This window comes from Lactuca virosa, chromosome 6 (assembly GCF_052849685.1).
Source record: "Lactuca virosa cultivar CGN04683 chromosome 6, Lactuca_virosa_CGN04683_v6, whole genome shotgun sequence".
Classification (NCBI taxonomy): Eukaryota; Viridiplantae; Streptophyta; class Magnoliopsida; order Asterales; family Asteraceae; genus Lactuca; species Lactuca virosa.
The window spans coordinates 186,418,165-186,562,343 of record NC_136431.1 but is presented as its reverse complement, the minus strand read 5'-3'; the positions used below and the strand labels follow the sequence as shown (position 1 = coordinate 186,562,343).

At 38.5% G+C, this 144,179-nt stretch overlaps 1 long non-coding RNA gene across 3 annotated transcripts in view; it reads left to right on the top strand.

Annotated features, from left to right (window-relative positions):
* Positions 1 to 5,005, top strand: part of LOC145118882 (uncharacterized) — a 31,245-nt gene extending 26,240 nt beyond the window's left edge. For 2 of the 3 annotated variants that reach the window (XR_013713532.1, XR_013713533.1), the window contains one exon: positions 4,813 to 5,005. This is a non-coding gene — a long non-coding RNA (uncharacterized LOC145118882). Of the gene's footprint in view, positions 77 to 4,812 lie in introns of those variants that run through there. The other variant, XR_013713531.1, reaches the window with a different exon arrangement.
* Positions 5,006 to 144,179: the final 139,174 nt, after the last annotated feature.

Genomic DNA, 144,179 nt, shown 5'->3' with positions numbered 1-144,179 from the left:
TGTTGGTATACTTATCAGGCATGACCCGATGCCAGGTGGGGCCCGATGACTGTATTGTATGCTATGTCTTTGTGATTATCGCATGTGTTTGTATGATTATATATATATATATATATATATATATATATATATATATATATATATATACACTAGTGGGGTACACGCGCGATGCAGCGGCGGCAGTTAGTTTTATTTCGGTGAATAATTTCTTGGCGGCAATTAATTAAATTTGGTGAACATGTCAACCGCCGCATGATGAAGATGCAGTGGAAGAAGAATAATCGAGATTGTTCTTTTTCAAACATGGCTATTATCGAAATTTTTCGGGACTCTCAACCACAAAACGAAACAAAAAAAATGTTTTTCGACTTGAGAAAGTAATCATTTTCGTCTTTTTTTAGGTTTTTTTATTTTATTTTATCATTATATTTCATTTTGTTTGCAATTTTATATCTATTTTTTATTGATCATTTTGATAAAATTAAAAATTATACATATTTGGAAATGAAATTAATGAATTAAAGACACCAAACAATCTAACTATTGACATCAAATTAACTTCATATTTTTCAAATTAAATGGTTAACCAGAACGAATTGGGTACGATCCTTGTTTACGTTGTTTAGGCAGAAACGTATTAAATGTTCTCAACGTGCTACCTAGTTTTTCGAAATTGCGCGATGCAGCGGGCGGAGAATAGTTTCATTCTGAAGATTAGTTAATTTTAACCGGGCGATAAATAGTTTGCTTTCGACCGCTCATTTTTTGTACCAATGTTTTTTGATCTGATCTTTTTTCTTACTCATCTTTTTTTTTTCCGATTGTAGTTTCCTTCTAGACCAGGTTGGTCTGGCGGTCTCTTTCGTTTACTTTTTTTTGTTTGAATTCAAGTTTTCCGACTCACTTTTAGTTTTTTGTTTCAATTCTATTTTTATGGATTTTGATGTTCGTGTTTTCATGTGAGTTGAACCTGCTCAATTATATTAGTCGGTTTTCGTTAAATTTGACTAAAATTTTATCAACCAAAACATTGAGTTTTATGTAACATTATATATACGGTTTAAAATGTAATAAAAAATATATATTTATATGTTTTCAAAATGGAAAATGGTCAACACTGAACAAAATTGAAAAATAATTTTCAATCTTGAACAAAAAAATTGAGTGTCAAAATTGAAAGAAAAAAATTAAACTTAATGTCAAAATCGAAAAAAAAAAACTTAGTGTCTTTTAGAAAAAAAAATCAATTTTGACACATCAACATGTAATGACAACATTCTACCTAATAAAAAATTGACACGTCATCATGCCATGTCAGCATGTAACCGAGTTGACCGATCAAGTAGTCAGAATTGGAAAATTTCGAAAAACACAGTGTTAAATTTGAAATAAAAAAACAAATTGTCAAATTAAAATTTTAGTATAACTTAGTGTTTTTTGTGTTATTTTTACAGTTATTAATATGATTTGTATGGAACGTGATTTATTTGATGATTTTAGTTGTTATGTTGTTATGTTTTTATATTAATGAAAATAACTTTTTGATGCCATTTTATTGGATTCATTTTGAACTCGTTTGCTAGTTTTAAAAAACAGTTTCTTTTATTTTATATATTAAAACAATTTTAATATAATACTGTGCATCTATAACATATAATTTTCAAAATAAATCTTTTATTTTTAATAAATGACGTTAGACAATATTAAATTTTACCTTTACATGTTATACGTATATACATACATATTTTTTTTTGTTAATACATATTGTAATAGAGTCTAGTATATGTAACAATAATATAAAGAGTTAGAATACTAATCGTTGTTTAATATTTTTAACTTTTATTAATAAAATAGTAGAAAATTTATTTTGATGATAAAACATATAAGTAAAATTAATATAAAAAAGTAATTTGATGATAAAGAGATAATAAGAATACAAAAAATAATCATACCGATTAAATAAAATATTATTGGAAGTTTAGTTGTTTAACAACCTCTTTATATATACGAAATAACATTATAACAATTCTTTGTACTTACAAATTATTTAACTTGTCTATCAAATAGAAATTAAAAAACAATAACCGATGAAAATAATGACATGTTAAAAAATAGAGGACCTTTACAGAAAAAATGTATGGGAAATATAAATTGTCTCGATATTGAAAAAATCTGATATTTATTTTTTTATCTACCCTATGTGAATGTCTTTTCATATCTTCGGGATGATCTCCATCTAATCATCCTTTTTATATATTTTTATTTTATTTTTATTATCTTATTTAAATTCAAATTATTTTTGTTTGTATTTATCTCACTTTTATTTTTCTAAAACAAATATTTTCTAATATAAATTTAATTGATATTATTCATCTATCTCTAGTCATTTAACATATTACATATATAGTAAGTAAAAATATAAAATTTATTTTTATCAAAACGAATACCCAATTTAATGATATGGTAAATAAAAATCAAAAATCACTTGTTTTTTTCTTTTATCTAAAAGAGCAACTGATTTAAGGATTAAAACTCCCCTTCATATCCATAATATAAGTCAATAATTTAGATATATACTTAAAATCCAATACTGTTGTGAGAAAAATTAAATTAGATTTTGGTTCCTCAATATGAATATCCTTATAAAATGATTAAGAGTTCCTCCTCTTGACCACTTTAGATTTGCAATTAATTTATTAAAAATGGTGACTAATAAAAAATTAAATGCTATGTTTGTTAAATATTATGAACTTTTTCCATTAACTCGTCAACAATATTACGTATTAAAGAAACAATACTCATTAAATCTATTTTAGATAACATGGATATATAAATTTATAAAACTTTATTTGTATCTTCCCAAAATTCATCAAACTATATAAATCATAAAATATTTATTTCACTTCCAACATATAAAAGATAAATTAACCAACAAACAACTTTAACATTAAATAATAAATTATAACTCAACTAACAAAAGTAAATAAAAAAAACTAATATTTTAAACTTAGTAACGAAAGACGTTTAATCCTTTTTGCAATGAGTCTATTTGATCTGGAACATATATCCTCAAACATATATACTCAAACAAAGAAACAATTAGATTATACGGCCAAGAAAAAAAAAATTAGATACAAATAACCCTTTCCCAAACCTTTCTTTATCTTGATTTGGGAACCAGTTTCATCCGGATCCAGCAACCCTTTCGATCAAAATCGATAATTTTAGGTTCAAATGTTGAAATCTTACTGTCGGAGCTTCATGAAACAACCATTACTCACTCAACTGAGCATCTAATCTTTTCTCATGTAAACCTTTACATAGACACAACTACAAACCATCAGCAATTAAGATCAAAGCAAATCTTTTCTCATGTAAACCTTTACATAGACACAACTACAAACCATCAGCAATTAAGATCAAAGCAAATCTAAATACGAAAAAAATCTTCTTACTATATTAATAATGATTTGAATAGATGAAGTAACATATAACGAAAAAACGCTTCTCAAGAACAAAGCATTAATCGAAAACACACAAACCCAGATCTACGGTTTGTAGATAAACTGGATGTGCAGCAAATTAGATAATCAAAAAACTTACAAACATAAATCGAAATCAAACACAAATCTAAAACATATTACAACACACAATCATATCTGCTGCATATTATACCAAAAAGACAAAAGAACCCAAAATACGTTCTCTAAATTGCTTTTGTACAGATCGAAAGGGAAAAATAAAACAATGTTGATGAGTTCTATATGCGTGCATGTGATGTCGACAGGGTTGCTCCGGAAGAGAGAGAGAGAGAGAGAGAGAGAGAGAGAGAGAGAGAGAGAGAGAGAGAGAGAGAGTGGTGGTGCATGTATTTGTGTTCGCAGATCCGGTGAAGGTGGTGGATGATGGAGAAGATTGTAAGGTTGGTGGTGGAAGGGTTAACGTTGGATGGTAGTTTACGTGATTGTTTTGTGGGTTCATCTGGGAATATGGATAATGATGTGTGAACTGGGAAGAGATATAGGGAAAGGGTAGAGCAATGATAGATTTGAGCTTTAGTTCCTTTAGAAGCATTAGTTCTTTTAAGGGGGGCGATGGAGATGTGGTATGACGAAGAAGTAGAAGAAATAGAGGGAGGCTGAGGTGTTGGCTGAATGGGCCTCACCAGTGGCGAGATTTCGGGTGAGATACAGAAGGTGATCGACATACTATCTCCTGAAAGGAGATTCTAGACAGATTAAACATAAGAAAAATTATAGCTGCAAAGAGACGATTGGAGTATTTACGTTTCAAATCAAGGGAGTATAGAGTGGTTTCTAGAGATTAAATGTAACAATAACCGGTAGTAATATTAGGTTATATAATGAAATAGTATGCTTGTTTGTTTAAACCTTACATTTTGATTGGCTGATTTTCTTTCACATGGATCACCATCTTAACCATTCAAGTTACATCTAAAGGCCAAAATTCAATCTCCTTGTTTTTAAGACTTGATCTTAAAACTTTTCATATTCTTATTATGTATGTATTATAAAGTAGTATATATATATATATATATATATATATATATATATATATATATATATATATATATATATATATATATATATATATATATATATATATATATATATATATATATACCGGGCGGGGCCCGATGTCAGGCGGGGCCTAATGATACACATATTTGTATACCAAGTGGGACTTGATGTCTGGCGGGACCCAATGCTGGGCGGGGCCCAATATGTGTTTATTATGTATGGTATGTTGTATTTTGGGGAACTTAATAAGCTTTGTGATTGCGGTTTTCAGGTTATGTTTCAGGTACTTGTAGTTCCATAGGGAAGAACCTGGGATGATTGCAGAGCACACACCATCTTATTCTGCATTTTGTGATTTACTCTGATGTTTTATGATGTAATGGTACACTTTGTTCCACCTTGGTTTCATGATGATGTTTTGGATTACAGTTTTATTAATTCAAAAATGAAAAATTTTGGTCTTATTTTTGGGACGTTACAAATACCCTAGTTAATAATTAGGTCATAATCCATAACCGGGGTCCCAACTCATCATCCTCAACCTTTAAGGTAAATACTATTTTACCTTTTTGCTTACTGGGCCCAACTAGCTTGGCCCACTACTTTATAGTGGCCTAAGGCCTAAAAATGGCCCAACCCATAAACCTAAGCTCTAACTATTGCCCAACAGATACAAAGCCCAAAATCCAACTAAGGCCCAAATCCCAAAAGATATCCATATCCAAAAGGGCCTAAAACAAATAAAGGCCCACTGCTTAGCGTACCCTATTTGTACGCCCCGTGTACACATGTTTGACCTAGAAGCGGGTTGCTGACCCAGTACGCGCATCGTACTAAGGAGTACGCCCGACGTACTAGCCAGATTCCCAAAAGCCAACCTTAGGTCGTAATCCCTTAAGACATTTACGTCCAAAATTCAGATTTACTACAAAATAAGGTCTTAACACGTAAAGTTGGCAACTTTACAATTTTGCCTGACTTAATGGGACTCAATACTCGTTTTTTACCATTAAGACCCATAATAAGAGCCCTAACTCATGCATGGTCCAATATAACACATTAAGATAGCATTTTTATGCACAAGGTACATCAGAGAGGCTAAGATCTAGTATTCCTAGCTCCTGGAGTGGCTCAAACCCACAAAGAGAACTCATGGGACAAATGCACAAAATCATGCCCTAGACTAGATCTATCATAAAGAGCCATCAAGTTAAGAGCTTTATACCTCCAAAAGATTTCCAAGTTGGTGATGGTTCTGGACCACAAGCTTCAACTACACCAATGCAACTTCCAAGAGCTCTTCTTCCTTCAAGATCACCATAAATACCCTCAAAGGTCACTTCCAAGTTCAAAAAACTCAAATGGAAATTAGGGTTTTGTTCTCAGGGTTTGGAGAGGTGGAGGCTGGTCATAAGAAGGTCCAAGAGCAAATTATGGTGATTAAATAGGGCTCAAACCCTAAAAATTAGGGTTTGTCCTAGGTGGCCGGACGCCCAACGTACATGGATGCCTCCGCGACCAGCTTTTCGACCCAGTACGCCCAACATACTCCTAGCGTACGCCCAACATACTGGCCAGGAACCCAAATGAAAAAGGTTTTAAGTTTGAGGGCGAAAAGGGAAATACCTAAAATGCGAACGTTACAATCGAACAAGACAAATCTCTTGACTTTATCCTTGACGATGCATTCTAAAAGACGTTAGGCACTCGTTTTCATTCACAAAAGCTACCACACCCAATCCCTACCTAACTTCTTAATTTAAAAGAAAAAAAATTCAAAAATTTATCTATATAAGACTTTTAAGTGGAAGTACCTCTCAAGTTCTTAAACCCATGATCCAAAATAGGTCTTCTACATACACCAACTTTGCACTCCTACAACATCTTGATAAACAAGGGAAACATTATTCACATGGAAATGTGGTAACTTGTAATTTACGTTGATAGAAATACAAGTCTATAATATGTAGTAACACTTCCTACATTACCAACCAACAGTTGATAAAAGGTACAAAACACCAAAGGAAACTGAAAAGCAAAAAATGTTTACATTGGTCCCGAACTCATCATCCAGGATCAAAAACTTATAAAATTTTCTTGTTGTACTACCCAAATATGGATAATATGCAAAATAATTAAAGTAAAATCTTTATGCGGTAAGTGGCACGTCTGGCATTCAAACCCACATGAAAATCTTTATTTAATAACCGACATGTTATACATCTAGATATCCATAAGAAAATATTTATGCAAAGAGTGGCACGCCGGGAATCCAGATGCCAATACAAAAATCTTTCTTCACTGAGTGGTATGCCGTACATCCATATAACCATACGAAAACCGTTATGCAATGAGTGGCAAACGAGGCATCCAGATACCCACAAAAAATCTTTATTCACTAAGTGGCACACTAAGCATCCAAATATCTCCATGAGAATTTGTATGCAGTAACTCGTGAGGCATCCAGATACCCAGACAAAAGCTTTTTATTCAATAAGTGGCACGATTGTAAGAACTTGAAGATTAAAGAAAGTTTATTTTTAGTCAACTATTAACCAAAAGGGAAAGCATCCAGATACCCAGACAAAAGCTTTTTATTCAATAAGTGGCACGATTGTAAGAACTTGAAGATTAAAGAAAGTTTATTTTTAGTCAACTATTAACCAAAAGGAAAAAATTGTCAATTATGAGACAACGATGAGAATATGAAATTGTAACTTCATTAAAATGGCCAATAAGAGTTGAAGTCACTAAGATGATATTAAATGAGTAAGTTTAAGATAAAGAATACACGAGAAGATGCATTTTTGTTCAAAAGCGTAAAATAGGAATTTTATGCTTTTTGGGCCAACTTTGTGACTTAATAAATTAAGACCCATTTTAGTTCGGTGAGATGTGGCCTAATAGAATTTTAGATCATGTTCTCACCTTCGCATGGATATAAATAACATCAAAAACATGTAAGAAACAAATAATTCATATGTGTTAGAAGTTGAGGCAAAATTATCCCAAAGTGGAAATGGAATATGCCAAGGGGCTGTTGTCTAGCAGATACCGCGACACAGTAGGTAGATTACAATGACACGATGGGAATTCATCCTAAGAGAAATGTCATTGTACTTTGCCCCAAGACACGTATATAGATTAAATAATTAATGGGTTAAGTACTAGAAGTGTAGTTGAAGATCTATTGATGAGATAAAGGGATAGATGTCCATAAGGACAAGTGTTATGTGATGAGTCACATAAAAAAAATAGAGATGTAGAGATAGAGGTTCCTTCGGGGACGAGAGATAGAGGTTCCTTCGGGGACAAGAGAAAGAGATTCCTTTGGGAATAAGAGTATGGTTCCTATAGGGACAAGAATATAATTCCTTCGGGAATAAGGTTATGTAACTACGAGGAAAGAGATGACGATTCACTTTGTGAATGCATATAGATGATTCTTGTGGGAATCCAGATTATGTATGCTTAGAAAAGATAGAGAAATGTTCCCTAAGAGGAACAAGATAAGAGAGTTCTTTAAAAGAACTTAGGTAATCCGAGAGGGATTAAGAATAAGGAATCTGTGAGGGATTCAAGAGAAGAAGAAAGATTAGGGATCCATGATGGGTCATAGGATAGAGAGTAATACTGGATGAGAATACTTGATAATATAGTAAGACGTTGTTCTCTTAGAAGATAGAGAAGATTAGAGTATGAGATGTGACCATTGGGTCTAAATAAGAACAAAATTGATGAGGCATTAGAGATGAAAATAGAGAGGAGAAAGAGAAAAGTAAAGAAAGGGTAGAGTAGAGAAAGAGCAGAGAAGAGACAAAGTGAAGAAGAGACAAAGTTAGAGATAGAGATAAAGTATGTACAGAGTATAAGAAGAGATGGAAAGAGAATAGATGAGAAAGAGTAGAAAAAAGATTAGAGAAGAATAAAACAGGTAGGTGGAAGAAGATAGAATATAAATGTATGTTATTAGAGTAAGAGTTAGGTTATAGAGTATGAGAGAGAGAGAAGGAAAAGAAACATAAGAAAATATAGAATAATAACTCACCATATACATTGTGTCTGATAGTGTACAAATTTATCTTTTGCAGTTTTAGGTAGTAGTAGTTGTGGTACCACAAAAAAAGACAGGAGTACAAGGACAAGACTTAGATAGTAGGACGCTATTTATTGTAATTCCTTGTTGTTCATTTTTATGTAAGATTTTCTAACATCCCAAAAACGGTGATAAAATATTTTCATTTTAAAAATCATTAATTCCATACGTCAGATGTCTCGAAGTCAACCACGATATAAAATATCAAGTCATCAGAGTAAAATAATGATAAGTGCGGAATCATGAGGGGGATGTTGTGCTATCTCGTCAGGACCTCCCCTTTGGTACCAAAAGTACCTGAAACCATAAATATAAACTTGAAATCACAAAGCTTAGTGAGTTCCCCAGAGTACCATATACCATACTAATCAGTGGGCCCAACTTGGGGTATATTCCAACTCAACATACAATCATGGGCCCAGCCCTGGGGTATGTTTCAACCCGAACATGCAATAATGGGCCCAACTCTAGGTTTATTTCAACCCAAACATAGAACTATAGGCCTAGCCCTAGGGTTATTTCAACCCAAATATTCAAACATGAAAGAGTCACAAAGACAGCTACCAACCTACATAACATAGTCGAGTGGGCCAACATTGCTGCCTTCGACCCGCATGGATAGTGAGAAGACTCACCTCAATCGATATCCAAATAAAACTCACACTCGGTCAGCTGCTACAAAAGCTCCTCACACAAAACATATCCAAAACAACCCTAATTAGAAATTAAGGTGAAATTCCATAATAAAAGGGTCATTTTCATATTTTCTCACTCTTTCTAGTGGTCAGCCAGTGAGGAATATGTGACTGAGTTCATGATGAAGATCCTTCGCAACTCCACCACTAGAACACTTGTTTTCCTTTCTTTTTTTCTTCTTCAAGCTAACAAATGCACCAAAATGGCTAAGGATCTATAATAAGGTTGTGATTACGGTTTCTGGAGGCTAGAGGGTGAGGGAGGTTGAGGATGGGCAACCCCAGCCCTCTCATTCCATTAAATACCTGAAAAATTAGGGTTTTGGTCATCAGACTGTGCTCACGTCGTGACCAATAATGGATCACATCGCGAGACTAAAAAATATGATTCAGCTAGTCAATGTTAACTCATGACGTGACTAGGCATAGCTCACACCGTGACCACTTTTAAAAGGGTAAAATTTCTTGAAATTAGATACCTCAAACATCTGAATGTTACAACTCTCCCCCACTTGAATTAGACTTCGTACTCGAAGTCCTATACCTTGAACAAATCGGGGTAATGCTCCCTCATCTCGACCTCAGGTTCCCAAGTCCATTCGGAACCCTTATAATGCTACCATTCCACCTTCACTAGATTCACCTCCTTGTTGCGTGAGGTATTCGTCTTCCTGTCGAGAATCACAATTGGTCTCTCTACGTAGTTCAGAAGCTCATCAACCTGAATGTCATCCAAAGGAATCACCACATAATCGTCGGCAAAACACTTACATAACCGAGATACATGGAAAGTGTTGTGGATCTAACTGGGCTCATCATGAAATCCAACTGGTACGCTACCTTGCCCACTTGCACGATAATCCTGAAGGGACCAATAAACCGGGGGCCTAACTTGCTCCGCTTCCAAAACCGGATGACAGCTTTCCAAGGTGACACCTTCAGACGAAAATAATCCCCCACCTGGAACTCGAGGTCCGATCGTCGCCGGTCAGCATAACTCTTATGTCGACTTTGCGCGATCTGCAACCTATCACGCACCTGCTGTATCAACTCAGTGGTCTTGAGAACTACCTCAGTACTCACCATGACCCGATGTCCGACTTCGCCCCAACAAATCGGGGTTCTACACCTCCTTCCATACAACATCTAAAAAGTCGTCGATCAATACTGGTATGATAACTATTGTTGTAGGAGAACTTGACCAGTGGAAGATAAGTATCCCATCTCTTGCAAAAATCTACCACACACGCCCTGAGCATATCTTCGTAACTCTTAATTGTTTGCTCGCTATATCCATCGATCTTGGGGTGGTATGCTGTATTGAAATGCAGCTGAGTAGTCAACTCCTCATGAAGCTTCCTCCAAATCCTGGAGGTGAAGCGAGCATCTCGATCTGAAACTACCAAAACCGACACTCCGTGTCGAACGACCACCTCCCGAATGTAAATCTCAGCCAATTTCTCAGCAAAAATGCTCTCGACAATAGGTATGAAATGAGCGCTCTTGGTCAATCTATCCACGATGAACCAAATAGAATAAAACTCGTGTGCCTTCCTCAACAAAGTTGTGATAAAATCAATGGTGATCTCCTCCCATTTACACATGGGAATGGGTAACGACTACATCTTGTTGTGTGGTATTTGAAGTTCGACCTTGACTTTCTGGCAAGTCAAGCATCGCTTCACAAACCATGCTATCTCCCTCTTCATACAGGGCCACCAATAACTCAACTTCAGATCCCCATACATCTTTGTGGACCTGGGTTGATCGAAAACTTCGACTTATGAGCCTCTTCTAGCGCTGTCTGTCTAAACCCACTGGTAGTCGGGACCTAAACCCTACCACACTGAGTCAACAAGCCCCGACTATCTCGTAAGAACAATGGTATACGTCCCCTTATTCGCTCTGCCTTCCAATTTTCCTTCTTCAGTCCTTCCAATTGAGCCGTCTTAATTGTATGTAAAAGAGGAGAAACAACAACCATCCTTAGACATATATCTCCAATAGGTGTACACACTGCCTTGCGGCTCAAGGAATCGACCACAACATTGGCCTTCCCAGGGTGATACAAAATCTCACAATCATAATCTTTCACCACATCCAATCACTTCCGTTGCCTCATATTCAGATTCGGCTGGTTCATCAAATATCTCAAGCTCTCGTGGTCAGTGTAAATAGTACACCTAATCCCATATAAACAATGTCTCCATATCTTTAATGCAAAAACCGTAGCCCCCAACTCTAAAATTGTATGTAAGCTAATTTTCCTGATGAGGCTTCAACTACCTTGAAGCGTAAGCAATCACGTGTCCTCTTTGCATGAGTATAACTCCCAAAACCGAGATAGATGCATCACAATTAACTACAAAATTATCCATGAGCTCGGGAAGGGTGGGAATCGAGGCTCGCATAATCTCTATCTCAACGTCTCAAAAGTTGTCTGTTGATCGCCACCCCGCCCCCCGAAAAGTAACATTCTTCTTCATCAAGTGGGTCAATGGCACATCAATCTAAGAGAAATCCTAGATAAATCTCCGATAATAACCCTTGAGACCTAAAAAGCTCTGAATCTCTGATGGCTTCCTCAAAACTTTCCACCTCATCACCCACTCAATCATGGCCGGATCGACCAATATACGCTTCTGGTTGACGATGTGCCCCAAGAACTGCACCTCACGCAACCAAAACTCATATTTGAAGAATTTGGCATACAACCTCTCCTTCTTCAGAATCTCATATACCTCCCACAAGTGATCCTCGTGCTGCTCCTTTTTCTTGGAGTAGACCAGAATATCATCAATAAACACAATCACCAACCTATCCAACATCGATCTGCATACACGATTCATGAGATCCACGAATGTTGATGGTGCTTTAGTGAGCCCGAATGACATTGCTACAAACTCATATTGACCATAAAGAGTCTTGAAGGCCTTCTTCTGCACATCTTTATATTTGACCCTAATTAGGTGGTAACCTAAATGCAAATGAATCTGGGAGAACCAAGATGCACCCTGACGCTGGTCAAATAAATCGGCAATCCTAGGAAATGGGTAATGGTTTTTCACCATTAACTTATTCAACTCCTTGTATTTAATGCGCATCATGTATGAACCGTCCTTCTTTTTCACAAACAGGATTGATGCACCCCATGGTGAACTACTCATTCTGATAAACCCCTTGTCTAGCAGCTCCTGGCGTTGCATATACAACTCCTGTATCTCTGACGTTGCTAATCGATATGGTGCCTTGGCCATCGGGGCCGCACCGAGAACTAAATCCATTCGGAACTCGACCTCCCTATCAGGAGGCACTCCAGGAAAATCCTCAGGCAATACATCTAGAAAATCCCGAACAACGGGCACATCACTCACGGTCGCCATGCCCCCAACTTGAGTATATGCCCACCACATCAGCCAAAAACCCAGAACAACCCTATTGAAGATATATCTTGGCCCTCACAGCTGAAGAAAGGGTCGGTCCACGTGGAGCTCCCTCGTCATGAATAACCAGTTCTTCCCTCCTTAGGGTTCAAACCCTCACTAGTTGATGCTCATAGTTAATCATGGCCCTATTACGACCCAACCAATCCATCCCTATGATAACCTTCGACCCTTGCAGAGGGATCGGAACCAAGTTAATATAACATCTCTCGCTAAACAGGTTCATAATACACCCTTGATGAACCCTCGAAGCACTCACTGAGCGATCTTCAACAATCTCTACCTCCAACGGATAATCCAAAATCCAGGGAGCATCACTAAACTTCATGCTAAGCACAAGGGATAGAAAGGATCATGTAGCACCCAAATTGAACACGACATGAGTTGTCATACCGTTCACTAAGAAAGTCCCTATACATGATCAGATAAAACATAAAAATAAACGCAGAACAATAAGGGATAAGATAAGAAATCATACCAATGACCTCATATGGTGCTGTTCTTGCCTCCTCAGCTGTCAGTTGAAATGCCATGCTCTTCACAACAGGTGCCTCCGCCTTGTCCTGGAGGCCATCGGTAATCCATAAAGTGGTTGGTGTAGGCACAGACACGGCTCTTCCCGTCAACCTCGGACAATCGACCTTTATATGGCCAGTCTGATTTCAATGAAAGAAAATGAATGCACCCCGAGAGCAGTCCCTACTCATATTAACAGACTGTCCACATCTAAACAACCTGACCATATCGCTCGACATGCCCCAGTATGTGGCTTGTTATACTTATCACAACGGCTCCGGCCCTGCTGGCCTCTAGAGTGTGAATCAGAAGTCTTGGTTTTCATAGCCTGGCCCACATATGTATGTACCTGCTCTGGATTGTGCTTCGTCCGAAGCTGCAACTCAATCTCCCGTTCCTGGGCTCTCACAATCATCTCATTCAGGGTCTTGCATCCCTAAAATCCCACAAACTCTCTGATATCATCCCTCAAAATATCAAGATATCACATCTTCTTCATCTCCTTCTCCGGAACATACTGCGGAACTAAAAGAGCCATCTCATGGAACTTGGCGGTGATCTCTGCTATAGTCTTAGTGTCTGATAAAGGCCCTGAAACTCCCTCGCCAACTTTTGCACCTCAATCGATGGTGTAAACTCCTAATGGAGTCTCATAACAAACTCCTCCCAAGTCATGTCCACCACTGCCTCAGATCCCAATGCACGATCGACCTTCTCCCACTAGTCACGAGCTCGGTCTCTCAGAAAGCAGGAGGCAAACCCCACCTTCTCCCTATCAAGGCAAAATCTCGTTCACTGAGCATTCTCCATGCCAGCGATCCATCGACGGCTGATAATGGGGTCCTTAGCCTCAAATAACTACGAAGCTCCGCATGTCAAGACCCGCATCGATCTCTGCCCAAAGGGCCCCAAGTCGCTCATCTGGAAGCTCCATAATCCCCTCCTTTATGGTACTAAAAATTATAGGGGTGGCCTCCATGATACCAAGAGTGATCTCTGATGTGATAAACCCATGCAATCTCTCATCCATTGGATTGACACGAGCGCCATAATTAGATCCAAAAGCTCCTCCTCGAGTGGTCACCATACTCAACTGAAATACAAACATACAAATGATCAACATAATCTCAAGGGAACTTCCAATTTATAGGCCCCTTAGAATTATCGATATCGTCCTCGACTCCAGTACATATCTTGTGCTTTCAGTAGTATGGGCCCCATACTACCTTTCACACCTATTTGTACTTTCCTCAAGAACCATCCCAAATCCTCTAAGTCACTCTACTAAATCCATAGATACCATCCCTATGCTAAACATCATACATATCGCACTATGGAATTTCCTAGGCACTCCCAGGAATTCTCAACCCGACCGCCCTGCAATACAGAGAATCTCAACCAACACTTCTCGTTGCCTTATGCATGCAAGTTGTACATAAAATGGGATCACATAGGATATTGAATAATGATTCTACCCTAATTCCACAACGAAGCAAGGAACATGAAATGAGGCTAATTTGATCATTCTTGGGTTATATGATCCTAATCGTATACAACTCTTAAAGCATACACTTAGCAATTAAATGAGTTGATATTAATTCCAAGTAACACATAGAATCTAATCCTCCGAGGCTATAAGTAATAACACAAATCAGGCAATTCTATCATACGATTCCTGAAGGTATCCCTATCCCTACTCTGGCATGTAATTTACATATCAGGCATACTAATCATAACACATGGGTATGGGTATTTTGGGAACCACTTACTTGAGCTCGACTAATTGTACGCATCACACCCCTTTTCTTTGTAAAAATCTTTTTAGACAATGTTATTTTTTTGAAAGATTACCAATTCCTCAGTTTGAGTTCTGGCACACCCAAAAGTGTGCCCGAATCCCTCAAACCATGGCTCTGATACCAACTTGTAACATCCCAAAAATGATGATAAAATTTTTCATTTTAAAAATCATTAATTCCATACAACATATGTCTTAAAGTCAACCATGATAAAAAATATCAAGTCATTAGAGTAAAAATAATCATAAGTGTGGAATCATGAAGGGGATACTGTGCCATCATGTCAGACGCTTCCCTTTCGTACCGGAAGTACCTAAAACTATAAACATGAACTTGTAAGCACAAAGCTTAGTGATTTCCCTAAAGTACCACATGCCATACTAATCAGTGGGCCCAGCCCTGAAGTATATTCCAACCCAACATACAATCATGGGCCCAACTGTAAGGTATGTTTCAACCCGAACATGCAATAATGGGCCCAACCATGGGGTTTATTTCAACCTAAACATACACCTATGGGCCTAGCCCCGAGGTTTATTTCAACCCAAACACTCAAACATGAAAGAGGTCACAAAGAAAACTAGTATCTCACATAATACCGTCCAATGGGCCGGCACTGGTGCCTTCGACCCGCATGTATAGTGAGAAGAATCATCTCAATCGCTAGCCGGATAAAAATCACACTCGGGCTACTACTATAAAAGTTCCTTACACTAAACATATCCAAAACAACCCTAATTACCAATTAAGGTGAATTTCCATAATTGAGGGTCCTTCTCATACTTTCTCCCTCTTTCTAGGGTAAATGACTAATTTACCCCTTCATGGTTGGGACCCACCTCTTGACCCATCATTCAAATTAACCACAGCCAAACTAGATCAATGAGTCAACCCACAAAGTAAAGGTCAATGGTAAAAAAATCCTAATATTTAGTCTTGCGTCGTGACCAACCCTTAGTCACGTCGTGAAAGTTCACCTGGTCCAATTCTAGAAAATCATTCCCAACTCAGCCAACTTAGTTACAGATTCCTCACTGACTGACCTCACGATGTGAGCATTACTATGTCACATCATGAGTCTTAAAAAGTCAGCAATAAACAAGCCTTTTCAATGTTACATCGTGAGACCGTATGTCTGACGTCGTAACCACGGTCTGAAGCTAAAACCAAGGTTTTAAGTCCTTAATCCAATAAGCCTTCAAACCTAATTCTTCCAGAAGCTTAAGGGGACCCTAAAGGTCCATAAATTTTTTTTACTTTATGGATATGCGTGCATCATGCATGTCCCCAATCCATTCAGTAGTCATTTGAAAAACATGTGCTCTGGTGACCATGCCTCTTTCTTCATTTTTCTTCACATCCTTCGGTCTTCCTCTAATGTTCCGCCCAACATTTCTCGGCACCTATGTCTGCGCCTTAGTAAAATTTGCATAAAAGTGACCACCCTCTCCGCAGTTAAAACATAATGGTCTAGTTGCCGAACAATTTCTTGTGTCGTGCCCTGTCTTTCCACACTGGAAGCATTTTAATGGGTCCGAACTGCTGATGCAATTTCCCACATGCGTTTTGTGACACCTCTCACTCCATTTTCCATCATCTCTTCTCGAATCGGTAGGATATGATTTTCTTGACATTTTTCCTCTTTTCGAAGATTCTTTAATTCTTCTTTCCTAGTGACGTTTTTGTCCTTTTACTTCTCTATGTCCACACCTTTCCCTTTCTTGAACTTGTTGTCTCAGTTCCATTTCACGATCTCTTGCAGCATCTACTACTTGACCAAAATTAGTATACTTGGAATCCCGTATGAATTCAAGTATCCGAGTCCTTAATCCCCATCAGCATTTGTCGATCTTTCTCTCTTTAGTATCAAGCAAATGTCTTGCAAATCGAGCTTTATCGTTAAATTATACTGTGTACTCTTGAACTGATTTTGTTCCTTGCATAAATTGGGAAAATTCTTGTTGCAATTGTCGCATTGTAGTTTGAGAACAATTTTCTTCACATAGTTTTACCTTGAATTGCTCCCAGGTTAACATAGTCGTCAACTCTTCTCCTAAGGTACTACTGATCATTTCCCACCAAAAAAGGGTTGTGTCAATCAGCAAGTTAGTGGCATAATCCACTTTATCTTTCTCTGCGCATTTACTAGTATGGAACTTTTTCTCGGTGTGGGGTCAACCACGTCATAGCACTTATCAGGTCATCTCGTCCTGAAAACTCCACGGGTTTACAATCCATGAATGCTTTAGTTAAGCATACCAATAATCACAAAATCAGTATATGAGGAAATCATAGTTTACTCACTTTGTCATGTTTCTTCATTCAATAAATACTCATATATTCAAAGACTTAATTCATTAAGTCATATTTCTTCACTCATGAACCCTAATTCCAATGAATCAAATTTAACATACAAGGTTCAATAACATCGTATTAAACTGGAATTAAGGCATAATATATCATATAACGTCCTAATTTTATCAATTGAACTCAAACACTTCATCTAGGGTTTCAACTTAAGCATAACATAGATTATGTCTAAACTTTCATGCACTAAAACTCATTTTTAAGCAATTAAACATAGCATAACTCTACTTAAGCATAACATAGATTATGTTAAAATGCATAAAAACAGGCATTACAAGTTATCCCTTCCTTCAAAAGATTTTGTCCTTGAAATCTATTATCGGCCAATTAAAAATATATGGGTATTTTTCTCTAAACTCAGCCTCGGGTTCCTAAGTTACATCAGAACCTCTATGGTGACGCCATTGTACTTTCACAAATACAAGTTTCTTGTTTCTTAATTTCTTTATTTTATGATCTAGAATCTTCTCGGGTTGCTCGGGATATCTCAACTTTTCATCCACTTCAATCTCCATCATTGGTACCATTTGTGACTTATTAAACAAGGTTTTTCTCAAATAAGAGATATGAAAAACAATATGGATATCTTGTAATTCTTGTAGTAAATCTAATCGATATGGAACTTTTTCGACTCCCTGTATTATCTGGAAAGGGTAATATATCGAGGACTCAACTTTCCTCGTTTATTAAAACGAATCATACCTTTCCATGGTGAAACTTTCAACATCACCATGTCACTAACTTTAAATTCCAACGGTTTTTGTCTCTTGTCATATTGTTGTTGACGAAGCTGAGCAACTCTTGTGTGTTCCCTAATCTCTTTGATCTTAGTTTCAGTTTCCTCCATAATCTCTAGTTTTGCTAGTGGTCTTTCTCCAGCCTTTATCCAACATGTGGAAGTCCAACATGGTCTTCTATATAATGATTCAAATGGTTCCATTTGAATACTAGAACGATAACTATTATTATATGTGAATTCTACCAACGGTAAGTGTTCATCCCAATTACCACCAAAATCAACTATGCAAGCTCGCAACATATCTTCAAGTGTCTGAATCGTTCTCTTGCTTTGCCCATCAGTTTGAGGGTAAGATGCCATGGTCATCAATATCTTAGAACCCATCTGTTTTTTTTAAAACTCTACCAAAATTGAGATGTAAATCGACTATCTTGATCTTACACGATAGAAATCGGTATACCGTGAAATTTTACCACTTCTTTGATGTATATATAAACTACTTAATAAACCGAGAAGTTTTCCTTTATGGGTATAAATCGAGCAGACTTGGTTAAACTGTCGACCACAACCCTAATGGAGTCATGTCCTCTTGAGGTTTGTGGTAATTTTGTAACAAAATCCATAGTGATCTCATCCCACTTTCTCATAGGAATAGGTAATGATTGGACTTCTCCTCCTGGTTTTTGGTGATTTATTTTCACTTGTAAACAAGTTAGACAATTTTCGACATATCTTCCAACATCTCTTTTCATCCTGGGCCACCAATACATCTTCTTCAAATTCTGGTACATTTTTGTATGACCGGGATGTACTATATAACGTGTAGAATGAGCATCATCAAGTATTAACTTTCGTGCCTTGCCATATTTGGAACCCATATACGCTTCATAAATGTCTTTATGCCTTGTGAGTTCTCAGTTAATTGGTTAATATAATTAACCTTATCTTCTTGTTTCAAATTCTCTGATCTTGCAGCTACTTTTTGATATTTTCTAATCAAATCTGGCAGTTGACTAACAATTCCCATTCATGATGAGGTGATTTAGATCGGTTTTTCTTTTCGACTTAATGCATCGGCCACCAAATTAGCTTTTCCAGGATGATAGTGAATGTCACAATCATAATCTTTATGTAACTACATCCATCTTTTATGTTGCATATTCATCTCCTTTTGATTGAATAAATATTTCAAACTCTTATGATTGGTAAAGATATGAAACTTCACTCCGTAAAGGTAGTGTCGTCAAATCTTCAAAAAAAAAAACTACCGCATCAAGTTCTAGATCATGAACATAATACAATTGTTCTACCGGTTTTAATTTCCTCGAAGCATAGGCAATTACTCGACCTCTATGCAATAAGACACATCCAAGGCTGATTGTAAAAGCATCAGTGTAAACAACAAAATCTTCTTCACCTCGTGGTAAGGCTAATATCAACGCTTAACATAATATTTTCTTTAATTGCCGAAATGCCTGTTGTTGGACATCTGTCCAGTTAAAATTCTCATATTTTCTCCTGAACTTTGTCAATGGAGATGCAATTGAAGAGAAATTATCTACAAATCATCGATAATAACATGCTAGTCTGAGGAAGATACGAAATTCTGATGGAGTCTTTGGAGGATCCCACTTCATTACCGCTTCGATCATTGCAGGGTCCACTTGTACGACATGTTCACTAATAACTTGACTTAGAAATTGGACTTCTCAAAACCAAAACTCACATTTAGAAAATTTAGCATATAACTTCTGTTTACGTAACGTCTCTAAAATCTGTCGCAAATAGTCCCAATGCTCGTCTTGACTTCTCGAATAAATCAAAATATCATCTATAAAAACGATTACGAATTTATCTAAAAATGGACCACAAATTCTATTATGAAGTCCATAAACGTTTCCGGTGCATGTGTTAATTCGAACGACATTACCAAAAATTCATAGTGATCGTCCTGAGTTTGAAAAGCGGTTTTCGAGATGTCTGACTCTTTCACTTTCAGCTGGTGGTATCCCGATCTCAAATCTATTTTCGAAAAGAATGAAGCACCATGTAGTTGATCGAATATGTCATCAATATGTGGTAATGGATACCGATTCTTTATTGTGATCTTATTTAACTCGTGATAATCGATACACATATACATAGTACCATCCTTCTTCTTAAAAAATAAAATAGGTGCACCACACACCAATGAACTAGGATGTATAAAACATCGAGGTAATCCTAGTAGTTCATCCGGAAACACATCGGGGTAATCCTTTATAGTCTCGATATTATCTATTTTTCATTCCTTCAACTTTGCTTGTGATAAATAGACAACATATGCTATCCCTCATTTCTTAAGATCATTTCTTTCTCTTGCCATGGAAATTATCAGAACCTTGTAAATCGTCTCTCTCCTCGTATGGTTATCTTAGGCTCACCGGGAGGCTCAATAATAAGTAATTTCTCATCACAAATAATAAGAGCCTTATTTTTTGATAACTAATCCATCCCCACAACCATCTCAAATTCCATGGTAGTGATAGGCTTCAAATTGATAGGGTAGGCATTCCCGTCAATTTCAAACCGACAATCTAAATACTCATGTGTAACAAGAATTTGATTTTCATCAATCATTTCTCATATTATTTCATCATCTGACAGGACTAATGGTATTTTAATCTTCTCATCAAATCAACTTGATACAAACAAAAAGGTTCCACCAGAATCAAATACAACACATACAGGAAGTGAGTTTAAAGTAAAAGTACCTAAAACAACATCACGTTTATATGTAGCTTCTTCAATAGTCATTTGAAAAGCCCGTGCTCTCGTAACCATGCATATTTCTTTATTTTTCTCCACATCCTTCGGTCCTCCTCTATTGTTCCGCCCAACATTTCTCAACACCTTAGTTTTCGCTTTTGGACAATTTGCATAAAAGTGACCACTCTCTCCACCGTCAAAACATAACGATTTAGTTGTCGAACAATTTCTTATAGATTGCTTTGTCTTTCCGCTCTGGAAGCATTTGAATGGGACCGAACCGTTGGCGTAATTTCCCACATGCTTTTTGTGACACCTCTCACACCCTTTTCCATCATCTTTTACCGACTCGGTAGGATATAATTTTCTTGACATTTTTCCTCTTTTTGAGGATTCTTCACTTCTACTTTCCGAATGGTGCTTTTTCTCCTTTTACTTCTCTATCTCCACCCATTTCCCTTTCTCGATCTTCACGTCTCAGTTCTATTTCATGATCTCTTGCAGCATCTACTACTTGACAAAAAGTAGTATACTTGGAATCCCATATGAATTCACGTATCTGAGTCCTTAATCCCCATCATTATTCACCAATCTTTCTCTCTTCAGTATCAACCAAATGTCTTGCAAATCGAGCTTTATCGTTAAACTCAACTGTGTATTCTTGAACTGATTTTGTTCCTTGCACAAACTGGGAAAATTCTTGTTCCAATTGTCGCACTATAGTTTGAGATCAATATTCTTTACAGATTTTACCTTTAAATTCTCCCAGGTTAACATAGCCGCCAACTCTTCTCCCGAAGCTACTATTGATCATTTCCCCCTAAAAATGGGACGCTTCAATCAGGAAGTTAGTGGAATAATGCACTTTATCTTTCTCTGCACATTTCAAGTACAAAACGTTTTCTCAGTGTGGGTCAACCACATCATAGTAGCTACTGCGTTTACAATCCATTAATTCTTTAAAAGTGCATCCTATCTTATTCGAATTCTCCTTTTTCTGGCCCCCACCATCTGTTTCACCTTGTTTCTCTTTATTATCATCTTCAAAGATCTTATCTTTCTTTTGTTTCTGATATGACTCTTCCCTAGAATTAAGAAGAGTAGGCAACACATCTCGGATAACATTCGTTACTTCTTCAACGATTGTTGTTCTAAGTTTCGGGGCTTGTTAGAGTGGTCTATCATGTCTTGCTTTGCGTACCGAGCCTTGTGATCTTTCTTGCCCACTATGAGAACCGTCCCATCCATATGACCCACCTATGTTATGAGTATCTATTATCTTGTACAGAAAACTTTAACAATTTAGCTAAACGTTTCTATATATGTATACATGTATCTCATTATCATATATCATCAATATCATATTCTATAAATATAACTCATTACAAGCACACATATAATATGAAGTAGCCATCTTTTACTCATTCATTTTGGTTTAAGTTATAGGTCTAAACTCATTTAAAAACCCAAATTTAACCTAAACCTTGGCTCTGATACCAACATGTAACACCCGGCTAAAATAAAGTACACTAGATTTTTTTTAAATATGTACTTCATACAAGCCAACAAACAAGTCGTTATCGTTTACATCAAAAGATAATTATACATGATTGGGTTCGAGCCCGGTTTACAATTTTACAAAACATTCCAAAGTTTAATTATCCAAAGAAACATACTATGGCTACTCCATTAAGCTCTTTCCCTTATCCATGATGCTTGTACCTTTAAACATTAAGAAATTTATAAAAGTAAGCTCAAGGCTAAATGAGTAATTTTTTCCTATATTTGTAAGATATTATAAACACAAGGTCATGTTTTATATCAAAACAACTCATATACCCCTCGCGGTTCTCATGTATTCTTAATCAACTCCGTTTTTCGATACTATCTCATATCAAATTGTAATTATTTCGTTCGATCTCTTCTTGTATATAATCAAGATTTCATCAAATCATCTCAATGAAATTCTCATACATGACACCACCCAATCACCAATCATGGGTATACTAGTATCAAATCCCATCCTCTATCAATCACTCTCTTTCAAAATCACATATATTCTTAACATGAGAATACAATTATAAATTCTTGGAATGTAGTTAAGCATACAATTAATCACAAAATCAATATATGAGGAAATGAAAGTTTACTCACCTTTTCCCTTATGATTTATTTGGATGATATCCCAACCTTGGAACTTCCTTACTCGGTCCTTCCTCTCGATTTCCTAATCACAATTATCTCATAAATATCATTAACAAGATCAATTACACATTTCAACTCATAAATATAAATCCACATTTGTGAAACCATATCATTTATTCATTATGAATAGAATCTATAAGTATATGAATAAATAAATATTCATATCAGGTTTAATTTGCATGTTATATTATTACATACATCAAAATCCAAGATTCAAAGACTTAATATATTAAGTCATATTTCTTCACTCATGAACCCTAATCCCCATGAATCAAATTTAACATACAAGGTTCAATAACATGGTATTAAACTGGAATTAAGTCATAATATATCATATGACGTCTTATTTTTATCAATTGAACTCAAACCCTTCGTCTAGGATTTCAACCAAAACCTTCTAACTTTGCCCTAATTTCACAACAAAGGTGTTATTGATGATTAACCTTACCTTTATTCAACAAATTGGAGTCCATACCTTCAATCTCTTCAAAATCAGACTTGGGAGGGTTAACTCGGTGTAGATCGCACCTTTCTATCTGTTTCTAGAGAGCTGAAATCGAATTAATTTTTTTAAGGATGTAACTCCAATTAACGCCTGATATGTCGTGACTAATGATATACTTTCATATGTCGCGACTAATCTCCTCTCACGTCGCAACACACCCTAAGTAGAATGCCCTCACTATTCATTTACGTAACTCATTTTACCATTCTCGCTCACATTATGACATCTTTTTCCACGTCTTGAGGATCGTTCATCATGTTTTTCTCATTCATATGCATTACACAACATTCATACTAATTGTAATACTATAATGTCTAAATTTTCATGCATTAATACTTAATTTTAAGGAATTAAACATAACATATATCTACTTAAGCATAACATAGAATGGTCTATGACGGTCCCTTATGACAAATATGGGTAAGTGTGGAAGGTAGTATGGGCCCATTCTACTGGACATACAGGACGTGTATGCGTATCAAGGAAGTCAAGAACCCTGAGGGTTGAGTAGTTACGAGTTGATATAGTAGAGTTGATTATGAATCTATTTATGATGTTTTTCCAATTTATTTTTAGTATGCCGATAACTAGAGGTTTTGGATCAGGAGCTGGCGACCCGACGAGGCCGGTATTGACAAATGATGGGATCCGTGAGATGATCACCACTCAGGTGACCATGGCTATAAGGGAGGCGATCCTGTCAGTTTTTGGATATACTAAGACGACGATGATTGAGCTTTTTGGTGATGGATACGCCGTTGTAAGGGAGGCTGCTGTTGCGGGAGTTTAGGGGAGAGGGTCATTTCACTATCGAGACTTTAGCAACATGAAGCCCCCGAAGTTCGACGGGGTCAAGGACCCGATTGTGTCTATGAGATGGATATATGATATGGAGGGTTGTTTCTTCACATGTTCGTGCCTAGATGACCAGAAGGTCAAGTTCGTCTTAAACCTTCTTCGTTTGGTGGCGAAGAACTGGTGGAAGCTAGTGAAAGGTACTTATTCTCCTGCAGAGAAGGTCATAGTGACTTGGGAGAAAATTAAAAAGATATTTCGTATTGAGTAAGTACCATTGGTGGATAGGGAGAGGTTATCGTAAGAGTATCTGTCGCTGAAGCAGATGAGATAGTCGGTGACGGAGATCACCAAGATGTTTAATGAGAGAGATGTTTTATACCCGAGTATGCTGCTTCAAATCAGGTTCAGATGTCCCGTTACTTGAGCATGCTCAAGATAGAGATCCATGATTTTGTTTCATACCATCGGTATAGTTCTCTTCCCGAGATGTAGTCTCTTGCTTGGAAGAGAGAGATTAAGATTTAGAACCGGGTGAGAGAGAAGAGGCAGACCCCAACTCAGTCATAGCCGGCAGCGAATCAGTTCAAGACCCCTGATTCATGATCTAGAGGGTAGTGGGGCTGCACTTGTGTCAAGTGTGGAAAGATACATGATGAATCTTGCTAGTCAGCTTCTGGGTGCCATATATGTGGCAAGGAGGGCCACTTTGTGAGAGTGTCAGCAGCAGCAGGCTCCATCTCCGGGGGTTCGTATTTGTGACCATTGTGATCAGGCACCAACCTGTGCAGGCACCGGCCCCATCGATCCTGCGGATCACAGACGGATGTCAGGTGAGAGCTGATGCCTCGAAGGCCAGTGATCGTGCTTTTCATCTCATAGCAGAGGAGGCCAAGGCGGCACTTGACATCGTTACTGGTATGTTCTCATTTATTATTCTGTCAAGAAATTTTCTTGTATGCTTATGATTGTATTTCTTCTAGGTACCTTCTTAGTGAATTCCTTACATGCTCTTGTGCTTTTCGACTCGGGTACGAGCCGGTCCTTTGTGTCTCGGTCCTTCAGTAGGAGTTTCAATATGACTCTTGGGAGTTGGAGTGTCCGTTGCGAGTTCCCATCTCCAACGAATATGGGGTTTCTGCATTGAGCATTTTTCGGGATTGTACCTTGGAGATATTCGGGGTGTCATATCCGATCGATCTGATCCCTATCCCTATGGGGGATGTGTGCATGATTGTAGGGATCGACCGGTTGAACATATTTGGAGCCATGACCGACTGTGAGAAACAGCGGGTGGTAGTTCGAACCCCAAGTGGGGGAGAACTGATTATTTATTGCAATGGTACCAGGCTTGGTTAAGACTTTTGTTCAGGTGCCATGGCTTGGCAGTATCATTAGCATGAATGTTTGGGTTATCTCACTTATGTGGTTAACACTTGGTTAGAGGGGATAGTTTTGATTTCATATGTGCAAGTAGTCAAAGAGTTTACAGATGTATTTCTGGAGGATTTACCCGAAGTGCCTCCCGTGAGGCAGGTGTAGTTCAGGATCGATATGATCCACGGTGCAACCCCAATTACTAAGGCCTCATATCGCCTCACACCATCAGAGATGCATGAGTTGTCCTCTCAGCTTCAGAAGCTGTTTGGCAAGCAGTTTATCAGGCAGACTCGTTATGGTCATTACAAGTTCGTGGTGATGCCGTTCAGGCTCACCAACACACCTGCAACATTCATGGATCTGATGAACCATGTATGCAGCCCGATGCTTGACCGGTCGGTTATTGTTTTCATTGATCATATTTTGGTCTACTCCAAGACCATGGAGCAGCATGAGCAACATCTTCGAGAGTTGTTGGGAGTACTGAGACAGAAGAGGATTTATGCCAAGTTCTCTAAGTGTGATTTCTGGTTACGAGAGGTCCAAGTTCTAGGACACCTCGTCAATCAGGATGGCATTTTGGTCGATTCAGCCAAGATTGAGGCAGTGACACAGAGTGAGGTCCCGAAGTCCCCGTCCAAGATTAGGAGTTTTATGGGGTTGGTTGGCTATTATTGGAGATTCATTTAGGATTTCTTCAAGATTGTTGTTCCTCTGACTCACGTGATGAAGAAGAGTGTAGACTTTCGTTGGGGGCCAGAGCAGTAGGCCGTGTTTGAGAATATGAGGAGAAAGTTATGTGAGGCCCCAATATTGACCCTCCCAGATGGTGTTGAAGATTTTCTGGTATTTTTGTGATCCGTAGGTCATAGGTTTAGGGGAGTTCCTCATGCAACATTGTAGATTCATAGTTTATGCATCCAGACAGTTGAAGGCTCATGAGACTAGGTATCCGACACATGACTTTGAGTTGGGGGCAGTGGTATTTTTCCACAATATTTGGCGGCATTATCTCTATAGGGTCTGATGTACCGTCTACACGGAGCACAACAGTTTGATATATCTTATGGATCAGCCGAATCTGAACATGAGGCAGCATAGATGGCTTGAAGTGGTCAAGGATTATGATTATGAGATCCTCTATCATCCGGAGAAGGCCAATGTGGTCACCGACGTGTTGAGCCGCAAGGTGTAACATCCCAAAAATACTGAGTAAAATTTTCATTTTTAAATAATTCAAAACCAATTGTTTATTATCCCAAAGGACGATCAGAGTAAAGGTATTCTCAAAACATCAGAGTAAAATAATGAAAAATCACTGTGAAATAAGTCTTCAGGGGATGCAGTACGATCAAGTCGGGCTCTTCCTTTTGAAACTAGAAGTTCTTGAAAATGATTAAACCATAAAATTGTAAGCACAAAGCTTAGTAAGTTCCTCAAAAGACCACATACCACACATATATTGCCATGGGCTACCACCATGGTCTTTTACATAGAATGTCATGGGCTACCTCCAGGGTTTTACAACTAAGTGTCATGGGCTACCCCAATGGTCTTTCCTTTAAATGCGATGGCCTGTACCATGGTATAACATCCAAGTGCTATGGGCTACCCCCATGGTCTTTCATACAAATGCAACGGGCTACCCCTAGGGTCTTCCATGCAAGTATCACAAAGACAACTAGCATTCTATATACCACAATCCAGAGGGCCAACATTGGTGTCTTCGACCCATGAGTACAATGAGAATACTCACATGAACTACTCAACAGAAGCCCAACAGCTACCTCAACATCAGAACAACCAACCCAAGCTTCTTAAAACCAAACCGAGACCACCCCTTAGTAAAAAACTACTAATTCAAAATTTCCAACAACAGCCCTCAACGTCGTGGACACAAAAAACCAACAAAGTCGATGATTCGCTAGTCGCCACGTCATGGAAGACTGAGGCCACACCGTAGGGACTGGTATAAATAGCTAAAATGAGCTTAATCCATAAAGACCAAAACTCATAACCTCATATCTGGTTCCTAATAGCTTCATAATGGATAAAGTTTCCAACTTTATCCATTTGGATGGTCCAAACAAACAAGATCTAGTCTTTAAATCTCAAAGGGACCAAAAATGCATCTCTCTTAACTTAATCCATTATGTCTAAGTCTCCAACCTTCAGATCTAGATTGATATACGCAATTTATGCATTTTTTAGGGTAGTTTTTATTAGCATTTAGCATCATATTTTACACATTTGCATGTCATTAGTTTAAACAATGTTTGGGTTTAGCATCACATTTTACGCATTTGCATGTCATTAGTTTAAATAATGATCAGATTATGTCATTCCTTAGAATCCCCTTACTGCTAGCATTTTTATGTCATTTTTAGATAATTCGATCGAGCAATACTTTGGTAGCAGCTTCGGATGCGTTTGATGGAGCATTAGAGTTAAATGGAGCTTGAAACTTATAAAAGATTTTGAGGAATGCTTGGAAGTTGTTTTGGTCAAGAAAAATTCGATCAAATTGATCTTACAAAGATAGATTTCTACATTCTAAATCCTAAAGGATGTTGTTGGCAGCTTTGACCCCCATTAGTATTTTAACCATATCTCATGACTCGTAACTAGTATTGATGTGATTCAAAATGTTTCGGGAACTAGACAAATTTTCCAAAGATGTTCGTGTTTGTGAAAAAAATTAAAAAACACAAAAATTTGATCAAATTTTGCCTTGATATTTAATCGAATAAACACTTCGCAGTTGAGAAAGTCTTGAAAAAAAAAATTCAAAATTCGATCAAAACATGAAAATTATGATCGTGTGCCCCAAAAATTCGATCGAATTTTTGGGTTTCATACTCTTAAAGACTCTGCTCATATGTATAGGATGCCTCTCTGATTAGATTGAAGGTTAGTTGATTCCTGAAGCTCCAGACGACGAAAAAGACGATTTCTGAGGTGATTTCTCTCTGATTTCAAAGATTTTTGAAGATATGATGACTGTGGATCGTGTCTCTCAGTTAGTTTAGTAAGATCTAGTAGTTTAATGTTCCTTTTTACAAGTTTTTATCAAATTTTAGCCATGTCTGGCTAAACCCTAGTTTTCAGTTCTTCAAAAAACTAGTACTTTTCATGTGAACAGTTATCGTATTTGGTTTTCATTGTGTTTTTCTATCTAGTTGTTTCAGTTTTGAGCTTAATGAATGTTTGATTTTTTATTCTTATTAGTTTGATCACCTAGCTAGGGTTTAATCATTCCAGTTAATCAGTTAATAGTACGATAATTGTTCTTGTTAACTAGTAATAACTAATAAGTAACAAGTATCAGATTGGTTTCATGTTGGGATTTAACTGCAATATAAACTAAAATGTTATATCTTTACACTTCCGAGCTTGTCAAAAGTGTTGGGTATTTCTAGGAATTTTACATAGACCTTAATTCAACTTTTATGATCTTAATTAAGAGCTTGTTTAATTAGACAATAAAAAGTTAGGGTTAACTGAAGAGCTTGTTTTGGTTAATTCAACTAGCTAAAGAGATTATACTAGAGCTTGTTAATTTTTCTCAATACCATCTTAGATAGAACACATTTTAAATAACCAGATCTGAGCTGATTGCATGATTATGAAAGTTGTGGTAGAGCTGAATTCATTTTTATTACTGATTTTGTTTAGTTTGTTTCACTACAATTTTTAGTTTTTTGTTTTAAATCAAAAAACCCTCTTTTATTATTTTCAGTTTTAATGACTAGTATGTGTCATATGCACAAAGACGTTGATCGTTTGGTTGTGTCCCTGAGGATTCGTCCCTACTTCCCTGTGCTATATTTTTGGTGCAGCAAAGCAGTGAATATTTTATTTGTTTAAATCGTGCGCGATAGCGCTTTAACAAATTGGCGTCGTTGTCGGGGACATGATGCTAATAGATCTAGTATGCTCAAGAAGCATATTAAATTGATATTGATATTTAACATATGATACTAATGGGTCACACTAACAACAACTTTATATAATTGATTATTTATTAGAAATTGATTTAGATAAATATTCGATAAACTCTTATAATTAAATTGGAAATTATTTATTTCTAGGAATAATAAATTTCATTAGCAATTAATATTACAAATTCATATGGTATGAATTAATAAGTCATGTACAACATTTTGGACTAGATAAATTCATTTGTCTTTTACCAAAAAGTTAAGGTTTATATTTTATAAACTTGGTTTATAAAATATAAAAGCTTTTGTCTTCTTTTGCCTTCATATTTTAGAAATTATAAGAGTAAAAAAAAAGGTATGGCCTTTGTTGAGATTAAATCTCTAAAGATCGAAAGATTCAAACAGGTAATGGAAAACAAGAACACAAGAATGGATCAAAATTAATATGCTTAATGATTAAATGTCACGCCTCATAAGAACTCGATGAAGAATTGCTACTGTAGAGGCGCGTAGGGTTACAAATCTATTTCCAAACTTACAAAACACGGTGCATGCATGCACCTTAAATACTATAACCCTAATAATAAATGACGGGTGGACAAGCCCAAGTCCGTTAACAAAAATGGACTATATAATAAAATACAACGACGCAACACAATATTCCCAATAATCTCCCCCTTTGCGTCAATTGAGGTGAGAGTTCATCAAGGCTGAATTCAGTTCTGCACTTCAAAAACTTTCGGAATGATGCTCAGCAAAATCTTGCGATCCTGGATGTACCATTGACTCATATCCGAAAAGCGCTTCTTGTCTCCTTTGCTGTTGCCCTTGTATTTATTGACCATGTCCAAAATATACACTAGGCAAGAGGTTGTGTACAGATGTTTATCAGGGAGAAAGAAACAAGCCTTGTGAAAGTCTGCATCATTTCGTTCTCGTGCCTGAAATACCACATACCATCCTTCCTTGTATATCTTCCCAGGCTTCAACTTCTCAAAACCGTATGGGGCTTCTTTGGGGAGAACAGATGGCTTCCTTCGTAGTACAGTAGCAATTTCCACATCCATTTTGCCAACCTATTGAACATACGAAACTATCATCAATTTGAGGTGAGCAATAACGTGCTCGTACTTTTGTCCGTCTCTCAGCAGTAAGTTGTAAAGCATGATCCAGTCATAGGGATTGAGGCATGGGAGGTCTGCGAGAGTGAATTTGTGAACCTGACTAGTTGAACCTCTCATAACCTTGAACTTCGTATTAGGGAAGCTGTCAGTTTCAATTATACCTGCGACCTTCACTGCAGTAATCTTGCTAGCACTCCACGTTTCGTATTGTGGTTTCATGTGCTTGAGATAGAACGAGAAAAGCAAGTGATCAGCGCTGCTATCAGTGGAAGGGACATTCACTACTTTCACAAATGAGCGAAACCTGAAGGCTTTCGGAGTTATTAGCAGATCCAACTGCGAATCTTGTGTATTCTGAAGCTCGAATGACACAACTGGTTCTAGCCAATATTGACTCGGCATATCCATAGCTTCGTTCTGAATTCACTTTAGAGTCCACTCTGTAAATAACAGCTTTCGGCTTTCCAGAGTAACCTGAGCTTCGCGTTCTGCTTTCTCTTTCGCTTCAGCCTCTCAAATTATTCTTTGATGTTCATCCATTACAGCCTCTCGTGCCTTTCTTCTTTTGAGTTCGTTTTCATCAGGCTCTTCATCTTCGCTGTTGTCAACAATGGGTTCTTCACTAAAAAGTTTTTCTTTACCTTTAGGCTCATATTCTCTTTTGACAGTGTGCTTGACTGAAGGTTTGGGGTCTTCCGTCTTGGATTGTGACACACCTTCTCCCCTTGTTTCAGAATGGAGCTAGATTCCGGAACACCTTCCAGGCGATGAAGCATGGTGAAAACGGGCCTTAGTTTCTCAGCAAGATGCTTCTTTACCGTAATTGTAATCATTGAGTCACGAGTCTCAATGATATCTGAAAGCATGCCAGTGACGTCTGCGATGTAGCTTTTCATAGCAGCTTTCTCAGATAATAAATCATTGACTTGTTTCTCAGCATTTTCGAGTTTGACTGTCAAGACTTTTACCTTTTCAGTCTTGACGGCAAGAACATCCATGATTTTGCTCTCCATAGCCAGATCATCTTGAAGCTTAGAGATTTGCGAGGAGATGGATGATTAGAACTCGTCATGGTCAGATTTAAGACCAGTGCGAACTTCTTGAAGTTTCGCTTTCTCAGTTTTAAGTGTTGAGCCCACGCTAGAAATGACTTCATTAGCCTTCGCAGTGTTGTACTCAAAGGAGCTCTAGAACTTCTCCATGAATACATGAGCATTAGTTATTAGTTTATCGACTTTTTCGGTAGTGTTGTTGCAGACTGTAGCAGAAGCATCTACCGCCTTGTTCATCTTTTCAAGGTTGGCGGAGTGCTCTTTAGTAAGGGTCTCAAGAATGGACTTGACCGTTGCTTGAGAATAATCATCAGTGGATGATGTCTTTGTAGCATGAAGCAGCGAGTCTAGTTTTTCATGTATCGCCTTGAGTTTCCCTCTCGTGACAGGGGCTTCGTCATCACTTTCAGTCCTGATGTTGAAAGGACTGTAGGTGAATCCTGCAAAGTCGTCATCATCACCGAAAATCATATATGGGTCATTATGGCGAAGAGGGGAAATAGGTGGTGTTGAATGACTACTTGCAAAACATGAAACTCATACCCCCGCATCAGATGCGTTGACAGAAACAGGAGGCTCAACAGTTGTTGTTGGTGTGGTGGTAGAATCGGTGAAAATAGGTGAAGGTTGCGAAACACCTAATGAGACAGGTGGGCATGGAGAAATAGAGATTGATGTTAAAATGGTGGCAGTTGGAGAAGGAACAGAGACAGTCTCAACGAAATAATTAGAAATAGGAACTGAGAGAGGAATCTCAACAGTTACCTCAGGATTTGTGGAAATTGGCTGTGAAACCTATGGTTGTGAAGTTGTTGCAGTGTATTCGGTTTAGACAGGTTCATCCCCTTCAATGAGAACGTCTGATTGAGTGTGACACTGCGAACGTTCGCTTTCACTGGGAGTTGGAGATCTGGGCTTGCGAGCTGCCTTCTTTATATTTCGCTTGTTTGTTGGAGTAGGAGCTGGCGCAGATGAGTCAGCTTGTGTCTTTCGTTTCTTGGGGGTTTTTGTAGGTTCATACGGACCCTCTTTAGCAATTTGTTTCTTTTCCCCTTTCTTGCGTCCTTTCTGTCCTCCTTTCTTTGGTTTGTCAGCTTCATCAATTATCGACTACATCTCAGGAGTCAAAGGACGAAAGCCTGATACAGGAAGTTTCCTGTAGGCTTCAAGAATTTTACTAGCTGCAGGAACATCTCGAAACATGGCTTCAGGAATATAGCCAACAAATGAAACTTTTGAGTTATTAGCAAGGATAATGTTGGTGGTGTGAAAGATGGAGATGGCAGATGGGAAGGAGTCTTGCATCACCGGAATGTTGAGCTTCTCGATTGCCCTCTGAATAACGATTGTCCAGAATCGAGCACAGGAGATTTCACTGTGTCGCGTTGTTGAATGGGTTCTTTGTACCAATTAAGCCGAAAGAACAGCTCCAAAATCAATGTTGATTCCATTATAGAGACCATACATAATTGTCATAAACAACTTACTGGCACAGTCCGACCCAGTCACACGCTCTGAAAAGCTTTTGAACAATAGGGTAAAGAGCCCATTCCATTGCGGTAGCAGATTGGGCTTCCTAAATTTTGAGATCGTAGTTAGGGTTTCTTTGTATCCCATTTGGTAGAACATCTCCATGATGGCAGCGATTGAGATGGAATCAAGGTCTACCATATCATCGGTCTGAGCAAGCCCTAGCAAGGAAAAAAATCGGGACTTGGTGATTGAGGTTTTCTAGTTGTGAACTTCAAAGGTGATCCATTGTTCTTCCTTGATGTAGCAAGCAGATGAGTAAGCCTTCGACAGGAGAGACATCGGAACAATCTCCGATGTGGTCAAAGATGTAACCAGTGGTGAGTATTTTAAGCACTCGACGATTGGTAACATGAAGCTGTCGTACTTGAGAGGATCGAGATCGAGAATCAAGTTTTGGTTTTGCTTGATCGCGAGAAGGGATGACTGAGTAGACTGATCTTGAACTAAAGGGGTTTCTGATGAGGCAGCCATGGATTCTTGTTGAAACGGATGATGAACAGTAGAGAGAAAAATCGCCTTGAGAGTTTGGAAATCTTTTGATAAAGGTAAGGAGCGATGAAGCATCGGAAATCCCTTTATACCATTAACCAAGAGAGAGAAAATATGGTGACGGTTGCGTTTTCTCCTCTGAAACATCGCCTAAAAAGACGAGATGTGATAACTGTTACGTCAGAAAAAGGTGTCAGGCGGCAGAAAACCAGGCGTCGATTCAAATTTCACGCGCCCATTTGAAATCTTATCCATTAGAGTTGCCGCGTCAGTTTCTCCCTTTCGCAGTTAAGTTGTATACCGTCGTTCGCATTTAGATACGAACTATCGCCTTTAAGTAAACTTGAGTTGAACTGCGAACCAAACTTTTGGAAAATCACAAGGAGCTTCGTGTGAGAATGTGCCAAAGATAAAGAAATAAAGCAAAGCATATGTGTGGGATTTTAGTGATATCTATTTTAAGACACGAAACAGTGGATCCCGGGCAAAGATCTCTTCCTTCGAAGTCAAGAGAGACTAAGAAGTGTCTGTGTGGTTTCCCGTTGAGTTACGATCAACTGTTTGTTAAGAAACAGTGAAAGGCATCTTTTAATGGTTTTATTGGGTTGTTCTATCTCCAACGAAACTACGAAACTTGATATAAGTCCGAAAGTTCGAATGGAGCACTTGTTTGACCAGTGTAGTCAATTGAACAAATAAGCTTTGAAATTATTTTGAGTGACATGGATTCGCTTTGAAATCTCCAAAAATAGAAAATACAAACTGGATGTATTGGGAAGAAATGTCTTAGGTCTAGAGCATTTCATTAAGATCTCGCAAAAGGAAAGGAGATTTCTTGGTACATACCAAGAAAGTGGAGTCACGTTAATTCCTTGGTGAATAGTCTAGAACATGTATATTGTTCGCCGTCAATTCATATAAGTGTGTTGGATTTTGGGTTTCACTCAATTCGTGGCAATAATGAATTGAAGATCATAAACAAAGAAGTTGTGTAACCATAAACCTTAGTGGTAATATCTGAGAGTCTCGAGGGTTACATTGATGAAAGCGAAAGTAGTGGTGAAAAGTATGAGGTGGTTCTAAAGAAAATATTGTACCTCTGCTTTGCGAAAATGACCAAGCAGCTAACTCTTTACTCAATGTGAGAAGAGTAAGGTAGCTCATTATTTATGTGAATTCGCAGCCTAATTGGGAAGAAACGATTGGTATTATCGATTCATTAAGGCTTCAACATAAAGTCTAAGAGGCTTCAGACAACATGCAGCAGCATGCTTCTTGGGACACTTAACTAGTACATAGATAAAGAAATTTATACCTACCCCATCATTAGTAACTGAGACGATCAAGAGTCTTGACATGAAACCTGCTCAATAATCCAATGACTTTGAAAATTTGAAATAAGTAAAATAAGAGAGAAGAAAAATAAAGAAAATATTTTTGTATTTTTTATTTTCTAAAAGAAATAAAAACAGAAAGAAATAAAATAAAATAAAAATAAAACAAAACAATTAAATATTTTTGTAATTTTGAATGAACAAACAAAAAAAATAAACTAAAATAAAAATAGAATAGGATAAAATAAAATAAAAATAGAATAAAATAAAATAAAATAAAATAAAAAAAAAAAAATAGAATACAATAGAATACAATAGAATAAAATAAAATAAAGTAGAAAGAAAACAAAAATAAACTAAAATAAATAAAAAAATAAAAAATAAAAAATATACATACTATACAAAAGGATATAAAATGCTCCAAATCACGAAGGAACAATGGGTCATCAGAAACTTGAGCTTTCGTATGAAGTCATAGAAAAAATGGCTATGAATTACTGCGAGTGTTCGCACCGATTCGCGGAATAAAAGATGAATGCGAATTACTACGAGCGTTTGCACCAATTCGCATGACATCCTCTAGACCGCGAGTGCGAAAGTGTAACTGAAAGCGAAAGTGTCACTGTGAAAGCGAGAGTGGTTTTGGAACAGATTCAGTTTCCATCATTCCTAAGTCTTGAAGAATATAATTGAATGTTGATTCCGGTAGGGCTTTTGTGAATATGTCAGCTAACTGATCAACAGATCTAACAAAATGTATCTCAACATTACCATCTTCTACATGATCTTTGATGAAGTGATACCTTAGTGCTATGTGCTTCGTCTTTGAGTGTTGCACTAGGTTGTGAAAAATACGAATGGCACTTTCGGAGTCACAATATAGTGGAATTCGTTTCATGTTTAGGCAATAGTCACGATGTTGACTTTGAATCCATATGACCTGGGAAGTGTATGAGGCATCAGATATGTACTCGGCTTCAACTGTTGATAAGGAAACACATGTTTGCTTTTTGTATTGCCAACTGACCAGTTTACCATCAATAAATTGGCATCCTCCAGTTGTACTCTTTCTATCTAACCCGCATCCTCCAAGATCAGCATCCGAAAATGCTTGCACAAAGAAACTAGACTTTGATGGGTACCATATTCCTAGTGAAGATGTTCGTTTAAGATACATGAATATGTTCTTGACAGCGACCATGTGAGGTTCTCGTGGATTAGCTTGAAACCTGGCACAATAACAAACGGAAAACATGATATCCGATCGACTAACAGTTAGATACATTAGAGAACCTATCATTTGACGATAAAGCGTCATATCTGCAGCCGGTTTTTCCAGAGATGGAGTTAGTTTTGTTCCGAATGCCATTGGAACCTTCACCTTTGAGTCTCCCACCATTCCAAACATGGAAAGCAAGGTCTTCGTATAAGCTTCCTGATTTATGAAGATTCCTTCCTGACTCTGCCTTATGTTCAAGCCAAGGAAAAAATTAATCGGACCCATGGAGCTCATCTCAAACTTCGTTTCCATCAATTTTTGGAACTCAACGGTTAAGCTTGGGTTAGTAGAACAGAAAATGATGTCATCAACATAGATTTGGATGATCATCAAGTGGTCACCATCTTTCTTGCGAAAGAAGGTTGGGTCGGCCGAACCTTGTTTAAACTTAGCCTATTTCAAAAAACGAGTAAGAGTTTCGTACCAGGCTCTTGGATCTTGCTTCAAACCATAGACAGCTTTGTCCAGAATGTAGCAGTGATTGGGATACTTTTCGTTTATGAACCCAGGTGGTTGTTACACATACACTGTTTCTTCAAGTTCCCCATTTAAAAATGCACATTTGACATCCATCTGGTATACTTTAAAATTCTTGTGCGCCGTATAAGCGAAGAAGATACGAAAAGATTCCAACCTTGCAACTGGTGCGAAGGTTTCTTCATATTCGATACCTTCTTCCTGAAAATATCCCTTGACAACCAATCGTGCCTTGTTTCGTATGGCGTTTCCTTCTTTGTCTAACTTGTTGCAGAATACCCATTTGAGACCAAGAACAGAAGCATCCTTTGGAGTGGGAATAAGTTTCCAGACTTTGTTTCATTTAAACTCATTGAGCTCCTCCTGCATAACTTGCACCCAATCCGACTGATCAAGAGCAATTTGAACGTTTTTAGGTTCAGTTTTGGAGATAAACGAATTGAACATGCAAAATTCCACTTTAGAGAAAAGTGCATTTTGCTTCGCCTTTTGTTGAGCTCTCATAAGAACACCTAAAGACGAATCTCCAATGACTTGAGATTTTAGATGGTCTTTGGTCCATTTATTTAGTGGAGGGTAGTTTGAATCATATAATGTATCCAATTCCACATTCACTTCTTCAAACTCTGATTGGACATTCGAATCATCATTCGCATTTCCATTCTCCCCCCTCGAATGATGTATGATCACCATCTTCTGGATTCGAATTCTCCCCCTGGAAAGGTGGCTCTAAGCTTGCATCATGGGTTTTGTTCTCCCCCTGAACAGGTGTATTATGTGAGGAGGTTGACGGTGAACCCTCCCCCTGGACTGTAACATTCGCATGTGAAGATTGCGATGGACCTTCATGGTCTTTCGGAGTGGAATTCTCCTGTTCCATTTATTTTGCAACATCATCTATGATTTTCTTCAATTCATCTCCTTTGTTGTCAGCTGCCTTGGATTCGGACGAAATCGCTTTTTCTGGTTCGTCGAAAAGATTCAGAAATTCGTCGTAGAGAGTGGAGAGAGGAATTCTTGTTGCATTTGCTTGTGGAAAGATCTCCTTTGATTGACTATCAGCTTTCAGAATCCTCTTCAAATAATTATCATCGAATGTGACATAGTAGGTTTCTTTAATCCTTTTGGTCTTTTGTTGAGAACCCTATATGATTTGGAGGTCAGCGAATATCCCAGAAAGATACCTTCGTCATCTTTCGCATCGAATTTGTTCCTTTGTTCTTTAGAGTTGAAAATGAAACACCTGGAACCAAACACATGGAAAAACTTTATGTTAGGTTTTCGATTATTTATTATTTCATAAGGGGTGACAGAAAATCGCTTGTTGAGGATCGAACCGTTTTGGGTGAAGCATGCAGTTCCTATCGCATCGGCCTAGAAGTAGAGAGGCAGATTCGCAAAAGAGAGCATGGTTCTCGCAGCTTCACACAATGAGTGGTTTCGCCTTTCAACGACCCCGTTCTGTTGTGGAGTATAAGGAGTATAAAAGTTATGCGTTACTCCTTTCGTAGTTAGAAATTCTTCAAACACTTGGTTTTTGAATTCCAACCCATTGTTGTTGCGAATGTTGCGAACCAGCTTTCACAATTGTAACTCAATCTGCTTTATTAAGTATTTTAACTTTGTAGTGGCTTCAGATTTCTTCTTAAGAAAATACACCCAAGTGAAACGATAAAAATCATCAACAATAACAAGAATATACTTATGACCACCAATACCTTCAATTGTAGAGGGACCACAAAGGTCGATGTGCAGAAGTTCGAGTGGCTCAATGACTTTCGTATTCACTATAGTTGGATGACTCTTCATGCTTTGCTTCCCTATTTCGCATGCAGCATAGAGATGGTCCTCGTCGTATTTTAAAAGTGGAAGCCCTCGCACGTGATCACCAAGAACAAGCTTGTTGATATCTTTGAAGTTGAGATGCGAAAGTCTACGATGCCACACCCAACTTTTTGGGTTATGAGCATTCTAACACTCCTATGGTGTACATGCAACCCAAAATACCTTGGATATATGTTTTCTCTATTATACATGCAAATGTCAATTTTTCAAGGTATTGTTCTAACTAGCATAATATAAAGTACATGTAATATAAAATCTAGTATAATTACATACCTCTTTGTTGTAGCTTGATTCCATGGAGCTCAAGAGCCTAGTTCCCCAAGTGTGACACCTCAAATGGTTCACACAACATCAAAGCAACTTGGAATAACCATGAGAAGAGATACTTCACTCTAGAAATCGGCTTGCCCTCTTGTGTATGCACTAGTGCCCATTTCACCAACCAATGGGATCTTTATATAGTGTACACATTAGGGTTACACCATGTAACCCATGACTTTACCCATTCCTTATGCTCCATGGGTTTTAACCTCCATGGAGTATCCATGGGTCACCACATGGGTTAAACCCAACATAAGGAATCATGGATCATAAGCCCACATATATAAGAATGAATGATTTACACAATCAATCCCCATATATTTAATTAGTCTCTTTTGATCACTAAATTAATTCCAAATTAATTCTTGATCAATACTAATTAAATAATATGATTTCGTATTAATATATTAGAACTTATAATATATTAATATGTCACAAATATCCTCTTCTCACAAAAGGTCTATGCAAATTGTTCCGATGCCATGCAACCCAAATGGACCATGCCGGGTTGGGTCAAGTATGTACCAATTATAGTTATGGACTTAGACACTAATCCAACAGTCTCCCACTTGGATAAGTCTAATAACTATTATTGCAAGTATGACTTCATAACCCGACTAGCAATCGTAGCTCTTAAAAGCCGCTGTCGAACTCTGAACAAATCAATGACACGTCCATTAGATAAGTGATCATATATTCCTACATTCTAGATATCATATGGACTGAGACATGGATTATAATCATTCTCTCTTTCCATTTGTTGTTTCCCAATTTCTGATTTATGACGACCGACTAATTGAACAAATCAAATTAGTCTAGGCTTGGCCAAGCATTTCGGGGTGTCATCACTAAATCATCGAGGGTCTCACAAATATCACTTTTATCCCTTTAAGGGTAAAAGGAATGGATAAACGTTGACTCATATGCTTGTACTAACTACTTTTTGAATCATACACAAAGGCACGTTTTATAACATCGAGTTACCAATGCGTTTTCGTGCAATTAATGTATAACCAACTCATAGTCAACAACTCATACCTCTAGGTTTGAAGAATATATGATATTATCGTCTCATGATTCACTCGTGATAAAATCCATGAAGTGATTCAAATGAGCGAGGGTTGAATCCAATACTTGAATCTTATTCCAGGAGCACTCATGAGTACTGCATCTAAGTCTAGCCACCTAGACAGACTAAAGACCCATTCATGACAGTCTTGCCTCAATACCTACTTCCAAAGTATGATCGACTGTGGACGGTTTGAATAATCTAGTTATTCGGGAAGTCAAAACATGCAAAGTGAAACACAAGAATAATAGTAATCCTATATGGCCCCAACACTTTAAGTGTAAATAAAACACCTTTTTATCTGAGCACCATATTGATTACTCATTATTCATTGTATAATGTTTCGATTTATCAACTTAATACTTGAATAAAACAATAGTCATGCCATGCTCCAAACATGCACACTAAGTTTCTCTAAACAATAGCTATGCCATACTCCAAGTATGCACACTATGTTTGTCTAATGATCCTTACTTTGTGAAACAAATCGATTGACAATATTTCAATGATGCTCATTTCACAATCCCAATCCTTATTGTAAATGTAAGAATACCAAACTCTTGCCATTTACTGTAATCTGTTAGATTCTAAACTTATATGCAATGATCCCCTTGTAATAACTATGCCCAAGTCACAATGACTTGGCAACAAACATTACAAATTATTCCAATGGAGATCAATTCCATGGAAACGAAGTCTCACATTCAAAGTACATTCCTTTGAATATCCATCTTGCATTAAGTTTTCTAATCTTACACAGATTTAAAGAATAACTTCCACCTATGGAAACATTTCCATATGCCCATTTTGACTATCACTTGTGAACAAGAGTTGCCTCTTTTTAGAGTATGTCAATATGGTCCTTTCCAAAATTTAAACCGTAGATTGTCCTCGACAATTGCTTAATCTTTTTAGTCATATCCAGTTCTATTTCTTTTTCCCTCTTAATGCCCCCAGGCATTTGGAAAATTTAGAAAGGATAAATATTATAGCCCATGCAATCGATCCTATACCCGAAGCATATGGTAGACGATTCATGATGTCTCACATAAAGACATGATACTTGACCAGTCTTTTTGCTACAATATTTTTTATTTTCCATGTTCTCAAAATTCGAACTATGAAGAGGTATGCCGTAATCATAATCAAATTTTGAGACCGCAACATACATAGAATTTCCTTATGTTGAACAATTCCAACATAACATTCATATATATCCTTGACTAAAGTTGATTAAAATCTCAATCTAAGTTTGTAGAATTAGAGTGAAGTATAAATCCTCTCCCTTAATTATAGCAAACAACTTTTCAAAACGAATTGAAACTTTTGTTTTCTATAATTAACATTGCTAACTTGCAACATAATAATCATGCTCCCACTAGCATAATTATTATTATCTTACTAGCATAACACTTATGCTCCCACTAGCTTTGACATGTATCCAGGAATCAGCTGGACTTCTAGAAATCAATACTTTATTGACTTTCTTTCCAAAGTTTAGATTTCTGATACGAGATGCTTTGATAAGATTTTATCAAAATCTGTGACAACCGTCAAATTTCGGTCAAGTCAAAGTCAAACAAAGTCAACAAGTCAAACCGGTCAACTCCAATAACCCTTGTATGTTAGGGTTTACGTTATGTAATCACTGTACAATTCGCTATTTTAATGAGAAAACATCATTTCGAAAATTCATGTGTTTGATTTTCCTTAGCCTTAACAGTGCTAAACAACGAACCAAAGCGATAAAACACTATTGCACAATCATCGGGATTGTGTAGGACACTAAATCATGGCTTAACGGGGTTTACGGACCTTGCGTTTCAAAGCCAAACACTCAAAAAGGTCTCAAAAGAACTCTCTCTCAATCTCTTTCACTCAATCTCTCTCTATTAGAAATCTCTCCCAAATCTCTCTCAAAAGTTCCTTTAACTTTTTGTAATCATTCGGGTCATCACGACCCTTAACCGGGTCAAAAACCACTTGAAACGGGGTAAAAACGGGTAAAATAGCCTTAAGGACCCAAAACCGAAGCCTCAGGACCGAAGCCTCGGACCGAAGCCTCAGGTCCGAAGCCTCAGGTCCGAACCTCGGCCCAGGACCGAGCAACTTCGCAGATTCAGCTTTTTCTCCCGGTTTTCGACTACGACTTCGTTTTAACTCCGTTTTTCATTATTTTAACGTGGGATTTTCACCCAAAACTTTATTTTATAAACTAAGGCCCCAAAATATATAAATTTCCAGGGTTTTTATAAAATATATTAAAATAATTAGTGGTTGAACTAATTATTGAGGGAATATTTGCTTTTCCTTAATTTATGGCAAAAGCAAACCACCACCACCTCACTCTATGATTAGCCACTCTTTCCCACTACCCCTTGTCTCCTTAGTGGACCTTTACACCCAATTTCCAGCTCTTCCCACGTTCTAAGAGCTGGAAGATTGATCCTCTCTCCTCATTCTCCATAAAATTCTTTCATTCTACACTTAGCAACCAAGAACACTCTCCAAAATTCTCTCATCTTTTCTCTCAACTTCAAGAACTTCAAGGCTTTCTCCAGGGATTTCTTTCTTCAATTAGTAAGTATCTTCATCATTCACATAATTATTAAACTCCATTCTACTCAAAACATTGATATCTTACACAAGTTCCATCTTATTCGGTGTTAGATTCTCGAATCATCAAGACATCTTCTTAGTGTTCTTGGGTTGAACACTTCCTCTCTCTCACTTTCATCTACTGAAACCACATAAGGTGAGTTCATACCCCTACATTTACATGTTTTCTTAAGTTTTTAAGGGGGGAATACAAGCAAAATCATCAAGAACACAATTAAACTTTTTCTAACAGATTACATCAGAAAAGATAGACTTCAATCACGGACTGTTTTGGTCAACTTAAATAATTTAGTTTTCAAAACTGTTCCAGGTGCAAGTAGTTCAAACTCTTAGCTTTAAAATGGCTACTTGAACATCCCCATATGATGTTTCTACAATTTATGGTGATTTTTACAAAACTGCCTACCATTTCAGAGGCAAACCCGGACCAATCTGTGATTATGGACATTTTCACCTCTGTTAGAGATCACTAAAAATCTTGATAAAATTTACAAACAAACTAGACTCATATTCCAAACTCTCAAAATTTGCGGATTTAGATTTGGAGCTTTGATGATTTTTCTATAAATTTTCTAAAAACAGTAACAGAAACTGTTTTCAACAAAAAGTTGCTGTCAATTTCATTTCACCTTGTAACATGTTGAGCAAGGTGTATATCTTTATATGATTATATGTTATTGCAATATATGTCATTTTATCTTAATATATGGACACACATCAGTTTACAAATGGATTTGGACATATTGAATATAAAGAATAACAAGTGATTATAATCAAAGTACAACCGATATATTCAAACATTTAATAAACTATTTTAAATATAGTTTGCATACATTACTACGTACTACCCTTGGTTGATAAACTATAATAGGTATAGTTTATGATACATTACATAACACATACATTTAAAAATGGTACATTTATACAAAGGATATTTTCATTAAGCAAGGTACGGCCATACGGTACCAAGTTTTCATAACACGTATTTCCGTTAATTACTTTGTGAGACATTTACTTCAAATTACCATTAAGTCCTGTATTGTAACCAGAGTCTCCTTGAGGGAGAGCGTGATACTTGTGTATAGATCTATATTGGGTTTGACAAACCCACACCTAAGCTGCATGCAACAGCTAGACCGGCAGGTCTGGGGTGACAAATGTCATAACATTTCCGACGCCTGAAGAACGTCGTTTCAGGCCAACTAGGTCATAACATGGTTATAATAACTCACATAAAGTATTAATAAACATTGGAATTTACGGGAACTTCATTAAAATTTAACGAGTTTATGTCGATTTAAACTTGCATTGTTTTACTATAAATATGACAAATTACTTGTACATTTCGGTCTTTGGGTTTTAAGACTACATTTACACATTAAGGAAAATATTGGATTTTCTAACACAAATACTACTTTCACAAACGAAAGGCTTTTAATAATACCAAACAAAAGCTTATGAACTCACCAACCTTTGTGTTGACACTTTTTCAAACAACTTGTATTCTCAGGAAATCATCAAACAGGTAATCAAGTGCTTTTGAGGATGGGACGCTAAGGCGTCTACTATTTCATATTTTGTCAATATATTGTAATTGATTCGTAAACATGTAATTCATACAATGATGTAACTTTTTTCAATTATATATATGTTGGTTGTGTTTGCTTGAATTACTATTACAATTGTTGTTATGATACTATACATGAAGTCCTCCACCCCCGGACGTTTCCGCCATCCTTGGTTTGGGGGTGTGACAGATTGGTATCAGAGCACAGTTTATAGTGAATTAAGTATATCAAACCACATAAGATATACAAACTATAAACACAATTGGGACTAATAGTCTCTGATTTGTGCATTTTTCAAATAAATATACTTTTAGAAAATAAATGATTTTTTATTAAAAGTATAAATACATGCATACATGCTCATATAGTGTCATAACTAGAAGAACATAAAATAAAAGAAGAGGAGTTGTACATTATGGGTATGCCTTGGTATATGTAAATCAAGTCTGGGAAGGATATAGCCTGATCAACTATATCTGTCCGAGGAGTGACTTGCATATACTGGGGGATAGTCATAATGGGCAACAAATCTATCAACCTAACTACACCCTACAGAGAATACTTTAAGAATCGAATCTAAACAGCTAAAAATACTATAGGAGTATTTGGTGATACTATAACCAACTTATGTGAAAACTAAAGACCTCTATTAGTAGGCCTATGATAACTGAGTGCATACGCCAAGGTTATACATAATTAAAGATATTATAGACTCAGAATCTATGACTATTGCTCTACTTCCTGTTCCTTGTTTGGTTGTGGACTTAGAGTAGAGTCATTTATTCGAAAGTCTATTCTATCTCAAATTATGTATAACTGATATGCACTACGTGATTATAGACGTAACTAATAAGGATCACCCCTATAAGTAATTATAGGATTAGGCGTCTATTAATTATCTCTTCTACCCCTATTCTCGCAGGAGAAACATGATGTGTAAATTTTAACGCCCGTACAAAACCTACTTCTACCCACTACCATAACTCCATCTCCAAGACGTTAACAGAAACACCAAGAATAGTTCACTAAAGTGCGAAAATATACATGTGTATATAAATGGTAAGGATATTTACTAAAAGGTTTAACAATGAAATAGGCATGCATTTTATTTCATTGAATCTCACTACTTGGTATTACAAACAATTTACAACTGGTAACTCTAAGATTCTTTAGGTGTACCTCGAAGTTATGTGTAATTAAGGAATGATTGACCTAGAAATGGTGAGTCCGCCTTAGGACCTGTTCCTTGTTTGGTTGTGGACTTAGGGTAGACTCATTAGGATCAACAGTCTAATAAAATTTTAATTACACATAACTGGGGGCATGTCAAGAGAATCTTAGGAGTGGATCAGACATGGAACAAATCACACGATTATAATCAAGTTATTCCTACTAAATTCATAAGTCTATTTATATAGACCTCTGGTATAGAGTCGTCGGCGTAGTCGTGTCGGCAATCTAAAATATGGCTAAATACATAATACAAACTATAATACCCAAATTATACAAAATTTTCTGCATTAAAAATCAATAGACAAATACATAAAATGAAACTAAAAAAAAAAGAGTATCAAACTATCAAGAGAAAAACACATACAATGTAGATTAAAATCCACTAATGATAACAAAATGGCTAAGGATTGTTAAGTCCTCTCTTCTTATAAATAGCTTTGAAGCAAGCTTGCCTAAGCTTCTTTGTTCTTTCTGTCAATTCCATACCTGGCAATTTCTCCATCATCTTCTTGTGCCCTTCTAACGTCTCTATCTCCTCGTTTAATCCCAACTCCTAATTTTTTTAAAGGTAGATACAATATATTTTTCATGTGAGTTCACAAAATTTACAATGAGTTAAGTTTATATAAATATAAATCAGGAGATCGTAGTAAATCAATTGATTTGATGTGGCATATGCCTAGGACCTATGTTTAGTTATAAAGAAGCTAACGATTAAAATTTTAGAAAATACCAAAACTACTTTGGTTACCAAGTGCATGAGTAATGTATAGAAGGTTATTATCATAATTTACCTTGGCATTTTCAATGAGGGATTGAAGGCTCTTAAGTTTTCTATGAGGCCATCTGTTTATGTTTAACTCTCTGCATCTTTTCTTCAACACTGTTAAACTTATCCCTAGTTCCTTTGCTGCCATGATTATCGGCATCTCAAAGTACTTCTCTATCTCTTCAAACTCCAATGGTCTCAATCTCTTTGTTACCTTCCGGCCACCGTGATCAGTGGTGACAACACTAGCACTACATGTAGCCTCACCACCGGATTTATAGTCTTCACTGAAACTAACCAATGGTAAATTACCATCCTCCCAACAATCCCATAAGCTTATATCTTCAAGGGGATCAAGATCGTGAAACTCATTTCTAGAAATGATGTTTTGATCCTTGTTAAGTACTGTGGAAACGTTCTGATCGAGCCCTTCATGCAATTTTTCCGACAACTCGTAATCATGATGGTTGAGCATGTCACCACTGCAAAAATCCAAAAAAAAAAAAAAAAAAAAAACTCAAGATAATCAAATCCAACACGATGAAATACTCTTTTTGATCACTACAAATCTAAACCATGTTTTGATCAATGTCGACAAAATCACTTTTCTGTGCGTAAGATGGTGTAATGAGTGACGTTTATATATACCTGAAAAGATCTTGATGATCAAAGTACTGAAACCAATCGAGGTCATCTATGGGGTTTTGATGATCTGCAGGTGGATCCATTTGTGAGGGAGAAGTTAAAAGTCGCGGTAAGAATGTGATGATTTATATAAGTAAAGTGGGAGAAGTAATTAATAAGCAAATTGTTGGGAATGCAACAAAACAAGTTAAGCACTTCTGAAAAATTGATAAATGATTTCAGTAACACTCGCAGAATATAAACTAGTGAAAATTACAAATGAAATGGAATATATATAGTCTATGATGTTATGGTTATTGTGTATCTAACAAATGAAGAGAAAATGAATATATATATATATATATATATTCTTTGAGCCGTAACCTTCTTCTTCAATTCACACACATATACGGATATGTTGCTGCAAATTATGACTTGTGTGCCTCATGCATTTAATGCATCACATGCCTACTGCATATTCTTGACTTTGAAGCTACGTTCCAGTTTCCAATTTCCCCAGTAGCACAGTTTTCATTAGAAAGTACTCCAAGTCTTCACACATGAACCAGTTAGAAAGTACTCCAAGTCTTCACACATGCAAATTACGACTTGTGTGTCGCTATAGGTATGTCGTTGGCTATTGTTAAAAACCTATAGCGACAACAAGTCATCGTAATAGATTAAACCTGTGGTGACGACAAGTCGTCGCTATAGGTAACTAATAAAACATTTTTTTTTTACCCAAAAAATATGATTGACAAAATCTATCCGACGAGACCCTCGTAATACCACTCGACGAAATCGAAGTTAACAAAAATCTCCACTTCGTGGAGGAACCAATCAAAATCATGGATCGGGAAATCAAACGAACGAAACAAAGTCGTATTCCGATCGTGAAGGTCCGTTGGAATGCTAAACGAGGGCCTGAGTTCACCTGGGAACGCGAAGATCAAATGAAACAAAAATACCCACATCTTTTCCCAAACTCTTGATGTCCCAGTCAAATGCAAATTTCGGGACGAAATTCCTTCTAACGGGGGGATGATGTGACAACCGTCAAATTTCGGTCAAGTCAAAGTCAAACAAAGTCAACAAGTCAAACCGGTCAACTCCAATAACCCTTGTATGTTAGGGTTTACGTTATGTAATCACTGTACAATTCGCTATTTTAATGAGAAAACATCATTTCGAAAATTCATGTGTTTGATTTTCCTTAGCCTTAACAGTGCTAAACAACGAACCAAAGCGATAAAACACTATTGCACAATCATCGGGATTGTGTAGGACACTAAATCATGGCTTAACGGGGTTTACGGACATTGCGTTTCAAAGCCAAACACTCAAAAGTGTCTCAAAAGAACTCTCTCTCAATCTCTTTCACTCAATCTCTCTCTATTAGAAATCTCTCCCAAATCTCTCTCAAAAGTTCCTTTAACTTTTTGTAATCATTCGGGTCATCACGACCCTTAACCGGGTCAAAAACCACTTGAAACGGGGTAAAAACGGGTAAAATAGCCTTAAGGACCCAAAACCGAAGCCTCAGGACCGAAGCCTCAGGTCCGAAGCCTCAGGTCCGAACCTCGGCCCAGGACCGAGCAACTTCGCAGATTCAGCTTTTTCTCCCGGTTTTCGACTACGACTTCGTTTTAACTCCGTTTTTCATTATTTTAACGTGGGATTTTCACCCAAAACTCTATTTTATAAACTAAGGCCCCAAAATATATAAATCTCCAGGGTTTTTATAAAATATATTAAAATAATTAGTGGTTGAACTAATTATTGAGGGAATATTTGCTTTTCCTTAATTTATGGCAAAAGCAAACCACCACCACCTCACTCTATGATTAGCCACTCTTTCCCACTACCCCTTGTCTCCTTAGTGGACCTTTACACCCAATTTCTAGCTCTTCCCACGTTCTAAGAGCTGGAGGATTGATCCTCTCTCCTCATTCTCCATAAAATTCTTTCATTCTACACTTAGCAACCAAGAACACTCTCCAAAATTCTCTCATCTTTTCTCTCAACTTCAAGAACTTCAAGGCTTTCTCCAGGGATTTCTTTCTTCAATTAGTAAGTATCTTCATCATTCACATAATTATTAAACTCCATTCTACTCAAAACATTGATATCTTACACAAGTTCCATCTTATTCGGTGTTAGATTCTCGAATCATCAAGACATCTTCTTAGTGTTCTTGGGTTGAACACTTCCTCTCTCTCACTTTCATCTACTGAAACCACATAAGGTGAGTTCATACCCCTACATTTACATGTTTTCTTAAGTTTTTAAGGGGGGAATACAAGCAAAATCATCAAGAACACAATTAAACTTTTTCTAACAGATTACATCAGAAAAGATAGACTTCAATCACGGACTGTTTTGGTCAACTTAAATAATTTAGTTTTCAAAACTGTTCCAGGTGCAAGTAGTTCAAACTCTTAGCTTTAAAATGGCTACTTGAACATCCCCATATGATGTTTCTACAATTTATGGTGATTTTTACAAAACTGCCTACCATTTCAGAGGCAAACCCGGACCAATCTGTGATTATGGACATTTTCACCTCTGTTAGAGATCACTAAAAATCTTGATAAAATTTACAAACAAACTAGACTCATATTCCAAACTCTCAAAATTTGCGGATTTGGATTTGGAGCTTTGATGATTTTTCTATAAATTTTCTAAAAACAGTAACAGAAACTGTTTTCAACAAAAAGTTGCTGTCAATTTCATTTCACCTTGTAACATGTTGAGCAAGGTGTATATCTTTATATGATTATATGTTATTGCAATATATGTCATTTTATCTTAATATATGGACACACATCAGTTTACAAATGGATTTGGACATATTGAATATAAAGAATAACAAGTGATTATAATCAAAGTACAACCGATATATTCAAACATTTAATAAACTATTTTAAATATAGTTTGCATACATTACTACGTACTACCCTTGGTTGATAAACTATAATAGGTATAGTTTATGATACATTACATAACACATACATTTAAAAATGGTACATTTATACAAAGGATATTTTCATTAAGCAAGGTACGGCCATACGGTACCAAGTTTTCATAACACGTATTTCCGTTAATTACTTTGTGAGACATTTACTTCAAATTACCATTAAGTCCTGTATTGTAACCAGAGTCTCCTTGAGGGAGAGCGTGATACTTGTGTATAGATCTATATTGGGTTTGACAAACCCACACCTAAGCTGCATGCAACAGCTAGACCGGCAGGTCTGGGGTGACAAATGTCATAACATTTCCGACGCCTGAAGAACGTCGTTTCAGGCCAACTAGGTCATAACATGGTTATAATAACTCACATAAAGTATTAATAAACATTGGAATTTACGGGAACTTCATTAAAATTTAACGAGTTTATGTCGATTTAAACTTGCATTGTTTTACTATAAATATGACAAATTACTTGTACATTTCGGTCTTTGGGTTTTAAGACTACATTTACACATTAAGGAAAATATTGGATTTTCTAACACAAATACTACTTTCACAAACGAAAGGCTTTTAATAATACCAAACAAAAGCTTATGAACTCACCAACCTTTGTGTTGACACTTTTTCAAACAACTTGTATTCTCAGGAAATCATCAAACAGGTAATCAAGTGCTTTTGAGGATGGGACGCTAAGGCGTCTACTATTTCATATTTTGTCAATATATTGTAATTGATTCGTAAACATGTAATTCATACAATGATGTAACTTTTTTCAATTATATATATGTTGGTTGTGTTTGCTTGAATTACTATTACAATTGTTGTTATGATACTATACATGAAGTCCTCCACCCCCGGACGTTTCCGCCATCCTTGGTTTGGGGGTGTGACAAAATCATACACCTTTCCTTAGATAGCTCACATGTGTGTCTAAACAATTATGAAGAGGGATGTCGTAATCATAATGCTTAGACCTTTTGCCATTCTCACAAGTCCATGTTAGTGTGTCGGTTAACCACACGCGCTCCACTAATGACTTTGAGAATGCAAATATCACAATTGCTATCTACTTAAAATCTACTTAGTGAAAGCGTTTCCTCACCATCATTTTCATGAATCGGAGAGAAACCTTATGAAACTTAGATTTTTAGGGTGTATGTGTTCCTATCCATGTGAATTTGTCATAGCCATAATCACAATACAAGGTTAGTGACAAATCCAAACTCATATGGACTGAACTTGCCCAATCTCATTTTTCTTGCCACCCGACAGCACAAGGGCCTACCATCGTTTCCAGGTTGTTATGCAAACAATTGAAAACTTACAGAACTCACAAGCATAGTCAACTTAAACTGGAACGGGCACAGAAATAGAAATATGTCAACACAATGGGTTACAAACCTCAAGTTGTGTGCTAGCGATTAACAATAGTCTTGATTAGTTCTTAAAACTTTCTCAAGATATTTTAAGACTCCCACTAACCTCTTGACATATAAGATTCTCTTGTCAAGAACCATTCCTTGACAAAACAAATATTCAAGAGTTAGTGCAGATTCTTATCAAGTTAAACACTTCATAAAATTTTTCTTAGTTGGTCTTTGTTTTATCCAAAACATCACAACTAACCAACTTCAAATGTACAAGAATAGGAAACATCTTACTCTACATTTGACAAGTGTTATAAACTTTCTAAAGATTATGTGATTTTTCGAACGAAGTATGATTTATCTTTTGATTTAACCATTTCAAGAATTCATGATTCCTCTCCTTAGCCAAACAAATGCACTAAGGTGTCTTTAGAGGATCAATTGTGATATGGTTTTATAATCACTAAGATAATCATAAAACAAGATACTCAAGTACTCTCCCATCTCTTCAGATTGGAGAAACTTTTATCTTTCTGCCTAATTTGATTCTTCTTATCCGTCTTGCCATACATTGAAACTTTTCCAATGTTTCAGAATTACACTTAAGCTTGTAAGTATAACCATATTTACTAAACTTTAGTAAATCATGACGAATAATCTTATCGACCTTTGTGGTGGACCTGACCGGTGCACAACCTAGTGTACCCAATCCTTCAGTCCTTCACTTGACTCACACATACATGTGAACAAGGAATTAGTTTTAATTTCCCAAAAATGAAAAATTCTCACCCATCATGCAATACAACTTGCATGATTCCAAGTTTCTATCCAACTGAAACTTAGGTGATGAGAATCTTTCCTTATTTGGTAAATTATGACACTACCACAAATGAAAGAATCACATCCATTTTCCAATATTGCTTTTCAATGGAAACATATAAACAACAATTTTTTCACAAATGCCATTGTAAGGATACTTAAACTAACTAAAATCAAAACCTTTTCTTTTATTTTAAAACTTGTAGAAAAATCTTATCCTTACAATGAAAATACATATGAAAAACATGTTGTTGTCTATTCCTAAGCAATATATCATAACTCTTAAGTAGCAGCTCAAAATTCTGATCACCGAACCTTGCGATTGAAATCCATCTTCGCGATCAGAATCAACATACTCTTTCTTTAGGTTTCATTTGATTCTTCAAAACATCAAAATGTAATTACATTACATCATGTATTAAGAATCTCCAAAAGAGAACTTCATAGAGTTATATAATGGACTTTAACCTGAAGCAAAGTCAAACCTTTTTGACTTTTACCATCCTTATGAACTTTCAGGTAAATTCGGCGGCTTCGCAACCAATGCCCCTTATTTTGGCAAAAGAAACATATGGACTCTTTGGAAATGGTACACTTGATTGTCTCAGACTTAGCCTTTCTCTTTACCATTGGTCAAATGACTTAACCATGGCCAATCCCTTTCTATTGGGTAGAGAAAGCTTTTCTGGACTTCCAATGTCACCATTGTCAATGTCCAAATAGGTTTGGGAAGTAGATCTTCCAATCTAATTTGCTTTACCAATTCTTCAAATCATTCCTGATTTAGCAGCATCAAGCAAATAGGTAAGATCACCAAGGGTCATGTCGTGATCTGTCATCAGGGAGTGACTGAAGAACCAAGTCAAAATCCAGCTACCTCGAGACTTCGACACCCGACTCTCCCGGCTTGCCAATATGTGACTTAACCTCCAAGATGTAAGCACATAAGGTCTTTGCTTGCCAATAGGGATTGAGTGACTTAGAACTTTTCAAGTCTTGAAACTTGTGGGATAGGGAGAATTATTGGAGGAGGTGGAGGAAGTGAAGCATGATTTCCAATCCCATTAATACACAACAAATGGATTAATCTTTCACCTTGATTGCCATGTGGGATATCATCTTCATTAGGAAGGCTTGTTCCTAAAGATTTGGGAAGACCATAGTTTTCTGAAATAGACATTTATGAGGGAGAAATTCAAGTTTAGTTGATTTAAGTCCTTAATATAACACCCAATATGAAATATTAAGGCTAGGAGCCAACAAACTATTTATAACTGGAAGAGGGATGCCGTAATCCAAGTTATAAAATCTTTGAAGGTAGGTAAATGACGATTTACCAATTTCCACCATGAAAAACAAAACAAATTATTAAGTTTTAATTGGACTGAAACTCCTAGATCTTTTGAGATTCATTGAACTTTCAATGACATGTTTAAATCTCGATTGTGCCCTCTCAAGTTTATGACTGGGATGCCGAGGATCACAAACAAGGTGTGAATAACCATGCAAATTAACTTGGTACCCTTAACTTTATCACCTAATTGATGTGCCGGTTAACCACACGCGCTCCACCAATCTATGATAAACATTAAGTTACCCTTTGCCACACATTGTCAGTCCCATGTTAGTGTGCCGGTTAACCACACACGCTCCACCAACGACTTAACAAAGGTGCAAAGTGCAATTTCATGGGTTAGCACCATTTCACATTTTCCTAAGTAACTAAGATTGGGAATTTATAAGTGTTTAGTTACTTAGTATTTATCATTAATACTTTTAATGAAGGTAGAATTATAGTCCTTTCCTACCCGTTCGGCTAACGACCCTCCACCAGTCAAGGAAGCGGTGGGTGAGAGTGGACACCCATTAAACTGCCATTTTATAGGCAGTAACCTTATACCCCCCTTAGAGACTGGCTTTATGAACGAGGCCTACTAAGCATATCTATATAATTAAAATTATAATAATAGTATAAGGGTTGAATTTTAAACTTTTAAAATTCTAGGGTTTAATTTGGAATTAAAGCAATCATAAGCAAAACTTTACAGATTCCAAAATTTGAGGGCAAGTATTGAAACTTTTCAAAACTCTTGGATTTTCATAACTTATGAGTTTAATTAAAGTTTTAAAAACTTTAATGAAGAGACTCTTGAACATCCATAACTTGAGGACAAGTTATGAAGTCCATAAAACTATTTATGAGAAGAAGACTCTTCATTTTGTAACCTATGGCACTTTTATGAGTTTTAATATTCATAAATGTGATTTTTCATATAACTTGAGGACAAGTTACAAAAAACACATTTTATGAACTACTTTTAGATCAATTTGGATTGAAAACAACTAACACATAATTTTTTCATTAATCTAAATTAACTCATAAAACAAGGTGACACAAAAAACTTGGTAATCCATAACTTGAGGACAAGTTATGGAGTCCATACAATGTCATTAAGATCAAGAATTACACTAACAAACAATTTGCACATAATTCCTATGATCTACCAAAACTCATAAGCATGAATAATCCATATCAATAATTTTCAAGAATCATATAAACATATAAAAAACTTGAAACTTTGATAATAACTTTGAAATTGGTTTACCATAATCATTACCACATTAAAAACAAGTTTTATAAGTCCAAAACAGTTTAAGGTAATGATTCTAGACCAATTCCAGCCTTAAAAGTCGAAAATATGATGTCAGGGGCTTCTACTCGTCGAGTGTATGAACCTACTCGACGAGTAGGATGAATTTCTTCATGGACTCGGCGAGTCCATCAGTGGACTCGGCGAGTCCATCAGTGGACTCGGCGAGTCCAGTGCCTAGGAAGCCAGAATTTTCGATTTTTAAGCTATTTCAGCATGTATAACTTGAAAACAAGCCTAGGCTCTGATACCATTGTTGGGTTATGAGCATTCTAACACTCCTATGGTTTACATGCAACCCTAAATACCTTGGATCTATGTTTTCTCTATTATACATGCAAATGTCAATTTTCCAAGGTATTGTTCTAACTAGCATAATATAAAGTACATGTAATATAAAATCTAGTAGAATTACATACCTCTTTGTTGTAGCTTGATTCCATGGAGCTCAAGAGCCTAGTGCCCCAAGTGTGACACCTCAAATGTTTCACACAACATCAAAACAACTTGGAATAACCATGAGAAGAGATACTTCACTCTAGAAATCGGCTTGCCCTCTTGTGTATGCACTAGTGCCCATTTCACCAACCAATGGGGTCTTTATATAGTGTACACATTAGGGTTACACCATGTAACCCATGACTTTACCAATTCCTTATGCTCCATGGGTTTTAACCTCCATGGAGTATCCATGGGTCACCACATGGGTTAAACCCAACATAAGGAATCATGGATCATAAGCCCACATATATAAGAATGAATGATTTACACAATCAATCCCCATATATTTAATTAGTCTCTTTTGATCACTAACTTAATTCCAAATTAATTCTTGATCAATACTAATTAAATAATATGATTTCATATTAATATATTAGAACTTATAATATATTAATATGTCACAAATATCCTCTTCTCACAAAAGGTCTATCCAAATTGTTCCGATGCCATGCAACCCAAATGGACCATGTCGGGTCGGGTCAAGTATGTACCAATTATAGTTATGGACTTAGACACTAATCCAACACAACTATCATCTATTGGTGCTTTTGTCAGCAGGAAAACGGTAGGCTTCCCTCAAATAGGATTCATGTTCAATAGGTACATTTCTCCTTTGCGTTTTGATTTTAGAAGAACATTCTTTGATTTCATTTCGATGATTTAAGGACCTTCATCGTCAAACGAAACTTTCAATAATGTGCCAACAACCAGTTTCGAAACACTGATTAGATTGTGTTGCAATCCTTCCACATATGCGGCCTTGCGAATCGAAAATTCTCCGTTAGTGATCATACCATATCCTTTAATCTCTCCAAGTGAGTTATTTCCATACTTCACTCTTCCACCGTCTTTTAGTTCTCTGTAATCTTGCAGTTCTTCCTTCCTTTATGTCATGTGACGCGAGAAACCACTGTCGATGTACCATTCTGAGTCAAATTGCTCGTCACGAATTACCTATGAAAGTTAAGCAAATTTAGGAACCCAAAGTTGTTTGGGCCCTCGTGAGTTTTTCACAGGAAAAGAAATAGAAGGATCAACCAGATATGTTCGTTTTATTAAGATTGTTTTATCTTTCTTTGTGATTTTAAAAACAGTAATCCTATTATCATTTAAGTTCACATCATTGGTGGATGGCTTCTTTTGATTTTTCTGGATTTGCTGTTTAACAGCCTTTTTCTGAACTTGATTATGGTTAGCTTTAGATCTTTTCAGAGGAACTTTAGACTCTGAAACCATCTTTCCTTTGCCTTTCACGTCCTGCGAAGTCTTGACTGAATGCGAAACATTCTTTTTAGAGAAGTTGTGGGAGTTGGTTTTCTGCACTGGTTTCACATGATTTTGAAAAGATGATTTTTGAGAAACTTTTTGATGCGAGACCTTAGGTGCATGATTTCGTTGAAAGGTCTTAGGTTTCGCAGATGAAGAGACTTTCGCATTTGGATGGACCTTTTCTTTATAAACGAAATATAGATTCCTAGACTGCCAGAACGGATTTTTCTCCTTAAGATTCTTGTTATATCTAGCATTCCTTTGGTGTTTTTGAGCTGCGAACTGCTCTGATGATTTGTGAATATTGGCCCTAGGTTTTGGCGATAAAACACTATTGCACAATCATCGGGATTGTGTAGGACACTAAATCATGGCTTAACGGGGTTTACGGACATTGCGTTTCAAAGCCAAACACTCAAAAGTGTCTCAAAAGAACTCTCTCTCAATCTCTTTCACTCAATCTCTCTCTATTAGAAATCTCTCCCAAATCTCTCTCAAAAGTTCCTTTAACTTTTTGTAATCATTCGGGTCATCACGACCCTTAACCGGGTCAAAAACCACTTGAAACGGGGTAAAAACGGGTAAAATAGCCTTAAGGACCCAAAACCGAAGCCTCAGGACCGAAGCCTCAGGTCCGAAGCCTCAGGTCCGAACCTCGGCCCAGGACCGAGCAACTTCGCAGATTCAGCTTTTTCTCCCGGTTTTCGACTACGACTTCGTTTTAACTCCGTTTTTCATTATTTTAACGTGGGATTTTCACCCAAAACTCTATTTTATAAACTAAGGCCCCAAAATATATAAATCTCCAGGGTTTTTATAAAATATATTAAAATAATTAGTGGTTGAACTAATTATTGAGGGAATATTTGCTTTTCCTTAATTTATGGCAAAAGCAAACCACCACCACCTCACTCTATGATTAGCCACTCTTTCCCACTACCCCTTGTCTCCTTAGTGGACCTTTACACCCAATTTCTAGCTCTTCCCACGTTCTAAGAGCTGGAGGATTGATCCTCTCTCCTCATTCTCCATAAAATTCTTTCATTCTACACTTAGCAACCAAGAACACTCTCCAAAATTCTCTCATCTTTTCTCTCAACTTCAAGAACTTCAAGGCTTTCTCCAGGGATTTCTTTCTTCAATTAGTAAGTATCTTCATCATTCACATAATTATTAAACTCCATTCTACTCAAAACATTGATATCTTACACAAGTTCCATCTTATTCGGTGTTAGATTCTCGAATCATCAAGACATCTTCTTAGTGTTCTTGGGTTGAACACTTCCTCTCTCTCACTTTCATCTACTGAAACCACATAAGGTGAGTTCATACCCCTACATTTACATGTTTTCTTAAGTTTTTAAGGGGGGAATACAAGCAAAATCATCAAGAACACAATTAAACTTTTTCTAACAGATTACATCAGAAAAGATAGACTTCAATCACGGACTGTTTTGGTCAACTTAAATAATTTAGTTTTCAAAACTGTTCCAGGTGCAAGTAGTTCAAACTCTTAGCTTTAAAATGGCTACTTGAACATCCCCATATGATGTTTCTACAATTTATGGTGATTTTTACAAAACTGCCTATCATTTCAGAGGCAAACCCGGACCAATCTGTGATTATGGACATTTTCACCTCTGTTAGAGATCACTAAAAATCTTGATAAAATTTACAAACAAACTAGACTCATATTCCAAACTCTCAAAATTTGCGGATTTGGATTTGGAGCTTTGATGATTTTTCTATAAATTTTCTAAAAACAGTAACAGAAACTGTTTTCAACAAAAAGTTGCTGTCAATTTCATTTCACCTTGTAACATGTTGAGCAAGGTGTATATCTTTATATGATTATATGTTATTGCAATATATGTCATTTTATCTTAATATATGGACACACATCAGTTTACAAATGGATTTGGACATATTGAATATAAAGAATAACAAGTGATTATAATCAAAGTACAACCGATATATTCAAACATTTAATAAACTATTTTAAATATAGTTTGCATACATTACTACGTACTACCCTTGGTTGATAAACTATAATAGGTATAGTTTATGATACATTACATAACACATACATTTAAAAATGGTACATTTATACAAAGGATATTTTCATTAAGCAAGGTACGGCCATACGGTACCAAGTTTTCATAACACGTATTTCCGTTAATTACTTTGTGAGACATTTACTTCAAATTACCATTAAGTCCTGTATTGTAACCAGAGTCTCCTTGAGGGAGAGCGTGATACTTGTGTATAGATCTATATTGGGTTTGACAAACCCACACCTAAGCTGCATGCAACAGCTAGACCGGCAGGTCTGGGGTGACAAATGTCATAACATTTCCGACGCCTGAAGAACGTCGTTTCAGGCCAACTAGGTCATAACATGGTTATAATAACTCACATAAAGTATTAATAAACATTGGAATTTACGGGAACTTCATTAAAATTTAACGAGTTTATGTCGATTTAAACTTGCATTGTTTTACTATAAATATGACAAATTACTTGTACATTTCGGTCTTTGGGTTTTAAGACTACATTTACACATTAAGGAAAATATTGGATTTTCTAACACAAATACTACTTTCACAAACGAAAGGCTTTTAATAATACCAAACAAAAGCTTATGAACTCACCAACCTTTGTGTTGACACTTTTTCAAACAACTTGTATTCTCAGGAAATCATCAAACAGGTAATCAAGTGCTTTTGAGGATGGGACGCTAAGGCGTCTACTATTTCATATTTTGTCAATATATTGTAATTGATTCGTAAACATGTAATTCATACAATGATGTAACTTTTTTCAATTATATATATGTTGGTTGTGTTTGCTTGAATTACTATTACAATTGTTGTTATGATACTATACATGAAGTCCTCCACCCCCGGACGTTTCCGCCATCCTTGGTTTGGGGGTGTGACAAAATCATACACCTTTCCTTAGATAGCTCACATGTGTGTCTAAACAATTATGAAGAGGGATGTCGTAATCATAATGCTTAGACCTTTTGCCATTCTCACAAGTCCATGTTAGTGTGTCGGTTAACCACACGCGCTCCACTAATGACTTTGAGAATGCAAATATCACAATTGCTATCTACTTAAAATCTACTTAGTGAAAGCGTTTCCTCACCATCATTTTCATGAATCGGAGAGAAACCTTATGAAACTTAGATTTTTAGGGTGTATGTGTTCCTATCCATGTGAATTTGTCATAGCCATAATCACAATACAAGGTTAGTGACAAATCCAAACTCATATGGACTGAACTTGCCCAATCTCATTTTTCTTGCCACCCGACAGCACAAGGGCCTACCATCGTTTCCAGGTTGTTATGCAAACAATTGAAAACTTACAGAACTCACAAGCATAGTCAACTTAAACTGGAACGGGCACAGAAATAGAAATATGTCAACACAATGGGTTACAAACCTCAAGTTGTGTGCTAGCGATTAACAATAGTCTTGATTAGTTCTTAAAACTTTCTCAAGATATTTTAAGACTCCCACTAACCTCTTGACATATAAGATTCTCTTGTCAAGAACCATTCCTTGACAAAACAAATATTCAAGAGTTAGTGCAGATTCTTATCAAGTTAAACACTTCATAAAATTTTTCTTAGTTGGTCTTTGTTTTATCCAAAACATCACAACTAACCAACTTCAAATGTACAAGAATAGGAAACATCTTACTCTACATTTGACAAGTGTTATAAACTTTCTAAAGATTATGTGATTTTTCGAACGAAGTATGATTTATCTTTTGATTTAACCATTTCAAGAATTCATGATTCCTCTCCTTAGCCAAACAAATGCACTAAGGTGTCTTTAGAGGATCAATTGTGATATGGTTTTATAATCACTAAGATAATCATAAAACAAGATACTCAAGTACTCTCCCATCTCTTCAGATTGGAGAAACTTTTATCTTTCTGCCTAATTTGATTCTTCTTATCCGTCTTGCCATACATTGAAACTTTTCCAATGTTTCAGAATTACACTTAAGCTTGTAAGTATAACCATATTTACTAAACTTTAGTAAATCATGACGAATAATCTTATCGACCTTTGTGGTGGACCTGACCGGTGCACAACCTAGTGTACCCAATCCTTCAGTCCTTCACTTGACTCACACATACATGTGAACAAGGAATTAGTTTTAATTTCCCAAAAATGAAAAATTCTCACCCATCATGCAATACAACTTGCATGATTCCAAGTTTCTATCCAACTGAAACTTAGGTGATGAGAATCTTTCCTTATTTGGTAAATTATGACACTACCACAAATGAAAGAATCACATCCATTTTCCAATATTGCTTTTCAATGGAAACATATAAACAACAATTTTTTCACAAATGCCATTGTAAGGATACTTAAACTAACTAAAATCAAAACCTTTTCTTTTATTTTAAAACTTGTAGAAAAATCTTATCCTTACAATGAAAATACATATGAAAAACATGTTGTTGTCTATTCCTAAGCAATATATCATAACTCTTAAGTAGCAGCTCAAAATTCTAATCACCGAACCTTGCGATTGAAATCCATCTTCGCGATCAGAATCAACATACTCTTTCTTTAGGTTTCATTTGATTCTTCAAAACATCAAAATGTAATTACATTACATCATGTATTAAGAATCTCCAAAAGAGAACTTCATAGAGTTATATAATGGACTTTAACCTGAAGCAAAGTCAAACCTTTTTGACTTTTACCATCCTTATGAACTTTCAGGTAAATTCGGCGGCTTCGCAACCAATGCCCCTTATTTTGGCAAAAGAAACATATGGACTCTTTGGAAATGGTACACTTGATTGTCTCAGACTTAGCCTTTCTCTTTACCATTGGTCAAATGACTTAACCATGGCCAATCCCTTTCTATTGGGTAGAGAAAGCTTTTCTGGACTTCCAATGTCACCATTGTCAATGTCCAAATAGGTTTGGGAAGTAGATCTTCCAATCTAATTTGCTTTACCAATTCTTCAAATCATTCCTGATTTAGCAGCATCAAGCAAATAGGTAAGATCACCAAGGGTCATGTCGTGATCTGTCATCAGGGAGTGACTGAAGAACCAAGTCAAAATCCAGCTACCTCGAGACTTCGACACCCGACTCTCCCGGCTTGCCAATATGTGACTTAACCTCCAAGATGTAAGCACATAAGGTCTTTGCTTGCCAATAGGGATTGAGTGACTTAGAACTTTTCAAGTCTTGAAACTTGTGGGATAGGGAGAATTATTGGAGGAGGTGGAGGAAGTGAAGCATGATTTCCAATCCCATTAATACACAACAAATGGATTAATCTTTCACCTTGATTGCCATGTGGGATATCATCTTCATTAGGAAGGCTTGTTCCTAAAGATTTGGGAAGACCATAGTTTTCTGAAATAGACATTTATGAGGGAGAAATTCAAGTTTAGTTGATTTAAGTCCTTAATATAACACCCAATATGAAATATTAAGGCTAGGAGCCAACAAACTATTTATAACTGGAAGAGGGATGCCGTAATCCAAGTTATAAAATCTTTGAAGGTAGGTAAATGACGATTTACCAATTTCCACCATGAAAAACAAAACAAATTATTAAGTTTTAATTGGACTGAAACTCCTAGATCTTTTGAGATTCATTGAACTTTCAATGACATGTTTAAATCTCGATTGTGCCCTCTCAAGTTTATGACTGGGATGCCGAGGATCACAAACAAGGTGTGAATAACCATGCAAATTAACTTGGTACCCTTAACTTTATCACCTAATTGATGTGCCGGTTAACCACACGCGCTCCACCAATCTATGATAAACATTAAGTTACCCTTTGCCACACATTGTCAGTCCCATGTTAGTGTGCCGGTTAACCACACACGCTCCACCAACGACTTAACAAAGGTGCAAAGTGCAATTTCATGGGTTAGCACCATTTCACATTTTCCTAAGTAACTAAGATTGGGAATTTATAAGTGTTTAGTTACTTAGTATTTATCATTAATACTTTTAATGAAGGTAGAATTATAGTCCTTTCCTACCCGTTCGGCTAACGACCCTCCACCAGTCAAGGAAGCGGTGGGTGAGAGTGGACACCCATTAAACTGCCATTTTATAGGCAGTAACCTTATACCCCCCTTAGAGACTGGCTTTATGAACGAGGCCTACTAAGCATATCTATATAATTAAAATTATAATAATAGTATAAGGGTTGAATTTTAAACTTTTAAAATTCTAGGGTTTAATTTGGAATTAAAGCAATCATAAGCAAAACTTTACAGATTCCAAAATTTGAGGGCAAGTATTGAAACTTTTCAAAACTCTTGGATTTTCATAACTTATGAGTTTAATTAAAGTTTTAAAAACTTTAATGAAGAGACTCTTGAACATCCATAACTTGAGGACAAGTTATGAAGTCCATAAAACTATTTATGAGAAGAAGACTCTTCATTTTGTAACCTATGGCACTTTTATGAGTTTTAATATTCATAAATGTGATTTTTCATATAACTTGAGGACAAGTTACAAAAAACACATTTTATGAACTACTTTTAGATCAATTTGGATTGAAAACAACTAACACATAATTTTTTCATTAATCTAAATTAACTCATAAAACAAGGTGACACAAAAAACTTGGTAATCCATAACTTGAGGACAAGTTATGGAGTCCATACAATGTCATTAAGATCAAGAATTACACTAACAAACAATTTGCACATAATTCCTATGATCTACCAAAACTCATAAGCATGAATAATCCATATCAATAATTTTCAAGAATCATATAAACATATAAAAAACTTGAAACTTTGATAATAACTTTGAAATTGGTTTACCATAATCATTACCACATTAAAAACAAGTTTTATAAGTCCAAAACAGTTTAAGGTAATGATTCTAGACCAATTCCAGCCTTAAAAGTCGAAAATATGATGTCAGGGGCTTCTACTCGTCGAGTGTATGAACCTACTCGACGAGTAGGATGAATTTCTTCATGGACTCGGCGAGTCCATCAGTGGACTCGGCGAGTCCATCAGTGGACTCGGCGAGTCCAGTGCCTAGGAAGCCAGAATTTTCGATTTTTAAGCTATTTCAGCATGTATAACTTGAAAACAAGCCTAGGCTCTGATACCATTGTTGGGTTATGAGCATTCTAACACTCCTATGGTTTACATGCAACCCTAAATACCTTGGATCTATGTTTTCTCTATTATACATGCAAATGTCAATTTTCCAAGGTATTGTTCTAACTAGCATAATATAAAGTACATGTAATATAAAATCTAGTAGAATTACATACCTCTTTGTTGTAGCTTGATTCCATGGAGCTCAAGAGCCTAGTGCCCCAAGTGTGACACCTCAAATGTTTCACACAACATCAAAACAACTTGGAATAACCATGAGAAGAGATACTTCACTCTAGAAATCGGCTTGCCCTCTTGTGTATGCACTAGTGCCCATTTCACCAACCAATGGGGTCTTTATATAGTGTACACATTAGGGTTACACCATGTAACCCATGACTTTACCAATTCCTTATGCTCCATGGGTTTTAACCTCCATGGAGTATCCATGGGTCACCACATGGGTTAAACCCAACATAAGGAATCATGGATCATAAGCCCACATATATAAGAATGAATGATTTACACAATCAATCCCCATATATTTAATTAGTCTCTTTTGATCACTAACTTAATTCCAAATTAATTCTTGATCAATACTAATTAAATAATATGATTTCATATTAATATATTAGAACTTATAATATATTAATATGTCACAAATATCCTCTTCTCACAAAAGGTCTATCCAAATTGTTCCGATGCCATGCAACCCAAATGGACCATGTCGGGTCGGGTCAAGTATGTACCAATTATAGTTATGGACTTAGACACTAATCCAACACAACTATCATCTATTGGTGCTTTTGTCAGCAGGAAAACGGTAGGCTTCCCTCAAATAGGATTCATGTTCAATAGGTACATTTCTCCTTTGCGTTTTGATTTTAGAAGAACATTCTTTGATTTCATTTCGATGATTTAAGGACCTTCATCGTCAAACGAAACTTTCAATAATGTGCCAACAACCAGTTTCGAAACACTGATTAGATTGTGTTGCAATCCTTCCACATATGCGGCCTTGCGAATCGAAAATTCTCCGTTAGTGATCATACCATATCCTTTAATCTCTCCAAGTGAGTTATTTCCATACTTCACTCTTCCACCGTCTTTTAGTTCTCTGTAATCTTGCAGTTCTTCCTTCCTTTATGTCATGTGACGCGAGAAACCACTGTCGATGTACCATTCTGAGTCAAATTGCTCGTCACGAATTACCTATGAAAGTTAAGCAAATTTAGGAACCCAAAGTTGTTTGGGCCCTCGTGAGTTTTTCACAGGAAAAGAAATAGAAGGATCAACCAGATATGTTCGTTTTATTAAGATTGTTTTATCTTTCTTTGTGATTTTAAAAACAGTAATCCTATTATCATTTAAGTTCACATCATTGGTGGATGGCTTCTTTTGATTTTTCTGGATTTGCTGTTTAACAGCCTTTTTCTGAACTTGATTATGGTTAGCTTTAGATCTTTTCAGAGGAACTTTAGACTCTGAAACCATCTTTCCTTTGCCTTTCACGTCCTGCGAAGTCTTGACTGAATGCGAAACATTCTTTTTAGAGAAGTTGTGGGAGTTGGTTTTCTGCACTGGTTTCACATGATTTTGAAAAGATGATTTTTGAGAAACTTTTTGATGCGAGACCTTAGGTGCATGATTTCGTTGAAAGGTCTTAGGTTTCGCAGATGAAGAGACTTTCGCATTTGGATGGACCTTTTCTTTATAAACGAAATATGGATTCCTAGACTGCCAGAACGGATTTTTCTCCTTAAGATTCTTGTTATATCTAGCATTCCTTTGGTGTTTTTGAGCTGCGAACTGCTCTGATGATTTGTGAATATTGGCCCTAGGTTTTGGCTTTCTGGTAGGGGTTTCATTCCGAGTTGATAATGTATCACTAGGAACACTCTTAGTTCCACTTGGACTTCCCTTTTCGTAGCTTGAATTGACTTTATTTAGGGGTTCTGCTACGTATCTGCTTTTTGTTCTCCATGAGGTCATTTCTGATAGACCTTTGGTTTTTTCTACATTGTCGATTGGAGCAGACCAGAAATACTCATCACGTCCATCTTTATTGTCATCTTCGACCATGGATGTTAATTCAACTATTTGGTTTTTGTCAAGTCCTTTTGTTGCAAAAAGTTGGTTAGGAACAATTTGGACTTTAGGAAAAACAGTCGCTTTCGCTTTTAAAACTTCAGGTTTATCTTTGGAAATACGTGCGAACTCAATTGAATTCTCAGAAATTAGGACTTTCGCAGGGACAGATTCGGTTTTAATGAACTCAAAACAGTCAACCTCTTCCTCCATAAAGATTTCACTCATATCACTTTCATCGTCAAATTCAGAAACGTTTTCAACATTAAGCTTGTTTTCTGAATTCAACTTAGCGCTTAGAGAGTCAAATTTCTGCACAGTTTCGGATTTAATTTGCTCTTTGTCTTTCTCATCCAAAAGTTGTTTGAGCATGTTTTTATGGTCTTTGGACTTAATGAATGATTCGATTTTGTCTAGTCCAATTCGGTACGCATCTGAAGTTTCATCAGATGAGACAATGGACTCGCACTTGTAACAATCAGCATCAATTTCGTCCTCTTTGAATTCGAGGAAAGGAAAAACCATTTTGTGAATTTTCTTACCAATCCCACAATTAAGATGCAACTGAATGATATTGAAATAAAGACTTTTGGCAATCAAACAAAAAATATTACGCTGTTTTAAAAGACTCAAATTATCCCTTTGTAAATAAATTGACTCATCCCTAGACTTAGATAAATCAGACTCAATCTTCTCTATCCATATGCGTCTCTCCTCACTCTTTGACGAAACCCTGCTGATTTGATCGGTTAGGTTAGAGTTGGTTAAACGAGTTCTTTTTAAACTGTCACTAAAACTTGAAAAAGTGAATCTTAAATCATTTAGTTCATTTTCGTAATGAGACAACGAAATATTTAGAGTTTCGAGAATAGATTTTACCTTGTTGATGACTTGATCGTATTCGCTTATTTGTTAAGGAACAGTCTTTGCAGCGAAGCAGCTGTCAGAAACACGATCACCATCAGTAGCATATCCTCTCTGTCCTGACAAATCATTCGTCGTCATAAAGCATCTTCCTCCAAACTGCGAATCTTCTTCCTTCGCAACAAAACTTCTTCCATGAGTAGGCCTGCGAACCTCCTCGTCTTCGAAATCAGTGGACTAGACTTCAACCCTGCCAAACTCATCATCAGCATCGTTTTCCTACATAATCAAAGCAGACATAGTGTTATCAGCATTCTTTTTCTTCTTTATCTCTCCGAGCTTTCGGAGATAATAAGTCTCATCATCTTCTTCTTCCTTCTTCTCGTTAAACCTTCACAACATATAATCCTTGGCTAGGTGGTTTTTACCATGACAGTAGTTACAATCATAGCCAGACTCACCCATGAGCTTCTTTTCCTTCTTTTCTTCTTCTCTCTGAGAATTGCTTGCATTCTCCTCTTTCACTATCTCAGAGTGGTAGCTTCCCTGCCAGTTTCGGTTCTTATTCATGTTAAATTTCTTCTTTGCGAACCTCCTTGGGTTAGACACCATCATTGCGAACTCTTCTTTAGAGAGTTCACAATCTGAGAGCTCAAACTCCGAATCCTCATCTTCAGCAGCATTCTTACCGTTAGCTACCAGTGCCATCGAACCTACTCCAGAAACAATTTTTCCTTCTTTTGTCACTTCATCCTCATGCGACCGAAGAATACCAACCAGCTTAGACAACGTGTAGTTCTTAAACTGCTCATGTGCTTTAACTGTAGAAACAACAGCTTTCCATTCAGACCTTAGACCATTCATAAACGTGACTTTTTGCTCGATAAGCTCACGTCCAATTTTATGTTTCATCATCCTGCTGAGAAGATGATTGTATCGATTGAAGGTCTGATCTAAATTTTCTTCGGTCTTTTGCACAAATGCTCCAAACTCTGACAATAGTAACGTTTGAGTTGAATGCTCCAAACGAAAGGTGTCTAGCGGTAGGGCAAACCTAATGATCCTCATTGCCTTGACATTGCTAATTAATTTTTCTTTCTCATTTTGTGGAACATCCTTCACTTTAAGAAGAAGCTTGTTATAATCTGTTTGTGGTTTAACTTCTCTTCTAGTTCTAGTATGAACAAACGCCCCTACTGTGATGGCATCTTAGATCAGATAACCATTGTCTTCCAGACCAAGAACATAGTCTTCAAAATGCAACACCCAAACTTCATATTCACTAGGGAATAGGATAGGAATCCTTGTAGTGGATACAATGCTGCTTGAGAGATTTATTGAGTTCACGCGAGAATCGTCTGAATGCATGTTTATATATAGAACAAAACATGTATGAATCAGATGTGTAAACAAGATTAGGGTAATATTAAGATCAAAATCAGTGTCAACTGATGAACAATCGATGATGATGGCTAACAACAGATCCAATAATAGCGGAAACCCTAAACAGCTTCTTTCAACATAAAAGATGCGTATAGATTACACAGTCTCCTGCTTTGATACCAATTGTTGAGATTAAATCTCTAAAGATCGAAGATTCAAACAGGTAATGGAAAACAATAACACAAGAATGGATCAAAATATTCTTAATGATTCAAAGTCACGCCTCAGAAGAACTCAATGAAGAATTGCTACTGTAGAGGCGTGTAGGGTTACAAAGCTATTTCCAAAGTTACAAAACACGGTGCATGCATGCACCTTAAATACTATAACCCTAATAATAAATGACGGGTGGACAAGCCCAAGCCCGTTTACATAAATGGACTATATAATAAAATACAATGACGCAACACAATATTCCCAACAGCCTTTTGATTAAATTAATCAAAATCATGGCTTGCCTTAAAGGCATGGGGAGACAAACTAGCTTTAGGGACATGAGGGCTTAAGAGGTTAAGAACAAATGCGTAAGGAAATCACTTTACGAAGGCTTTCACGCCTTCCTTTTGTGCATATATCAAAACCGTAACATGCATATTATGATGCATGTTCTTTCTCTTTTGTGCATCCCTTTGAAGATTACTTGCTTTCTATGCTCTCTTTGTGTTCTTATTTTGATAAGAACATAAAGCTTAAGAGTCTTATGAGTTTTATACAAAAGACTAGCGTCTTAAATCAAGTTGGCAACTTATTGGTGTCTCTAAAGTTCATCATTCTTCATCAACTTCCAAGCCTCCCAAAAGGATCCAAAGAACTACAAAGGTTGTTATTTCTTCATCTTCTTCTTTGGTGCTTGTTTTTCTTTCCAAACTTTGCAAGAAGATCCTTGGTGGGTTATAAACTTGTTTTAGGTTATTCAAATCATCAAGTCTTCCATTGCTAAATTTTATGCTTCTGAAACTAGTTTTTGAAAAAAAACTCAACAAGTGCTTCTAATAGTTTGTATGCTAAGAACTTTTCGTACAGGTACACCTTTAGTTTTTGATCCAGAAATTGAGAAGACTACAAGGAAACTGAAGAAAGAGGCAACAAAATGAAAACAATCAGCTAGTTTCTTTGGTTTATCATCATCATCATCCCTAACTCCATAAATCACCACACCATAGGGCAGTACCTTGTGCAATGAACCAGACCCGACTTTTCTATTTTTTCGAATGTACCCCCACATTCACCTTCTAACAGCCCATTTAAAACATACCCCCAACACCCTCAGTTAAGTCCGAGAAAACAGACTCTTCTGACACCTAATCTGAAAAAATCTAAAACCCCAAAACCTTTAGAACCCAACTCCCCAAAATCAGGCATGAATGGAGACAACACAAAAAAGACTCTCAAAGACAGAGAGTGGGCCACCCAAGAGGTCAATCAGTTGTCTCTCTGCATCACATTTCCAGAAGCTCAAACTTTCGAGCTTAAATTTGGACGAATACATCTCTCCCCCACGTTCAAAGGCTTAGAAAATGAAGACCCGCATAATGTCCTTACAAAATTTCATGTGGTTTATTCAGGAATGAAGCCACATGCGATAACTGAAGACCAGATAAAGCTAAGGGCATTTCCCTTCTCACTTCACAATTTAGCAAGAGAATGGATGTATGAGTTTCCATCTGGATCGATCACCATTTGGACAAAACTCGCAAAAAAAAATTTAGAGAAATATTTTCCAAAAATGCGAGTTTCGAGTCTCAAAAGAGAAATCCTTGGTATTCAACAAGGAAGAAGAGAATCCTTACACACCTGCTGGGAGCGTTTCAAAAAGTTGTTGTTTCGCTGTCCATAACATGTGATAAGCGATTATCAGTTGTACAACTATTTCTATGAAGGTTTGATACCCATGGGGAGGCGCCTAATAAATGCTTCAAGTGGTAGATCTCTAGGCGATATGACACCAACAAAAATCTGGAAGCTGATCGAGAAGCTGGATATAAAGTCAAAACATTTAGCAACTGAAGAAGAATGGTATCCGGATTATCCAAGAGGAGTAAAAAAATCAGCAATGCTCACCTCGAAACCCAGAATTTTGAACTCACAAAAGCATTGTTGCTGCCGACGAAAGAAAAAATAGTTGCAAAGAAGCAATGTGGGATTTTCTTGAAGACTGATCGTCCCATTGAAATGTGTCCATTATTTCAAGAGGATACAGATGCAGTAAAAGCTGCCAGAGGCTCTCAACAGAATTATCAGAGCAATTTTCAGCAACAACAACAGTATCAGAATCCACCCAGATTTCAGCAGCAACAAAATTTTCAGCCGTCAGGTTTTCAACTGTCAAATTATAAGTAGCAGCAGTTTTAGAACCAACCTCCAAATCATTAAGCCAGTAGTTCTAGGATGGCCTTGTAATATATATTGAAGAGCCTTGCCACCAGCACTCATGCATTTCAGAATGAAACTAGAGCCAGTATAAAAACTTTGGAGCAACAAACGTCTCAACTTGTGACTTCTCTTAGTCGACTAGAGTCTCAAGGATAGCTACTTGTAACATCCCAAAAATCGGGTCCAAAAATTTCTTTTAAAAGCATTACTAATTCATAGCGCTAAGTCATTCAAACGTACTAAAAGGGTTTATATGACAAATCATAGTTTCATTTCCAAAACACTTGTTTAATTATCAGAGTAAACATCCCAGGCTAACTTGTTATGGTGTGTGCACTGCAATCCTCCCGAGCTCCTCTTCTGAAAACTGAATACCTGAAACTAAAACCGTAAGCACGAAGCTTAGTGAGTTCCCCAACCTACCGCATACCATACATATCTACTGATCCATACATGCCATACATAATACTGAGCACATAACCACATACTGGGCTCCCGCCCGCTATCGGACCCCGTCCGTCACCAGGCCCAGCCTGGCCCAGGCCTCGCCTGGCTTCGAGCCCCGCTCGGCGTACAGATCTATTTTCCTTAGGCCCCGCCTGTCTCCGGGCCCCGCCCGCTAACATATACTAGCATACAATCATATCACAACACATAACTAACATACTCTACTGGATTACTGTGCTAAGGCCTCGCCTATCTTGGGCCTCGCCCATGTCCTGCTACCGACGAATCATGGAATCCCGTCCACGCTCCTACTGACAGTGAGATACGGGCCCAACCCACACTCACTCTCTTCCTAACATGGGCCTCGCCCCTGCTCTGCTGCTAATGAGGTATGAAATACCGTCCACACTCCTACTGATAGTGAGATACGGGCCCAGCCCACACTCACTCTTTTCCTAACTTGGGCCTCGCCCCTGCTCTGCTGCTAATGAGGTATGGGACACCGTCCACACTCCTACTGATAGTGAGATACGGGCCCAGCCCACACTCACTCTTTTCCTAACTTGGGCCTCGCCCCTGCTCTGCTGCTAATGAGGTATGAAACACCGTCCACACTCTGCCATTGGTGAGATACGGGACCTCGCCCATACTCACCTCCCTACCAGGCACATACATGTATCACACAGACAACAAGTATAACTATCATACAAACCATTCCTTGGGCACTCGCCCGCTAACATTGGACCTTAGTCCCAAATGCCATACTAGCATGCTGTGCCTAGGGCTAACCCCCGAGTCTTCCTACTCAAAACGACATGGGCCGGCATTGTGGTCGTAGACCCATTCACACAAAGGGAAACTCACCTCAAACTGCTGAAGCTGCTGATAACCCTCTGACTGCTGTCCGACAACTCTCTGAACCAATACTAACAATAACAATTAGCCTAACTGTCCTCCAGAAGTCAACTAGGTCAACTCTGGTCAAGGTCCTTCTCAAGGTCAAAGTCAACGGTCAGAGTCAACTTCCAGTTGACTCGACTCGCCGAGTTGTTCTACCAACTCGTCGAGTCCATGCTCCTTAAGTCCAAACAACCCCGACTCCGATCGCCGAGTCTAGCGAGAACTCGACGAGTTCTCCTTCATCTAACACTTCGGGACTATCTTCAACCGACTCGTCGAGTTCATCCTTGAACTCGTTGAGTTCATCATCATCGTATGAATGTCTAGACCATGACTCGCCGAGTTGTATGAACAACTCGTCGAGTTCATCTTCATAACTAAGAAGATTGTTTTGGACTCGCCGAGTTCCTCTTCGAACTCGTCGATTACCATGATCTTCATGTCCATTACAGACCCAGCCTAGCTGAATCTTTTACTAACTCCACTCACTGATCCGAATCATAAACAGAAGGGTTTGGGTTTGCGACTCGTCGAGTCGGTCACTTACTCTTCCATCCGGATCCCACTTCGACTCGTTGAGTTCTTCCTTGGACTCGACGAGTTGACCCCTTTGACTTAGGGTTTTCCTTTCCTTTCTTGGCCTTTCTGATTCTGGGTGTTACAACTCTCCCCCACTTAAACTAGACTTCGTCCTCGAAGTCCACCACGATTAACTTCCTTACAAACCGCATACCACTACCACTACTTCCGAGTATAACACTTTAACCCAACCGGTAATCCTACCGACACTCCCAGTACACTTGCACTGATACATAAGGGGTTCACCCCCTTTTCCCGCACTGACACTGGCCTTTCCAAGGCACTTCCCACAAGCAAACAACCTTTCCAATCTCGATCAATGAAAAACCTTCTGCTGAAACCGCAATCCCGTCCACTCCCAGTGTTGGCCACCACACCAACCCTCACGGCTTACTTCCTTCGAGTAGCAGATCCCTCTCTGCTACCGATAAAACTCAACCGGGAACTATACCACAGAGTCCATACAATTGCTCTGAGATTATCTGATCTCACCGTGAGCATCTTAGCATTACCCGATCAGCTCACTGCTCTCCGCCCTAAGTCCCTTAACATCATTCCTGACTGAAGTCCTCCTGACTTCCATCCACCTACCGGATGAACCGAGACCATTCTGGTCCCAACCGATCTACCATTACCGAAAATAAAATACCGGTCCCCGAACGCGAGAACATGCCCACAGCCGCTCTCAGCGACTTAAGAAGATACCGCAACAACCTGAACTGCTCTACCAACCTATCCACTATGGCTCTAGAAGATCTGGGATCCTCGATCCCCTACCTTACTCTAAGGTCTCTACCAGGTCCCACCTGCTGCTATAAAAACACGGGCCTCACCCACGGGTCTCACCCAACTACACTTCGGAGTGGCCTCTCCCAAAGGTCTCACCTATCCAGGGCTATGCAGGCCCACTCCTCCTTTAGTCTCATCTTGCTAAACTTTCCTGAATCTTATCATACTAACTCGGAGATACGGGCCCCTGCCCACACTCCGCTAACTCAGCTGCTAATGAACTCTACGGCTTACCCGCAGTCTTACGACACTTTCCTCACGACACGCTGCTGGGGAATGCTGCGGCTACCCCACAGTCTTATTTCCTGCCTAAAATCACAGCTGGCGAAGGCTCTGCGACCTGGTTTCCCCGAACCAGTCATCAGCTAAACATGAATACACAAACTCAAGGTTGGAAAGTTTCTCCAACTCCCAACTAACCTGATCCTCAGTCCAAACAGCCACTTGAGCTGCTTCCTTCCTTACCAAGACTGCAAACCCACCCCAGTCTTGTACTTACTTCTATCCTTGGCCACACAGATGGCTCTCCCCCACTTCAACTTGACTAGCTCCTTACAGCTCACAGCTCAAAAGAATTTCCAATTCTTCCTACCATCCCCTGGCCACTCTGCTAAAAACCCGACTTACCACAACTGGGGATCTAACCGATCCATTTCCAATTGACACCTTCCCGAACTAGCGAGGCACTACCAAGCCCCTCCCAGGCATGCTACAGATAATGCATCCTAGGTAACCCGCTCTAAAGGAGACGACCTCCAACTATCATTCTAACTTCCAAGGTATGCAGATGGCATATAAATCAATCACAAGCAGGCCGCAAAATTCCGAAATATCATTATCAATACCGATGCAGAACCATAACAATAAGACCTTAACATAAGCTGATAGAGAAATGAAAGAAGATATGTACCTGACACATCGGGCTGCTCACACCTCATCTGAAACCAATTGATACGCCTTACTCCTCGCTGCAGGCATCTCTGCTCGGCCCTGACGGCCGTCGGTGATCCTCATGGTTGCAGGGGAAGGTGCTATCACCTGTCCTGCTGAATGCAAACTCGAACATTGGGCCTTCTTGTGGCCCCATGACTGCAATGGAAACATAACAGGTCTGATCCCTGGGTGGTGGTAGCAGTACAATCTCTGCTGAAATGACCAATCCGGCCGCACTTGAAGCAACCAGGATCACCACTGCTGCCACTCCTACACGCACCCTCGTGCGTCCTGCCGCACTTGCCACAGCGACCCCGGTCCTGATGACCTCTCAATTTAAAGTCTGATGTCTTGGGCCTCTTTCCCGATCCCGTAAATACCTGAACCTCCTCCGGCTTTCTCTTCCCGAGGTGCTCCAGATCGATCTCCCTTTCCCTGGCCCGAGCAATCATTTCCTACAGCGTCTTGCAGCTGGACCGACTCACAAACTCTCTGATGTCGCTCTCAGCATATCGCGATATCGGGTCTTCTTCATCTCCTCATACGCGACATACTGCGGAACAAGAAGAGCCCTCTCCCTGAACTTGGCGGTGATCTCCGCCACCGTCTCGGTCGTCTGCTGTAGATCCTGGAACTCCCGGGCTAACTGTTGCACCTCAATAATCGGTGCAAACTCGGCCTTGAACCTGGCCGAGAAATCACTCCATGTCATCGCATCCAACGCGACATCATCCCCGATAGCATGACCAACCTCCTCCCACCAATCCCATGCTCTGTCCTTCAGAAGACAGGAGGCGAGTCGAACCTTGTCCCCCTCGGGACACCGGCTAGAACGAAAAGCGTTGGCGACATCAGCCAACCATCTGCCACTAGCAATGGGGTCCCTAGCCCCATGATAATCTGGAGCTCCACAAGCCCTGAACTCTCAGAATGTCAAAGTACGCGCTCACAACATAGCCATCATCTCTGCGCGAAAGGCTCCAAGCCTCTCATCCAAAATCTCCAGTAAACCCTCCTCGACCGTGCCAAAGATCACAGGAGTCTGATCAAGAATACCGTTCGTAATCTCAGCTGATACAAAATCTCTCATCCGCTCCTCGAGCTGCTCGAGCTGCTCGATCCCTGAACCAGAGCCTGATCCCTCTCTGACACCTGATCCATCCTTTGGTCCATCTTGCGATGTCGCCATACTGAAAACAGGCCATAACAATCATCAAAATACACGTCACTGCTGAGGGACCTCACACGCACCGCAAGTTCCCGGGTTTTGTCTTGGCCCCTCTTGAATCGAGTACGGATCCTCTACTTTCAGTAGTACGGGCCCATACTACCTTCCCCATCTATCCGTACTTTCCTCAAGAGTTTCCTTGACTCCACCAAGTCCCTTGCGCGACTACTACTGCTTCTCCCAGCACTAACTCATCCTAGGCCTACCCTAGGGAAACCTCTAACTCAACCAAAACCAGTCCTCAGCTGTTGAAAGTCTCCTCGTAATGCCAATTAGCCATCACCTGAATACCATCACATGTAACGAGGCTCGGATAATCCTTTGAGTAAGGGACTCATCCCTACAACGGTTAAGACTCAAACGAGAGCTACGCAATAGGGTCAAATCCAATACTCTGAGATTATTCAACCCTGATTACGTGTGACTTAACGTATTCACCTAACAGCTAACTCCCACCACTCGGAATCCCACAAAGCACAGAGCAAACAGCATTCAGACAAAGGAAATTCTAACCATAACATACTCAAGCAGTTCTATCAAAATACAAGAATCTGTACTAGCATGCAATATAAGCTCACATAATCAGGCATAACCTAAACAGGCTATCCTACCACAGTCTAACCAATGCTAGCATATAGCTCAATAAGCGCATATAACAGGCACATAAGGCATCCTCCTAGATCCTTATTCGTAAATCTAGCATGCTGATCAAATAATCATATCATAACATAAACTTGTATGGGTAATTTGGGAGAACTTACTTGAGCTCGACTGATTGCATGCACCACACCCTTTTCTCTTTTCAAAGTTCCTTTTGCTTTTTCTAAAACCCTTTTCTTTCCTCAAAATCCTTTTATAAATATGGTCTTTCTTTTGAAAATTTTATACCACTTCCTCAGTTTGAGTTCAGACACACCCGAGAGTGTGCCCGAATCCCTCAAACGAAGGCTTTGATACCAACTTGTAACATCCAAAAAATCAGGTCCAAAAATTTCTTTTAAAAGCATTACTAATTCATAGCGTTAAGTCATTCAAACGTACTAAAAGGGTTTATATGACAAATCATAGTTTCATTTCCAAAACACTTGTTTAATTATCAGAGTAAACATCCCAGGCTAACTTGTCACGGTGTGTGCACTGCAATCCTCCCGAGCTCCTCTTCTGAAAACTGAATACCTTAAACTAAAAACCGTAAGCACGAAGCTTAGTGAGTTCCCCAACCTACCGCATACCATACATATCTACTGATCCATACATACCATACATAATACTGAGCACATAACCACATACTGGGCTCCCGCCCGCTGCATTGGGCCTCGCCCGCAATCGGACCCCGTCCGTCACCAGGCCCCGCCTGGCTTCGAGCCCCGCTCGGCGTACAGATCTGTTTTCCTTAGGCCCCACCTGTCTCCGGGCCCCGCCCGCTAACATATACTAGCATACAGGCATATCACAACACATAACTAACATACTCTACTGGATTACTGTGCTAAGGCCTCGCCTATCTTGGGCCTCGCCCCTGTCCTGCTACCGACGAATCATGGAATCCCGTCCACGCTCCTACTGACAGTGAGATACGGGCCCAACCCACACTCACTCTCTTCCTAACATGGGCCTCGCCCCTGCTCTGTTGCTAATGAGGTATGGAATACCGTCCACACTCCTACTGATAGTGAGATACGGGCCCAGCCCACACTCACTCTTTTCCTAACTTGGGCCTCGCCCCTGCTCTGTTGCTAATGAGGTATGGAACACCGTCCACACTCCTACTGATAGTGAGATACGGGCCCAGCCCACACTCACTATTTTCCTAACTTGGTCCTCGCCCATGCTCTGCTGCTAATGAGGTATGGAACACCGTCCACACTCTGCTATTGGTGAGATACGGGACCTCGCCCACACTCACCTCCCTACCAGGCACATACATGTACCACACAGACAACAAGTATAACTATCATACAAACCATTCCTTGGGCACTCGCCCGCTAACATTGGACCTTAGTCCCAAATGCCATACTAGCATGTTGTGCCTAGGGCTAACCCCTGGGTCTTCTTACTCATAACTACATGGGCCGGCATTGTGGTCGTAGACCCATTCACACAAAGGGAAACTCACCTCAAACTGCTGAAGCTGATGATAACCCTCTGACTGCTGTCCGACAACTCTCTGAACCGCTGCTCCTCTAGCTCCCCGAGCTACCAATACCAACAATAACAATTAGCCTAACTGTCCTCCAGAAGTCAACTAGGTCAACTCTGGTCAAGGTCCTTCTCAAGGTCAAAGTCAACGGTCAGAGTCAACTTCCAGTTGACTCGACTCGCCGAGTTGTTCTACCAACTCGTCGAGTCCATGCTCCTTAAGTCCAAACAACCCCGACTCCGCTCGCCGAGTCTAGCGAGAACTCGACGAGTTCTCCTTCATCTAACACTTCGGGACTATCTTCAACCGACTCGCCGAGTTCATCCTTGAACTCGTTGAGTTCATCATCATCGTATGAATGTCTAGACCATGACTCGCCGAGTTGTATGAACAACTCGTCGAGTTCATCTTCATAACTAAGAAGATTGTTTTGGACTCGCCGAGTTCCTCTTCGAACTCGTCGAGTACCATGATCTTCATGTCCATTACAGACCCAGCCTAGCTGAATCTTTTACTAACTCCACTCACTGATCCGAATCATAAACAGAAGGGTTTGGGTTTGCGACCCGACTCGCCGAGTCCATCTTGTGGCATCTCAATTTTGTCAATTACAGATCATCCCAACACCTCCAACTCATAGATCTGGACTCCTTATACTAGCATTGCACGTAAAGTTGCTAACTTTACGTACATGCAAGGTATTATGGGGCTAAAACACTTAATCCAAGCTTCAAAGAAGACCTAGGTCATGAAATGGGACCTTTGCTGAATAAAGCCAACGACTTTGAGCTTCTAAAGCTCAAGAGTGTCCAGATCTGTTGTCCAAACCATCCTTAAGGGTTTAATACTCGGTTTAACCTTGGAAATGATCCAAATGTGACCAAAAGCAAGCTAGAAAGGGGATTTATCAATTGAAAGCTCAAGGTCCAGACTTTTTACCTTCTAACAGTTGCCAAATCGATGTGAAGGCTGGATCTACACTTCTTTCCTTGCTCCTTTCTCCCAAGCCTTCAAAATCCACTCCAATGGACCTTAATCTTCACCAAAAGCTCCAAAAATGAAGTTGGGTGGCTAGGGTTTTGGGGTTCTGGACGAAAGCGGCTGTAATGAACCCTAGGGAGGAGAATAAGATGCTTAAATAGGGCACCAAGTCCCGGAAATTAGGGTTTCCCAACCCAGACTAGACTCGCCGAGTCCACTCGCCGACTCGTCGAGTCGGTCACTTACTCTTCCATCCGGATCCCGCTTCGACTCATCGAGTTCTTCCTTGGACTCGACGATTTGACCCCTTTGACTTAGGGTTTTCCTTTCCTTTCTTGGCCTTTCTGATTCTGGGTGTTACACTTCATGCACAAAATAAACACAATCTGAAGCATAATGTGAGCATATATTCCTTGAGAAGTGCTAAGAATTATGAAGGCCCAAACAGATCTGAACCTGACAGAAAAGAAGCTGAAAAAAATCTGAAGAGGTGGTGACTGAAAATGTGGAAGAAAAAAGCAACTCCTAAGCAGCCCAAGCAAGTTCTGACAGAATACAAGTCCTTACCACCATTCCATCACAGTTGTAGAGTACGAAGCGTAAGCGAGAAGATGAAGACATCACAGAAATCTTTTGTAAGGTGGAGATAAATATTCAACCTTTAGATGTTATAAAACACATCCCTTGTTATGATAAAATTTAAAGGAGTTATGTGTTTAAAAGAAAAAAATTTCAAACTAACGAAACATTAAAAGTTGATGAAAACATTTCAGCTATTTTGCAAAAGGATTTTCCTCCAAAGTGCAAGGATCCGATAGTTTTCTCGATTCCTTGTAAATTGGATGATCTTAATTTTTCAAAAGCCATGCTTGACCTAGGAGCTTCAATCAATTTCCTTCCCTATTCCGTTTTTGAAAAATTAAAATAAGGAACTTTAAAAAATATTAGGACTATTATCCAGTTGGCTGACCATTCGATAGTACACCTAAAAGGTGTATTGGAGGATGTTCTTGTCCAGGTGAATGATTTGATCTTTCCCGCTGATTTTTATATTCTGGACATGGGTAATTTGGACATATCAAATACAAACTCTGTTATTTTTGGCAGAACATTCAAGAAAACTACAAAAATCGAAAATATATGTTTTTTATGGCACAATTTCAATGGAGTTTGACAAGGAAATGTTTAATTTTAAAATGAATGATGATGATTTTCCTTCTGATAATTTTTCTATTAATTTTTGGGTACCAACAATCCTTTGTCTGAGGACTGCTGTGATTTTTCTAATGCTTACGTGCAAGAAATATTTGTAGATAAACCTGAAGAGGAGCATCTGCTTTCTACTGAAGAAGCGTAAGAGAAGGAGCTGGAAAAAAAATAGATAAGCTTGGGGAGAAAGAAAACTAGATTTTTGGAAAGAAAATCAGAAAAAGAAAGAGAATGAAAAATTCGAGCAAATTCCATATCCACCAATTTTACCATATATGAAGGCATCTGGAGTGACGAGGAAACGAATTAAGCTGAAGATGAGCCCCCATTTTTACCAGTTAAAAACGATCTGGTTGGGCAAAGTCGAGCCAACGGCTTTAAAGAAGGGAGGCTTTCTGGGAGGTAACCCACGTAAATTTAGTTTGTTTTTTTTTCAATAAAGAAGATGGTCGCAGTTCCAAGCAAGCTTGGGAAAATCAAAGGATCTTCAAAGTTGCTGAAATTCAGATTTTTTGCCAACATATTCCTCAAAAATCAAAAATTTCTACAAACATATCAGGTACATTTCCTAGCTGCAACTTTTTGATTTTGTATATCTTATTGAGTAGTTCATTCCTCTCAGTGCATTGACGACAATGCATCATTTTAAGCTTCGGAGGGGATTAATGTGAAAATTTTGCATTTTTGTTAAAATTTTTAATTATTTTTAGTTTTCCAGTTAAAATTTTCAGTTATATTCTTTTCATTGTATTTGCATTAATTTTTTTTTTGAAAAAGTCAAAAAAATATTTTATGTTTATGTTTTTATTTTTCTGCATTCATAAAAAAATTCAAAAAGATTTTATTTTTATTTTCTGCATACATATATAAAATAAAAATTAAAAAAAATCTGAAAAAAATTATTATTAAAAAAAAGTTACATGATGACATTCTTGAATTCGATAACTCTGTATAAATGAAAAATGAAAGTCTAAAGCGATCAGATCGATAGTGTTATGTTCAGTAATAGTTCCCATAACTAGGAGTCACAAAACACCGTGATCTAAGACGTCGGCTGTAAAAAATAAAATAAAAAATAGTGTACCGAAACATTGTGCGGGAGATAATAACAATTTAAAATTATTTACTTTTGAATGTTTAAAAAGAATCTTGATCGACAAGTCTGGACCCACAAAACACAGACCTCTTTGTTGAGACACATTACCCTCGCGATAACAGAGAGCCCTTATATCAGATTCACACGATCAAAAAGAAAAAGAAGGATACAATTGTCATATCTGATACCCAAGTCAAAGTTTAAGCACTTAATCGAAAAAATCTCAAGAAATTCAAAAAGATGATTGAAGAACTCAAAGTCGAAGGAAAAAAATACAAATCAAGTTCAATCAAATCAGAAACCATCTCAAAGATAAATCTAGCGCGAATGAAGAAAAGTGTGATATGATATTTGTCGTTTCAGAAAAGTGAAAGCATAAGAGCTGGGCCCCTATGGGTGTGGCCCACTTCTTCAATGAAAGCTGATTTGACGTGACGGGTTCTTAAGGATGCGTCGAGTCTGGTTCTTAATTATCTAGTCTTGAAGACATGAAACTCTTAAATGTGTTATTTTCGCTTGCAAGGCTAATTAAGGTATAACTTTTAAATAAAAGTTACAACTCGTTTGTTGGTTCACACCGTCAAGTTTCTTCCTGACTTTGGGAATCTGTGAAAGATAGAAGGTATTGTGATGATTGTCTAGGTAGTGATTCCATTTGAGCTTTCCTCGGTGTTAAGTCTGATCATGTGAAAAATATGTGAAGTATTTTTATTTCAAGTTTTATTTTCCTTCATTTTATTCTAAGTACTTTTTATCTCATCTACATCTTTCTATTTCAGTTATTTTAATCTTCTTATTACTTGAGGGCAAGTAATGTTCAAGCTTGGGGAGATTTGATAGACGCCATTTTATGTATCTTTTAAGGTAGTTTTCATTAGCAATTAGCATCATATTTTACACATTTGTATGTCATTATTTTAAATAATGTTCAACTCATGTCATTTGTTAGAATTCCCATACTGGTAGCATTTTTATGTAACTTTCAGATAATTTGATAGAGCAATACTTGGGAGCAGCTTTGGATTCATTTGATGGAGAATTGGAGTTAAATGGAGCTAGGAACTTATGAAGAATTCTGAGGAATGCTTGGAAGCTGGTTTGATCAAGAAATATTCGATCGAATTAATCTTACGAGGATAGATTGCTATATTCTAAATCCTAAAGGATGTTGCTGGTAACTTTGACCCCCTGTCAGTATTTTAACCATATCTCTTGGCTCGTAACTCCGATTGACGATATTCAAAATGTTCCAGAAGCTGCAAAAAAATTCTGGACGACGTTCGTGTTTGTGAAAAAATAAAAAAAACGCAAAAATTCGATCGAATAAACACTTCGCAATTGAGAAAGTCCTGAAAATCAAAAAAATGCAAATTTCGATCAAAACCTGAAAATTTTGATCGTGAGCCCAAAACATTCCATCGAACTTTTGGGTTTCTTGCTCCCGAAGAAGCTGGCTCGTATATATAGGACGCCTCTCTGATCAAATTTAAGGTTAGCCGATTCCTAAAGCTCCACACGACAAAAAAGACAATTTATGAGGCCATTTATCTCTGATTTCAGCGATTTATTAAGATCTGAAGACTGTGGATCATGTATCTTCGTTAGTTTTGTACGATCTTGTAGTTTAATGTTGGGTTTAGGTCATTTTTGGTCACTTAACTTTTGGTTTTGTGTTCATTTGGTCACTTAACTTTTTTTAAGTTTTAAAAGGTCATCAAACTGTTGGCTTTGTGCTCATTTAGTCACTCAACTTTTGTTTTGGTCATATTTAGTCACCAAACTTTTAAAATTGTGCTCATTTAGTCACTAAACTTTTGAATTTTTTTAAAAGTTTAGTGACTAAATGAGCACAATTTTTAAAGTTAAGTGACTAAATGAGCACAAATCTAAAAGTTAGGTAACTAAATGTGACCAAACCAAAAGTTAAGTGACCAAATGAGCACAAAGTCAAAAGTTTGATGACCTTTTAAAACTTAAAAATAGTTAAGTGACCAAATGAGCACAAAACCAAAAGTTAAGTGACCAAAAATGACCTAAACCCTTTAATGTTTAGTTTCACAATTTTTTATCATATTTTAGCCATGTATGGCTAAACCCTAGATTTCAGTTCTGCAAAAGACTAGTACTTTTCATATGATCAGTTATCAGATTTGGTTTTCATTATGTACTTCTATCTAGTTGTTTTAGTTTTGTGGTTAATGAATGTTTGATTTTTTAATTCTTGTCAGTTAGATCACCTAGCTAGGGTTTAATCATTTTAGTTAATCAGTTAATGGAATCCATAATTGTTCTTGTCAACTAGTAATAAGTAACAAGTATCATATTGGTTCTGTGTTGGCATTTAACTCTGATATAAACTAAATATCATATATTTACTCTTTCGAGCTAGTGAGAAGTATTGGGTATTGCTGGGAATTTTACATAGATCTTAATGCAACTTTTGTAATCTTAATTAAGAGCTTGTTTAATTAGACAGTAAAAAGTTAGGTTTAACTGAAGATCTTGTTTTTGGTTAATTCAACTAGGTAAAAGAGATTATACTAGAGCTTGTTAGTTTTTCTTAGTACCAACTTAGATAGAACAAATTTTGAATAACCAGATCGTGCGCGATAGCGGTTTAACATGGATCAACATGATGTTTAAAATGGATAAAGTTTCCACCTTTATCCATAACAATGTCACAAACTTTCAAGATCTAAACTTTAATACACCAAAATGACCTAAAGGACCAAGATATCTTGCATTGTTAAAAGGGAAGGTAAAAGATCACAACTTTCCTAGTCCATGAGGTCCATAAAGCATTCTAAATTGATCAAAAGATGTTGGACTCCAATCAAGTCCAAGATCACCCATAAAATGGACCCAAAGTGCTAAACACCATAAATAAAAACCATAATCCCTGTGAGAAGCCTAACATATAACTTTTCCCATTTTACCCTTTGGCTTCAAAACACAAACCAAGGGCTTAGATCACATAACCATTATTATCGACGTCCAATAGGGTCTATACCATATTCCCTTGAAGCCAAAGGACTTTACTTGATCCGTTTATTGCCCACAATCCCGAAATAAGAAACTTCTCGAAACAAGATGTTACAACTCTCCCTCAATTAAACTAGATTTCATCCTCTAAATTCGTCTTGGTTAGAATCTTTGAAATCAATGTCAACATATTCCACAAGCCCCCTCTAAACTCTTCGAAATCAAGGCACCTATACAGAGAAGTTGAGAGATCACTCGGAGACCCACAACTGTCAACAAACAACCCAATAACTTCAAAAATACACAACCACAACCTCTATCCACCTCTCCCTGACTGTAAGACCCAACTTCAAATGAGAATCACTCAAACAGGGAACTCTCAAAACTACAACCACATACCAACTCTGTTAATATACTTCCCAAAACCAGGAACCTATCATTCTAAACTTCATAAACCATACCCTAAGACTGATGATCATCCATTTGTCGTACCTACCCTTCGTTCCCTGACTAGGAACACCACCAAAACCTACATAAAGAGCACTCAAAAAATTCCGACCACGAATTTCACCCAATCCCAAATCCAGAAATTATGCCCAAAACCTTAAATACACACTTCACTTCCTGACATTTCATCACTAAACCGTTGCTTCCATGAGCATAATGATGGCCAAACCAAGAATCTCACGTTGCATCCAAATTCTTCATCAGCTCAAGTGTACATCCACCTGACAAATCACTCGATACATTTAAAACGAACTTTGTGACTTGAGATTTCAAAACCAATACCCAACACTGGTAACCAAACTCCTAATAAACAACCAGCAAGCAAACGGGGTTCATAATGCTTACATTCAGCAAGAGACTCCGATGCACAATTAATACTCCCAACAACCTCTTACTGTCCACATGAGCCAAACCAGCTGGTCACTGAGTCTCCCGACTCCCAGCAATGCACTAACACCCAAACATGCCAATAAGACTATCGACCTGAAACATAAGAGTCTCAATCTAATGACTATCGCGTCCCACTCACATGAATCATGCAACCATTAGTTCATGATACATCGTGACACCCTCTAGCCACTAGAAAAATAAGCCAACGATATCATGCTAATCTTTCCACCATTCCAACACAGTCCTAAAAACTCAAGACCAGCACCACATAGGCCTATAGGTACTCAAACATCAACCCACTGACAAATGAGATAGGCAGTTGTACTCTTACTCCAATTCAAAGGCTATTAATGAAATAAGAACTACACCAATAAATTCATACGAAGTGTTCTCATGCTATCTTACTCAGCCTACACCCCTCATGAAAATATCTAATAAACTTCCCAAAATACACATCCTCAAGAGACCCATAACCAACCTTGGATCTACTGCATTCTTAGTCCTCTCGACCTTACCTAACGGGTGAAGTACCAGTAGATCTAACGAAACGAAGAACCTTAATTGTTAACAGAAACATCCTCATGAATGACTGAAACAAGATCCCACACCTTGATTGAAATTGAACAGACTCCACCAATACGCAAGTAACTCGATAAAACTTCCAAAGTTATCCAAAAATGCTGCTAAAACCTGGTTCGGATCAATCCAAATACCAACCCTGTCAATATGACATGCCAAAATTGAATTGTACGTAGATCCAAGGCCACACCTGAAAAACTAATCAACACCGCTCTGACGTCCGAACTCCCAATAACCAAGGACAACTGCCAAACTCGAGCCCGCTATCAACAAAAATTCCATAACCAATATGTAACATCCCGACTCCCATGTATAATATTTATACATTTATTTATGAGTTGTTTGAGCAACTCGACGAGTTGGATGCCCCAACTCGTCGAGTAGAGACGGATTAGCCACGTGGGTTTTATGACCAACTCGACGAGTTGGCGCTGTGAGAGGAAACCCTAAATCTTCAGGGTTGGGTCCTATTTAAAGGACCTTAAGCCCTTATTTACGCCTCACCAGCCACCTTACTCCCATGTGTGAAACCCTAATCGTCTATATTGAGCTAAGAGAGAAAGAGAGCTAATCTTTGGGCATTTTAGTGCACTATTTGAAGAGAATAGAAGAGTATCAAAGAAAGGAATGAGAAGTGACTGATGGATCTCGTGTTATTTCATCTATAGCTTATGTTTAAGGTAAAAAGTCTTCACCTTGATCATTATTGTGATTATATCTCGTTTTCATGGAGTTTTAGGGCTTTTTCCATCTTTCCTTGAGACTTCGAGTGTGTTGAACTCACCAAGAGCTTGAGACTTCAGATCTGGACCATGTGAGGTCCCTAGAGTCCAAAGATCCCAGCTTTATCCAGCCATAGAGGAGCTTTCATTCTTAAGACCCTAAATGGGACTTGTTTTAGCATTTCAAGCCCTAAGTACCATGCATGGACGTAAAGATTGTAGCTTTCCATGGTATCTCAGCCTTGGGAGGCTAGATCTAGAGTTTGGGGTTGTAAATCTTCCTTAAAATTTCTGAATGAGAAAAGAGACTTAAGGGACTCGCCGAGTTGATGAGCCAAATCAACGAGTCGGCTACGGTTTTCCCCGACGACTCTTGACAAGAGTAACTCGGTGAGTTGATGAGACAACTCGTCGAGTTAAGTTGGGTTTTCGCAACTTTTCTGAAGGAACGAGGGGACTCGATGAGTCACATTGATGCACTCGACAATTTGGGTCAACATGGACTGTTAACTCGAGTGTTGACTTCTGTTGACTTCTGTTGACTTTAGGGTTGGTCAAGACAAGGATTATGGGGACCATGGAGCGGTAAAATGGTCTTTTACCCATCCCAAGAGTAAGAGAGAGAAAATAGCCCTTGGTTTATCTAGAGTTGTGATTCGAGTGTTATTTAGAGATAATTATCATATGTGTTAGGCGGAGGCTAGATCGGTGGTTCGTGTATGAGGTTTATTTGCTTGCTTACGAGGTGAGTCTTCTCACTATACTTACCTTGAGTGGTGATATTGTGTGACCGGAGGGTCTTGTGTGCTTATATTGAGCATTGTGATATCTTGCATTATGTCTTCGTGATTTATGTTGTGTATTATGCTGAGATTTACTGAGTTAGGACTGGAGGGTTCACCCGATTTGTGGAACCAGAGGGTTCTACTAAGACACATCGACTAGAGGTTCTTATTTGAGATATAGCCATGAGAGGCTAATGGGTTATGTGTGGCATTTTAGGGAACTCAATAAGCTTCGTGCTTACCGTGTTATGTGTTATGTGTTTCAGGTACTTCTCAGGATCACGGGAAGGCGCCGACTTGATTGTACACACGAGATGGAGTTTACATTTTGAGGATCCTGGATTGTGTTTAAACTCAACTATTAACGATGAACAAAATGACCAATGACCGATAATGCATTGACAACTAATCCAATACACTACTGAACAAAACCCATATGGAATTAAACATACCAAACTCTGAATCTAATTTACCGATCAACAATTACCCGCCCTAGACTATAGATAACAATCTATACACCGAGCTGAAAAGTCTCTCGAGAACCGATACTCAACCTGAGCATCCCAAATGCCTCTTGATCTATTCATCAGCATCCCGAAAGGAACCACTAGCCACACCGAGCTCCTCGTCCAATAGCTTCCCGCCGTAAAGACAACTCATGCATTGCTAAGCACATATATTTGATGGCAACTTGCCCTACACCCCCAATTTGACCAAATTTGAACCAAAGTCTCGCATACCCGAACCGCAGATCCCTATGACCGATTCTTCTAAAACCATAAACTTGAATAGATCGATGATCCTCTAAGAAAAATACCTAGTTCTCCCCCACTTAGGGCTCGAACTACCACTAATTGACATTGCAAATAGACCAGATCTTAAACCAGCTCAACCAGACACATAACATTCTTGACCATTGGAATGTATAACACAATGCAAGATGATCCTCCAGATAAGGACCAAGCATACTCAAAGAGATTCTGAATCTCAGTTGGAGACCTCGTAAACTTCTCAATCATAACATCCTCTAACATTAACAATCCCATGTGCAATAATTCTGACAGTCCATTCATAGCACCGATTTTCTGTCTAGAAACAAATGTACTACCACACACCTTGTCTACAAATCCCCAACCATCAATTCATCACGAGGATCATTCATAAATACAACAGACATCATTCTCATAGTCAGGATACATCATAGACAACAAAAGTTGTCATTCCCGATTCACTTCCCTAATCACCTGAAACAATCAACTAGCACCTGACCTGCCTATATTTCAAACAAATCAGACCCTTGATCTCATCTCAAGGCAACCCTACCATAATAATTCTCTTGTAGATTCCCACACTGCCATACTTTCCGCCAAAAACTACGACTATCTAACCCCATGTTGGTTCTACATCTCAACTATGAATATCACATGTCTACTCTCTCTTTCCTTCGAACACGGAAAGTTGGAAGAACATAACCCCCTTCGTATATAGGGATACCCCAATCCATCTACCAATCACTCAACCTTCGACTGCAATCCTCGATCTGCTCATCAAAATTGCTTCCTACTTGAGTCCCCCAACTCAACTGGAACTACCTCAAGAAAGGCCCTTGAGACCTCGAAATCAACTAACTCTCATAGTTTTTCACCATTCGAACCTAAACTGACATGTCCATTAAGGCCCAAACAACCACCAGAACCATTCTTAACTGGAACAACCATAACTAATAAACTGAATAAGATGGAAACACATTGCAATAAATCACGGTGCCAAACCATACACTCTACCCTCAATCAGCCCCTTGGAATCCCCAAAAATTTTCTCACTTCGAGTACGAATCCTATGCTTTCAGCAGTACGGACCCAATACTACCTTCCACACCTATCCTTACTTTCCTCAAGAATCGTTCCAGATCCTCTAAGTAACTACTCATATCTACTATCGTCCGATCCAAACACATATACCCGTTCTCAAACGAATACCAACCACTAAACAGCGCATCAATTCCTCTAATGCACTTCCTAGGCTATCTTAGGATTCCAACCTCACCCTACCATCAGTTGCCTAAGAACCCCTACTAATATCAGCTAAGTACTTCATGAATAAAATTACATGCAACAAAACTTAAGTAATTTTACGAATAAAAGACCCAACCCTTCAACGGTTGGACTCAGACAAGAGTTGCGCAATAGGGCCAAGTCAATCACTCTAAAATTATTTAAGCTTTACTGCATGTAACTTAACATATTCACTTAATTGTTATCTCACATAAATATGAGTTCCACAAAGCATAAAGCAAGCAGCATTCGGGCAGTAACACCCTAAAACATAAAGGCATCCTTTAACTCACTTGCTACTACGATGCTGTAACGCTCCAAAAATAATACAATTTTCAAATTTTCAAAAACAACCATTATCTATAATTGTTTACAAAAAGAACCATTGTTTCAAAAATAAATTCATATCAGAGTGTCCCAAAAATCAATATCATGAAAATAAGAAGATGTGCATGATTAGGACTTCACTTTCCCACGATCCTCTAAAGTACATGAAACAATAAACTAAAAATGTATGCAAAAGCTTAGTTAGTTCTCCTAAAGTACCATCACAAAACATAACAATCAAAGCATGCAAATATGAGCCTTCAACCTAACTGGACTGCCTCGCAGGGTCTACAGTCTATCTGGACCGTTCTACAGGCCTTCGGCCTGACTGGACCGCCTCGTAGGGAATACAGCCTATCCGGACCACCCCGGGTGTCTTGGCTTTCAGCACAAAGCAGGACTACCTCAACCCAACCACAATATGTCGACATATGTAAGAGATAAAGATAAACATAGAACCAACAAATACAGATAATCATACAGATCTACTAATCAGGCATATACTAGCAAAACACTATCCTATAACCAAGATACATAATCTAGTGGGTCGGTATTGGTGCCTTTGAACTACAAGTATAGTGAGGAAAACTCACCTCTCAGTCCGAACAAAAGTTGAATAAATCTATGCTCCGAATACTGGCTCTACCCGTCACCTAATATTCAAATCATTGCCCAACTTAAATTTAATATCAAAATACCCAAAATATCCTTTGGTCAAAATTGGTCAAACTCTAGTCAAAGCCAAAAGTCAAAAAGTCTACCGAGTTGACTCAGCCGAGTACACTGTGCGTACTCAGCCAGTACGCGAGGTGTACTCGGACGTTCACCAGGTACTAGGGCTTGACCATGTACGCGCAACATACCACTTGGTACGCCCAACATACGCAAATTGATTCTTTCCCAACTTATTCAGTGCTTAATACTTAAGCCCTTACGTCCAAATGACAGATCCATGCCTAAATGTTGTCCTTGAACATAAAGTTTCCAACTTTATGGTCTTGCATGGCCATTAAGTGCTAAATACTAAAAACCCTAACCTCTTAGCCCATTTAGACAACCAAACTCATGCATGGTAGGGTATTAATGACCAAAACCACATTATTGTGCTTCTAAACACTTCAAAACATCTGAAAGGACAACTTAAAACGATGGGAGTAGCTCATACTCAAAATACCAAACTAATCGGGCCAGAAGAACATAACTTTCATTGACAAACTAGATCTAAGCATAACTTTATAGAGTTTAGAGATTTTTAACTCTAAATTATGCCAAAAGGTGTTGCTATTTTGGATCCAAAGAGATCTACTCCTCTAAGATGATCTTCACTTCTTATTCTCTCTTTCAAGGCTACCAAAACACACACAAAATGCTCAAGAAAGCTCTTGAATGGATTAGGGTTTTCTTGGGGACGAAAGTGGGTTGGAGGCTGATGAGGGAATGAGCCTTGGCAAGTTAATGATGTTTATAAAGGGTCCAAATCCTAAAAATTAGGGTTTGAGACTCTGGCATGTACGCCCAGCGTACGTGAGCTTCGCCTTAAAATTACAAAAATGCCACTATGGGCCATTTTGCAACATTCTTCATACACAAGGGCTAAAATGAAATTAATCTTCATACTTAGGGTTAAGATTGAAAATACCTCATCATCGGAATGTTACAGATGCTAGGAACTTCCACTAACACTGTCGGTTTCCTTATGCACGCACATTATACACAAAACAAGATCACATATACTGTCAAATCAATGATTCTAACCTAAGCCCACAACCAGACGAGGAACAGGAAATAAGGCCAAATCAGTCCTTCTAGGGCTATATGATCCTAATCGTATATAAATTTTAAAGCATACACTTAACAATCAATTCCACCAATATAGATTCCAAATCTAGCATAGCATACAATTCCTCCTAGGCTACAAGGTATCATAAATCATGCCATTCTATGATGCAATTCCTGAAGGTATCCTTAGCCTTATCCTAGCATGTAAACATTCCATATCATATAACATATCAACATGTATGGGTATTCTGGAAATCACTTACTTAAGCTCGGATTATTGCATGCATCGCTCCACTTTTTCTTTATAAAATCTTTTAGAAAACTAATTTTATTTCAAAAAGATTAATAATTCCTTAGTTTGAGTTCAGACACAACCGAGAGTGTGCCCGAATCCCTCAAACCGAGGCTTTAAATAAGCCAAAACCATTTATTCATTATCCCAAAGGATGATCAGAGTAAAGGTATTCTCAAAACATCAGAGTAAAATCATAAACAATCATTACAGAATTAATCTTCAGGGGATGCAATGTCATCAATCGGGGCTCTTCCTTTTGAAACTGGAAGTACCTGAAAATGTTTAAACCACAAAACTATAAGCACAAAGCTTAGTGAGTTCCCCAAAATACCACATACCATACACACATTTCCATTTACTACCCCCATGGTCTTGCATACAAGTGTCATGGGCTACCTGATGGGTTCTATGCATAAGAAACAATCCTATGTGCTCATACAAACCCTAATGCTTGGATCTAGGTTTCTCTATTGTACATGCTTTGAATCCAAGTCTTGCAAACCCTAAACTAGCATACATATTATCAAAATAACAAACAACATCAGATCTAGATGTTTACCTCTTCAAATAGCTTGAATCTCCTTTGCTTGGGCTTAGAATCACAATTGTAATTCCTCTAATGGATCACAAACACCAAGTAGCAAGAAGGCAATAAGAGAGAGGAGGGAGGATGCTAGAAATCGGCTCTAGGGTTTCTCTTCAAGAAGTGGTACCCGAAAATCACATGCAGGGGTCTCTATTTATACTTGCAGGCTACTAGGGTTTCAGCCTAAACCCTAATGGACAGCTTAGCCACCAAGCAGCCCAAGGAACCTTCTGGAATAGGGCCTTGGACGAAATATGATGATCCTTTCATCATATTTTCGTTCCCCCTCTTGTCCATTAGGTTTCCTAGCCCAAAATCCAACTATCACACATTTGACAGTTTATACCCCTTTATTTAATTAATCTCTTTTAGTCACCAAATTAATTCCTAATTAATTTATGACTAATACTAATTAAATAAATATGATTTCTCCTTTAATATATTATTCTTATAATATACTAATAAACCATAATATCCTCTCTCTCATATCAAATTACCTTGTCAAGTTGCTTTGGTTAAGGCAACCCAGAAGGACCATGCACAACCGGGTCAAGTACATACCAAATATAGTTACGGGCTTAGACACTAATCCAACAGTCTCCCACTTGAATAAGTCTAGTAACTATACGTCTTCAGAATCCGATTAGCAATCGTAGCTCTTATACGCTTCTGTCACTCTGATCAAAATCTTGTCCTTCAGATAAGGGATCGTATAATCCTCTGTTCTAGATATCATGCAGACAATACTTATTGTCTAGCATTTTGTTTCTCGATCTCTGATTCGTTCGACATAGAATTCAGTTGAACACATCAACATTATCCTGACCGGGCCCGGCACATAAGTCAAACCAAATCATCAAGTGGCCAAGATATCGCTTTTATCCTCTTAGAATAAAAGGAATAGATAAACTTCGACTTATATGCTCTTATTATCTACTAGCTAAGTTACACACAATAATACATTTTATAACATCAAGTTACTGATGCGTTTTCGTATTATCAATATATAATCAACTAGCAAACAACAACCATATCTCTAGGTTTTAAGATTATATGATATTATCATCTTGCGATCACTTATGATAACATTCAAGAAGTGATACTAGCAAGTGCGGGTTTATTCCAATGCTCAAAACATATTTCATAAGCACTCATAAACTTTGCAGCAAACCTTTGCTATGTCTAAAACCTTTTAGACAATCTACAAACTAATTTATGACAATCTTCTTTCATATCTACTTCCAACATATGATCGATTGTGGACTGTTCGAATAATCTTATTATTCAGGAAGTCAAAACATGCAAAATTGAAACAATAGATAAATAATCAACATAGGATAGTAACTTTCTTATAAATAAAACACCTTTATTTAATCATCAAATGTTGAATATAAAATTATCTATTACAAGTTTCCTACCTATCTAATCTAAACTAATATCATCCTTTAGCCCAATGCTCCTAGCGTGCTTCAAATGCTTGACCCTACTCAGTCCCTTCGTAAGGGGATCTGCTGAGTTATCTTCTGACGATACCCTCTTCACAACGAGGAGTCCCTCTTCTACCCGATGTCTAACAAAATGATATTTCCTGTCGATATGTCGAGATCTGCCATGATCCCTTGGTTCCTTGGTCAAGGCAACCGCTCCTTCATTATCACAGAAAATTTCCATGGGTTCCTTTATGGTTGGCACAACTCCAAGGTCTCCTATGAAGTTCTTCAACCATATAGCCTCCTTTGACGCTTCGCTTGCCGCAATGTACTCCGATTCGCACGTTGAATCAGCTACGGTCTCTTGCTTGGAACTCTTCCAAGTCACTGCTCCTCCATTCAGGGTAAAGACCCAGCCCGACTGTGATCGGTAATTATCCCGATCTGTCTGGAAACTAGCGTCACTGTACCCTCACACCCTTAAGTCATCACTCCCACCGAGGACTAGAAACCATTCCTTGGTCCTTCGTAGGTACTTAAGAATATTCTTGACAGCAATCCAATGTGCTCTACCAGGGTTTCCTTGATATCTGCTGACCATGCTCAAAGCGAAAGCCACATCAGGGCGAGTACAGGTCATATCGTACATAATCGAGCCAACTGCGGAAGCATAAGGTACTCGGCTCATATCTGCTATCTTTGCCTCTGTACTTGGGCTCTGAGTCTTACTCAGTTTGGTATTGCATTGGATTGGTAACTCCCCTCTTTTGGAATTTTCCATACTAAAACGTTTTAGTACCTTTTCCAAGTATGTATCCTGACTGAGTCCTATCAGTCTCTTACTTCTGTCTCTCACTATCCTTATTCCCAGAATATACGCAGCTTCTCCGAGGTCCTTCATAGCGAAACACTTCCCAAGCCAGGACTTTACCTCCTGCAAGGTTGGGATGTCGTTTCCTATGAGTAGTATGTCATCGACATACAATACGAGGAAGCTCACTATATTCCCACTGGTCTTGACATATACACATGACTCATCCTCGTTTCGCAGAAAACCAAACTCTTTGACATTCTCGTCAAAACAAAGATTCCATCTGCGAGATGCTTGCTTTAATCCATAAATGGATTTCTCAAGCTTGCATACTCTATTTGGATGCTTCGCATCGACGAAACCCTCTGGCTGATTCATGTAAACATCCTCAGCCAACTTCCCATTTAGGAAAGCGGTTTTTACGTCCATCTGCCAGATTTCATAATCATGAAACGCAGCTATTGCGAGCATTACCCTAATAGACTTTATTTTGGCAACTGGCGAAAAGGTATCATCATAGTCAACTCCAGGAGTTTGAGTAAAGCCCTTTGCGACCAATCGCGCTTTATAAGTGTGCACTTTCCCATCCATGTCTGTCTTCTTCTTGAAGATCCACTTGCACACGACCGTCTTACGACCTGGTACATTATCAACCAAATTCCAAACTTGGTTGTCTGAATCTCGCTGTCCATTGCCTCTTTCCATTTATCAGACTCTGGGCCTGCCATGGCTTCCTTGTAGCTATTAGGTTCGTCCAGATTTACTAGTGTACTATCACTAATACACGTATCCCCGTCAGTAGTAATATGGAAACCATAAAACTGGGGTGGAACAACAACTCTACTTGAACGTCTGAGATGTAAGGACTGGTCAATTGGTTCAAAGGAGTTTCCTCCTTAGGTTGCATGCCAGTGTCAGAGGTTCCTTCATCTCCTGACTCTTGAAGCTCTTCAAGGTCAATCTGACTCCCACTATCTCTTTGACTTATGAGTTCTCTCTCTCTGAAAACCCCTCTCCTAGCAACAAAGACAACATTGTCACTTGGTCTATAGAAGAGATAGCCAAAAGACTTCTGTGGGTAGCCGATGAAATAACACTTCTCACTACGAGGTTCTAGCTTGTCGTGAGTCTCTCGTCTTACGAAAGCTTCACAACCCCAAACCTTGATATGTGCTAACGAGGGAGCTTTCCCTGTCCACATCTCGTGAGGTGTCTTGGTAACCTTCTTGGTGGGAACTAAGTTAAGGATATGGGCGGCAGTCGCTAAGGCATACCCCCAGAATGAGATTGGTAACGAAGCACGACTCATCATAGAGCGAACCATGTCCAACAAGGTTCGATTACGTCTCTCAGCCACACCATTCAATTGTGGCGTTCTAGGAGGCGTCAATTGTGAAACTATTCCACACTCTTTCAGATAGTCGTGAAACTCAAGACTTAGGAACTCTCCCCCTCGATCAGATCGAAGCATCTTGATTTTCCTGCCCAACTGATTCTCCACTTCATTCTTGTACTCTTTGAACTTTTCAAAGGTTTCAGACTTCTGCTTGATTAAGTAGATATATCCATATCTGCTATAATCCCTTGTGGTGGATCTAAAGGTACATCTGTATGTATGAAATCCAATATACCCTCACCCCTTTCACATGTGCCAGTAAAGGGTGACTTGGTCATCTTCCCAAGTAAACAAGACTCACACATGTCATCGTCCCTAAGGTCGAATGACTCCAATACTCCATCCTTTTGGAGTTTGGCTATGCGTTTCTTGTTAACATGGCCAAGGCGACAATGCCACAAGCATGCTTTGTCCAAACTTGTGGACGAATCAATATTCAAAACATCATTTCCTAAATTGTCAATAACTAACATAGATTCATAAATCCCATTACAAGGTAATGCATTGAAATAAAAGACACCATTCAAATAAGCATTAATAGAACCATTACTATTATCAAATGAATATCTGAAACCTTGTCTAAACAAACCATGAAAAGAAATGATGTTCCTTGCCATATCTGGCGAATAGCAACAATTATTTAAATCTAGTCCTAACCCATTACTCAACACTAAGGAATAAACTCCGATCTTGGTTACTGGTGAAGACTTCTTGTTTCCCATGATCAAGCTTATCCTTCCATGCTCCACTTCCCTACTTCCTTTTAGGCCCTGCATATCAGAACAAATATGGTAACCACACCCTGTATCAAGAACCCATGAAGTAGCAAATGATGAGTTATTAGATTTAATTAAATACATACCTGCAAAGGTGGGCTTTATCTTCCCATCCTTAATATCTTGCAGATATTTAGGGCAGCTTCGTTTCCAGTGGCCCTTCTGGTGGCAATAGAAGCACTCTGCTTCCTTGGGGTCAGAAGAGGGCTTAACAGAACCTGCTTTGGTCCCACTAGAAGAGGAACCATCTTGGGTCTTACCCTTATGGTGGCTCTTGGAAGGAGCCTTCCTCTTTTTACCCTTTCCTTGGCTAATTGCCAACACAAGAGCAGCTACAGTAGAGGATGATGCAACACATTTGTCCTTGAGGTTGCTCTCAGCTGTCCTCAGGAGCCCGTGGAGTTTACTCAGGGTGACCTCTTCCTTGTTCATGTGGTAGGTCATCCTGACTTGGTTGTAGCAGGAAGGCAAGGAGTGGAGGATGATGTCGATAGCCAAATCCTCATCAAACTTAACATTAAGTTTGTGAAGACGATCAACATACCTTTTCATTCTTTGCAAATGAGATGTTAGGGATTCTCCACTTCCCATCCTAGCGGTGATCATGTTGGTGATGATCTCATAGCGCTCTTGCCTCGCGCTCTGGTGGTACCTGTCCAGCAAATCTTGATGCATTTCATATGGATACATGTCCTCATAGGACTTTTGGAGTTCGAGGTTCATGGTGGCCAACATGATGCAATGAACTTTCGTTGCATCACGCTCGTGGGCCTCAAAGGCAGCCAGCTCTTCAGGAGTAGCTTCTTCTGGGTTAATCTTCTCTAGCTTCTCGTCGAGGACATATTCTTTGTCCTCGTAGCGAGTTATCATGCGAATGTATCTCATCCACTCATTGAAGTTCGAGCCATCAAATGTCACCTTTTGACACAGGTTCATCAACGAGAATGTCCCAGAAGTGTTGTTGTTTGCATTTGCGTTAGACATCTGAAATAGAAAGGAACAAAGTTTGATTAGAAATGAATCCCCAATTAAACACCCAAATGAGAAATTAGGGCTAGGATCCAACAACATTATTTACAACTTAGAAAAGGGATGCCGTAATCTAAAAGTAAATAATTTGAAGGTAAGTGAATGACGATTTACTAATTTTCACCATAAAAACGAAAGGAAATTAAGTTTTAGATGTGTTTGAAAATTCCTAGATTTCTTTTGAGATTCATTGAACAATTCAATGACATGTTTAAATCTCGATATGCACTTCAAATTTGCGACTGGGATGCCGAGGATCGCAAACAAGTTTGTGAATAACCATGCGAATCAACATGGTGCACTCAATGTCTTCACCACCTAATCAATGTGCTGGTTATCCACGCACGCTCCATTGATCTATGATAAAACATCGAGCCACCCTTTGTCACCAATGTCAATCCCAAATTAGTGTGCCGGTTAACCACGCACGCTCCACTAACGTTTGACAGGGGTACAAAGTGTAATTCCATGGAATAGCATCATTTTCACATTTTACCCTAAAGTAACTAAGATTGGGAATTTATAAAACAATGTAGTTACTTTAATATTTCCATTATACTTATAATGAGGAATTAAACGCCCTATCCTATCCGTTCGGCTAACGACCCTCCACCAGTCAAGCAAGCGGTAGGTGTGAGTGTACACCCATTAAGCGCCATTTTATAGGCAGCAACCTTATCCCCACCTTATAGACTGGCTTCGTGAATGAGGCCTACTAGCGATAAGACTAGCTTATTCTTATACATATATATTAATTAATCTTGTAATAATATAATAGCATAAGGTTGAATTTTAAACTTGTAAAATTCTAAGGGTTTGAAATTTAAATTATTCAAATTAAACTTTTAATCACAAAATTCAAATTTCAAAACTTGAGGGCAAGTTTTGAACTTTTCAAAGCATAAGGGATCAAATAACACATAATTTAAATTAAACAATTAATTTCATAATTATCTATATTTGATCTAACTTTATTTAGTCATTAGATAATTACCAAATATTTTTAAATAATCCATATTTATCATATAAACAACCAATATTCAAAAGATGTGAAATTATCTATTGTTTTGGCAAGGATAATCCATATTTATCCAGATACTGACTCGCCGAATTGAGTCGGGCAGAGGCAAAAAAAACTCGATTTTCAGCAAGCAAAACAGTTAAGCATCACATACAATTGAAACCAATCAAGGCTCTGATACCACTGATGGGTTCTATGCATAAGAAACAATCCTATGTGCTCATACAAACCCTAATGCTTGGATCTTGGTTTCTCTATTGTACATGCTTTGAATCCAAGTCTTGCAAACCCTAAACTAGCATACATATTATCAAAATAACAAACAACATCAGATCTAGATGTTTACCTCTTCAAATAGCTTGAATCTCCTTTGCTTGAGCTTAGAATCACAATTGTAATTCCTCTAATGGATCACAAACACGAAGTAGCAAGAAGGCAATAAGAGAGAGGATGGAGGATGCTAGAAATCGGCTCTAGGGTTTCTCTTCAAGAAGTGGTAGCCGAAAATCACATGCAGGGGTCTCTATTTATACTTGCAGGCTACTAGGGTTTCAGCCTAAACCCTAATGGACAGCTTAGCCACCAAGCAGCCCAAGGAACCATCTGGAATAGGGCCTTGGACGAAATATGATGATCCTTTCATCATATTTTCGTTCCCCCTCTTGTCCATTAGGTTTCCTAGCCCAAAATCCAACTATCACACATTTGACAGTTTATACCCCTTTATTTAATTAATCTCTTTTAGTCACCAAATTAATTCCTAATTAATTTATGACTAATACTAATTAAATAAATATGATTTCTCCTTTAATATATTATTCTTATAATATACTAATAAACCATAATATCCTCTCTCTCATATCAAATTACCTTGTCAAGTTGCTTTGGTGAAGGCAACCCAGAAGGACCATGCACAACCGGGTCAAGTACATACCAAATATAGTTACGGGCTTAGACACTAATCCAACACTACCCCCATGATCTTTTCCCCAGAATGGCATGGGCTACCCATAGGGTTTTACAATCAAGTGTCATGGGCTACCACCATGGTCTTTCCTGGAAATGTCATGGGCTACCCCCATGGTCTAACATCCAAGTGTCATACGCTACCCCCATGGTCTGTCATGAAATTATCATGGGCTACTCCCATGGTATTTCATACAAATGTCATGGGCTACCCCTAGGGTCTTCCATGCAAGTATACAAAGACAACTAACATTCTATATACCACAATCTAGTGGGTCGACATTGGTACCGTCGACCAATGAGTATAGTGAGAAGACTCACCTTAACTACTTAACAGAAGCCCAATAACTACCTCATCATCAGAACAGCCAACCCAAGCTTCCTAAAACAAAACGGAGACCAGCCCTTAGTAAAAAAACTCAATTCTACCCATGTTTGACCAAAAGTCAAATTAGTCAAAAAGTCAACGGTCAAAGCTCATGTCAAAATTTCTAACAACAGCCCACCATGTTGTGGCCTTCCTTAGCCACGTCGTAGGCACAAAATGTCAAAACAGTTGATGATTCCCCACTTGCCACGCCATGTCAATCTGAGGCCACGCCGTACGGAATGGCCTGAATAGATCAAACGAGATTAATCCATAAAGACTAAAAGACATAACATCAGATCTGGTTCCTAATAGCTTCTTAATGGATAAAGTTTCCAACTTTATTCATTTGTATGGTCCAAACAATCAAGATCTAGTCTTTAAGTCTCAAAGGGACAAAAAATGCATCTCTCTTAACTTAATCTGTTAAGTCCAAGTCTCCAACCTTCAGATCTGGATCAACATGATGTTTAAATGGATAAAGTTTCCAACATTATCCATAACAATGCCACAAACTTTTAAAATCAAAACTTTAATATACCAAAATGACCTAAAGGACCAAGATATCTTGCATAGTTAAAAGGGAAGGAAAACGATCAAAACTTTACTAGTCCATGAGGTCCATGAAGCATTCCGAACTGATCAAAAGATGTTGGAGTCCACTTCTCCAAGATCACCCATAAAATGGACCAAAAGTGCCAAAAACCAAAAATGAAGAGATCTAAAGAACTAAAGAGCAAGATTGGAACTTTATACCTACAATAGTCCAAAAATGTAGTGGCTTTGATGGAATCAAACTTAAAGCATCATTCCTTGAAACCAAAAGAAACTTCTTTGTAACATCCCGTTATTTTCAGTTTGCAAAGTCAACTCTAGTCAACCAAAGTCAACCAAAAGTCAACTAAAGTCCTTTTTATTGTTTGGGTTTTTATTTAGGTTATGATAATAACCTTTATTTTCTAAAATCCTTATAATATCCATAGTTGAATTTGGAAGGAAAATGTTTGAAAACCGAGAAACTTCGCATACTATCCATTGCCTCGGACCGCAAACACTTCGGGCCACAAAGAGCTTACGGTCGTACACTCTTCGGACCGTAAACTCCTCGCAGCCGTAAACGAGGCTTCGACCGTAAACGTCTTGTCGACTTCGGACCGTAAACCCCTCGGCTGTAAACCCTCGCACATATATATAAAACTCCTTCATTTTTCACCATTTCTCACACTTTCAACCGAAGAAACCCGATTTTTGCTCTCAACTATCATCAAGATTTACACTTTAATCTTCAAATAAGTAAGTGTTTCTTCTATTTATTAGTTGATACCTTACTTAATCTAGTGAAACCATATGATTTCATCCATGAAATCATCTCTTTTGGTTAGATCTTCAAGAACACCAAGAACACATACTAGTTATTTAGACCGTGAACACCTCATTCAAGCTTCAAAACGATCCGTTATGTTCAAGACTTCACTTGACACTTAGCATCCTATACCGTTCTTACATTTGAATAACTTACAACAGGTGAGTTCATACCCCCGTATTTTCATAGTTTTTACTGTTTTAAAGTGGGGGGGGGGGGAATACAAGTCTAACACAAAGATTTTGTGTTATAAACAAATGGTTTCAAATATCTTATCAAAATGGATTTCATTATCAAAATGGGTTTCAGTTATCATCAAATCAAATGGTTTTCAATGATTTGTATCAAAATGACATCAAGTCACCAAAATAAATTTCAAATATAAAACTTATTTTAAATGTTTTATAAACTTATATTTCTCCTAAAAATCATACTAGTATATATATATATATATATATATATATATATATATATATATATATATATATATATATATATATATATATATATATATAAATACGATTTAAAAGACTTAGGACTGATAACCTACTTTGGTTCATTTTCCTTGTTTGGATGTGGGATTATAAGCATCAGTTATTTGTCCGAGTGTCATTTAAATTTTACTTATATATATTTGTATATGTATACAAGTATAAAAGTTAGTTCATTAAGATTCAATTACCCTTTGTAACATGTTGAGAAAGGGGTTGCATTCATGAATACTCGGTATCAATACAGAAAATACATATAAATTATAATAGGTATAATTTATAATTCACAGAACATTAATTCACAATTCAAGTATACTAAAATACATTGTTTTACAAGAACAAAGGTTTGATTCAAAACTAATCAAGAGTATACATCTTTCAGATACATGTTAAGCATACTAAGTCAAGAATATACAGTCAATCATTTGTTTCAGAATGATTGGATTTTTCATAATTATTATACATGTAACGTTTATATGCTTTTATGAGTCGAGTAGTACAGGTTGTTTAATTCATTTAAACAATATAGTAAAGTCCTGACATTATAACCAGAATCTCCAGCTGGGGATCGAAACAATGTGTGTATAGATCTATATTGGGATTGACAACCTCGCACTCGGACTGCTAGCTACCGTCAGGCATACACGCCTGTGAGTGACAAATTGTTATCAACATGTTTTTCAGTGCACTGATAGAGTTGGGTCAGGCCATCTAGTCAGTATGGTTATAATAACTCATATAAAAGATATTTACAATATGTTAGTGTATAATTAACTAAACTTAAGTACATTTTCAAAGTACTAGTTTACAAGATACAGTTTACGGTATTACATTACTGTTTACAATAACATTTGATGAAACCAGGCACACTCTCAGATACAAGTTTACAAAAGGGTTACAAATACAGAACATTGGTTAACAAATAGAACAATTTTGTGTAACTAAAACTACTTTTCATATACAGCAGAAAATATAGGATTTTCTAGAACAATTTACATATTCAAGAAACAGAAAACATTCTTTCAAACATAAATACTTATGCACTCACTCAAATTTATGTTGATACTTTCTTTTCAAATTACTTGTATTCTTAGGGAACCAGTAGACAGGTACTCCTTGAGCTTTTGAGAAGATGGAGCTATTTATGTCTTGTCTTCTTCTTTTGTACAACTATTTAGTTTTACTAAACAATGATGAAACTTATGTAAATATTTATACTTTTTAAATACAATGGTTGTTTATACTTTGATTACTATAATGCATGTGTTGTGATACTACAAATGAAGTCCTCCACCCCTGGACGTTTCCGCTGTCTGGTTTGGGGGTGTGACAGATTGGTATCAGAGCATTGTTTATAGTGAACTCAGTATATCAATCCATAAATGATATACAAACTATAAATACATTTGGGGCTGAGAGCTCTGACTACAAGTATACTTTTAAAATTTTAAGTATTTTTACAAGAAGTATACTAACACTCATACTTACAAGTATAGTATCACAATCATAAGAACTTAAAAGTATTTGGATGTTGAACATTACAATCAAACCTGGGCAGTGATGTAATCATATCTGGGATTAATATAGCCTGATCAACTATATTGATTTGAGATATGACCAACATGTGTTTGGGAGTGATAGTAGTGTTGTGACATGTCTAAAACTTACCAGTTATACATATTCGGAAGAATTCTAGAACAGAACATAAAGATTAAAATACTATAGGAATATTTTAGGCACTACATACTAAAAACAAACATGTGAAAACAATAAGAACGATTATGGGTAGAACTATAAATATTAAGGGTATATTACAATTATATATAATTAAAGTTATATAGACTTAGAATATGTGATCTAGCTTCATTTCTTGTTCCTTGTTTGGTTGTGGATTTAGAGCCAGGTCATTTAGTCAAAGGTCGATTATACCTAAGTTATATATAATTAGTATACACTTTATAGTTATAGTAAGACCTAGAACAAGTTATACATAATATATTACTTGATAACTGTAGATCTCTCTCGTAGAAACTTATATCCTTAATCAATCGTCACTAACTATATTCTATATATGTTATCCCTATTCTCGCTTAGATAACAATGGCTAGATTTCACTTACCCGGAGACCCTTACTTCCCCATTCAAGAACAAGATGCTGAGCCAGAAGAAAATCACGAAATTCCCTTAGATGATGATTTTGCAGAAAATTTTCCTGAAGAAAATGATTCCGAATCAGAAGCCTATAATCCTCCACCAGTAACCCAAAATCCTAACCCTCGTCCGACCTTTCAAGGCCCAACGCCTCTATGGGTAGAAAGCTTAGAAACATGGATTCAAGAGCAGGGTCAACCTATGTCATACAATGGAGACAGAAGCTTCTACAACCTGAGCGAAGGAGGCTCAACAGACAGAGTCCTGCCAATTCTAGTCTGTAGGGTTGCCCGAAATGAAATTCATGGTAGAACAACCATCAACCAAATCAGAGAAGTTGATGCCAATGCGAGAATTAATACAGTCCGCATTCGTCATCTTGAATATGCTAGCCAGAGAACTACGAGAGACAATAAGTATCTACTACAAGAGTTAGCTGAAACTCGAGTTGAAGTTATAGAGCTACGAACACGTCTGACAGTATAGGAAAGACATATGCTTGCTATGGAGCGTCAACTGGCTGAGTTGAGGTTTCATTCAAGAGATACCCGTCGCCAGTAAAAGATGCTCTACTCGTTTCCTATTTACTCTTTTGGTTATAGTTAAGTCTACGGATAGGTTCTAGCGTTATTTTTCATGTTTTTCAGTAAGACCCCGAAAATTTTAATTTCGGTAGGTCTGTATGATGTCGATGTTTTCCCAGAATTTGGTGTGTTGTAGACCTGTTTAAGGTTAAGTTTTCCAGACTTTATATAATCAATATGCCAATTGAATTGACATGCATTTCATAGTCTTTGAAAAATAACCATTCAATTTCATATCATTCTATTACTAGTTATACTTGTCGTAGACTTCTTTTTCCAATTCATTAGGAGATTCATGTTGAACTATATGTTTTAGTTCAGAGATATCAAAATTTATATTCACTCTTGATATCTTACCATTCTTGTATCTTTTGACTTTTATAGAAAAAGATGCCTCCTTGTAGAAATCCAAGACGTAACACTGTTAATGAAGCACCGGTGCCACCTCCGCCACCACCTCCTCAATTCGACCCCGCTATGTTCCAAGTGGTGGTCACGGCGGCTGTAGCTGCTGCCATGTCTCATATCAATACTCCTGGTGCTAATGGGTCGGGAGCTGATGCAAATCCTTCTAACCATGGCGAAAGTTACGGGCATTCGCGAGAGTGCACTTATAAAGATTTTTCCAATGCCAAACCCAGGACCTTTAATGGAACCGGAGGAGTTATGGCATTAAGGCAGTGGATAGAAAAGACAGAAGCAATTTTCGAAATCTGCTCCTGTCCTAAAAGCAGCAAGGACAAATTCGCTGCTTGTACCTTTTCAGAAAGAGCTTTAACGTGGTGGAATGGCCATCTTAAGTCACTTACTCTGGTAGTGGCTAATTCGGTAAGCTGGGAGAACTTCAAAGCCATGCTTATGCGGGAATATTGTCCGCGAGGAGAAGTTCAGAAACTTGAGGAGGAGCTCTGGAGTCTCACAATGGTTGGTTCTGATATATCAACCTATACTAGTAGATTCTGTGATCTGGCAATTCTTTGCCTAGATATGGTTGCTCTGGAGAGCAAGAAGATTGAGAGATATATTTGGGGACTGTCGCCCCAAATTCAGTCAAGTGTTTTAGCCTCGAGGCCTGTTACTTTTGACAGTGCCAAAGAGCTGGCACAATCTCTTATCGACCACGGAGCCCGTCAAAACTCAGTGGTTGCTGCACCAGAAAAACCGAAGGTAAACAACAACAACAACAACAATGACAACAACAACAGCAAGAAGAAGGGTCGGAACAAGAGGAAGGGCAAGTTTTCACAAGATTCCTCAAAGAAACAACAGCTAGTTACAGTTAATGCTACTACTGTACCTGCTGCTGTTCCTGTTAACCCAGTACCAGCTAAGCCTTATGCTGGTAATCTCCCCAAGTGCAACAAGTGAAATTTTCACCATACTGGAAATTACAGGGAAATGCAGTGTCGTAACTGCAACAGGAAAGGGCATACTGCCCGATTCTGTAGAGCACCACCCCAACCGCTTAACCAATTCTGTAGAGCACCACCCCGTTTATTTTCTGTTAGCAAAGTCAACTCTAGTCAACCAAAGTCAAACAAAAGTCAACTAAAGTCCTTTTTATTGTTTGGGTTTTTATTTAGGTTATGATAATAACCTTTATTTGCTAAAATCCTTATAATATCCATAGTTGAATTTGGAAGGAAAATGTTTGAAAACCGAGAAACTTCGCATACTATCCATTGCCTCGGACCGCAAACACTTCGGGCCGCAAAGAGCTTACGGCCGTACACTCTTCGGACCGTAAACTCCTCGCAGCCATAAACGAGGCTTCGGCCGTAAACGTCTTGCCGACTTCGGACCGTAAACCCCTCGGCCGTAAACCCTCGCACATATATATATAATTCCTTCATTTTTCACCATTTCTCACACTTTCAACCCAAGAAACTCGATTTTTGCTCTCAACTATCATCAATATTTACACCTTAATCTTCAAATAAGTAAGTGTTTCTTCCATTTATTAGTTGATACCTTACTTAATCTAGTGAAACCATATGATTTCATCCATGAAATCATCTCTTTTGGTTAGATCTTCAAGAACACCAAGAGCACATACTAGTTCTTTAGACCGTGAACACCTCATTCAAGCTTCAAAACGATCCGTTGTGTTCAAGACTTCACTTGACACTTAGCATCCTATACCGCTCTTACATTTGAATAACTTACAACAGGTGAGTTCATACCCCCGTATTTTCATAGTTTTTACTGTTTTAAGGGGGGGGGATACAAGTCTAACACAAAGATTTTGTGTTATAAACAAATGGTTTCAAATATCTTATCAAAATGGATTTCATTATCAAAATGGGTTTCAGTTATCATCAAGTCAAATGGTTTTCAATGATTTGTATCAAAATGACATCAAGTCACCAAAATAAATTTCAAATATTAAACTTATTTTAAATGTTTTATAAACTTATATTTCTCCTAAAAATCATCCTAGTATATATATATTTATATAAATAAGATTTAAAATATTTAGGACTGATAACCTACTTTGGTTCCTTTTCCTTGTTTGGATGTGGGATTATAAGCATCAGTTATTTGTCCGAGTGTCATTTAAATTTTACTTATATATATTTGTATATGTATACAAGTATAAAAGTTAGTTCATTAAGATTCAATTACCCTTTGTAACATGTTGAGCAAGGGGTTGCATTCATAAATACTCGGTATCAATACAGAAAATACATATAAATTATAATAGGTATAATTTATAATTCACAAAACATTAATTCACAATTCAAGTATACTAAAATACATTGTTTTATAAGAACAAAGGTTTGATCCAAAACTAATCAAGAGTATACATCTTTCAGATACATGTTAAGCATATTAAGTAAAGAATATACAGTCAATCATTTGTTTCAGAATGATTGGATTTTTCATAATTATTATACATGTAACGTTTATATGCTTTTATGAGTCTAGTAGTACAGGTTGTTTAATTCATTTAAACAATATAGTAAAGTCCTGACATTATAACCAGAATCTCCAGCCGGGGATCGAAACAATGTGTGTATAGATCTATATTGGGATTGACAACCCCGCACTCGGACTGCTAGCTACAGTCAGGCATACACGCCTGTGAGTGACAAATTGTTATCAACATGTTTTTCAGCGCACTCATAGCGTTGGGTCAGGCCATCTACTCAGTATGGTTATAATAACTCATATAAAAGATATTTACAATACGTTAGTGTATAATTAACTAAACTTAAGTACATTTTCAAAGTACTAGTTTACAAGATACAGTTTACGGTATTACATTACAGTTTACAACAACAGTTGATGAAACCAGGCACACTCTCAGATACAAGTTTACAAAAGGGTTACAAATACAGAACATTGGTTAACAAATAGAACAGTTTTGTGTAACTAAAACTACTTTTCATATACAGCAGAAAATATAGGATTTTCTGGAACAGTTTACATATTCAAGAAACAGAAAACATTCTTTCAAACATAAATACTTATGCACTCACTCAACTTTATGTTGATACTCTCTTTTCAAATTACTTGTATTCTCAGGGAACCAGTAGACAGGTACTCCTTGAGCTTTTGAGAAGATGGAGCTATTTATGTATTGTCTTCTTCTTTTGTACAACTATTTAGTTTCACTAAACAATGATGAAACTTATGTAAATATTTATACTTTTTAAATACAATGGTTGTTTGTACTCTGATTACTATAATGCATGTGTTGTGATACTACAAATGAAGTCCTCCACCCCCGGACGTTTCCGCCGTCTGGTTTGGGGGTGTGACATTCTTGATGTTTAAACTACATCAAAATATCATAAAAAGCATCCAAAAGAGGAGATAAGAGAGAGGAGAAGATCAAATCTTGAAGGTGGAGGCTAGGGTTTCTCCCAAGTGGTTCAACAAGTGATGAAGGCTGATAAAAGGGCCAAAAAGTCATAACTTTATGCTTAAATACGTCGAAAACTCTAAAAATAATGGGCTTCGGCCTGACTGATCGTCATGTCGTGGCCACGTTTTTCCGTGTCGTGGCGACTGCCACGCCGTGGGCTCTGATCCCCACTATGTAGCGACAATTTTCACCCAAATCCACCTCAACTTCAAATAGCCTTAACTTCTTCGTTTCAAATCTGTTTTCGGTGATCTTATATCCACGGAAAGGTATTGATGAGACCAACACTTCTATCTAGTTAATTTTAGCTTAAAATGTGTCAAACTAAAAACCATAATCCATGCAAGAAGCCTAACATATAACTTTTCTCATTAAACCCTTTGGCTCCAAAACATAAACCAAGGTCTTAGATCACATAACCAATATTATGGACATCCAATAAGTTCTAAACCCTATTCCCTTGAAGCCCAAGGCCTTTATTTGATCCATTTATTGCCCACAACCCGGAAATAAGAAACTTCTCGAAACAGGATGTAGCACAAGGCGGGTAGCACTCCTACCAGAGAGTATTATTTGAGGATGACCATGGACTCCCCACTACTGGATTTGATAAGGGAGGATCAGGCCGAGGGAGTCAAGATGGAAAATTATAAGAAGGAGAGGATCAGTCGTGAGACTGACATATTTGCTACCGATAGCCGTGGGCTTTTGACTCGATGCGTTCGGGTTTGGGTCCCATTTTCTGGTGACGTTCATCAAATAGTATTGGAGGAGGTGCATAAGTCCAGGTTTTAGATGCACCCTGGAGCCACAAAGATGTATCTGGACTTAAGACTTAGTTATTGGTGGCCATGCATGAAGCAAGAGATTGCATGGTACATGGAGAGATGCTTGACCTATCGGATGGTCAAGGCTGAGCATCAGAGGCTGCATGGCAAGTTGCAGCCCTCAGTGGTTCCCATTTGGAAATGGGAACAAATCACTATGGATTTTTATCACCAATTTGCCCAGGATGGCCAAGGGATTCGATGCTATTTGGGTCATTATCGATCGTTTTACCAAGAGTGCCCACTTTCTTGCCATATGGGAGAGTTCTTTGGCCGAGAAGTTGGCCGACATGTATGTTCACTAGATTGTCGCTCACCATAGTGTACCAATATCTATTTTATCTGATCGCAATATGCGTTTTACTTCCCGGTCGTGGCAGAAGTTTCACGTGGAGTTGGGTACTAAACTACATTTTTGCACAACTTATCACCCTCGGACTGATAGTCAGAGTGAGTGTACCATTCAAACACTCCAGTATATGTTGATGGCTTGTATCATCGATTTATGTGGGAATTGGGACTCTTACCTACCACTAGTTGAGTTTTCCTACAACAACAGCTAGCATTCTAGTATTGGTGCACCACCTTTCAACCTTCTCTATGGAAGGAAGTATCGTACATTGGTTTGTTGGGGAGAATTCGGTCACAGGTTCATGGTTAGGACCGAGGTGGTCCTTTAGACTACAAAGCTTATCCAGCAGATCAGGCACAGATTGCAGCCGGCCCAGAGCTGAAAAAAGAGTTATGCCGACAGATGACGATCTGAGTTACAGTTCCAGGTCGAGGATATGGTTTTACTGAAGGTATCACCCTGGAAGGTTGTTATACGCTTCAGGAAGAGGGGAAAGTTAGGTCCTCGATTTATTAGACCATTTTAAGTAGTGTACGGGGTAGGAAAGGTAGCCTACCGATTAGATCTGCCTGAGGAGCTTAGCCAGATTCACATAACCTTCCATGTTTCTCAGCTTTAGAAATGTGTGTTTGACGATTCAGTGGTAGTTCCCATCGACAACATTCAGGTCGATGAGTGCCTGAATTATGTGGAGAGGCTGGTGGCTATTTTGGATAGGAAGATGAAGGCGTTGCGTAACAAGGTGGTACCTTTGGTCAAGGTCAAGTGGCAGCATAGGAAGGGTTTCAGATTGACGTGGGAACCCATGGAGGAGATGTGTGAGCATCACCCAAACTTATTCGCAGCATCAGTCATCAAGGATGAAGCCTAGTTTAAGTGGGGGAGAATTGTAACACCCAGTTCCAGGTAAGCACCATTTTGGAATTTTTGATTTAATTCTTAAGTTTAGACCCAGGTCACGACGTGAGCACTAAGGTGTCACGACGTGGCCCCAATTGGAAGAAACACGTATTTCTTTGAGACTCATGACGTGAGCCCTTATGGGTCATGAAGTGAGACCTGGCTACGAGGCAAACCTTATTTTCGGGGTTTTACCCATATTTAAAGGAAGTGAGGGCTAGGGTTAGTCCATCCTCAACCTCCATCACCACGTAATACTCCCGCTTGAAACCGTAGCACCCCATAGTTGATTTTAAGCTTATTTGTGGTGATTTTTAGCAAAGAAAAAGAAGATAAAGAGCATCTAGTCCATCATCTCAACATTCAAGCGTCACCATCATTCATCTTCACACCTTCTAGACCCTTGTGAGTTTCCAAGTTTAGTACGTTATGAGTCAATGATCTTAGATCTAAGTTTTTATGCATTATCTTTCATGCATAGGATGATATAGTGTTTGGGATCCATAAAGTTGCCAACTTTATGGATGTTCAGTGACCCTTTGATGAAATAAGTGTTGGATCTAAAGTATGGTTAGCTTTTTGAGACTCTTGCATGAGCATCTAATGCCATTTCTTCCTTTAGTGCCCTAGTTTGTGTTTGGGACATGCATTGGAAATGCATGACCAAAAAGCCATGATTTTTATGATGCTCTGAGATAGATAAGACATTATGGAAGTTTTCGTTGCATATCTGAATGGATTAAGAACTTTATTCATCAAATCTGTCCAGATCGTTTCTCACGTTGTGAGCACCTGGGTGTCATGATGTGAGAATGATGATATGTGACTATTTTCTTTTATTAGGTCGACGTGACTAGTAGATGGTCACAATGTGATGACCAGCTGTGTGACTTTGAGTATGGATTTTCTCCGTTAGCCGTTGACTTTGACCATTGACCAAGTTTGACTTTAGGTCAATTAGAGTATTTTGAGTAGTAGATTGAGGTTGGGTCACTATTTATTGTATAGATGACATGTAGAGACAGTGTTGGGTGCAGTGATAAGTTCAGCTACCCCTTTTCAGACTTTGGGGTGAGTTTTCTCTCTGTACTCGTGAGTCGGAAGAACCAATATCGGCTCACTAAATTATGTATCCTGGTATATATGATGATGTTATGCTGGTTATATGTTAGAAAGGTATATTTGTAGGATTACCTGTACTTGTTAATTATATGTTTATGTTTATCTGTTGCATATGTCGAAATATTGTGGATGGGTTGAGGCGATCATGCTTTGTGCTGAAGGCCAAGATACCCAGGGCAGTCCGGATAAGCTGTAGGCCTTGCGAGGGGATCCAGTCAGGTCGTAGGCCCGTGAAGCGGTCCAGATAGGCTGCAGGCCTTCCGAGCAGTCCATTCAGGATGAAGGCTCATATATGCATGTTGTCATATGTTTGGTTATGTGTGGTATTTGGGGGAAACCCATTAAGCTTTGGCTTACAGTTTGGTTTTATGGTTTCAGATTAGAGGACAAGGGCAAGGTGAAGGCGTGATTGTGCACATCATCCTGGATTTTTATATGAATTATGATTTTGAGATAGTGTGATTCATGGTTTTGGTTTTGAAACTATATTTTGTGTAATTGTGGATTTTGGAATGGTATTAAAAAAAATGAAATTTTTTGTCATGATTTTTGGGATGTTACATAAATGGAACGTTGAACATCCAGATCCCCACATTAAAATCTTTATGAAGTGAGTGGAACGGAGGCAACTGGATACCCATACGAGAATCTGTATTCACTGAGTGAGACATCAAACCTTGAATACCCATAGGAAAACCCTTACGTGATGAGTGACACATCAAACTTTGAATGCCCATCTTCAATAAAGTTACCCTTATAAAACACAAACCTTAGGGAAACACCAACCCTTGGATACACAGATGGAATAAAAAATTCAAAGGACAGTTCGATACATTCATGATACATCTACCTTATCTTGGTGATGCTTAACAATAGTCTCATTATCGAAATCGATATACCTAACAACATCTCCGAATATATAATAATTTCTTCACATAATGATACTTTATTGTAAGGTTGTTTATTCTTCCATGTAACTGTGGGTGTAAGAATCACACCATATTAAAACAATAATGAGACACTTAACATCAATTAAAACTATAGAAGCATATTACATACGTACACACAACTCAACATGAATAACATAAAAGCTTAAGAGGAAAGTGACCACGCCGTATTAATGATACACCTTACAAACATACATTATCAAGGAAAGATCTCAAATTTTCATTACACTTGTGGAAGTATCTTCTCCAAAAATAATGGGAATGGATAGTCTATTATTACAAAAGAGATAAATAATTATGGCCTGGTATCATTCATCAACCCGGGTCAGCAAGTGGTACAATCGATCTCGTCACACCAGGAAAAAACAATGGGGCAATCTCATATGGAAGTGATAAGATTTATATTGTTTTATGGATGTGTTCAGTTAGACTATAGTCAAAAACGCTATGTGCTTTGAAGCCATACAACAATTCGGATTGGGGGACTTAATGTTATTGTGCATATAACTGATATAATATTATTAAAAACATCCCTTATTTCTTATAAATAAAGGTCTCCACTATCCTTCCTAGGACATGAAATGTGCTTCTCTTCCCTAAATTTTCTCTTTCTCACACACACACACACTTACTCTCCAAGAGACACCTCTGTCTCATTATAATTGGCTCCTTCCCGCCAGAAGGAGTCGACATACTTCATATACTGATCAGCTTGATCATCAAATCTTGCTCCTATGACACAATTCTCGGGACACGCCTAATGATCGTCATGTTGTGATGTTGCTCGGGTTTTCTAGTCGAGAATCCATCTGCGACCCATACATATCAGACATTTGAGCTAGACGCAATACCTAGAGGACCGACCAAACGACTTGACATAGAAACAATGGTTAATAAAGTTGCTTGAAGATGCATATGCTTGATTTAGAAAGACCTGTATAAGTGACATTCAAGCCAACATGGAGTATTAGTTATCATGCTACCATGTATTATGACGAACTTATAACCATTTTATTGTAAGTTGAGATAATAAATATCATTAGACTATTAACATGTGTCTAGTATTTACCTTTCAACAAAAGTATGTTGGTAACTGTGATCAATTGGTATGTATGACTTCGGGTGGTACAGTGAGTCGGATGGCATTAAGGTTAAAGAGGCTTAAGAACTTCAATTGCACAATTTGTTGCAACAAGATGTTTTAGCGAACAGTCTGTCATGAGAAATTTAAAATCCGATTCTGAAGTTTTTTCGCAACATTGCACATAGGGGTTGCAATTCATGACACGACACGACAAAAATACACACACAAAACGGAATTTGGACAAAATTGAAACAGGAATTCATTTTTGTGTCCGTGTTCATGTCATATTCGTGTGAAGTGTAAAAAACATGACGTGATGCCATGTTCGTGTTTAAGATTCGACACGAAATTGAAACAATATTAACATATGTTTTTCGTGTTTGTCGTGTTTTATAATATTAATTTTGAATTGAATAAACTAATGGTTTTTTTATCTTCTTCGTGTTTTCATGTTAGTAAACAAAACACGACATCCTGTTGTGTCATGTCCCCTGTCATATAAAAATTGTCGTGTTGTGAAAACTAAAAACTTGACTGTCCGATTTGACACCCTAATTCACGAGGTTTCATCTTTACTAGTTATTTAACGAATAAGTAAGCCACACAAATATGTAACTTGACAAGTAGGTGATACATGCGTAATATTCTTACAAAACAATAAAATAATGTAAATTGATTATTATTAATTTATTCTATATAACATAAATATATTTGCAATTCATGACATGACAAGACAAAAATACATGATAGAAAACGAAATTAGGACGAAATTGAAATATGAATTCATGCTTGTGTCCGTGTTCATGTCATAATTCGTGTCAAGCGTAAAAAACACGACGCGATGTCATGTTCGTATTTAAGATTTGACACGAAATTGAAACGATATTAACTTGTGTATGTCGTGTTTTGCATCGTGTTTTGTAAAATTAATTTTGAATTGAATAAACTAATGGTTTTTTTTATTTTATCTTCTTCTTTGTCGTGTTTTTATGTTAGTAGACAAAACACGATATCCTGTCGTGTCATGTTCCCTGTCATATAAAAATTGTCGTGTTGTGAAAACTATAAACTTGAGGTTCCGATTTGACACCCTAAATCCATGAGTTTTCATCTTTACTAGTTATTTAATGAATAAGTAAGCCACGTAAATATATAATTTGACAAGTACGTACTGGTTCTAAATGCGTAATATTCTTACAAAACAATAAAATAACAAGTTAAACCGATCATTATTCATTTATTATATATATATATATATATATATATATATATATATATATATATATATATATATATATATATATATATATATATATATATATATATATATATATATAAACTGACCGTGCTTCAAAATCCAATGGACCATTTGTGAGGAAGCCTACAAAATAACAACTACAGGCCCATTCACCAAATATGAAAAATAATTCATTTTCTATTTAAGTAAAAGGCAATAGTTCTTATTGGTTTGAAGCTACTCTATAAAGAATTTTTCCATGAAAAATGTGTTTCGTTATTTTATATGCATATCATAAAACGTGATTTTCATGTAGTATTATTATTTTGGGCACGTTTTAATTGATTGTTTTTAGAATTTTGTGTAACAGGATGGTTACTCGCTCGTTGTTGAAGGTACTAATAATAATTTTTAGAAATATTATAATTCATAAATTAAAATTTAGTTAGAATGAATCGTCGATTGACTTGAATTAGTGACACCTTGTTTATGAGGATTTCATACAAATACTTCAAAATCCAATTTTCAAAGGCTAATGTAAATAATGTGTGAATAATTCATGCTGATTGTTGAACTTTCATTTGATTTGATGAAAAGCACCTTATTTATTAGCATAATATCATACTTTCTTTCTAGTGTAATGTGGATAATATGTTAATGAATCATGGCATAATTGCATGTCATTTATTCCCCACAAGAATGTATCTCTTTTTAAGAATAGCAAAATACTTTTAGGCTATTGAGAGTGGAGGTGCTGAGGAGCCTCGTTAAGACTCGCTAACCGTTCCCGAGTTCAACTTAACGAGAGAAAAAAATAAATGAAAATGAGAATAAAGTAAAATAAATTGGTGTTCTTATGTTTCATTAAAGGAAAAAAAATGGAAGGAAATGAAATGATCACTTTCTCTCCTAACTTTCCTTTCGATTTGGAAGGATTTGGAGAGAAAGAACAAAATGTTTAATTTTTCTTCTACTTCTTTCCAACCTGGGAACACAAAAGACAAATTTGTTTTCCTTTCATTTCTCTTCTTTTCTCTCATTATTTTCTTTTCTCTTCTTTTTCTTTTCTTTGCTACAACTCGGGAACTAGGAGTAAGGGTTTGGAACACCGCCTCCTAACGCTCGCTAAAAGAGTCGCTAAGGGTGGCTCGCTACCAGCTTAACGAGAGGAGAGAGACTATTTTGCTTGAATCTGATTGGCTGATTCCACTTTGACCAGATCCAACCCTTTTTTTTTACCTAATTTCACCTTTTTTTTATTAAAAAAATTGAGTGCAACCACTCTCTATGAAATGCTAAGAATAAAGTGTTAGCGAGGCGGTAGACAAAAAAATGACATGACAGTCAAAAAAATGATGTAGCAAGGTGCTAGGAATATTATCACTCCTTCTAGCCTTAATGTAAGTAGCAAGACAGTAGATGATTGGGATGAACATTAGGTATTCCCATCTAAAGTAGCTATATTTGCCTGGTTTTTAAATCATATAAAACAGTTCTTAGATATGACATGTTTTTTAAAAACAGATTTGTCCATAAATTTTGAAGAAATTATTTTTTACCATGTGACCTAACATATCTTAGAGTTTGTGGAGTTTTCATCTCATAGAACCTCTTTCCAGTGTAAGTCTCCAAAGTGCAATAAAAATATTGAGATACATCCAAACACGAATTTGACTAGGGTGAGCCTACCCGAAAGAAAAAAGTTAATGTTTTCCAGTTGAATAGTTTTACTTCAAATTTATCTAAAGTCAAAACTAGCCAAAATAATGTAATATCCAACTATCTTATGCATATATATAAGTAGACATAATTATTCGGCCATATTTAAGCACAACCACAACTCATCAATACAAGTTCATCTATATAGATACACTTGTTTATTTTCTATATATAATTCGTTAGAATGACATCTATTGTGTGGCTATAGAAATTAATATGGACAATAGGATGAAAAGTATGAAAGGCTATCATCTTATATGCATGTTATTAAAATGAAATATCATTTAGTATAAAATCGCACTAATCTCATTGTAAGGTATAGAAGTCAAATTACATATAATTTATCAGTGGCATGTTAGATTTTCGGAAAACATTTAGTCAAAACTGTTAATTTATACAATTTACTAAACTAAGTAAAATAAAACGGTCAATCTTCAAATTAATACATTTTGATTCCACGAGAAACATTTTTATTATACATTTACAAAAATTAGGAATTGATGTCAAAGAGTACGACTATGAACAATAATTATAATCATTCTTAAAGAATACGACTAATAATGGTTAAGTATTATATTTATTCTTAAAGAATAAAACTAAGAAAAGTTAAACTCGAGGAAAAAAACATTTGTAACATATCGTGCTTCCATGTATTTTCAAATCCTTCCTTCAATAAATTAATATGTCATTATTGGTCTTTGAAATTGGTTGAATTTAGCCCTAAGAGGCCCGAGGGGCAAATTGGTAATTTTGGTCGGAGGGGGAGTACGCTAGGCGTACTAGGGCACGTCGTACGCATATGTACGCAGGGCGTACATATGTCTGAGTGCAACCCTAACTTTTAGGGTTTGTTGGGTATTTAAACCCAATTATGGTCTCTTTACCCCATCCTTTCAGCCTCCAAGTCCTGAGATCGTTTCTTGGCAACCCTAGCTTCTTTTGTGTGTGTGTGTGTGAGCTAAGAGTGTGTTCTTGTGTGGTTGAAGAAGAAGAAGTTGCATCAAGGTGTTGGGAGAGTGAAGCAAGCTTGTAGATCTGAGATCATTTTGTCATTTAGAAGCTCCAGAAGATAAAAAGCTTTTTCCTTTGTGCTTGTATTGTGTGGATCTTGTTTTGTTAGCTTTTTGGTACTATTCTTGTCCCAAAAGTCCGAATTTTGTGCGTAATGTGTTTTGGACGTCTTAAGCTGTCCCAAAAGTCCGATGGAACTGGAATTTGGGCTTAAGTGCCTAAGCCATTAAACACTTATTAGAGTTTTGAACTCTACGAGGGTACGCCCCGCGTAGTTTCGGAGTACGCCCAACGTACGTCTTCTGATGGGCCTTTGCGAGTTGGGCTATGGTTTTGGGCCATCTTTGGGCCAGCTTGTCATGGGCCCCTATTGGACTTCTGAGTAGGAGTGTTCGGCTAGTTAGAAAGTTGGACCTTAGGATAAGGCTCAATAAGGAGTTGGGCCCAATTTGGAAAATTGGGCCAATTATGGGCCTTGTATATTTTGGACCTTTTTGGATCAAGGTTGGACTTGGGCTTTCGCCCAGTTAAGGAAGAGTTAATGGATAATTATGAGTTATGAGGTTTGAGGTGATAATCTAAGTATTAATTGAAGGTTTATTAATTATGATAGTTCGAGGTTTTCGAGAGCTAGCGGCCGGAGGTTCTGTTTGATACGTCAGTGTGAGGTGAGTCTTCCTCACTATACTTTTGGGTCAAAGGAACCAAGGCCGGCCCATAGGTTTGATAACCTAATATCGCTGATATGCTGAGCATGATATAGTTATGCATGCTAGTCTTGTTATGCTAGTCTGGTAGATCTGTAGGACTACCTGTGAATTGCTTGATTATCTGCTTATGATAATATCTGTTATATGTCGACATATTGTGTGGATTGGGTTGAGGTTGTACTGCTTTGTGCTGTAGCCAACAACCCCTGGAGCATACCAGATATGAGTTGAGCCCTAGAAAGGGCATGCCAGACTCATTCTGAGGGATGATGGGCATTCTAGATACGAGCTGAGGGCCAGGAAGGGCATGCGAGACTCGTACTAAGGGTCGGTGAGCAAGCCAGACATAATCTCTAGGCCAGAGGGGTAAGCCAGACTTATACTGTGGGCTCAGGGGAAATCCAGTCTGTTAGTTGTGGACCCATTGCATGATGATATTATATTTGTACTATTTGTTATGTATTGGTATTTCGGGGAAACTCACTAAGCTTTGGGCTTACAGTTTTGGTTATATTTCAGGTATTTTAGATGACCGCGGGAAGACGAAGGCTTAATCGTGCACCTCCTCATGTTTTGTGTTATGATTTCTGGGAAAACTCTGATGTGAAACTAATTTTCAAAACAAATTGTAATGAATGATGGTTTTTACGTTTATTTAAAAAGTTTAATTTTTTCCAAAATTTTATGAGTGTTACAAGTTGGTATCAGAGCTTTGGTTTGAGTGAATGGGTAGAACACTCGTGCGAATCCAGTCTCAAACTAAGGAAAAGATATTCAAAATTATTTTTCAAACGGTTTTCAAAATACTAAAGGAGGTTGCGATGTGTACGATCAGCCGGAGCCAGTAAGTAGACCCCAAAATACCATACTATTGTTTGTTATTATGATAAGTTAAAACAGCATGCTAGTGATAGGCTAGGGATCTTCAGGAATTTCATGATAGAATTGCCTAACTATATGATGCATGATAGCCTAGGATCTTTTCTTTTATGGAATTCACATCATTACTGTAGTTGCTGAGTATATGTACCACAGTTATATATAACTAAGATCTTATAGCCTAAGAATGTTTGGTTTGGTCTTATTTATGGTTCTTGTTTAATGAAGGGCTTAGGGTAGGACCAGATATTCGAATGTATATAGGGTCTAGTGTTATGTATGGCTAGCATATATGAGTGTTGCAGGGTTGGTGGAAGTTTCATGGATGAGTTGTAAGGGGTTAGTCGATCAGTAGTGAGATGTTTAGTTTTCCTCTAGGAGTGAGCACTACGCGTTCATTTATGCTTGAGTGTTGTCAGGGTGTTGTGATGATCCTTGAGACAAACACGGGTAGGTGTGGAAGGTAGTATGGGCCCGTACTACTGAAAGCATAGGATTCGCATGCGTATCAAGCAAATCACAACCCCTAGGGCTTTGTTGGGAGTTGGTTCCCCGTTATTTATGTGGATTATATGATATCTTCCTAGTGTATTTTATGTATGGTCGTTACGAGACGATTCGAGACCGGATCCGGGTAGGGATCGGGAGATGGCAGTCAGGGTGGGCCAGCCTTGTCAGAGGACCGTGCCAGGGAGATCATCCGAGAGGAGGTGGTTGCTATCGTCCGGGGTCAGATTCCGGAGATGTTCGGGTCTATCAAGACCAAGATGATGGAGTTCTTTGATGATCCCTACGCAGCCGTTACTGAGACGGCTGTTGCTGCAGCCTCCGTAGCTGTGGCGACTGCAGGGACGGGGACAGGTCGGGCCTTTTAGTATATGGACTTCGATAATACGAAACCCCCGACTTTTGATGGAGTCCAGGACCCGATTGTGCCCATGAGGAGGCTATTTTATGTGGAGGGATGCTTCTTCACTTGTTCATTCCCCGCTGACCAGAAGGTCCGGTGCGCTCTGAACCTTCTGAGGTCCGGAGCGAAGGATTGTTGGAGACTTGTTACGGGATCATAATCTGATGAGCAGAGAGCTGCGATATCATGGGATCAGTTCAGGGAGATGTTTCACACTCGCTACATTCGGCGAATCGAGCGTGAGAGGTTGGCTCAGGAGTTTCTGGATTTGAGGCAGAGATCGGAATCGGTGACGGAGATCACCCAAATGTTTACCGAGAGGGCAATGTTTTGCCCTGAGTTTGCTTCTGAGCAGGCTCAGATGACCCGTTATCTGAGCATGCTCAAGACGGACATCAGGCAGTTTGTTGCTACCCAACAGTGTGTTTCCTTGTTGGAGTTGCAAGAGGCCGCTAGGCGGTGGGAGCTTGAGATAGAGCTCCAGTTGAGAGAACAGAGGCAGGCCCCGGTGCTGTCGCAACCTGCGCCAAAGCGGTTTAAAATCGCAGATGATAGATCTGAGGGCCGGAAGGGCCGCACTTGTGGCAAGTGCGGCAAGGTGCATGAGGGTAATTGTCGGTCATCTTCTGGGTGCCACAATTGTGGCTGACAGGGTCACATGGCGAGGGATTGCCGCCAGCAGGCTCCATCACTCAGTTCTAGGATTTTCTATCATTGTGACCAGGTTGGTCGTGTGAAGGCCAACTGTCCATCGCTCGTTGCCAGGCTGGTACAGACTCCAGCGCCAGCTACATTGAGGATCACTGACGAGAGTCAGGGTAGAGCGGAGCCCCCGAGGGCTCGAGGTCGTGCTTTTCAGCTCACTGCCGAGGAGGCCAGGGCAAAACCTGATGTTGTGGCCGATATGTCTTTATCTCTTATCTTATTGTTTATGATTGTATTGTGCTCATATGATTGTATCTCTATTAGGTACGTTCCTAGTGAACTCTTTGCCTGTTCTATTGTTGTTTGACTCGGGTGCGAGTCGGTCCTTTGTTTCTCGATCCTTCAGTAGGGAGTTTGTCTTGCCAATTGGAGAATTGGAGTGTCCGTTGCGAGTTTCTATCGCCAACGAACATGTGGTTTCTTCTTCTTCGGATTATCAGGGATGTGTTCTAGAGATTTTCGGGGTATCCTTTCTGATCAATTTGATTCCGATTCCTATAGGGGATGTTTGTATGATCGTAGGTATGGATTGACTGAGCCATTTCAGTGCCATGATCGACTGCGAGAGTAAGCGTGTGGTGGTTCGAACCCCGAGTGGGGGAGAACTAGTTATTTATGGAGAGGGCACCAGGTTGGGTTCAGGGTTTTGTTCGGCAGCCAGGGCTCGACACTATATTCAGTACAGGTGTGCTGGTTATTTGGATTATGTGGTGGATATGCAAGTTGGGGGTCAGGTGTTAGTGGCTGATGTTCCGGTTGTCTGGGAGTTCGCCGATGTATTCCCGGAGGAGTAACCCGGTGTGCCTCCTGAGAGGCAGGTCGAGTTTAAGATCGACATTGTGGCAGGTGCGGCCCCTATTGCCAAGGCGTCATACCGATTGGCACCACCTGAGATGCAGGAGCTGTCATCTTAGCTGCAGGAGCTGCTACGCAAGCAGTTCATCCGTCCGAGCTGTTCCCCGTGGGGAGCTCCTATTTTATTTTTCAGGAAGAAGGATGGTTCACACCGGATGTGCATCGATTATAGCGAGCTTAACAAGTTGACGGTGAAGAACCGTTATCCCCTACCGCTAATTGATGATCTCTTTAATCAGTTGCAGGGAGCATCTTGGTTCTCCAAGATAGATCTGAGGTCTGGATACCATCAGGTCAGGGTGAGGGAGGAGGACGTGGAGAAGACCACATTCCGGACACGTTATGGGCATTACGAGTTCGCGGTGATGCCGTTTGGGCTCACCAATGCACCCGCAATATTTATGGATTAGATGAATCGGGTATGCAGGCCGATGCTCGATCACTCGGTTATTGTGTTCATTGATGATATCTTGGTGTATTCCAAGACCAGAGAGCAGCATGAGGAGCACCTTCACGAGCTTCTCGGGGTTTTGAGGCGAGAAGGACTTTATGCTAGGTTCTCGAAGTGTGAGTTTTGGTTGCGAGAGGTTCAGTTCCTTGGACGTCTCGTTAACCAAGATGAGATTTTGGTCGATCCGGCCAAAATCAAGGCGATGATGCAGTGGGAGGTTCTGAAAGTCTCCCTCGGATATCAGAAGTTTCTTGGGTTTGGCAGGGTACTACCGGAGATTCATTCAGGACTTCTCCAAGATTGTGGTACCCCTCACTCGTCTGACGAGGAAGGAGGTGGATTTTCGGTGGGGCCCCGAGCAGCAGTCAGCATTCGAGACCCTTCGGTAGAGACTTTGTGAGGCCCTAGTCTTGACCCTCCCAGAGGGAATTAAGGACTTTGTGGTTTTCAGTGATGCATCCATCACCGGTTTGGGAGCAGTCCTCATGCAGAGGGGACGAGTGATAGCTTATGCTTCGTGGCAGCTGAACCCCCATGAGGCAAGATATCCCACACACGATCTTGAGTTGGGAGCGGTGGTTTTCGCTTACAAGATTTGGAGGCATCACCTTTATGGGGTACGTTGTACCATCTACACGGATCACAAGAGTTTGAGGCATATTATGGATCAGCCGATCCTGAACATGAGGCAGTGTAGGTGGCGGGACGTAGTCAATGATCATGACTGCTGTAAGTCCATAAATTTGCTTGATGTATCAATCCGATCTACTTGATGGTGCGGAATCCCAATCAAGTGTATGATGCAAGATAGAATGGAGAAGAAGAAGAAGAAGAACTTGATAAATCTTCAATGTATTGATGATATGAATGATGATCCAACATAAGATTCACACACACACACCTCTTCTCTCTTACATTCTCTCTCTAGAACATGATATGAATGCACCTCTAGAACGCCCCTCCCCTCCTAGACTTTAGTGTCACACCCTAAAAACTCCCCTAATGACTATTTATACATATGGATCGAAAACCCAAGCCCATAACTCAAAGGCTAGACCGAAAACACATGAGTTTTCAGTCCAAGCTACAAATAAACTCAGTAATATTTTTGCCCAAGACTAAAAACAATAAATGCTTAGAAAAGCAAAGTATAAACCAAAATTTAGACCCAACAATCTCCCCCTTGGTTTATAGCTTCCTTTTCTTTTGATCTAATAAACTCCCCCTAGGTTTGTAGCTTGCATTTCTTGTTAATCTTCACTTTGTGCTTGGCTTCAGCGATAATCTTCGATTTCTTCACAACTTTCAAGATGATATGAATGATGATCCAACATAAGATTCACACACACACACACCTCTTCTCTCTTAATTTCTCTCTCTAGAACATGATATGAATGAATGAATGAATGCTCCTCTAGAACGCCCCTCCCCTCCTTGACTTTAGTGTCACACCCTTAAAACTCCCCTAATGACTATTTATACATATGGACCGAAAACCCAAGCCCATAACTCAAAGGCTAGACCGAAAACACATGAGTTTTCGGTCCAAGCTACAAATAAACTCAGTAATATTTTTGCCCAAGACTAAAAACAATAAATGCTTAGAAAAGCAAAGTATAAACCAAAATTTAGACCCAACAACTGCAATATCCTTTACCGTCCGGGTAAAGGGAACGTGGTGGTGGATACCCTGAGCCGTACGTCGGCCGGATCTTCCGTTGAGGTGACATCTATGAGGATGTCCATGTATTCTCCACTTGTGGGTTTGATTAGGGAGGCTCAGACTGAGGGTGTCCGAGAGGAGAACTGGAAGATTGAGAGGATCAGGCGTGAGATCACCAGATTTATGCCGGACAGTCGTGGATTGTTGACCCGTTGTGGTCAGGTGTGGGTTCCCGTGTTTGGTGGGGCAGACAGATCGTGTTGGAGGAGGATCATAAGTCTCGTTTTTCTATCCATCTGGGGGCCACCAAGATGTATCGGGATCTGAGATTGAGTTATTAGTGGTCGTACATGAAGAGAGAGATCGCTTGGTATGTTGAGAGGTGCTTGACCTGCAGGATGGTCAAGGCTGAGCATTAGAGGCCGCATGGCAAGCTGCAGCCCCTGGAGATTCCCATGTGGAAATGGGAACAAATTTTGATGGATTTTATCACCAAGTTGTCGAAGACGGCAAGGGGTTTTGATGCTGGTTGGGTCATCGTGGATCGATTCACCAAGAGTGCCCATTTTCTGGCAATTCGGGAGAGTTCGTCGGCCGAGAATTTGGCTGATATGTATATGTGCGAGATATTTTCTTGCCATGGGGTTCCGGTCTCTATTATATCAGATCGTGATGTTCGGTTCACCTCCCATTTCTGGCAGACGTTCCATGAGGAACTGGGCACGAGGTTGCATTTCAGCATAGCATATCATCCGCAGACCGACGACTAGAGTGAGCGGACCATTCAGACTCTCGAGGATATGTTGAGTGCTTGTGTTATCGATTTTGGTGGGAGATGGGACTCCCACATACCTCTTACGGAGTTCTCCCACAACTACAATTTTCACTCCACTATTGGTGCACCGCCTTTTGAGTTGTTGTACGGGCGGAGGTGTCGTACCCCGGTCTGTTGGGGCGAGGTTGGTCACAGGGTTATAGGTCGGACCGAGGTGGTTCTGCAGACTACAAAGATGATTCAGCAGATCAGGCAACAGTTAAAGACTGTTTAGAGTCAACAAAAGAGTTATGCCGACCGGCGCCGATCTGAGTTGGAGTTTCAGGTCGGTGATATGTTGTTGCTGAAGGTCTCACCTTGGAAAGGTGTGATTCGCTTCAGGAAGAGGGGGAAGTTGGTCCCTCAATTTATTGGACCATTTCGAGTCAGTTCTAGGGTTGGCAAGGTTTCTTATAGATTGGATCTTCAGGAGGAGCTCAGTCAGATCCATAGCACTTTCCACATACCGCAGTTGCGGAAGTGCGTTTTAGACGAGGATGCAGTGATATCATTGGATGATGTTCAGGTTGATGAGCGCCTGAACTATATCGAGAGACTGGTAACCATCCTAGAAAGGAAGGTGAAGATTCTGCGTAGCAAGGAGGTACCTTTGGTAAAGGTACAGTGGTAGCATCGGAGGGGATCCGAGTGGACCTGGGAGTCGGAGGCGGAGATGTGGTAGCATTATCCGGATTTGTTTGGTGCAGCAGACTTCAAGGACGAAGTCTAGTTTGAGTGGGGGAGAGTTGTAACATCCCGTGCTTCCAGGTATTTTCAAATCCTTCCTTCAGTATATTAATATGTCATTATTGGTCATTAAAATTGGTTGACTTTAGCCCTAAGAGGCCTGAGGGGCAAATTGGTAATTTTGGTCGGAGGAGGAGTACGCTAGGCGTACATATGAGTACGCTAGGCGTACTAGGTCATACGTATATGTACGCAGGGCATACGTATGTCCGAGTCCAACCCTAACTTTTAGGGTTTGTTGGGTATTTAAACCCCATTATGGACTCTGTACCCCCCATCCTTTAAGCCTCCAAGTCTTGAGGTCGTTTCTTGGCAATCCTAGCTTCTCTTTTGTGTGTGTGTGTGAGCTAAGAGTGTGTTCTTGTGTGGTTGAAGAAGAAGAAGTTGCATCAAGGTGTTTGGAGAGTGAAGCAAGCTTGTAGATCTGAGATCATCTTGTTATTTAGAAGCTCCAGAAGGTAAAAAGCTTCTGCCTTTTTTCTTGTATTGTGTTGATCTTGTTTTGTTAGCTTTTTGGTACTATTCTTGTCCCAAAAATCCCAATTTTGTGCATGATATGTTTTGGACGTTTTAAGCTGTCCTTTCAGACCCTAGGAAAGGTCCTAAGTGATAAAAATGAAGTCCCAATGGCTGAAAGTGTCCCATGCATTTGGTACAAAGGTCTTATTGGATTAAGACCATGTATTAAGGACTTTTTGGATGTCTAAACTCTTAAAGTTTGAGACTTTATGGTTCTAAGATACATTTCGTCAACGGATCTGGAATTTGGGCTTTAGTGCTTATGCCATTAAGCACTTATTAGAGTTTTGAACTCTGCGAGGGTACGCCCCACGTAGAGGGAAGTACGCCCCGTGTATGCAGTCAACGTCCCCGTTTCCAGTCAATGCGAGGCTCGCGTACGTCCTACGTAGTTTTGGAGTACGCCCAACATACGTCTTCTGATGGGCCTTTGGGAGTTGGCTTGTGGTTTTGGGCCATCTTTGGGCCAGCTCGTCTTCGACCCCTGTTGGACTTATGAGTATGAGTGTTGGGCCAGTTACAAAGTTGGACCTTAGGATAAGGCCCAATAAGGAGTTTGGCCCAATTTGTTGGACTTATGAGTATGAGTGTTGGGCCAGTTACAAAGTTGGACCTTAGGATAAGGCCCAATAAGGAGTTTGGCCCAATTTGGAAAATTGGGCCAATTATGGGCCTTGTATATTTTGGACCTTTTTCGATCAAGGTTGGACTTGGGCTTTGGCCCAGTTAAGGAAGATTTATTGGACAATTATGAGTTATGAGATTTGAGGTGATAATCCAATTATTAATTCAAGGTTTATTTATTATGATAGTTCGAGGTTTTCGATAGCTAGCGGTCGGAGGTTCTGTTTGATACGTCAGTGTGAGGTGATTCTTCCTCACTATACTTTTGGGTCGAAGGCACCAAGGCCAGCCCATAGGTTTGATAACCTGATATCGCTGAGATGCTGAGTATGATATAGTTATTCATGCTAGTCATGTTATTCTAGTCTGGTAGATCTGTAGGACTACCTGTGAATTTCTTGATTATCTGCTTATGATACTATTTGTTATATGTCGACATATTGTGTGGGTTGGGTTGAGGTTGTACTGCTTTGTGTTGTAGCTAACCAACCCTGACACATACCAGATATGAGCTGGGGGCCAGAAAGGGCATGCCAGACTCATACTGAGGGCTCATAGGCATTCTAGATATGAGTTGTGGGCCATGAAGGGCATGCCAAACTCGTACTGAGGGCCAGGGAGCAAGCCAGACATAAGCTGTGGGCCAAAAGGGCAAGCCAGACTTACGTTGTGGGCTCAGGGGTAATCCAGTCTGTTAGCTGTGGACCCATTGCATGCTGATAGTATATTTGTACTATTTTTTATGTATTGGTATTTTGGGGAAACTCACTAAGCTTTGGGCTTACAGTTTTGGTTATGTTTCAGGTATTTCAGATGATTGCGGGAAGGCGAAGGCTTGATCGTGTACCTCCTCAAGTTTTGTGTTATGATTTCTGGGAAAAATCTGATCTGAAACTAATTTTCAAAACAAATTGTAACGAATGATGGTTTTGTGTTTATTTAAAAATTTTACATTTTTCCAAAATTTTATTAGTGTTACAACATTGAAATCTAACAAAAATAGTAATATATTCTGAAATAATGTTGTTGTTAAGAATCACTTTCAATTTAGAGGTCCATTCTTCAAGCATAAATACATTCTTAGTAGAGTTTCATACAAAAAAATCTTCAACTTAAAAAATACATCAAAAATAACATTGTTTGAACTAAAATATAATAATTTTTTTGATGGAATACAAATTCATATTTAATTCTTCATGAATCAGTATAAAACAATTAGATTGATAGTTTCATTTTATTTAGTTATTTTAATAGTTTATTTTAGCATATTTCATTTCATTTTTAGTTAATCTTCATTCATTTATTTCCCTTTTGTTATTTTATACATATATTGGATAGTTTCTAGTCTTTGAGCATAATTTCAGATTTTTAGAGACTAATGTGGAGCGGAGATGTTCGGAGATCGTAGGAATCCACTGGACTTAAGGATTGAGGAATCGTGGGCTTGGCGACACTTGTGGAGATGATACAAAAGTGAGCTTATTAATAAATGGAATATTAAAGAAATATGGGCATAAACTTAAAAGAAAATGGAAGAAATATTTGAGCTTGCATATTTGATCGATCAAGTGGGCACTTGTAATATCCCAAAATTCAAGGCCAAAAATTTCATTTTTAATATAAGAAAACCTTTAATAACGTTGTTCCATAAATTGAAAACATTTCATTTAAAACAAATATCATAGTCAAATCCCAAAGATCACATAATGCGGAATAACATGGGTGAATGTGCTGCGATCGTCTCGAGCTCCTTTTTCTTGAAACAGAAGATACCTGAAACCAAAACTGTAAACCGTAAGCATGAATCTTAGTGAGTTCCCCAAATACCACATACCATACATATCAACTGGGTCATACATGCCATACATACTGTGAGCCATACATAACAAACATATCCATAATCAAGTAAGGTGCTATGTGCCAAACATAATCTTGCTGTTATGCCACGGGCCGCACGTGGTCTTTCTTGTCAAGCCTGGGGCCACTCCCTGGGTCTTACAGAGAAGTGCCAAGGGCCACCCCCTGGTCTTCCATGCAAGCATCACAAAGACAACTAGCATACATACTACTATACTTGGCTAATCAGCATACAGTGTGCCAGGAGCCACCTCCTGGTCTTTCATTCATAATAGCATACAGTGTGCAACGTCCTTACTCTATCTGCCAACTAGTGAACGCTACGGGTCACCCCATAGTCTTACAACACTCCTACACTATCTGCTAACCATTGCTACGGGCCACCCCGCAGTCTTGCCACACTTCTCCTGCTATCTGGCCCCTGGTGAATGCTACGGCTAACCCGCAGTCTTCAACACTTCCCACGCTGTCTGGCTACTAGTGAACGCTACGGCCATCTCGCAGGCTTACAACACCTTCCATGCTGGATACTAACCCGAACACCCCTATAATCGAGCATACAAGCACAATCTAGTACCCCAAGTTGTACTCATGTCCTGACTTAAACTCCCAACCGATTCTTCTGAAACCTGCTATCAGACATCCCGAGCAGCCGCCTGGGCTGTCTTTCTCCCTGACAAGAGAGCGAAACTTACTCCATCTTCAAAACCGCTCCTGCTTTGAGTACAAGATCGTTTCACCCCCACTTAGCTTCGACTAAGTCTTTACGGCACGCTGAAATCTGAGGATTTCCATTCCTTCCTCCCTTACAAGATAGGCATTCTAACTACCAATGCCTTAATCTTACCAGCGATCTGTCACTAGCCCACTCCAAAGGTCGCACAATCACTGAAGACTAGATGAACGCTTCCTGAAATCCCGACACTAATGACCCCAAAAGCTTAACCTGATGTCCTTCCCAACCTTAAATTCGAATTAGCCAATGCTCAGAGCAACTTCTTTAGCGATGGACTGCTTCTCTTGATGTTTCTAAAAGTTATCCCTAGCACAAGAACTGATCTTTGCCGAATCCTGACGATGGTGGATAATCACCCTGCTGAACCCTGACCGCAAATTTTCTCATGATGCTCCTGAACTGATCTCGGTCGTAACCGAGATCACACTGAACCCTTCGAACCAGAAAAGGGAAATGACCTTACACTAGCTACTAATAATTCCCGGTATGCAATTGGCATATGACATTTTCTGCAAACACAATCCGAATACAAGCAGGGAGATAAATCATACACACAATTACCCGAGACCGAGGCAAGAACAATCATAATACATATAGAATCGAAAAGGGCAACCGATACATACCGACAACATTGCCTTCTGTAATCCGGATCTCCCTCGTCTGTCACTGCAAGGGCCTACCCCCTCGCCATCCGTAATCCTCAAAGTAGTCGGGGCAGTCGTACTTTCTGCTCCTCCCCTCATCGTCGGGCAGCCGGCCTTTTTGTGGCCCACCTGATTGTAGTGAAAACATAATGGGCTTGCCCCCTGCGAGCAGTCCCTGCTGACGTGACCATCCCTGCCACACTTGTAGCAGCCTGAACCCTAGAATGACAAACTTCCTCGTGCAGTTTCGCGCACGTGCTGCACTGACTTCGGCCCTGACGTCCTACCAATCGTTGGTCTGAAGTCTTGGGTCTCTTCCCGGGTCCTTCCAAAGTACACATCTGATCTGACCCCCTCTTCGCAATGTGCTGCAAATCGATCTCCCTCTCCCGTGCCCTGGGAATCATAGAATCCAAGGTCGGGCATGCCGAGTAGCTGACATGCTCCCGAATGTCAGCTCTCAACATGTCGTGATAGCGGGTCTTCCGCATCTCCTCATCTCCCGCATACTGAGGCACCAACAAGGCCCTCTCCCGGAACATTGCGGTAATCTCCGCCACTGTCTCCGTCGTCTGCCTCATGTCGAGGAACTCCCTGGCTAGCTGCTGTAGCCCCACAGCCGGCGCGAACTCTGCCCTAAACCGAGCCATAAAGTCTGACCAAGTCATAGCCTCAATGGCTGAGGCTCCCAGAGAGTCACCAAATGACTCCCACTAATCTCTGGCTCTGTCTCTCAAACATACCGCAGCGTACTGGACCTTCAACCCCTCGGGACAGAAGCTAATCAACTGAGACAGACTCCATGTCTGCAATCCATCTCCTGGCAACAATGGGGTCTCACCCCATGGAAGTCTGGCGCACCACATCCCTTGAAGTCCTTGAAGGAAAGTGTGTGTGTCCCCGTCTGGCCTGATGCCATATCACTCCTGAATGCCCTGAGACGATCCTCCATCAACTCGACAATCCCCTCCTTGATCGACCCGAAAATCACTAGGGTTGCCTCAAGGATGCCTCTGGTGATCTTCGACACGATAAAATCGCACAGACTCTCATCAACTGGTTTGGATCCCGAACCTAAACCTGATCCCGATCCTGATCCTGATCCTCCTGCCCTGTGCCGCGTAATCATCACCATTCTGAAACGAAACACATAATCGTCAGGGACATATGTAACCTCAGGAGGTCTCACATACTACAAGTTCCCTGGTTCTATCTCGACCCTCCTTGCATCAAGTACAGATCCTCTGCTTTCAGTAGTACGGGCCCATACTACCTTCCACATCTATCCGTACTTTCCTCAAGGATTGCTTCGACTTCACCAAGTCCCATACTGCCACAACTGCTCTCAGCACTATTCTCATCCTAGGCTTTCCTAGGTTCCCGAACCCACAAAATCCTCAACTGCTGAAAGACTCTTCATGATGCCAATTAACCACTACATGAATACCATCACATGTGGCGAGGCTCGGATAATCCTTCGATTGAAGGACTCATCCCTACAACGGTTAGACTCAGACGAGAGCTGCGCAGTAGGGTCAAATCCAACACTCTGAGATTATTCAACCGTGGTCATATGTGACTTAACGTATGTATCTAGTAGTTAACTCCCATCACTCGAAGTCCCAAAAAGCACAAAGCAAGCAGCATTCAAACAAACGGAAATATCTAACCAAACAAGCCACTCAATCCTTTTACCAGGAATCTATACTCGCATGTAATTCAAAGGCTTATATAATCGGGCATAACCCTAACAGGCCATCCTACTACTGGCTGATCATTTCTAGCATGCAAATCTGCAAGCTCATATAAGCATATAAATGCATCTATCCTAGATCCTTAGCTCTAATCTAGCATGCGAATCACATGATCATATAATATAACAAACATGTATTGGTATTTTGGGAATTACTTACTTGAGCTCGGCCAATTGCACGCATCACACCCCTTTCTTTTCAAAGTTTCTTTCTCTTTTCAAAGTCCTTGCAAAGTTATTTTATAAAAATGATTTCCCTTTTGAAAATTTTCATACCAAGTCCCCAGTTTGAGTCCAGACACGCCCGAGAGTGTGCCCGAATCCCTCAAACCAAGGCTCTGATACCAACTTGTAACATCCCAAAATTCAAGGCCAAAAATTTCATTGTTAATATAAGAAAACATTTAATAACGTTGTTCTAGACATTGAAAACATTTCACTTAAAACAAATATCAGAGTCAAATCCCAAAGATCACATAATGCAGAATAACATGGGTGAATGCCTTGCAATCGTCCCGAGCTCCTTTTTCTTGAAACTGAAGCTACCTGAAACCAAAACTGTAAACTGTAAGTACGAAGCTTAGTCAGTTCCCCAAATACCACATACCATACTTATCAACTGGGCCATACATGCCATTCATACTGTGAGCCATACATAACAAACATATCCATAATCAATTAAGGTGCTATGTGCCAAACATAGTCTTACTGTTATGCCACGGGCCGCACGTGGTCTTTCTTGTCAAGCCTGGGGCCACTCCCTGGGTCTTACAGACAAGTGCCAAGGGCCACCCCCTAGTCTTCCATGCAAGCATCACAAAGACAACTAGCATACATACTTCTCTACTTGGCTAATCAGCATACAGTGTGCCAGGAGCCACCTCCTGGTCTTTCATTCATAATAGCATACAGTGTGCCAGGATCCACCTCCTGGTCTTTCATACATAATGCCTAGGGCTAACCCCCGGGTCTTCCTACTATACATAAACTAAATGGGCCGGCATTGTGGCCGTAGACCCATACAACCAGTGAGGAGACTCACCTCGCACTGCTGAAGACTAGTTGAACACTTCTGGCTGCTAACCGACAGCTCCTGAACTGTGATCCTTCGGCTCCTCGAACTATCAATATCCAAAATAACACTTAGACTACAATACCCTCAAAAGTCAAACTAGGTCAAACTTGGTCAAAGTCAACTTTGGTCAAAGTCAACATCTAGTTGACTTGACTCGCCGAGTTGGTCCACCAACTCGTCGAGTCCCTATTCTTTCAAAATGATACAACCCCCCCCTCCCGACTCTACTCGTCGAGTCTAACAAGAACTCGAAGAGTTAAATTTCAACCATAACATCGGGACCATCTTCAACCGACTCGCCGAGTTAATCCTTGAACACGTCGAGTTCATCTTCATCATATGAATGTGTCCAGTCTATGACTCACCGAGTTCCATGAATAACTCGCCGAGTCCGATGATCTTCAAGTCCATAATGAACCCAATTGGCTGAGTCCTCTACCAACTCAACACACACCCGCTATCAAAAGGGTTTTGGGAAAGAAAATGGCTTGAATCGCCGAGTCCTAAGAGCATCTCGTCGAGTCCTCCTAAGTCTAAATCTATTCAGACGATTTCAGTCGGTCACAAAGCATCCAGGACCCAGATCTAACCTTCTAGGGTCGAAATAATACGTAAAGCCTCTGCCTTTACATCCATGCATGGCCTTTTTTGCTCAAAAGGCGATAACAACCTTTTAAAACTTGAATGGGGAGTTCTAATGGGATAAAGCTTGCACCTTTATGCCTTAACCACTCTTAGGGACCCCAGATCTGAAAGGATCTTTGCTTGGGACATCCTTGTCCCATAGATCAAGCTCCATGGACTAAAACTATCATAAAGTGGACATAAATAGATCTAAGAAGCTATAAGTCAAGATGAAGACTTGATTACCAGAAAATGATGGAAATGAGATGGTGTTGATGGATCTACAAGTTCCTCCTTGAACCTTGAATCTCCTTCTTCTTCTTCTAGCCTCCAAGAACACCAAAATACTCAAGAATGGCTCACACACTCACCAAATAATCTAGGGTTTCGTGAGTTAAGTTATGGACAATGGGGGCTGGGAATGGCACCAAGAGGAGGAAAATAAGATGCTTAAATAGGGTGCCAAGTCCCGAATTTAGGGTTTCCCAAACCCTGACCAACTCGTCGAGTCGGTCCTCCGACTCGTCGAGTAGGTCACACAACCCGCGACCCGGAACGCGCTCCTACTCATCGAGTCACCCCACCTACTCGACGAGTCGCCTTCTGATTTTTGAGGTTTTCCTTTCCTTTCTAGGTCCTATGAATTCGGGGTGTTACAGCACTCAAGCTATGGATGATTTAATGAAGGTAAATTGGCTATAACATGTTGGAGAAAAAATAGGTCAGTTGGCTAAGGCAATACAAGCCCAAGAAGCATAGAATCCCACCAATCTGTTCAGCACGAGGTCTACCCGCGTAGGTGCATGCGTCCCATGCGACCATTGTAGGTGCAATTCAATAAATTCACTTTTTGGCTGCTATTTGGGGAAGGTTGGTGAGGCTTTTTTCTACACTTTGGAGATATGAAAACTTGGGGCATTTTCTATGCATTTTGGAGCTTTTGGAGAGGGAAGAACACTTAAAGAACATCATCATTCAACTCTTTTTATTTGGGATTAATGTTTGGTATTTATAACTACTTTTTTATTTTGCTTAAACCTAGCCATGTTAGGCTAAGTTAAGATATTGGATGTAATCTTTAAATGCTTAGCTGATTTTGAAGAACTTGTGTTGAATTTTTATCAAAATATTTTCTATTTAAATATCTTATCTATACATATGTCTTTATTCATGAGTTTAGATGTATGTTTAGTGATTAGTTAGCTAATTTCTTAATTAAATAATGGATCTTCAAATTAACAAGCAAAAAATGGTTCACACAATCATGAAAGTATTTTCTCCAACATGGTAGTGAAAGCTTTTTGACTCCTTTTAGATTTGGTGGCTTTTAAATCTTAATGCTAGTTAGTTTTCATTAATTACATGTTTCATGGAAATTGTGACTTTAACTAGAAAATGTCTTATGAGCTTCTTTAACCATTTTATTAACTAATAAAAGTCTAGGAAATCTCAAGCTTCTTGGATTGCTATAGCCAAATTAGAGATTCAGTACAAGTGTTGCCCCTTGAGTTCTAATGATCTATTTACCAAATGTTCAAATTATGACATTCTAATGTCAGCCATTTCCTCCATATTGATTACATCAACTCTCTGTGGTTTAATTTGTGTTTCATTTGTGAAAGTTAAAAATTAGATTTATAACAAAAACTAAAATCCTCATTTTTTACTTTTGTTGTTGTTTTGCAAGTATTTTTACAATATATTTTCATTGAGTTACAAATTGAACTAATCTCTGTGGATTCGATCCCCTTGCCATTATACACTATCTTGTGTTCAATTTCTAGGGTTATTTATTTTTTTACCTCAACAACCACAATATTTTGGCACCATTTGTGACATACCCAATTTCACGGCCAGAAAAGACCGATTTCGTTTATGCTTTTTAAAATAAAATCAGATAAATCTTTTTAAAAGATGTTGCGGAATTGGTCCCCAAAACAAAACATGATAAAAGTTTGTCAAAACCTTTCTTTAAGAAATATATAATTTCCTTTTATATCAAAACCTCAGGATGTCATGTTCCGATACAGATCAAAAGCATAAACAAGACATTATAAGCCTTACACAGTTATTTACAACTACTGGCCTATAATCCAAAAATCACTCATTGTCATCATCCGACTATGCTCGGGGTCCACTACCTGTAATATAAAAAGCTGAGTGGGTCAGGCTTGGAAGCCTGGTGAGCATATAGGGTTTTCAACCCAAAATAAATAATAAACTCTTTAAGTTTATCAATCAACAAATAATTTATTAATTTCATCAACCAAAAACAACCCTAATTACCCGTTCCCGTTATCCTCATCTTACGTCCCTAAAACAACTATCACAAGGGACCTAGCCTAAGGATTTTCATTAGGGGTGACAACATTGTTTTCCTCAACAATTTATGTCAAACAAGACAACCAATAAGGTGACAACTTTTCTTTCCTCAGCAAATTATGTCAAACATGACAAACATCAGGGTGACAACATTGCTTTCCCTCAGCAATTTATGTCAAACAAAACAACCTAACATAAAACAACCAATAAGGTGACAACATTGCTTTCCTTCAGCAATTTATGTCAAATAAACAACCAAAATGGTGACAACATTGCTTTCCTCAACAATTTATGTCAAACAAACATCGAGGTGACAACATTGCTTTTCTCTCAGCAATTTATGTCAAAAGGGCGACAACATTGCTTTTCCTCAGCAATTTATGTCAAATAAAACAAACACCGGGGTGACAACATTGCTTTCCCTCAGCAATTTATGTCAAATAGGCACGAAGTCACATCGTCGCCAAGGTTTATACAACAGGCACTACGTCACATAGGCGCCAGGGTTTATACAATAGGCACTACGTCTCATAGTCGCCAGGGTTTATCTAATAGGCACTACGTCTCATAGTCGCCAGAGTTTATCTAATAGGCACGAAGTCACATCGTCGCCAAGGTTTATCTAATAGGCACTACGTCTCATAGTTGCCAGGGTTTATCTAATAGGCACTAAGTCCATAGCTGCCAACATACTAAATCCATAGCTACCAACGCACATCTATACTGTACTAAATTCATAGCTACCAACGTACATCTATACTGTACTAAATTCATAGCTACCAACGTACATCTATACTGTACTTCTATCCCTCATACTTTATCTACCCATGTTTTACCCAACATATTTGAAGATAAAATATATATACATTTTAAATCATTTTAAACATGTATAAAACATTCATTCAACATCCATCTCAAATAAACAAACAACATATATACACATATCACGTATTTTATATAAAATAATATATACACATATCACGTATTTTATATAAACTACTTCATATCTATGTGTAAGATGAAAGTGACTACACACACCTGATTTAATGAAAATCGGGCAGCAATTCGTTTCCTAAAACGATCGTTTCTAATAAAACCGGGAGTTTTATTGAGAAACCGGGCTCTGCGAAGGGTCGGGCTTCGAAACTGAAAAGATAAATTTTCCGGGTCTTCGGGCACTTCGGGGCGTATTCCGGGGGTTATAATCGATACCGGGGCTTCGGGGGACGTGAAAATAGCCAAAATATTGAAAAAGGGGCCAAAATTACCAATTTCTAAATTCTAGCCGGGAGGGTTCGCACCCTCCTATTTATAGCATGCGAGCTGCTGATCGGACGGCCAGGAGAGAAGCCACGCGGCAACAGATCCGAAGGAGGCAGCACCTGCTCGCACGTGGGTTGCACATGCGAGGGCCTCGCTAGAGGGCTCTGATTGGACCGAAGTCCGGGTCCGAGGTGGGGGGGCTCGTGGCTCATGCGAGGCTCGGATGGATCAGAAGCGACACGGGGCGCGCATGCAAGCTTCCAGCGCATCAGACACATCATCGATTCGGAAACCTGTGCGACACGCGTCGCTTCTCGGACGCGCCACGCAGCAGCTTCGGACACGTGGCCAACTCAGAGCGAGGGTGACGTGGCAGCACTATTCATGCGGAATTTCTCGAAAAATGTGCTCAATCTTGTAAAATCCATAACTTTCTCATACAGGCTCCGTTTTTGACGTTCTTTATATGCACGCGTAGAGAAAATTATGCTCTACAGCTTTCGTTTAGACTTCGTCGGAAAATTTTGATTTTATTTTTATATTATTATTTTTAACAGACCGGGACTGGTAAATCCGTTAAAAATTCATAACTTCTTCATCCGACGTCCGTTTTCGTCAGACTTTTTGCCGTTGTACTGCTAATGACGAGACCTTCAATTCTCGTTTAGGTCATGTTGGCTAAAAATCAATCGATCTAAAATTCGAGTTTTTAGCTGCCTACTGCTAAGCCGAAACTTCGAAAAATCATAACTTCCTCATACGAAGTCAGATTTGGGCGTTCTTTTTATACCTACTCTCGGTTTAACGAACACTACAAGTTTCGTTTAGATCACTAAGGCTAAAAAGTAGTTTATCAAAAACTCACTTTTTACGACATTCGGCACTATGCCGGTTTGTCGCGAAACTTCGACATGTCATAACTTCTTCGTTATAACTCGGATTTCGGCATTCTTTATATATCCGGAAACCTTGAGACATATACTACAACTTGGTTAAGATTAATCCTTCTAAATAATCTTCCATTAAAAAGTCATTTTTGATGCTTATCGTCTCTAAATTGACTAGCCCGGATCTACGGTCGTTACAATTATCTCCCCCTTAGGATGATTACGTCCCGGAATCATCAATGAAAATAGGACTTGTATAATGATTCAATACATTATCTTTCCATCCTAAGTAATAACCATAATGCTCAATCTTACACCTGCTCTTCGTACTAGGTTGGACTTTCAATCGTAACCTACAAGTTACAAAATAAATCCTTATTGAGGACTCCTTCTTCTTATTAGGATAAGTACCTCCCCTTATCTATTCTAACAGATCGACGGGTCATGTTCTAATGACCTTCATCGGATGATGCAACGTCTAGACTCAAGTCTCTTTGAGTCAAATTCCAGAATTGAATATACCTTCGTTCGTATCTTAATGTCATATAATTACATTTTAGCATATAGCATTTCCAGTTACAAGCTTCATTAACAACGAGCGCGATGCTATCGATCGCATTAATTTCAACCTTCTGACTTTAGTCAGATGCTACATCGAACTTGGTCCTCCAAACCATGTAACAAACTCATCATAGTCGGACTCAATTTGATATGACCACTAGGGTTGGAATAACAACCAACTTACTAGTCATTACCGAAACAAGGGTAATGACATATCCGAATAAAACGGAATCAATCACTAGTTTCTTGGTAACCTTGTGACTTTCCCTGATCCAAGTGTGAGTCCTGTGCTTCCAGTAGTATAGATCTCTACTACTATTCACACCTACTCATACTCGTCCCAAGTACTGTCTCGCAGTCCCCAAGTCCTAAAATCACAAAAAAATTTAACACATACGAATGTGTCCAATTAATCATAAAATTTTCCTAGACTCTACTAGGACTTCTTCCACGCGTATCTTCAATCATCAATTCTAATTCAACTTGGTTGGTGATGGAAATTCCAGACGATGGGACAACTTCAAGAATTACACCAACCATTCATCATCCTGCCAATCGGAGGTGTACTTCAGACGTACCGTATCCCTCTAAACGTTCCGTTATTTTATTAGACATATTCTAAAGGCAAGATACCACTCTTATGATATCTTCTGATAGGTATCATTCACTATCATAAGCTTTTCATTTCCTCCATCTACTCAATTCTCTACGAGTCTTCACCATAATGTTTTGTACACCCAAGCAGGCGTTCGGTGTACCGGGCGAGAATTTAAGATAGGAAAGCTTTATTTACGATAGACGTATAAATCTCCTTATCACTTCGAAACGTTTACATGTTAGTTCTAATCTCGTAATCATATGCTTAGAATCCTACACACATAAGGTTTCCAGATCCGGTCGGAAACAGACCATACATCCGAACAATTAATAGCATATAAGGCATCCTTATAACTATAACATAAAATATTTAGCACATAAAACATTTTAGGCATCTTTCCTAAAATAAACTAGTGCTCGTGTCAATTTAGGTGTACTACCTAAAATATAATAGACACACTCAACTCCCAATCATCGCTTAGCATGCTAAGTTTAAGTCTATACATCCTACAATTTCTTAGTTCGCTTAAACTAATGCTCTGATACCAACTGTGACATCCCAAATTTCACGGCCAGAAAAGACCGATTTCGTTTATGCTTTTTAAAATAAAATCAGATAAATCTTTTTAAAAGATGTTGCGGAATTGGTCCCCAAAACAAAACATGATAAAAGTTTGTCAAAACCTTTCTTTAAGAAATATATAATTTCCTTTTATATCAAAACCTCGGGATGTCATGTTCCGATACAGATCAAAAGCATAAACAAGACATTATAAGCCTTACACAGTTATTTACAACTACTGGCCTATAATCCAAAAATCACTCATTGTCATCATCCGACTATGCTCGGGGTCCACTACCTGTAATATAAAAAGCTGAGTGGGTCAGGCTTGGAAGCCTGGTGAGCATATAGGGTTTTCAACCCACAATAAATAATAAACTCTTTAAGTTTATCAATCAACAAATAATTTATTAATTTCATCAACCAAAAACAACCCTAATTACCCGTTCCCGTTATCCTCATCTTACGTCCCTAAAACAACTATCACAAGGGACCTAGCCTAAGGATTTTCATTAGGGGTGACAACATTGTTTTCCTCAACAATTTAAGTCAAACAAGACAACCAATAAGGTGACAACTTTGCTTTCCTCAGCAAATGATGTCAAACATGACAAACATCAGGGTGACAACATCGCTTTCCCTCAGCAATTTATGTCAAACAAAACAACCTAACATAAAACAACCAATAAGGTGACAACATTGCTTTCCTTCAGCAATTTATGTCAAATAAACAACCAAAATGGTGACAACATTGCTTTCCTCAACAATTTATGTCAAACAAACATCGAGGTGACAACATTGCTTTTCTCTCAGCAATTTATGTCAAAAGGGTGACAACATTGCTTTTCCTCAGCAATTTATGTCAAATAAAACAAACACCGGGGTGACAACATTGCTTTCCCTCAGCAATTTATGTCAAATAGGCACGAAGTCACATCGTCGCCAAGGTTTATACAACAGGTACTACGTCACATAGTCGCCAGGGTTTATACAATAGGCACTACGTCTCATAGTCGCCGGGGTTTATCTAATAGGCACTACGTCTCATAGTCGCCAGAGTTTATCTAATAGGCACGAAGTCACATCGTCGCCAAGGTTTATCTAATAGGCACTACGTCTCATAGTCGCCAGGGTTTATCTAATAGGCACTAAGTCCATAGCTGCCAACATACTAAATCCATAGCTACCAACGTACATCTATACTGTACTAAATTCATAGCTACCAACGTACATCTATACTGTACTAAATTCATAGATACCAACGTATATCTATACTGTACTTCTATCCCTCATACTTTATCTACCCATGTTTTACCCAACATATTTGAAGATAAAATATATATACATTTTAAATCATTTTAAACATGTATAAAACATTCATTCAACATCCATCTCAAATAAACAAACAACATATATACACATATCACGTATTTTATATAAAATAATATATACACATATCACGTATTTTAAATAAAATACTTCATATCTATGTGTAAGATGAAAGTGACTACACACACCTGATTTAATGAAAATCGGGCAGCAATTCGTTTCCTAAAACGATCGTTTCTAATAAAACCGGGAGTTTTATTGAGAAACCGGGCTCTGCGAAGGGTTGGGCTTCGAAACCGAAAAGATAAATTTTCCGGGTCTTCGGGCACTTCAGGGCGTATTCCGGGGGTTATAATCGATACCGGGGCTTCGGGGGACGTGAAAATAGCCAAAATATTGAAAAAGGGGCCAAAATTACCAATTTCTAAATTCTAGCCGGGAGGGTTCGCACCCTCCTATTTATAGCATGTGAGCTGCTGATCGAACGGCCAGGAGAGAAGCCACGCGGCAGCAGATCCGAAGGAGGCAGCACCTGCTCGCACGTGGGTTGCGCATGCGAGGGCCTCGCTGGAGGGCTCTGATTGGACCGAAGTCCGGGTCCGAGGTGGGGGGGCTCGTGGCTCATGCGAGGCTCGGATGGATCAGAAGCGACACGGGGCGCGCATGCAAGCTTCCAGCGCATCAGACACATCATCGATTCGGAAACCTGTGCGACACGCGTCGCTTCTCGGACGCGCCACGCAGCAGCTTCGGACACGTGGCCAACTCAGAGCGAGGGTGACGTGGCAGCACTATTCATGCGGAATTTCTCGAAAAATGTGCCCAATCTTGTAAAATCCATAACTTTCTCATACAGGCTCCGTTTTTGACGTTCTTTATATGCACGCGTAGAGAAAATTATCCTTTACAACTTTCGTTTAGACTTCATCGGAAAATTTTGATTTTATTTTTATATTATTATTTTTAACAGACCGGGGCTGGTAAATCCGTTAAAAATTCATAACTTCTTCATCCGACGTCCGTTTTCGTCAGACTTTTTGCCGTTGTACTGCTAATGACGAGACCTTCGATTCTCGTTTAGGTCGTGTCGGCTAAAAATCAATCGATCTAAAATTCGAGTTTTTAGCTGTCTACTGCTAAGCCGAAACTTCGAAAAATCATAACTTCCTCATACGAAGTCAGATTTGGGCGTTCTTTTTATACCTACTCTCGGTTTAATGAACACTACAAGTTTCGTTTAGATCACTAAGGCTAAAAAGTAGTTTATCAAAAACTCACTTTTTACAACATTCGGCACCGTGCCGGTTTGTCGCGAAACTTCGACAGGTCATAACTTCTTCGTATATAACTCGGATTTCGGCATTCTTTATATATCCGGAAAACTTGAGACATATACTACATCTCGGTTAAGATTAATCCTTCTAAATAATCTTCCATCAAAAAGTGATTTTTGATGCTTATCGTCTCTAAATTGACTAGCCCGGATCTACGGGCGTTACACAATTGATGGGGATTTCTTTATATTTAAGCTGTTTGTTTCTATATGCCTAGATCTTACCGTGCAGGTACGCTAATTTACAATCATGAAATTAAAAAGGAAGCAACGCGTTTGGCAAAGGAAAGCACACTAGAATGTGGCCAAGCTTCCCACACTAACATGGCTCCGATAGTTGAAACCGCTTCTTCTAGTAACACCGAAACCGAAGTGAAACACGGATCAAGTCCCAATCCTCGTCAAGAGATTCTCGAAACACCACACCGATCTAACCCGAAACAATCTATATATGCCACCCATACAACCTAATCCACCCATCATAAACGAAATTCCAATGGAAGGAGACGGAGTTTCCGAAGGAAAATGATAGAGACTGATGTCACACAAACTCCAATTAGCATAGATTATCCCGTTTTAAAAGGAGGTTCGAAATTAAAGTCAAGTTTGGTTCAACATCTTTCCACTTTTCATGGATTAGAGAATAAAGACTCTCACAACCATTCAAAGATGTTTCATATCGTTTCCACGAGTACGAGGCCACAAGGGTGAACATATGACCAAATCCAGTTAAGGGTATTCTCCTTCTCATTAGTTGTTTTATCTTCCATTAGGGTCGATAAATTCTTGGACTGACATGGCGAGATCTTTCCTTGATTAGTTCTATCCCGCTTCTAGAGTCTTAAGTCATAGAAATGAGATTTTTGAAATCCGCCAAGGTCAAAACAGAGCATTTCATGATTATTAAGAGAGATTCAATAACTTGTGTTAGACTTGCCGACAACACCAAATACCGGAACAACTCCTCATCCAACACTTCTATGAGGGCTCGTATCTAATGGAGAGGGACACACATATCCGCGAATTTCCAACACTTTGATCCACGCCAAGATATGAAGAGGGACATACATAATAAGGTGAATGAAGTAGTAATCTCAATCATAGATTCAAAGCGTGTTGATATGACATCCATTAGCCAAAAGTTACCCATGGGTGGTACTCCACATGTAATGGTTTGTGTAATTTGTGCCACAATGGGACACCACACGGATATTTATCGTATTCTCCAAGAAAATGCAGAAAATATGAATGCCACATGTGATTTTCAAAACTACCACAACAAGCCACCCGGTTACCAAAATGCATACAATTCAAGTTGGAAATCCCAACATGAGCTACAACCCAAGACCACTACCTCAAAATACATTGGTTACACCTTCCTACCCACAAAAACAATCTCATTACCAACATCCACAACACTAATCCCAATATCAATACAAACCACACCATTAATAACATCCTCAACAATATTACTAACAACTTCATCAATCCCAACTAACTAGCTCTAGAATGTCTTCAGAAGACATTGTCAAATCACTTGCCACTACCACCCAACAATTCCAAAAGGAGACAAGGACTAGTATTTCCAACCTTGAAGCATAAGTGGGGGATATCGTTACATCTTTGAGCAAGTTGGAGTCTCGTGTCTAATTACCTTCTCAAAACGAAAAGAATCCAAATGTCAATGTGGTGATTTTGAGAAGTGGAAAAGAAACCGGAGAAGGTAGCTCAAAATGAAGTCAAGAGAATATGAGGAAGAAATTAAGGTCATCCCAACTGAAGATCCAATTGTCAAGGATGATGTGAAACCCGATGATCCAAATAAAATCAACCCTCTTGTCACTCCACTAGTCACTCAACTACCATTTCCTTCTCAACTTAAAACTTCAAATAAGAAGGAAGTGGAAAGGAGATCTTGGACACCTTCCAAAAGGTGGAGGTAAGCATTCAATTTCTTAATGCAATCAAACAAATTCCTAGATATGCAAAAATTTTAAAAGAACTTTGCATAAACAAAAGAAAATTGTAAGAGAACGAAAAGATTTCTATGAGCGAGAATGTATCCACGGTTTCAAAAAGAAAACTTCCACCAAAATGCATAGACCCTAAGATGTTTACGATTCCTTGCAAGATAGGGGATATTACTATTAGTAGTGTCATGCTTGATCTTGGTGCTTCTATTAATGTCATTTTGTATTAGATATATGAATCGCTAAATGTTGGTCCTTTAAATGAAATAGGTGTCATAATTAAACTTCCGGATAAATCAAGTGTTTTCCCTAAGGGTGTCTTAGAAGATGTTTTGGTACAATCTAGTCAACCAATTGGTCTTCCTCGCGTATTTTTATGTGATTGATTTAGAGAAACAACTTTCCTCCAAATCGGCTCTAATCTTGCTTGGAAGACCATTTTTA